The sequence below is a fragment of the Vigna unguiculata genome, chromosome 3, assembly GCF_037176805.1.
Source record: "Vigna unguiculata cultivar grain cowpea cultivar isolate G323 ecotype 2 chromosome 3, ASM3717680v1, whole genome shotgun sequence".
Classification (NCBI taxonomy): Eukaryota; Viridiplantae; Streptophyta; class Magnoliopsida; order Fabales; family Fabaceae; genus Vigna; species Vigna unguiculata.
In genome coordinates, this window is record NC_140794.1 from 46,257,507 (window position 1) to 46,401,685 (window position 144,179).

Below are 144,179 nucleotides of genomic sequence, written 5' to 3' on the forward strand. Positions count from 1 at the left end.
TAGCTTTTGCTCTACACTCACCACTGCCAGAAAAATTAAGTCACCAGTAAGAGACCATGGATCCGAAACCTGGGTAGACAGATTGGTGAAATCTCGCCCAAAACAACAGGTACATATGTATGTAATCCAAATGTGATGGACTGTTTAGATGAACTAAGAACAATTGAATAGCTGCGTATAGAAACACCAGAAGAGAACAAAAAATTGGAAAAGAAAAGAAAAACAATAAAAAATCCAACAAAAAAAGAATAATTTTAAATTGCGCATGTCAATTACATATTCAGACCTTTTAATCCACTCAATTCACTCAGCTTGACTATTAGACACATCAACTAAAAACTAATGTTGTTGGCTCTAGAAGATGTACTTCATACATTAATAAAGTATTTAGACACATCAATTTTGTATACATTAATAAAGTAGAAAAATGACTAATTTCTTGTAATGCAACAATCTCAATGGTTGCAAAGTTCAAGAAGACTATGACATGGCATTTTTGAAATGAAAAATTTGGACCTAATGTCTTATTTATTAGACATTGAGGTCATAAACAGAATGAAGAAATTTCCATGTCTCATAAGAAATGTGCTAGTGATATTCTAAAATAGATTATGATAGAGAATTCAAAGCCAATCTCCATATCGGTTGAAGAAATTTCAAGTTGGCAAGACAAATTGATTATAAGAGACCAAGAATTTGATTGGGAGTCTCTTATACTTGACTGCAGCAAGACCGTATATTGTATTTAGAGTAGGATTGCTTAGTATACTTATGGAAGAGCCATGTATGTGTCATTCGTAAGGTGTTAAAAAAAATTTACATTACATTAAAGGTATTTTGACCAAGAGAATTTTTTATGCTAGTAATAACAAAGTAATTAATAATTGTTAGTTGTACCAATAGTGATTGGGCAAAAGATATCGAAACAAGGACAAAAACATTATAGTATATGATTTCATCTCAGTAGTACACTACCAAAAAAAATGAGTTTTTATATAGAAAAAATCTCGATGTAATACACAAAATCCGTATATAATTAGATATTATCTACAGATTACAATATATGTAAACCAGGCATCGAAAAACTTATATACTGAAAAAAAATTCATATGTAACTTTACGTATGAAATTTTTTGTAAGAATTACAATATGTATGTAATTTACATATGGATTATTCCATATGTAATTTTTGGTGAATTACATACAGAATATTTCATATGTAATTTACATACAGAAAAATCTGTATGTAATTGATTAGGATACATATGTGTATATTACATACGGAATAGGTGTATGTAAATTATATATGAAAAAAATTCATATGTAATATGGAATGTATTACATACGAAATGATCCGTAAATAATGCTAGGTCAATTTTATATAATTTATTTCGTATGTAAATCTGTATGTAATAATATACCTTTTAAATTAAAAATTATATTTTTTATTTCCAAATTTTCTCACATTTCTTGTCAATTGTAATGAAATTTCACCAATACCAACAAGCAACATTTCACACCAGTGGACAAATCCTTTTAGTAATGCATCTACATCTATTGAACAAGTAAATACGTTATAAATTCTCTTATCAAGTGTGGGGAGGGCGATTGCAACTCGAGTTTCTCTCTTTAATTAATTTAGAACAAATCAAGCTAAGGTTTCACAAATGGAGATTGAAACATCAAATAAATTTAAGATAATTTGGTTAAAATGACTGAATTCACACATGAAAAACTAAATTGGTTCAAAATTTTGAAGAAAAACTAATTCTAATTTTGATTTAAAGTTAAGAATCTAAAACATATTTAACTCTGAAAAAAATAATGTCAAAAGTAATATATATGTTTATAATTTATTCTGTGTTTAAATTTTTTTTTAACTAAATTGAGTCTCAATATTTTTTAAAAGAATTAATTTGGTCCATTTCATTAAATCATTAAATTGATATTAACATTGTTTGAAAAGTACCAATTGTCAAATCTGGAAGGTATTACTTGTGAAATTGGAGAAATTACAAAGTAAGAAATTATTCAAATTTTGATACATAACACATTAATTTTAAAAAATTAATCCTATTTAAAAAATAATCACTACAAAAAAATCTTTGAATAATAATTAATTTTAGAGACAAAAGATAATTAGTTACTATAGTGATTAATTTAGATACTAATTTATAAATTAAAAATTATTGGTCACTAAAATAGTTACTATTATAATAAAAAGTTACAATTAATGACCAATTAAACTATAACTTGGTTTAGATACTAATTTTTTTGGTAACTTAAAGATTTTTGTAGCTAATGTTAATAATCAATTTAGATTCTAATTGATTACTAATTATAATTTTTTATCCATAATAATAACTATTTTAGTGATTAATAATTTTTAATTTATAAATTAGTATATAAATTAGTCAATGTAATAACTAATTTTTTTTCTTTAAGATTGATTGTTATTTAAATTTGTTTTTGTAGTAAATAATCAACTAAGTCAAAAAAATATATATAAGAAATAAAATTAACAACAAACTTAAATATTAGAATCAAATTATTAAATATAAAAAACTTTATTTTTGAAAATGAAGGTGTAATAACTTTTAGTTGCAGATATATTTTCAATAATTCAGCTTCGATGAAGGTTTTCAAAAGCAGTTGCATTTAAAAGCTAGAGAGTGGCATATCTTACACGAAATTAGTTATTACCTTAGCAGCCGCGTTTACTTATGTTAATTATAACTGAAAATGTTATTTTAACAAAAATTTAGTTCATAAAATTGACGTGGTAGTGCTAAATATTTTTCTTTCGCGCATATAAGATCAAAATGATTAAAAAAAAATTAAAACGTAGGAGTCATACGAATTTTGTTAAAGTTTGCGAAAAGAAACTTTGTCAAAGTAATCTTCTTTTATTATGATTGTCATTCATCTTACTTTTAAGATCGAGTTAATGTTGAGAAAAATATCTCTTTTTCACAAATTCGTAATAAATATTTACTATGAACTTATCATTGTTTGTGTTTAAATTTTTCTTCAACGTCATTTGTCATGTGAGTAAATTTTCTATATAATTTGATGAAAAAGATTATATTTATATAATTTAAAATTTGGAGATCAAACAAGATGTAAGAATTGGACAAAATCCAATTTCGTGATATAAAAAATATATTTAACAAATTATTATATTAAAATAGATGAAATATCTTTATATAATTTCAGTGATTAAATTATATGAAAAATCATGAAAATGATATTCTGCATAAAAAAATATTAAAAATGAGTAAAAATTATCATATGTATCTTAAAAATATTGAAAGATAATGAAAATTATTTTAATTAAATAAAATTTGTTTAAATAAAACAAAAATTAAAGATCACAGACAATAAAAGTATAATTTTTTATAATATGTATTAAATAAAGAGTTTATGCGATTCAACGATTAAAATTAAAAATCAATCATTTTTGTTTAAAAAATATAAGCAATAAATAAGAATACTAATAATGAGTACAAATATTTAAATGTGAAATATAAAAAATATTTTGTTTATGATTGATAATACATAATTTGAATATAATCATTCGTTGTGATAACAAGGGAAGTATAAGTGAATTTTATAGATTTAGTAAAGCAAATTTTATATTCATGACGAACACAAGTACATTTGAAAGAACTTTCAAAAGAGTTGGCTAGTTTCTACCCTCCAAACACGGCATCTAATTTGTTTATCAGCAGATATTTTGAGTACATAAGTAATAAATATCACGACGAGGAGCTAGTTTTCGAGCAAACAATAAATTATTTTTGTCATATATATACACACACACGTGTGTATATATATATATATATATATATATATATATATATATATATATATATATATATATATATATATATATATATATATATATATATATATATATATATATATATATATATATATATATATATCGTGTTAATATTTTGTACATTATTCTTAACTATTTTCTTAAAACTTATAATTTATCTTTTTAGTTATTAACTACTTCCCCCCACCAAATGAGAATAATGTCACACTTCAATTATAGGCATAAGCGGTGGTGGTATATAGATTGGATTTTTAATGATTCAAATTTACGTCCATTTTATATTCAAATAATTGGATCAAGTTCAAAATTTAGAATTCATTTTTTATAAAAAAAATTTAAATTAAACTTTTTAAAATTTGTGTGTTTGAGGCTAACACGATCGAATTTGACAGAATTTTGGCCATGACCAACTCGGTTGAATTTCAGCATGAGACTGACTTGATGGACTTTCGACGTGGTTGACTCGGCTGAATTTCGGTCGGAGTCGACTTGGTCAAATTTGGCCAAATTTTGGTTATGGTCGACTCAGCCTAAATCGAACAGATTTCGATCGAGGCCTACTTGACCATATCCAAATTTCAATCAAGCCCGACTCAGTAAAATTTGACTGCATGACTGAATTTTGATCGTGGATGACTTGGTCGAATACGACCAAATTTGGTTTATGGTTGACTCGAAAAAATTTCATTCGGGATCGACTTGACTAGATTCGATTGAATTTTGGTCGGGGTTTACTTAGCCTAATACAGTTAAAGTCGACACGACCAAATATGACCAAATTTGGGTTAAGGCCTACTGGACCAAATTTAGGTTGGGGTTGACTTGACTGAATTCGTCGGTCGGCTGGGCTGACTCAACTAAATTTCAATCGACGCCAATTCGATTGAATACTACCAAATTGTGGTCCCGATTGGCTCGGTCGAAATAACCAAATTTCGTCTTGGTTTGACTTGGCCAAATACTGCCAAATTTCATATGGGGCCGACTCAATCCAATGCAGTTAAATTTAGGTCGAGGTCGACTTAGCTTAGTACAGTCAAATTTAGTCGAGGGCCGATTGAGCCAAATTTCGACGGGGCTGACTCGACTGAATTCTGTCGAATATGACCAAATTTCGTACAGGGTTGACTCTGTCAAATACGACCAAATTTGGGTTGCACCGACTCGGTGTGAGTCCTGGGAACAATTTGGATTGCAACAATCAAGCCCCTTTTTAACTAATCCTATACCTCAATAAAATGTATTATCATGAAAGAATGAAATAAGAAAAACAACTTTTATCACATTATCTAATAATTCATCATCTGCTTTCATATTAAGGAATTTTTGTAGATGTTTTATGTAGATTTCATAAAATACGTCAAATAATTAAAATCAAATAAAAATATGGCTGCATCTTAAATTGAAACAAAATCCTTAAATAAGGAGAAAATAATAAAATGACTTAGTAAAAATTTATTAATTCCTTTCATTACCTTAACTAAACTAAACTCCTCTTTTAATTTCTAAAATAATTCAATCTTTAATGGGTTTACTAAAAATATTTGTAATTTGTTCCATTACCAACAAACTCTTAAATAATAACAAATTTTATTAACAAAAATATGTTTAAAGTCCAATTTTCTAGTTAGAGATTAATTTTTTTTTTAATCTAATTAATGGTTGTGACCAATTTTTATTAAAAATTATTTTAGTTACAAATTTAAATACTAATTATAATTTTTTGAAATTATTTTAATTATTATTTTTAGTTTATGAATTGGTGTTTAAATTAATTACTATAGTAACTTGTTGATAAAATTTGTCGTTATCAATGATTTTATTTTAGTATTTTTTTCTTAAGCACTTTGATTTCACGTCAACTTTCAGATATTATGAAATTAAATATCAATATAAAACATTGGATTTTTCCATAATGTAATTGTAGACTTATTTTCATAAAATATTCTAGTTGAAGTATCATGCTTACGATGAACTACTATAAAAATTCTTCTTGGTCACACATTATTTGGGTTGCACAACTGGTCAAACAACTGTATTGTATTGTGCTTTGGTGATTGAAAGTTCAACAACTCATTGGTTATTTCAAGAGCATGATATTATGATATTAATGTAAAATTAATCTGGAAAAAGGAATAAAGACTGAGCTTTAGTTATTGTCACTGTTTTTTAGATGCTTTTTCGTTTTAAACATTCAATGTTGGGTATCAGAGTATCAGCACAAGTACTCACAACTAAAATACAAGATGAAAATAAAGGAACAAAAATAGATAATAGGCAACGAATATAATTTATTCAAGAAAAGGAAAAATTACATATCATTCTCTCTAATCCCAAGGAGAAAATAATGACAACCCCTCTCTTGGAAATAGGAAAAACTAATACAAGGAGAACCTTAAAGGAGAAACTAACATTCTCTCTTAGAGGAGAAACTAATATTCTCTCTTAATTCTTCTCTCAAGCAAGTAAAGTAAAAGGAATAGAAAGGGAGAGACTTTGGGAGGATTTCCTAAGGAAACACTGGACTCCTTTTATAACATTAAAAGTAATCCCCAAAGTAAGTTCCCATCGATGTGGGACTTCTTTTCTCACAATCTCCCACTTGAAGATTTTGATGAAATTAATCAAATCTTCACACCATGTTTTATTCTCTGCCTTCATGTTGCTTGTTCTTCTGGTAGACTTCAGTAGGATCGAATCCACGTAGACTTCATTGACACATAATTCTGATCCTCCAAAACGCAATGCAACACCTGAGGTTCCTCCTAAGGACCTCTTGTTAATACTTCACTGCTCTCCACCAAACCCGCCATGAACCTACTAACCACTCCCACTGCTTGTGCAATGTCTGGTCTTGTACACATCATAGCATTCATAAGGTTGTCCACCACCGATGCACTCGGTACTCAAGACTTCTCCATCCTCTCCGCTTCACTGCTAGGACTCATACGTGAGGAACAATTGATAGAAAGTGGGGTTGAAATTGGCTTGCAATCTTGCATGTTGAAGCGTCGCAAGATTATCAGTAAGTATTTCTTCTGAGAAAGCCAAACCTTCCTATTTTTTTTGTCTCGGTGTATTTGCATCCCTGAAATCCTTGTTTGCTGGTTCCAAGTCCTTCTTCTCATACTTCCTAGCCAATTACGCCTTCAATTCTTGGATTTGAACTTTGTTGGGGCCTACCTCCAACATGTCATCCACATACAACATCAATGGTCTAAACACCAGTCTGTTGTAACCGAGGCTTATGAAGTAATCAAATCTCTGGTACGAACACATGAGCGCCCTCTTTAAACCGTACTGAGATTTGTTCAACCATGCAAACCAAGTTTTCTTGTTCTTTAACGCCTTCTGGTTGGAGCATCATTTCATTTCTGCTTAACAATAACCTTGTGGGTAGTGGGACCCACAGGTGGTACCCCTTCACATTGTTAGCATAGCCCAAGCACTTAATTTTCCACAGTTTCAAGCTCTACTCGTGTTTTGAATTCCTTGAACTGGCAACAACACATTTGACTTCCTCTTGATGTAGTACACCCACAATCTCCTGGAGTAAACTTTGATTCTCCTAGTGATAACTCTGGTGATTCCCTTACATCATAATAAATCAAGTCTTCTTGTGTTTTCTTTTTTCCTGGTAGTCAAACTAACCATCTGCGATCTATGACTATGTTTGTTGGCTTACCACACAGTGCTCGCGTAGAGGTAAAACAACCTTCTTGAGCCCGAGTAAGAGATTACGTTCTGCCTGGATTTGCAAACTTCGCTCTAACTTATACCCAAGTTTATGATGTCATATCAACATCGCTTCTTCTTGACTTGTCGATGCAACCATTGCATTAGCATCCTGCAACGTATCTCCAAAAGCACATACACATCTGCCATGATCTTCTGAGCTTTCATGACTTACCAAATCTCTCCTCTTCATCACAGAATATCTTCGTCCTCCGAGGTATTTGCCATACAACCTTGTGAGGTTGATGCCTCAGAGTTCTTTCCTCCATTCTTCAAATGCCAACAATCTTTCTTCACATGCCCTCTTTTGCCACAATGGTAGCATTTGAGATGCTTCTTACTTTGATATCTATCATGAGACTGACTCCCACTAGATCCACATTCTGTTGATCTACCTCTCGTCATCACCAAAGCTTCTATTTGCCTTGCACTTTCCACCATATCCTCTTTTAGCCTGGATTCTTCTTCAAGAAGAGCTCCGACAACATCCTCAAAGTGTAGGAGGTCAGCAACGTTGTAATTTGTAATGTTGATGACAAGTTGATCATATGAATCAGGTAAACTTTGTAGTAGAAGCTCCGCACGTTCATTTTCAATTATGTTGAAATCTGCCGCTGAAAGTTGGGCAAACAACGTATTTAGATTGTTGATGTGGTCTGTTACCGATGTGGACTCACTCATTCGAAGAGTATAGAGTTTTCTCTTCAAGAATATTCTTGTGTGAAGTGACTTAACCTCGTACAGGCTTGTGAGAGTATCCCAAATCTCCTTCGCTGTAGTCTTCTCCGCAATGCTGGATAAAGCCGCATCTGCCAATGCTAAGTGCAAATTTGCTATAGCATTGTTATCTATTTCCTTCCACTTTTTATTTGTAATGCCGACAGGTTTTTCTTCAATTGCTTCTAAACAATTGTCCTTTCTCAAAATTGCCTTCATCTTCAGTTTCCACAATGAGAAATTTTTCCCATTGAACCTCTCTATCTCGTATCTTGCTGTCATGGCCTTAAAACCGACTTATGCACTTCTCACTATGAATAGTACTGTCTACTGGAACAATGGAAGCAGACCGTGAACCAATGCACCAGGTAATTCCCAGGAAAGAGAGGTGGGTCACTAATGGACACGCTTAAGTACCAAGTCTTTCCTAGCCAGAACTTTCCTAGACATGCACTTTCACACTACCACACTTTATCCACTATCACAGCACTATTCTAATGACAATAGCAGCGGAAGATAATCACACAAACGAACCAACAGCTCTGATACCACTGTTGGGTATCAGAGTACCAGCACAAGTACTCACAACTAAAATACAAGATGAAAATAAAGGAACAAAAATAGATAATAGGCAACGAATATAATTTATTCAAGAAAAGGAAAAATTACATATCATTCTCTCTAATCCCAAGGAGAAAACAATGACAACCCCTCTCTTGGAAATAGGAAAAACTAATACAAGGAGAACCTTAAAGGAGAAACTAACCTTCTCTCTTAGAGGAGAAACTAATATTCTCTCTTAATTCTTCTCTCAAGCAAGTAAAGTAAAAGGAATAGAAAGGGAGAGACTTTGGGAGGATTTCCTAAGGAAACACTGGACTCCTTTTATAACATTAAAAGTAATCCCAAAGTAAGTTCCCATCGATGTGGGACTTCTTTTCTCACATTCAATTCACACAGTAAGTAATCAGAAATGTTAATTAAGAGAAAATTATCTTAACTTTTTCTCTAAAAGGATTTTTGCTTGTTATGAACACACAACAACTACAATTATGGGCTAGCTGGTAGCGAACTTGGATTGGATTTGACGAATGATCCGGATCTAGTAGCAAGAGACCGAAACGTAGCGTTCAGAACAGCCATATGGTTTTGGATGAGGCCACAAGGAAACAAGCCATCGTCCCATAATGTCATTACCGGAGGATGGACGCCGTCTGCTGCTGACACCAACGCTGGGCGGCTTCCCGGCTACGATGTTATCACCAACATAATCAACGGCGAACTCGAATGTGGGCGCGGCCCGGATTCTCGGGTCCAGAGTCGGATCGGGTTCTACCAGAGGTACTGTCAGTTGCTCGGTGTGAGTCCAGGGAACAATTTGGACTGCAACAATCAAGCCCCTTTTTAACTACTCCTACACCTCAATAAAATGTACTATTAGGGATGGCAACGGGGCGGGGCGGGTACGGGTATCATGATCCCATCCCCATCCCCATAATAAAAATTCATCCCCATCCCCAAACCCAACGGGTATACAACTTTTGACCCATCGCCATCCCCACCGGGTAACGGGTATTTTCTTATACCCATACCCATACCCATTTTTTTATTGTTCCATATATCAATTAAATATTTTTTATAAAAAAAAATTTAAAAATCACACCAACGGAATCATGATACTATCAAAATATTCAATATTAAAATAACATACTCTTTTTGATTTTCATGATGTCAAATATTAAGAAAAATATTATAATAGTATAAATCTCAAATTAAAGTATCAAATAACAACTAAATAAAATTCAAATAATTATATAAAAGCTAAAAAATTACACATTACTAAAATTTTTATACTATTAAAAATTTATATTATACCACTTAAACGAAATAGCACAAATAACAAAATTAAATTAATAATAATTCAAATTTAAACATAGATTCTTCATCTTTTGATCTTGAATTAAATTAAGGATTTATGCAATTGAGCACTTAAAATTGAGAATTAAACATTATCATGAAACAAAAAATAAATAATAAATAAAATTATCATAAAGGAGTAAAGATAATTAAATGTGTGACCCAAATTTGAGAATATCCATTTGAACATAACATAACGGAAAAAAAATGTATAATTAAGATTATGATAAAAGGAAAAGTACCTTGAAGATCTGCTTAAACCTTAAAGAACAAGCCAAACAATTAAAAGAGAGTAAAAAAGTGTATAACCAAAGTAACAAAAAGAAGAGCTACAAAATAAGAGTCAAACATTTTCATGAAAATAAATAAATAAATAAAGATAATCAAATGTGTAACCTAAAAATTATTTCATAGAATGAAATTGAGGAACACCTATTTGAACATAACCATGTACAGAGAGTAAAAATTATGTAATAAGAAGAAGAAAAATTACCTTCAAAATTAAATCTTGAAAAACAAACCAGACAATTGAGAGAGTAAACAAAGTGTATAACAAAAAACAAAGAGAATGAGAAATATGTTATATATATATATATATATATATATATATATATATATATATATATATATATATATATATATATATATATATATATATATATATATATATATATATATATTATATTATATTATATTATATATTATATTACTATGTATATATATATTATATGTGTGGATATCTTATGTTTATATATATATATATATATATATATATATATATATATATAATTATTTATATATATTATATTATATTATATATTATATTATTATTACTATGTATATATATTATATGTGTGGATATCTTATGTTTATATATATATATATATATATATATATATATATATATATATATATTTTTATAGATATATATTTATTTTAAGTATATATTATATTATATTATATAATAATATATATTATATTATTATGTATATATATTATATGTATATGCGTAGATATTTTATGCTTTTTTATATATATATATATATATATATATATATATATATATATATATATTTCTTTTAAATTTTTATAAATTTGTAATGTTATAAATTTGTTTATAAAAGATCTCACTAGTTAAATGATTAATTTGTTTTATACGTATATATTATATATATTATATTATATTATTATGTATATATATTATATGTATATTATATTATATTATATTATATTATATTATATTACATGTATATGTGTAAATATATATATATATATATATATATATATATAAAAGTATATTTTATTTATATGTATATATACTATATTATATTATATTATATTATATTATATTTTATGTGTAAATATATTATTTATTTATATATATTTTTTAGATTATTTAATAAATTATAAATAGTTTAGTAATTTAAGCGGGGACGGGTATTTGGGCGGGTATATATATATCCCCATCCCCATCCCCATCCCCAGTTGAAAATTTCGGGTATTACCCATACCCATATCCATACCCAGTCAAAGCGGGGATTCCCCGTCAAAACGGGGACGGGTTCGGGTGATACCCACGGGCACGGGTTTATTTGTCATCTCTATGTACTATCATGAAAGAATGAAATAAGAAAAACAACTTTTATCGCATTATCTAATAATTCATCATCTGCTTTCATATTAAGGAATTTTTGTAGATGTTTTATGTAGATTTCATAAAATACGTCAAATAATTAAAATCAAATAAAAATATGGCTGCATCTTAAATTGAAACAAAATCCTTATATAAGGAGAAAATAATAAAATGACTTAGTAAAAATTTATTAATTCCTTTCATTACCTTAACTAAACTAAACTCCTCTTTTAATTTCTAAAATAATTCAATCTTTAATGGTTTATTAAAAATATTTGTATTTTTTTCCATTACCAGAAAACTATTAAATAATGACCAATTTTAATGGTAAAAATATGTTTAAAGACCAATTTTTTAATTAGAGATTAATTTCTTTGGTAGTCTAATCCTTGGTAACTAATGGTTGTGACCAATTTTTATTAAAAATTATTTTATTTACAAATTTAAAGACCAATTATAATTTTTTTAAACTATTTTAGTTTCTATTTTTAATTTATGAATTGGTGTTTAAATTGATTACTACATTAACTAATTATTTTTTATCACTAAAACTCGTCATTATCAATGATTTTATTTTAGTGCTTTTTACTTAAACACTATTTGATTTCACATCAACTTTCAGATATTATGAAATTAAATATCAATATGAAACATTGTATTTTTTTCATAATGCAATTTAGACTTATTTTCATAAAATATTCTAGTTGAAGTATCATGCTTACGGTGAACTACTATAAAAATTCTTCTTAGTCACACATTATTTGGGTTGCACAACTAGTCGCATAACTGTATTAGTATTATGCTTTGGCGATTGAGAGTTCAACAACTGATTGGTTATTTCAAGAGCATGATATTAATGTAAAACTAATGTGAAAAAAATAATAAAGACTACCCTTTAGTTATTGTTACCCTCAATCTTTTGATGAACTTTTTCATTTTAAACACTCACCTTCTAAACTTTGATCGTATAATAATATACTATACAAAAGAACATATTTGATGATCCAAAGCATAAGGTACCTGTAAAATTTATAGAGCTCTCTATCCATTACAAGTAGTTGCAATAATAAATTGTAGCCAATTATATGAGATTACAGTATCAGATTTACATAATTATAAAATTGATTGACAAATGAACTACATGTGAATATCTCATATTATCCCACATATCACACATTTAAATTTTCAACTATAGAAATGGTTGATCATGTGAATATATCATATTATCCCACATATCACATATTTAAATTTTCAACATTCTCCCACTTGGTCTATTTATCCTATTATCAATCAATACAAGAAACTAAATACAAGGATCATGGAGACACATTCTCCAAAAGTGAGTTTTATCTCTCATGTATCACAATATATCAAGTCTCTCATCAAAGACTCTTAACTATAATGAGTACACCATATGTTTATTCTCGGTCAAATGAAATTTCTCAAAATAAATAAATATGTGCACAAAAAAAAATGAGAAAAACTAAATAAGAGTTTTATCAAAGTAAATATGATGATTATCACAACATGGAACCAACTCCCATTTGCGCTAAATGATCCTTAAAATTCTTTAATGACATGCCTTTAGTCAAATGGACAATCATCAACTCAGTACTAACAACTCAGTACTAACGTACTCAATGACCACTTCTCACATGTTCTTATGGCTAGATATTCAATGTCAATGTGCTTAATTTGACTTCTACTCTTATTATTCTTAGCCATAAATAATGCAACATAGTTATCACAATATAACTTCAATGGCCTAACAAGTGAATCCATAACTCTAAACATAGAAATAAATTTTTTCAACTATACACCATGTGAGGTAGCCTTAAAATAAGAAACAAACTCAGCCTCCATACTAAATATTGCAAGTAGCAGTCTAGGTCTACTTTTTGCCTGCTTCAAAATATAGCTCCATTAGTTAGCATAAAAAAAAAACAGACAGTAAACTACTCACATAATTTTATCAATTGAAACAAAAAATATGAATAAAACAAAATTTTTTCACAAATTTGATCAACAAAATTTTCACTTTTAATTACCGATAAAAATATTTGTCAGTAATGAATTCAATATATTAGAGTTTTTATTACCAAGATAATTTTTTATCACTAATTTTGAATTTTTATTATCATTGAATATTTTTGTCGATAAAATGGGTATCATAGTTCTTGCTTTAAACTTTGATTATTTTGTGGTAAATATTATTGGTAATTGAATTTTTTAAAAATTCTTTGGTAAAATCATTTATAATATTTTTTTCTAAAGTAATCAGTAATTGATTTTTTATTTATTTCTTAGTAATTTCATCTATAAAATATGTTAATTTTGCACCAAATTCAACAAAATACTGTTGTAAATTAACATATTTTGTTGTTCACAATGTAGAAGGCTTCTAAATTGTATAACTCTTGCCAATACTAAAGATGAATATGTGATCACATATTTTGCCCAAATCCTCACGTATTTGATTTTGACAACAAAGAAGGACAATAATATATCATGTTCATAGGTTTTGCATCTTCTTATACATATTGCAAGAACTTATCAACTCCCTTTTCATAGTTTTCACTAGCATGACATGCATTCATCTAGCTTCAATCCATAGCTACGTTTGTAACAAATTTCATAATTCTCACATTTTTTTATTTTTACAAGGTAAGACCCTACCCATTTAGAAAAACATTTTCCATAATTCTCTAACACGTACATGAAGTAATATATCATTATAAATTTAATAAAATTTTACATCAATCTTTGAAATACACAAAAATGAAAATGGTCACGCATGACCATTGGAGAACAACACAAAATAGTTTGAGTCGAAATTTTATCAAATTTGTTAATGACAGATCTTGATCAAAAAGTTTGAAGGAGTCAAAATATTACACTTAAAATTTATATATTTAACCATTGTCACTAATATAACAAAATTATATATATTTAATATTGAAATATCCTTGTATGTTTCTCTTTATAGAACTGTGATGTTGTATGAGATATAGAACCCATTTTAAATATTTTTTTTTAATTTCATTCCTTTCCGTCATTGGATACTCTTATATTTGAGAACATTTTTCGGGTATATGTTCCAAACAATTAATATGAATCTCCCACCTACAATTCTTTGAATATTAAGAAATAGGTAAAGAAGTATTCTTAATATCATACTTGAAAATAAGTAAAGAAGTAAATTTGTCTTAGTTTTTATCTTCACATATATCTTCATTTTTTTCACTTTAACAAAAATTAATCTATTATTTTATTTCTCATAAATATATACCTATTTAAAAAAGAAAAGTTTAAGACTAAAAATAATTTATCAAAATTTAATCGAAAATTGAGACACAAAATTATTATAAGAAAAATACATGATAATCAAGTCAAAACTAAAAATGGTTATGAAAAAACATATAGTACATAATTTTTTCTTCTACATTCATAAAAAATAAATATACAAAAGACTTATAAGATGAAAATAAAAATATTAACTATTAAACTAATATTTTACTATCAAGAGATAAAAAAATATCTTTTTTATCTTTAGGAAAGGAAGAGAACAAATGAAAAAATGAGAGTAGAAAGAACGAATTTGTGTCTAATTTTTTTCTTTTAAAACAAAAAAAAAGATATGTAAGAGTGAAAGATAAATAGAATAATTGAGAAACTTAGAAGAATGAGAGAGAACATAAAAAATATCTCAATAATATTTTTATTCTTTATTATATTTAATTTTATAGTTTATTATTTATTAACATTAAATATTATATTTTATCAAAAAATTATTTAATTTAATTTCCATAAATATAATATATTTTTTTTTAAATTTAAAAACTTTAGAAATAATTTTAAAAAAATTTAAAAACTTCAGAAATATACTTTTTAAAAAATTTAAAAATTTTGGGGGACCATGGTCCCCTCAAGACATACAAAGATCCATCCCTATTTATGGATATACTTATAATATACACATATTAACAAATTATAAAAAATAATTTTTACAAACTATCCAATGGAAAAATTCAAAGTTAACATAAACTATCAATATTTAATCATTCGCACGTAATCTCAAACAAGAAATATGGTTTACTCAAAGTCTACATCTAAAATTAAAATTTAAAAACTTAACAAATCTTAATATCAACTAGCATATTAATTTCACTATATTTTCTAAATTTTTACAGCATAAACTATATGTATACTAATAAACTAGTTTTAAGACATTAAATCATAAAATTTTTGAACAATGCATATAAAAACTATCAATTTTTAAAATATAAACTACAATGTATACTAGTGAACTATTTTTAAGACATTCAACCATAAAATTTTTTAATAAACAAACTATCAATCATAACACATACTCAATGTTAGGTTTATCAAGGGAGAGGTTTATCGAGAATATACAACACCAATGAGACCTGAGTCCAATCATCACTCTCAACCCAAAATCTTAGAAGGCAATGAGTTTATGGGTCTTTATCCTTATATAGTGTTTCACTTTCTCATTTCTAACCAATGTGAGACTTAGACTCACACTTGGATTCCTAATAATCTCCCCCTCAAAGGGTGAGTCCCTTCAACCACATTATTGGTACACTCCTCCTCCAGCGGAAGCATTCCCAACCACGAGTACTCATCTTCTGCCTTTTCTGTATATTTGTTCTTCTTAATAGGACACGCTTACCTAGAATCCTTGCCAAGAAGACTTTTGATACAAGGACCATATTGCACTCGTCTGAGCCGGTTTTAACCATCGGCTTTGATACCACTTGTTGTATCTTTCGAGAGAGGATCACCAGGGACATACAACAACACCAATGAGCATGAGCCAACCCACATATAAGGGATTGACATCACTCTTAACCCAAAACCTTAAGACGAAGGGTTTATAGACCTTGACTCTCCCTCCAGCGGAAGCATTCCCAACCACAAGTAAGACTTTCGATACAAGGACTATACTACACTCGTTTGAGCCAGTTTTGACCATCGGCTCTAATACCCCTTGTTAGGTTTATTGAGAGAGAGGTTTACCGAGGAGATACAACACCAATGAAACCTGAGTCCAACTACATAAAACATTAACACCACTCTCAACCTAATACCTTAAGGCAATAGGTTGATGAGTCTTTATCCTTATATAATGCTTTACTTTTTCATTTCTAATCAATGTGAAACTTAGACTCAATTTAAATTCCTAACATTCAATACAACCAAGAGAGACATTCGTGCATAGAGATGAGTTCCCTAAAAACAATTGCATTACAGTGTATATATATATATATATATATATATATATATATATATATATATATATATATATATATATATATATATATATATATATATATATATATATATATATATATATATATATATATAAAAGGAGTACGAACTAACCTCAATGCAAAAAATAATTAGAGAAAAGGTTGTTTCATGAGAAAACCACCACTGAAGCATAAATAACCGCTTCTCTTTGTCACCAATGTCGGCCTCAAAATGTAGAACTTCATTGCAGGAGTAGAAAATCTAAGTCGCAACAACAATGTTCAGGCAGTGACAAGTGAGGAAGAAAGGCCTAATTTTGAAATTTAAAGTAGATTTATATTGAACGTGAGACAATCAGACATAAAAATGTATTTATTTCTTACCATTATAGGTCTGACGTAATTTAAGTCGATGTAAGGCCTCTTTCATGTGTAATTATTATAGGCCTGACATAAAATTGATTAATTTATTTACAAAAATACCATTCCATTTTTTATGTCCGTTATTTTGTTGCTTAATTATCATTTTGGTGTTTGGTTGAGAAATTTTAAGTAGATTCTCACTGAGTTTTTTTGTTTTAATTGAATTCCAAATTTTGTTATTATTTTGGACTTTGATATTTTGCGGTAAAATCGATTAATAATTAAATGCTTTTAGAATCTATTGTTAAATTTGTCAGTATTGATTTATTTTTTTAATTTATTGGTAAAGTCTGAGTAATTGATTTCTTTTAAAATTAATTAGTAATGAAATTTTGTTTATAAATTTGTTAGTAATTTTGTCACTAAAATAGGTGTAAAATTTTTTCATCAAATTTAATTAAATATTTGTTATAAATTTATAGGATGAATTATAGTATTATTGCCCTTATTTCTAAGTTTGATGGTGTTCAACACATTAAGAAAGTTCATCTCATCACATTTGCAAATTTATATATTTTTTTCAAAACTAATATTATATATATATATATATATATATATATATATATATATATATATATATATATATATATATATATATATATATATATATATATATATATATATTAGTATTTACATTACAAAGTTTGGTTATAATATTGGCGGTCATGTGTAGCTTTTGCTCATTGGAGTCTTAATACACTAGGACAAATGCTGTATATATAACAACCTATTTGAATCGCTAGATGAGTTCAAACTACAAATAGCTGATGCCTTGCATTGTCTATCCGTGCTAATTTCATTTACTTCACCAAGATTTCATATTGCAGTGGTTGAATTACTCACTATTATCAAATAATTGAATATCTAGTCTTATAATTATATAGTTTAGGAGTTCATGAAAGTTCCATATTTAAAATAAATTTAGAAAAGAAAAAAGACTCACAAGAATTCTAAATTTAAAAAGTTGTGATGATTTTATATAAACGAATTCATTACTCATTAATACTGAATTATATCATGTGTCGCTTTAAAAAACTTAATCATTAACCTTTATAAAAGTAAAAGTATTGGATGAGTAAGTTACTCCTATTACATCAAACAACCCAACATATGTAGAATTTTAAGGAGATACAACTTAATCTCACATCTTACTTTAATTGCCTCCTTTCCCAACCACGAGTCTATCTTCAAACGTTCAAGGCCAGAGCATCATTGAAAATGTCCCAAAGAAAAAAAAAATTAAGAGATGTTTAGCATTGTGGTAAAAGGATAGAAGATGTGAAAGAAAAACAAGCAGAATGTACAGTTACATATTTAACAACTCTATTTGTACACATGGCAAATTTCACAAACTCTCTGCTATGCATCACATAACAAGGCCTAATTGAGCCAGAGTTTTTTACTACGCTCATGCCTGCTATACCATCCCCTAAGGAGAAAATATATTCAGAAAAGATACTCTAGTATTAATCAGCCGCTTAAACAAGCATTCCAATCCATTTTCAATTCCTTCCATGGCAATCACCAAAGCTTCCAACCTTCCATGTGCAGATTGAATCTTCTCAGCCTCAGCATCTCTGCTCAGATTGTCCACAATCAAATCCACCTTTTCCAATTCATTTATATTTTCCTCATGATTGTTGTAAGCAAACACACCCTTCTGCATCAATCTTGACACAAAAGCCCACTTATTAGTCTTTAGTTTCAAGATTGGTGAAGAAAGGAACACAACAAGAGTCTGAAAGATGGAGCTTGTGATCCAATTAGCTTCTCTTAGCACTCTTACCACTGCAGAAAGGTGGTCATTAAGATCCAATGGAAGAGAAGCCCCAGATAACTCATCATCCATCTGCTTCAACAAAAGCAGAGATTTTGTGCACTCTTTCCTCATGTTCCTTCTGAGTTTCCAATATGTAGAAAGATGGTTCTCCATGTCACAATCACCAACCCTTCTTCTGATTGCAGACTGAAGTTCCTCTACACTTCCTTTCATTAACAGAATTGCATCCCTTGTTATGCCCAATAGGTCCAAGAATCTTACTGGGCAATCTAGCATCTCATTCACCCATTTCTCATTCTGGTGTTGCCCTAGTGCTTGTTGGGTCAATGGCAATCTCAAAAGATCTTCAATGGACTTGTACAATTCTGAAAGACCAGATAAACCACAGCAAATTGTTTCTACCTTTGATGTAGATGATGATGATGATGATGCATCCAATGATTTAAGCTTGCTCAACTCCTCTTCACTTCTAGCTGTGCTTGGATGTGATCTTGTTGGCAAACTAATGGATCTAACACCATACTTGCTGCTAGAATGCTTTGGAGAAAACGTAGCCCTTTTCATCTTAAAGGGTTCCCAACATGAAAATCAGACTCAGTGCTATATAATACACCCCTATGGATACTTCTAGACATTAGAAAGCAGAGAGAGAAGTCCACAAGTTTATTATAGACCCTGATGCCATTTCATAGAAAAATGGATTTCCTAAGGTTGTATGTAGTGTTTGGTTTTTCTGTGACGTAGTTATGCTGTCACGTTTTCGTCATCAAACCAAAGGAGTAGCCATCCATATTTTAAATGAAACACCTTTATAATTATATCACATGGGATAGGCATCTCCCACCTTCCCATTACTCTGAATTCGAATCTCCGTAAGTTATTTTCCTTGTTCGGTCAGTAATTTTTTCTAGGAATTGTAGCAGAATTGGTTACAATCTGTGTCTGATTAATAGTTCGCATGTGAGTTTTACCGACAGTGATTAATGTTCTGGTTCTGGTTCTAGTCAATAATTGTGAGTGTGCATTAAATCTACTATTAAAAAATAAACAAACACTACCACGTTCAGGAAAACAAAAGGAACACATGGGATAGGTATGTTTCTCATAATTTAGGTGGGTCGTGTGTGAAGAAGAGACGAAAAGGACCAAACCCTGTGCTTCAATGAATCTAAGAAAAAGCCACCGCCAATGGCACGCACGGTACATACTCTTTTATTATGTTCATGAAGGTCGGTTACATTTAAAGCTTCTCTTCCAAAGTTCCTTGAACCTTAACTCGCGTAACTAAAATGGCAAAAAATAAGGATCATTTTCACCGGCCGAACACGTACGTTGTTACCACAGTGTTCCTTCTACGGATCACGACCAGCCAAAGTTTGAATTCGGTGTACTACTCTAGGATTATGTATTTTGCATTATTGTTCTTATGTGTAAGGAGTAGTCTCTTTCAAAAGATCATACACAATAGATATTTTGCGCGAATGAATTGAATCAATTACTAAAAAAAGCTTTGTTCTTTAGCTTTATTCCTCTTAAATATTATGAGGGTAACATAATTCGTACTTTAATATGGTACACGTTGCTACCAAGTTCTAATCTTCCATACTTTGCCGGCCTTAAACCTAATATTTCTGTTTTAAGTGATTTTAGAAAATTAATTGCCGTCCAATTGGATGTGACAAGAAGATTTTCAAACGTATTTGATAAACTAATATCGTGTTTAGAGTATAGTTTGTTGACTATGATTTTGTTTGACTCATAATATCATAAACTCCAAGTTAATTACATTAAAACATATATATGATTACATAAAAAATTTGATAGACTTGTGGGTGAAATTGAACTTACGCATCTAGAATGAGAAATATGTAAGAGTGAATTAGGATGATGGGTGAAAATCAAGAAATCACAATATTGATTTGTTGTACAAATCACGATTTCTTTTGATTCCAGATTCTTTTCTTGCTTCCCAAAGATATGGCTGAACTATACAACTTTTGACCTTAGACAATGACTTTTTCAATGGTTTTGTGGTCCACGTTGTTACATTAAGCATTATTTAATTCAAGGGATGCTTTATATTACTTCAAAAAAAGTTTGAGAACAAAATAAAAGGCGTGCCTTGGAACACATTACGTCAATTTCGAAGATAACAACAAACGTATATCATAATTCCTAGAATTTATTAGAGAAAGGAATAGGAATGGTACGTATCTTTTGTTTAAGAAAATGTTTTCTATTTTAATTTTGATTACGAATATGTGACTTTGTTTTCTATTGTTTTGAGGTTTTTTTTTTTTTAAATTTATTTGTGGTGACTTTAATTCATTTTTTAACTACATAGTGTAAACATATTATAAATATATTTGAAGTCATTTCACAGAGAATATATCTACCATGGGCTTAGGTCCATGGATGAAAATCCAGAAACTAGATTCTAAAATATCTATTACCCAAAAAACATGGCCTATTTTTTAATTGAAGACTTCGAGAATCGCCTTTTTTGTGATGATTTAGGCTAGGCTTTTGAGTTCATATTTGTTACATCAAGCATTATTTAATCTAAAGGCGTGCTTTAAATTAAAAAGAAAAGAACAAACAAAGGTGTGGTTTGAAACAAATAATGTCTTCGCTTCTGTAACTCTGGACAGATTTATAATTCAGATATTGCACTTTTGGGATTGAGAGGAAGATATAAATTATACTTAGGACGTCCACACACCAAAAATTTTAAAAAATAAAGAAAAATTATATTTTATTTTATTTTTTTATAAAATTAATTTAAATAAAAAATTTCGTCAAAAGACATATATATTAATAAGCAATATATTTTTATTCTTGAGAACGATAAATCTAAACAAAATCAAATTTCAAATTTAAATTTTTATATAAATTTATTTTATAAAAAACAAAAGGGCAATTAGACCTAACTTGGTGTCACCCCTAATGAAATATTAAAATAAACGAGAATTTATTCAATTACTTTAATTTACTTGTGATATTAGTCAATCTAAACTGCTTAAATAAATTTATTCACACCTTCGAAATAGCTGGAAAAAAAAAATCCACACCCTCTATCACAAAAATGAATAAAACGATAGCCGAAAACAATCAAAGAGAAGTTAGATGGATAAGAAAAAATAATAACAAACATATAAATAAAATCTTCAAAGAAGAGTTAGATGGATAAGAAAGAATAATAGAGAACAAATATATTAATACTTAATGTAGTTCAATTAAAGCTTTAACAAAATTTTAATTGATGTTCATAAAAGAAATTCATTATTACATATATTATAACTTAAAGTTTCTCGTTTAATAAATTTTCTATTACCTATTACAATTTTTTATTATCCAGTTAAACTCACAACTTTCACTTAGCCAAACTGTTAATACAGTGTTTTATTTATTAAAAAATAACTATCAAACGTAAAATGTGTTTGGAAGAATGTCCTTGCAAATCGATTCGAATAGATGAAGAGTTAGAAATAATTGCTTTAAATTTATTATTTTAAATTTAATTTTAAAAACCATCCAAATAATTTATCAATATAATTTTGATTATCAAAATCAATTCTAAACGTTTATAATATGAAATCAAACATGCACGAAGACAATAACTGATCAAAATAGATAATTTTTGAGTAATAGTTTGCATTACATCACCAAAGCATCATTTCAGAAAATAATTTTAATTTGTATATTTACAAGCTATAAATCTAAATCAATTATATATATATATATATATATATATATATATATATATATATATATATATATATATATATATATATATGATAAAGTATATAAAAAAAGATAAATTATTGTTTATGTAATAGTTTGTTTAACAAAAATAGAACTTGTCATTTAATATAATGACTTTAAAAAAATAAAGTTGTCATTTAAGTGACACCATTAATTAAAATAAAAAAGAAACTGTGACTTTTTTAATATTCAAAAAATCAACAATAATGTTGGGTGATTACTTCTTCAAAATCATATTATTAATCCAATAACAGCTTATTCAAATTCGTAATTCTTTTAAAAAAGTTATTCAGATCGATAAATTCGCTTAAAAATTACACCATCTTAATACAAACGCTGTATTTCTCCTCACCGTGTCAAAATATCTTATAATTTTGACTTTAATCATTCCCCATTATAAAAATATGTCCCGAATAAATAAAAATAAGATTAAACAATACAATAAAAATTTATTGTTGTTAAAAATTAAATAAAATTAGTGCTGATGTAATTATTCTATTGTGAATTTTGTTTACTAAGACGTTGTGTTGTCTTAGCTAGGCTTATGTATAATGCTGACCAAAAGAAAATATGTATCATAATCTTTTATTCGAATTTTGAACTTCATAGATGATATAGATGTTCAAATAGACTTATAAAAAGATGAATAACTATGAAACAACCTATTGATTGATTGATCTGATAAATTTAGAAGATTTAAACAATGGAGTTGTATTATATCCCTTCCCTTCGTCATGGAGTTGATTGTGCCAAAAAGAACAAGAAGCGTTATTTTCGGAGGCTACCATTACCACAAAAACCCCTCTCTATCTGTGCATTAACACTTCTTTTTAAGTCAAAGTTAGGTTATTTGATTCTTGGGCTATTCTTTAGTTTAGAATGAGTATGCTAATTTGACAAAATCTCACCCTTTATCAATGCATGTCTAAATCATGAGGTGGACAATGTGCTTGAGAATGTTTTCTATTGTAACTGTGGTTAATTTGTGGGGATAGACCATTTGCATGACATAATGCGTCAATGAGAAAGAAAAAGTAGATGAAAGATGTTTAATCCCGCACTGTATCTTTGACCTAGTTTAGAGATTAGTCCCTTTAGCAAAAAAATGAGTAAATTTAAGCAAAAACTAGCAGATTTCCCTTCATTCTGCATATGAATTACTAACTGTCCCTCTAATTTTTTTATGAAAAGGAATAATAGAATCTTACTGCTTATACTTTTTAAGCGAAGCTATGGATGGACAAATCATATTAATTATCTAAACATGAACAAAAAGAAGATAAATAGAAGGCATAGAATATGCAGAAAATAAGATTAACAGAAATCATTGTATTACTTCTGGATTGTATACATATACAAATCATGTACAAATCATTCCTTAGCATACTCCTAAAATTTGTATGCATATTAGGATTTGTAGAAAAATTGGTACTGAAAGTACCCTACTGAGAGATTATATTGAGAAGGGAAGCTCTGGTTTTAATCAAGCGCCTAAAAACACTCTCCAAGCCATTCTCAACACTTTCAATGGCATTCTCCAAAGCCTCCAATCTTTCATGCGCTACCCGAATGCTCTCATCATGAGCACCTTCATTTAGAAGAGTGCTCAAAGCCATATCCACACAACACAACTCATTCTCATTCTCTGAGTTTTCCTCAGACGGTTTTACCCCCTTGTGCATCAGTTTTGCCACCAGCAACCATTTCGTTCCCTTCGATTTCGACGAAGACACGGTCAAGAATGACAAAATAGATTGGAACACCGACAAGTTTATCACAATGACTTCCCTCAGCACTCTAGTCACAGAAGCAAGGTGGTGATCAAGATCCAAAAGTGGGGACACCCCAAACTTGGAATCCATATGCTTCAATGATGTGATCAACTTGTTCACATTCTTCTTCATCTTCTTAGCGAAGAATTTGTACTCAGCCACACTCGTTTCAACACTTGAATCTCCTTTTCTTCTTCGAAGGGCAGAGTGAAGGGCTTGGACATTTTCCTTGATCTGCAACAAGGTGTCCCTTGTGATGCCACACATATCCAAAATTCTCATAGAACCATCCAACACTTCTTCCACACATTTGTCACCTTTGTGGAGAGAAATCACTTGTTGGGTGGATGACATGTTGAGAAGATCATCCAAAGCAAGGTACAGTTCTTGAAGCAAGGACAGGCCATTCTGAATGGACTCTAAAGAGGGTGTCGATTTTCCTTCCCAAGTCTTTAGCTTGCTCAGCTCCTCCTCCACTCTAATGGTGCTAGGGTGAGATCTAGAAGGTAAACTAATTGAGCGAATATGGTACTTATTTGCCATTTTTCTCTTCTTTGAAGCTTAATTTTGGTATGTTCTTGCTAAGTCCTTGACTCTCTTTATATAGGGTCTATCCCCAATTATTTCTAGAGGTAGAAACAACCAAGGAAAAAAAAACGCAGCACAAATCACCTTGTTTAACGTGTGGGGCATGTGGTACACGCATGGGTTTCCCTTAGATTTCGGTTAACAAGTCACATCTATAGCCGACATTGTTCTCTATAATATACAATAATAGTGTGATATTATGTGCAGTGAAATGGGTTCGAGTCTTGAGGTGTATACCTGGCTTGTTCTCCTTGTATTTATAAACAGAAATCTTTATTAGTCATCACTTACTTTGCCTCCTCTCATGCCACAATAACTCGTAGCTTTCTAATATAAAACTGGTATCCTCTGCTTGGGTTGTCTCAAATATCAGAAGCTTGAGCTGCGAAAGCAGATTATTAAACAAATGTGATGGTAGAGTTTTGAGATCCGCAAAAGTTTGGTTTGAGTTTTAGATAACTAACCCTTTTAAAATTCCAAGAACAATGGTGTATTTAGTGTTTAATATTGTGTGCACGAGTGGCATGGATTCCTTGTACATGTCCACACTTTGGTTTTAACCACGCTTTGCTTAACACTGCATTGCTCATCCGAAAAAGAATCTTCTTACTTTTTTTTTTAACCTCGGTTTTGTTGCGAAATGTTGGGGTACGTGAAGAGGGACGCGTATCTTGCTGAGAAGATTGACGCGTGTTCATATAATTGGTGGTATTGTACGAAAGATACACAGATGCCCCGTGAGGACTTTGCCATGTGCCTTTGCTTATTCATTCGTGTATGAACCTAACTTAATTATGTGACTCTTCTATTATCAAGATATTATATTTTTTATTTCATTTTATTTTATTAAATATTTTTTTTTATAATTAGGTTGTCCTTTTTTCTTTATATTATAGAACTTTGTATTTCATATATTAAACAAATTTTTAATAAATTAGTATCAAAGTTTTTATTTGGTTGTTTTTCATCGAATACTTTTCATGGGTATTTATGGATATTTTGTTTTTTCATAGCTTATACATATCTAATATGGTATCAAATTTAAGTTGTCTTCCACATCTTCTTTTTTCTTGTTGATTTCTTGTCATGGCAAATCCTACTTCATCTAGTTCTCCCACAAACCTCGTGAATCCTAACTCATGTTCTGATCATCTCACAAATCTCGAAAATCTCCTATTTCTTCACCCCGTTGGGAATTATCTTCGAACTTCTCATAGAGTGAAAAGCAGGCCTCGATACTTAGATCTATTATAGTGGTGTTGCTTCCACTTCATGATCTAATTTTTCCACACTTTATTTGTTTCTTATGATAATTGTTCTTCTAGCCATACTCCCTTTTATCATAATATTTCTATCAAAGCTGAATCTTTCTCCTTCAAAGAAGTTGCTCAACATGACTACTGGAAACAAGTTATGGATGTTGAGTTACATGTTTTTGACAGAAACCAGACTTGGACTTTTGGTTCCTCTTCCTTCTAGCATCAAGCCAATTGATTGTTGTTGGGTTTACAAACTCAAATATAAACCAGATGACATAGTTTATAAGTTTAAAGCACAAATGGTGGCTAAGGGTTATACTCAAACTAAGGGACTTGATTATTTTGAAACCTTCTCCCATGTTGTCAAACTTACTATTGTACACATCCTTTCAGCCTTGGCCACTGCTAGTGATTGGTTTATTCATCAGTTGGATGTTGACAATGCTTTCTTCCATGGAGACTTACATGAAGAGATCTATATGAAGCCTCCGCCTGGTTTTTCTCTTCCCCAATCAAATCTTGTTTGTAAAGCTTAACAAGTCTCTATATGGTTTAAAACAAGCTAGTTGTAATTGGAATAAAAAATTAACTCTAGAGTTACTTCTTCTTGGTTACACACAAAACTTTGTTGATCACTCTCTCTTTATGAAGAAATATGCCTTTGTTATTACTATTTTATTGATTTATGTCAATGATGTGGTTCTCTCTAGTAATAGCATTGCTAGAATCAATATTGTAAAAGTTCATCTTCATTTTAGATTTCATATTAAATATCTTAGCCTTCTCAAATACTTTTTGGACCTTGAAGTTATTTGTTCTCTTGAAATATTAGTTTTGAACCAAAGAAAATAGTTTTTGGATCTCGTTTATAAGGTTGGGATGCTTGGATGTAAACCTACACCAACACCATCTGATGCTTCTATTAAACTCCATGTCGACAAGGGAGCTCTTCTATCAGATCTTTCTTCCTTCGACGCTGGATTAGATGATTACTTTACTTGACCAACATCAGGCCTGATATTAGTTTTGTTGTCCAACAACTCAGCCAGTTTTTTTCTTCTCCGCGTGAACCACATATGCAGCAGGGTTTTATGGATTATTTGGTACTTAAAACATGCTCTTAGACATGGCCTTTCGTATGAGTATAACATCTCTCTTAAAATTCAGGCGTGTTCTGATCCTGATTAGGCAACATGTGCCACTACTAAATGCTTTATTTATGGATATTATGTTTTCTTGGGAACCTCTTTGGTTGCTTAGAAGTCTAAGAAACAAACCATTGTTTCACCGTCTTCTTCTTAGGTTGAGTATCGCACCTTGGCATCCTTGGCTTGTGAACTAGAATGGATTCAATACCTTACAAACAAACCATTGTTTCATGGTCTTCTTCTTATCATGCCTTGGCATCCCTGGCTTGTGAACTACAATGGATTCAATACCTTCTTTAGGATTTGCATTTTTGTGTTCCTTCTTCATACACTGCCTTTTGTGACAACAATTTCGCTATTCACATTGTCAAGAATCTCAATTTTCATGAGAGAACCAAACATATAGAACTTCATTGTCAAATTATCCGACAAAAACTTGTTGATGGCCTTATCCACCTTCTTCATGTTCCTTCTACAAGTCAACTTGCATATATGTTCACTAAGTCATATCATCCTTCTGCTATTCGGGTTGCTACTTTCAAGTTGAACCTTTAAAACATGCCTACCTTGAGAGGGGATGATAGAGATATTATATTTTTTATTCTATTTTATTATTATCAAATATTTTGTTTTATGATGGTACATATTAGATTGTCATTTTTCCCTTATATTATGAGATTTTATACTTTATATATTGAATAAGTTTTTTAGAAATCTGTATAAAAGTTCTCATTGAATTGCTCTTCATCAAACACCTCTTAGGGTATTTGTGTGTATTTCTCCTTCTCTTTACTTATAAAACCTAGGTGTTAATTAGGTTGGACCAATATCATAAATTTTGTATAATTAGTTAATTTGAATGGAAATAATCGATAAATTAGTATTAATTTATGCTTCATTTGTTTTGTTATTGTTAAGAGTGATTATGTAATAATTCCACATGTTTATTTTATCAATTTTTGGTATATTAATAATAAATTATTGTGAATACTTTTAAAAGAATTATATTAAGACAAAAAAGATATTTTGCCTGTTTTAAGAGATAAACAAATTCCTAAAAATAGCTAAATACGAGTATTTCGTGCGTAAATCTCATGTATGTTTCTTTTTTTCTTTAAAAAAATATTAAAATGATATTTTATAAAAAAAATTGTGAAATAAAATTTGCTTTTGAATTATCGAAGCATGGCGGTAAATTTCAGCTTTTGCTTTTAAATCTAGTTTAAAATAAAATATTCGGGAAAATGTTTAAATGATTTTTGAATTAATTTTTCAAAAACTATTTTAACCCACTTTAAAAAGAATGACTTTTTCTTTCCTCCACCATCCCACACATGAATCGACCATTAGTTTCATCTAAACTTCAACACTCGTAGGAATGATAACTACTAGATCGCACCATCTACTCTAATATTATTATTGGAGTAAATTTGCCTACATACACAATCAAAATCAAAGATGTGAGCACATATGCGTAGAATTTGTGAAACCAACTTTACAATATTTAACACCTTTTAATATGTGCATGGAAATATTTCAATAATTATTCATTTCCTTAAACACTTAATATTTCTTTACCAACTTGAAAAAACCCTTCATAATATTCCCTTAAACACAACATTTTATTCTCTCTCCATTGATATTCAACTTGATAAATATTCATAAAGTTTACTTAGATCTTAAGATATTTTTCCTTTAATAACGACTTTAATTAATTACACTTTTTTGTGTGTGCAATTTCACTTAATTACACTTTTTTTGTGTGTGCAATTTCACTTAATTACAAACTAATTTTGTTCCTTACACACTTTCGTTCAAATGATTTGTATTTCATAAAAATTCCCATCTTATTAAATCCAATAGTTTGTGTGATATTTATTTTATTATTTTTAAAATGTTGGATCATTGATGCTAACATATTTTTTATTGTGATTTTTATTTTCTTTTGTTAAAATTTATTTAATTAATGTTTGAAATACAATAGAGTACTTGAACAAATACAGGAACAAATATACCCGTCACTTACTCGTTATTTTATTCAAATGAAAACGGGATATAAAAATTCATATCAAATATGAACACTTAAAGATAAAAATAAAAATAATATATCATGCATACTCTTTAATATGAAAAGTGTTTTAGCACTTAATATAACATGTGTATAGAATAAACCTTATGACTTTAATCATTAATTACACTTAACACATATATAAACTATTGTTCACTCACTCTCATCCGCTCATAAAGTGTATTTAAAGAATCAAAATACATTTCCATATCTTAGAACTTAATAACTTTTGGTACAAGTTAATCATGATGAAAACAATGACTAATCACTTATCTTATAATAACTTCTTTTTCTATACAGAAGTTGAACAATTTTTCGTGTATAACTTTTACGAAAACATTACACACACACAGGCGATGAAAATATGTATTACTTATAAATTGTGTACATGTAGAAATCATTTTCATTCCTCAACAGATCCCTAAAATCTGGATGCATTGCAGGATTTGGAGAAAAATTGCTATATATCCAAAATACTCTACTGGGAGGAGATTATGTTCAGAAGAGAAGCTCTAGTCTTAATCAATCGCCTAAACACACTCTCCAAACTATTCTCAATTCTTTCAATACCATTCTTCAAAGCCTCCAATTTTTCCTGTGCTACCTGCATCTTCTCATCATTAGTGCCCTCAATCAGAAGGCTACTCAAAGCTACTTCAACACACTGTAACTCGTTCACGTTGTTGTTATCTTCCCATGCTTTCACCCCCTTCTGCATCAATTTTGCCACAACCAACCATTTCGTTGCCTTCGAATTCGTTGAAGACACGGTCAAGAACGACAAAATAAATTGAAAGATTAACAAGTTGATTACAATGACTTCCCTAACCACTCTAATCACAGCGGCAAGGTGGTGATCGAGATCCAAAAGTGGAGACACCCCAAATCTGCTATCCATCTGCTTTAACGATGTAATCATCTTATTGGCATTCTTCTTCATCTTCTTGGTGAACAACTTGTACTCACCCACGCTCGTTTCAACACTCGACTCTCCTTTTCTTCTTCGAAGGGAAGAGTGAAGGGCTTGGACATTTTCCTTAATTTGCAGCATCGTGTCCTTTGTGATGCCACATATATCCAAGATTCTCATGGAACCATCCAACACCTCTTCCACGCACTTGTCACCTTTGTGGTGAGAAATCACTTGTTGAGTCGATGGCATGCTGAGAAGATCATCCAAGGAAAGGTACAAATCTTGAAGCATGGATAAGCCAGTGTGAATGGACTCTGAGGTGAAGGTGAATGTTCCTTCCCAAGTTTTTAGTTTGCTCAGCTCCTCCTCCACTCTAATGGTGCTAGGATGTGATCTTGAAGGTAAACTAATTGAGCGAACCTGGTACTTGTTTGCCATGGTTTTTTTCTCTTGTAATTTTTCTTTTTCTCTTCAACAACAGAAGCTCTATTTTGGGATGCTCTTACAAAGTCCTTGATTCTCTCTTTATATATATCCAAAAAATTAGGGTAGCACATATAACCTTATAGCTAACCGTGTGGGGTATGTGCCACACGCATTAGCTTTCCATTCCATAAATTTCGGTTAACTTGTCACGTCTCTGCCCTACATTTCTCTGTATAATTAATACGCATGATAATGAATATATAGGCAGTGAAAAATCTTGATTAGTCATCACCTTTGAGCTGCATGGACGGATTATTAAAGAAAGGTTACTGTGTAGGTCTTGAGATCTGCGATAACATCATTGAGTTTTAGGTAAACTTTTTTTAATCCCAAGAATTTAGGGTTTGTGAGCGTATTTAATTAGTGTATATAATATTGTGTGCACGAGTGGCATGTATATATTCCTTGTACACGTCCACTTTGGTTTTAACCAAGCTTTGCTTACTACTGCATTTTACTTGTATGAAAAAGAATCTTCATAATTTTTTGGCCTCGATTTTGTTGAGAAATGTTGAGGTACGTGAAGTAGGACGCGTATTTTGGTGGTAGGATTGACGCGTGTTGATATAGCTGCTGGGGATGGTACACAATAATAGGCCTTTGGCATGTGGTTGTGCTGCAACCGCGGATTCATGGACCTAATTAAAATCATGTGGCTTGTTCTCAATATTTGCTATGACATCAAATTACGCGATTATTGGGCCACAATAAGGTTGATAATTAATTAATCTAATTCTGTTAGTTTATAATAATTTTAAAAAATTAATGTTTCTAACTCAAATATTATATATATGAACCAATTTAAATTTATTACTTTTTAATTTGGAACATAAAGTTTAACTCTGAACTAGTGACTAAATCAATTTTTTAAAATTGGTAATCAACGTTTTCTCTACTTAAAATAGATTTTAGTATATTATAAGTTTGTTTTTTAAATTTGCAAACAGGTCCAAAAAGTGAGTTAGTAGAAATACATAGTATTTGACATCAAGAAGGTTGGTATATATATGACTTGAATGACATCAAGAAGGTTGTAGAATTAAAACCAAGAGGTTGAAACATTAAATGCACAAAATATATACTGCATCAGTTTTCTTATAATAATTGTATTGTATATTCCATCGGACCATCGACAATGCACAGTCTTCCAGTCCATCGAACAAGACTGGGAGGACTTACATATGAAACAGAACCGTCGATCGATCGACCCACAGAAACCATGCGAACCCATTGACCATTGATCGATCAGTCACTTAAATAAACTACATATGAACGTCACAAGAGACCATCGGTCCCACTGATGAATCACGCATCACCTCATAAGGGACCATCGGTCGATCGGTCCCACTGATGAATCGCGTCACCTCATAAGGGACCATCGATCGATCGGTCCCCAGATAGACCATGCGTTACCCTATAGAGGTCCATCAGTCGATCGACCCCATAGGTGATTCGCGTAGTGTCTTACATATGATCATCAATCGATCAGCCATATAGATTAAATATTCACTTAAGGTTGTTACACTCAGAGAAGATAACCTACCTAGTCAAACGGCCATCGGTCGATCGGCCAGACTGAACCAGTCAGCTGGATTAATTAACATTAAACAAGTCAGTAATCTTGATTAAAGGATCATTGGGCCGTGATTAAGGAACCCTAATTATAGGCCCACACCGGAAACTATAAATAGGGCTCAAAGGTAGGTTGGTGAGGATCTTTAATTCACATTTATTACAGCAGTTATACTTATACACCGATCGGTTCATCAATTGACTTAAGCATCAGAGCCTTTTAGACAGGTACTCCAATTGTCTGTTCAACCGATCAAGTAAGGAGGAAGATTTCTTGGCGAAGAAGTTATAGCAGATCGCGAAGAGAGGAGACGTAGAGGAAAAAGGAGTAAAATTGAAGTGGTTCTCAGTAAGTACTTGGTCCCTACACCCGAAACAATAATCAATGTAACGTCTACTTCTACCTTAGTTACAAAGGTAATCAATGTAGAAAGTGATCTCAATATTTATACAATTGTCTTCGTCTGCATTTTAATACTAATTTTTCATTTACTAATGTTATATTAGTGAAGTAAATTTATGTTACTACTGATATCAACAACAAAAAATCACAAAATGCTGACGAAAAAGAAAAAATGAGGAGATAACTCATTAATACAAAGAAATGAGAATTCAAATAAGAAACAGAGAAAAAATAACACTAACGTTTCGCAAAACAACAAAGATTAACTGTTAAAGTTTCGTTGAGACACTGAGGGAATAATTTTGGTAAATTTCTTGGAAAAAAAAAGGAGAAAAGAGAGTACGTAGTAATTAAGGGAGGTTTAAATATTAAAAGGTTGTAGAAACTCCTTCTTTAATGAGTCAGGTCAATCTTGATTTGTATTTACTCTTAGGCAATTACTTCATGCGACCACCAATTTCTTCTCCACCCCATCACAAATCTTCCGGACAGTGTTTTCCGTAAAAGCGAAAGTCATTTGTTTTCCCAAAAAAAAAAAATCAGAATTGTTATTTGTGTTTCGAAAAATAAATTCTGGAATTGATGAGATACAGGAAGAAAATGATGGGGTACACAGAGTAATTACCTTAATGATGTCATCAAAAAGTCCAAAAATGAAAAAATAAAACGCATATTCGAAAAATTTTAACAATAAACAAACATATCGAAGAGGTTTTAACTTCTTTCACCTAGCCAACTTTGTAAGTTCACCTTCAATTCATTTCAAAAAGTTCATCATGAAACGAAGAAGAAATGATAAAAAAAATTATAATAAGCTATTGAACAAAAGCTACAAAACAAATAGTTTATATTTCTTAGGAAAATTATTTCCGTAATAGAAGTTGGGTGATTATATACCGGTAAAAAATAATTTCGGATTAGGTTTAATGTGTTCTCCGGAAAATGAATTTCGGAATGACAGGATGTGGGGATATGGTGCAGGAAATACCGAACAAATAAATCAAGTCCGATCCAATTGCAACACTTGGTTGTGATTTTGGGCCTTGACTTTTTCAATGACAATAAATACAGGTGTATTACGTCCTGCACCCTATTATTTTCTTTCTACACGCTGTCATTTATTTTATCACTCTCGAAATTTATTTTTTGAAACATAATAAACAATTCTGGAAATTTTTTTCCGGAAATTAACTCTCCCCCCCTCCTATGAAAAACAATTTTGGGGAAGTGTTTGATGGGGTGGGAGGTGAAATTTGAAGGGCAGGAAGCTTTAGCCTATACTGTTTACAGAAAAAATAATAATTTGTCTAAATCGTGCTTGCATAAAAAGTTTAGATAACAAAGCTAATGAAAACACATATTTCATCGCACTAAAATTTTGTTTCTCTAAATATAGAAAACTTTGGTCCGTGTTTAATTCACAATTTTGATTCTCAGTTTTAAAACAGAGACAATTAATCTCTATATCTTTGAAAATCCATAATTTTGATCTAAATTTTTTTTTGTACATTAGTTAATTGTATAGTTCGTTAAATGAATATGTTAGTTTAAAGGTTTAATTGAAAAAAAAAATAAAAGAAATAAAATGTCTGTCAAATTGAATTTTTTAAAATGGAAAGATAAAATTACAAATTGGAGAAAAAAAATAAAGAGATAAAATAGTATTTAAACCAAACCTTTTTATGAACAATAATAAGGATGTCAACAAGACAGATATGGTAGGATAATAGTTCTTTAAGTATCCTATCCGCAGAATAAATATCTATTTTATATTTATATTCATATTTATCCAGGTATTTGTTATGCGGATATTTGTATATTATTTTAATATTCACGAATATCGATGGATATTCACATATATTTAAAAAAATATATTAATATTTAATACTTATGATAATTATTATAGACTATTATAGCTACTTTATGATACTTATTCTATTTTAAATGATCATGGATTTCAAAGGGGCTGTACGGTAGTACTTGTAAATCAAGCAAAACCAAATAGTGGTTTTAATATATTGAAAATAAGTTATTAATCAATAACACATGTACTTGTATAAATTAAATGTGGAATTATTAGCTGTTCATGAATTAAACTACTAATTTATCTTTTTAACAAATACAGATAGTTGAATACTGAATTAAAGTTAAAAAGTTGAGTAACTATGTGCCAAAGTTCATTGCTAAGTTGAGGAGGGAAGGGCTTTTTGACCGTGTTCACAAGGAACCGAGGATGAAAGAGAAGGAACCAGAATGTGGAAATAATAAGACAAGATGTAATTCTGAACCATTTTGATATTGAAACATGTATTGATTTTTGGAGAGGAAATCCTTTAAAATTCGGACTACATGATCACTCTCATTCACATTTACAAGGTATGATTCACACAAAATCATTGTGCTAATGAGCAAGCATATTAAGAAACGACACTCTATTTCGAACTATACGTCTGAAGAGGCAATCTAATTCACCTTCAAGACCATCAATGCAAACATTCAATGTCTCTAACACTCTTAGAGTACTTTGAAGTTCAACCTTGGCATCACTGTGTTTTCCTCTTCCAAGGAGGGAGCACAAAGCACTAAGGTCCACAACATTTGTGTTCTTCTGTTCTTTCTCTGAAGAAAACAACCTAGTTGGCTTTAGCTTTGAGATCACGGAGGTCCCTTTAGTTCTGAGTCCTGGCATTGACAGGAACAGCAAAAGAGAACGGAATATAGAGATAGTGATGATGCTTGCTTCTCTTAGAACTTTGGCTAGAAATATCAAATGCTGATCTTGAGTTTGACTCATTAGAGAACAACAATTAACTTTATTCTCCATTCTCTTCATTGCCCCTAGTTGCTTGGCAATATCCTTCTTGGCCTTCTTCCTGAAGCTATTATATTCACAGATGCTTTTCTCAATGCTTGAATCTCCTCTTCTTCTACGCATGGCTGACTGAAGAGTTTGCACTTGTTCTTTTAAAGCCAACAACAAATCCCTTCCACTGCCACATGCATCAAGGAGTGTGACTGAACCACACAATGCCTCCTCCACTAGCTTCCCATTTTGGTAGTGCAAAAGTCCTTGTTGGGTCTGTGGAGAATGGAAGAGTTCCTCCATGCACTTGTACAACTCAGCAAGCACAACCAAATCGCTTTGAATAGTCTCTGCTTCCAAACATGTGGTTCTTGAGACAGAAACATGGTGAGGCCTAAGATGGTTCAAAAGTTCTTCAACTCTTTGAGAAGAAGGGTGCACTCTTGTGGGCAAACTAATGGACCTCACTGGTTGATTACCACTTGGCAATGCAGAAATAGCTTCCATCTTTTCTCTGTAGCGCTGCACCAAACACAAGGAAGCTTGATTGGGAATTGGCATGACTTCAATCTATTTATAGGAACATGGTAGAACCGAACCTAAACTTGGAACTATAAGTGTGCATGCCAACTGTTTGTGTAAAATATGTGCATGCATGTGACAACAATGTGGGTCTCCCTACCTTTCCGATTGCCTTGTAATAGTTTAGGCCAACAATTCCATAAGTAATGTGGTTTAATTTATTCCATAGAGGTAAGAGGAAATGCATTGAGTTTCGAGAAATTAGTGGTAGTACACAAACAAAGGACACTAGACATTGCTGGTATATGTTCCCCTGCTTCCTCTTTGTGATGAACGAACCAGTTCAATAATCCCATCTTCTCAACCACAATTCAATAGTATAACTTATCTCTAAATGGTCATGTGTATAATTGAAGTAGCTTTAAATTAGTTTTGCACTTTATGTCTTTCTTCAAAGTATAAGCAAGGGGTGGATTTAAATAATGGTGGCTAGCGCAAACAATGCTGTGAGTTATAGCCAAAAGCTTCCTTCATAAGCCTGGAATCTAGGCTAGCATTAAGATGTTGGTATTGGGGGACATAAGGGCAAGGTTCTTTCAAATTGCTATAGTTTATGATTAAGTGAGTGAATAATGGAAACCATGAGGTGTTGTGGTGACAGTGGATTTAGTGATATTAGGAGACAAAGGGGGCAATCAACAGTGATGTTTCTTCTACCTTGGAAATTGATTTGTTAGCATAATGAAAACATTACAGCATATAAGTTCTGGTGCTTGTGTTGGGTTGGTGGCTTGTGTTAGGAGTAGAGAAGGGAAAAGGGTGCTTAAGAAGTTGATTAAGGAGTAAGGGGAGCAGTATTAGAATCACATGTTAACTGTATGGCTGGGAAGGTGATTCTTCTTGTCTCCTGTGTTTTTTTTTTTTCTGCATGCATCTGCACCTTAAACAACATTTCGTTTCAAGAACAATGTACCTAGCAAACATATTTTCCTGTAGACAGCATAACAGAGGCTAGAAACTCGTGATAAATACATTTACACGTCGCACATAGGATGTTCAAATAAAACATTTGTCTGCATCCATTAAATTTATTGTCTGATCATATTTTAACCAGAAAAATTGTTTGTATTTCTTAGCTTTATTATCTAAATTGTCTGACAAATTAAAAGTTACCATTCGCAGGTATTATAAAAAGTCATAAACTTGTCATAAGTAATAATATAAAACTGTCTTATACATAGTTTATTTTCTCTTTAGAATAATCCTTAAATGTATACATATTTTATGTGGTTTCTGCATAGCATGTATAAACAAGTCTCACGAGAAGAACCTTGTGAGAAGAAGAATCATATCACTAAAACTAGTTGTCATAGTTGGAGAGGCCAAAGTCTTCCAAACCTCACACTACAATACTATATTTTTAATGTGAGATTCAAGTTTCCAAGTGAACTTACCAGAAATAAGTGAAGAATAAGATATGTTATTTAAAATAATTGATTGCCAAAATTATAATCGAAGACTGAAATCGAAAAAACACTCACGTTTTCAAGGACTTAAATAATAATAGTTTTCTTTGGTTAGTTAGTTCAGGATGCTTTCTATGATTGTTCATACGTATGCAAACTTGTTCTTAATCAATGTGCACAAACAAAGATGGCTGGTTTCATTATTTTGGTAGTGTGACAAAATCACCTGCTATACCCATTGGGGTTATAAATGCAAATCAAAATCATTTTTTTGTCTGCAACTTGCAATGGAGTGTTGTGAATTGTGATAAGGATGTTGTTTTACAGAAGCATGGCCTTGCTGAATTTACAAAGGAAACACCATTGTCATTTTCCATGTGCTCCAAATTAAACATCAGATGCTGCCTGCTCATAAGCAATTGAGACAAGTCTGGCTTAGCATGTTGGCTCTGCAATGCATCAATAGAACCTTGCAAGCAAGCATTCTTCCATTTATTGCACTGCCACTGCATGTGCTTTTTGGATCTTTTGTATCCCAGGCCCATAATTACTAACAACAGTGCTTGTAATAATTGATCAAAGTTTTCATTAATGTGACAAAGTTTGTAAAAATTTGTTTTGATCTTATTTAGCGGAGTTTAGAGAGGTTGAATAAAATTGGTGCCATATAGTTGAAAAGGGTAGAATTTGTGGAGAAAAATATTGAAAGGACTGAGCCTGGGGAATGATGCCATGTGATTTTAGTTTAAGGCATGTGGATGATCCTGAGAAGTTAAACAGAGAAAAATGAGAAATGATGTGTCTTAGTATTATATTAGTTTAGACGGTATTGATGACTGCATATAAGAAAAAATATTAGGAAATTATTCAAGGCTGCATCATTGTCATGGAACTGAAACTGAGAAAATAAAAGATTGTGGAAGACAGAAAATATAGAGCTTTAGCTGATCAATCATTATCAGTTGCAAGTAAATAAGAACAAGAGGACACTGAGTTAACGCTCTAACAGAATTTATTCTGATTCCCATATGCCACTCAAGAGTCAATACTCACTTTTCAGCTGGCCATGCATTATTTAAATCAAACATATACAGAAGGGGCTCCATGTTCCTAAAAAAAAAAAATAGATATACTCCTTGTTTCTGGGGTCTTGACTTCTCTATAGTGTAATAATACTTATTAATTAAAAAACAATAATTGAGATTAATATAATATTTGGATTTGTTGTTTGTATTCTCAACGTGTGACATGGAAAGAAATAGAGAGGTAAAATATATAACCAGTGAAAAATAAAACCTTTCTATACCGATGAGAAAAACTTTCTATACCGGTTTTATTGTGCAGGAGTTAAAAAAATGCTTTTACTCTTTATATCAACACTATATAGAAAGTTTACTTGAAAAAAATATTATGAAATAAAAGTGAAATTTATATAAGTTATGATCATAATGTAGAAAGTGTCTTTTAATAAATAGTTTTATAATGAAATTGAGTTAAAATAAAAAGTTTATATATATATATATATATATATATATATATTGTAAATTCACTTCAATCTGAAATTAAAGAAATAGAAAAAAAAAGTTGAAGATAAGAGATGATTAAGTTAAATAGTGTTGTATTCTTAATTAGAGATGTAAGGAAGTGGGACGGGTACGGATAATAACTCATTCGTTATTTCTTTTCTTTGGTAAATATTCATCTCATACTTGATTTTATAATCATATAGGTATTTGCATATATTATAAAGAAAAAAATCTAAAAATATTTTAACCATTAAAATTATAAAAAACTTTGTATAAAAATATATAAAAATGGGATAAAGTTATAAAAAGTTGTATACTTTAAATATTAAATATAAAACTAAATTTTAAATACTCAATCAAAGATAACGACGTCAAAATAAATCCAAATAAAAATACAATACATCACTATCATAAGTTTCAAACAAAGTCTAAATAAACTCAATTTCATAAAAATCTAAATAAAATTATAAAATAAATATTAAATCATATTAAACACAATAAAAATACTTTGATCTATGCTTATATCAAGGATTAAATATGTTTTTGGTCCTTCAAGTTGAAGTGAATTTTGAAATTAGTCCCTCTGTGAAACTTTATACCAATTTAGTCATTCATTTTTAGAAATGCGTAGATTTAGTCTTTCTTACCAAATTTTGTTAAGTTTATTTGACATTTTAAACTTATTTTATGATAATATTTGAGTTAATATTGAAAAAAAATGTGTCAAATGGTATAAATAATTTAAATACTATCATGAAATGCGCTTGAAACGTTAAATAAACTTAACAAAATTTTGTCAAAAAGACTAAATTCACACATTTTTAAAGATAAAGGACTAAATTGTTCAAAATTTTTGAAAAGGGACTAATTCTAAATTTCAGTGAAACTTAAGGAACCAAAAATATATTTAACCCTTATATCAACAAACACCATGAACAAAAACTAAATTGCTTACTTTTATATATATATATATATATATATATATATATATATATATATATATATATATATATATATATATATATATATATATATATATATATATATTCGTAAATTAGATATTAGCATGTACGAGTATAACTGATATCCATATTTGTTATTGTGAATATTCATTTATAATATTCTTTATAAATTTTATCCACAAATATTTATAGGTATGAATTTTTTTTTTTACATTCCTACTCTCAACTCTTCTAAAATATGATGTTCATGTGGAGGTGCTGCCGTCCATTTCTTTCCATATAACGCCATTCAATCATGCTCACCAAGTTATGTTTTTCTTTATGGGTTTTGTTTTTTAACGGGAACAAATATATTATATGATCTTTTATCTTTTGTTCCTTCTAGTTTTTTTCAAATATATTCCTTGTAGAACCATGTGAGATAGTATTTTAATTTAATTATTTCAGAAAACTCTTCATAGTTTTTCTTGGCATCCATCTGACCGCCCCGTGAGTTGCATGTGATGTGTATTAATCAAAATTTAATTCTCTTCAAACCTTAAGTATATATTTTTTCTCTTTAGAGATTTTATATTCATTATCAGTTATGGAACCTTTATTTAATGTTAGTTTAGCACGGCCGTCTCTATTAAAATTAAATTGATCAGTACCTCCCTTTAACCCAATCTACTATGGATGCATATAAATTTATTCAAAAAATCTAAATAATCAGTTTTATATATTTTATTTTAAATATTACATGTATATTTAATTTGATTGATATTAGTGAGAAACTAATGACAGGATAAAATAATATAATTAAAAATTAATGACCAAGATATCTTAAAAAGATAAGTTTTATTTTTGCTCTTAAGGTAATGAAACAACATTAGAATTTCAATCTGGTAGCTAATTACGAAAATATCATGTTTAAGTTCAAGTTAAAAGTATTATAGAAAGTTAAGTAACATATAAATAAAATCTAACAAATACTTAATTTAGAAATTTTTGTATCAAAGATAGTGACATAATCTCTTATATAATTGACATATTGATATTAAATCTTCTTATTGTATTTCCTTAACAAAAAATCTCAATAACACTATGAAAATCTATGATTTCTTCTAATAATTACTACCTGAAATTATGAAACTATATTGAATATATATGTAAATTGTAATAATTCATCATATATTTTTGTTTAACTAACATTACAAAAAAAATGTGTTTTAGTGACCACCCATTTTGGTCGCTAAATGATCAAAAATCGGTTGTAAATCGTTTAGTGATCGAAATAGAGACTAAACATAACTAGTGGCGAAAACCCTAGTCGCAAACCACTTAGCGACCGAATCGAAATTTGGTCGCTAAATAGCCACTGAAATTATGGTCACTAATCGGTCACTAAAAATTTGGTCACCTTAAAGTATTGGAGACCAATTTAGCCACTAGAATTTCAGTCTCTAATTCGGTCACTAAAAGTGACAAATTTTAATTTAATAAATCTATTTTCGATCGCTAATTCAGTCACTAATAGATACAATTTTTAATTTAATTAAAATAATTATTGGTGACTAAATCGGTGACTAATTTAATAATTAAATGATGGTCAAATAAGTTAAATAGTTGCTAATATATCTATAGGTTACTAATTTAATTTAATAATTAAATAATTTAATAAATCAATTGATAATACTTGCTAATATATCTATAGGTTACTACTGATACAATTTTGATTATATTGGTTTTTTTCCTACCTTGTCAATTCTAAATATATTAGAATTTCTCATTAAATTAAAAAAAAAACACCACAATTGTAAAAAATTTATAATATATAATTAAGAGTAACAAATATTAAAAATACAGTGTTCATATCTAAATTTAAAGATACAAATAAATACAAAGATTTATAGATTCCTATTTTCATTAATTAATTTTTATTGTTGTGAATGGTTTAAGTGTTTTCCTTCTTCGATTCCTATTTTCATCCCAAAATCCTATAATTTGAAATTAATCACATAACAAATAACAAGGTAAAAATAATAAAAAAATAACCACAATAAAAAAATAACACATAATAATAAAATTCATTCACTAATGCAAAATTATAAACTATTTCACAACTAATCAATTACATACAGTAACTTCTAAATCCTTAAAAATAATAAAAAAGTACAAAACTCTTCAGCTACCACCCAACACCATTCATCCCGCAAGCACAACCACGCCGGAACGACAACTCTTATGCCGTCACCCAACACCATTCATCTCACAAGCACAACAACACCAAAACGACGACACCCACCATTCACGAAGAACACTAACCACCATTACACAATCCATATGCACCTTGCCATCGTCTACAAAGCCACTATAGTTCCCCAAACAAAGTCAAAAGCACTGGAAACCAAGCGGTGAATAAACCCCTGCACAAAAGTGAAAGCGTTGGTGAGATTCAAGAAGTCGAATAAGCAATTATATTGTGGAAGAAGACAGAAAATGGTCGTTCATAGTGGTGTCAGATGAACTTCCCATGGCGGCCAACGTTGTCCACGACAACTTTGTTTGAACGAGGAAGGCTTGGTTGCGGTTGTGGTGGTGGAGGTTGTGGTGGTGGTGGTGGATGTGGTGCTTATGGTGGTGTTGGTGATGTTGGTTATGCTGGTGGTCGTGGTGGTAGTGGATGTGGTGGTGGTGATTTGGTTATGGTGGTGGTGGTGGCGATGGTGGTGGTAGTGGTGGTGGTGGTTGTGGTGGTGGTGATAGAGGTTATGGTGTTGGTGGTGATTGTGGTGGTGTTATTGGTGGTGATGGTGGTGGTGACGGTGGAGGTGGGGGAAAAAACTTATGTGTAGCAACAAATTGTAAAAGTAAATAATTTAGTTATTTTATAATTTATATTAAATACTAATTTAAATTTTTTATCATGTTAGTTTAATCTAATTACATAATTTTATAAAAAAAATATATGTATATGGTTTAACGACTAAAAATATTTGGTAGCTAAATTTCATATTAAATATATTTTATAAAATAAAATTTATTTTGGTCGCTAAATCAGTGACTAAAACATTACATATTAAAGAATGTTTAGTGATCAAAAATATTCGGTGGCTAAATATCATTTTAAATATATTTAATAAAAAAATATTATTTTGGTCGCTAAATTGGTGGCTAAAACATTACATATTAAATAATGTTTAGTGACCAAAATTATTCGGTGGCTAAATATCATATTAAATATATTTTATAAAATAAAATTTATTTCGGTCACTAAATCGGTGGCTAAAACATTACATATCAAATAATAATTAGCGACCAAAAATATTTGGTGGCTAATTACCCTATTAAATATATTTTACAGAATAAGATTTATTTTGGTCGCTAAATCGGTGGCTAAAACATAATACTTAGAGACTAAAAATAGTCGGTCGTTGTTTCGGTCGCTATATGAATTAAAGTTATTGTACATTTTTTCAGTCGCTAAATCGGTCGCTATTTGCGACTACTATGAATCGATGGCTATTTCAGTCACAATTTGCGACTAAATTATTTTGGTGACTAATATCGGTGACTAAATTGCATTTTTTTAGTAGTGTAATAATATTACAATTAACTACATTGTCTTAGCTTAAAGTGTTCAATTCATTTAGTTAATACAATCTTATACTAATTCAATGTAAACAGGGGTAGAGCATAAGAGGAGGCAGAGGGGGCATGGCCTCCCAAAAATTTTGATTTTTTTTAACTTAAGTAGTTAAAATTTTTGAAAATTTTAATTATGTATAGTATTTTAATTTTTTTTAATTATGTGTAGTATGCGAAGAACAGATGAAAATTAAATTAAATATTTTTTATTTTTATTTATAGTTATAATATTTAATTAATTAATAATAAAATATAAAATTAAATATAATAAATAATAATAAAAGTATTAAGATATTTTTTATTTATTTATTGAGTTTCTCATATTATTTTTATTATTATTTTTACTCTCATTTCTTATTTGTTTTCTTTTATCACTGAAAAAAATACATATTTTTTATCTCATTTAAGAGTGAAATATTAGTTTAATAATTAATATTATTTTTTATCTCACCAAACTTTTGTATATTCTTTTTTTATAAATATAGAAAAAGAAAAATATTGTATTATGTGTTTTTTTATAAACGATTTTTAATTGTAATTTGATTATCATGAATTTTTCTTTTAGTATTTATGTCTTAATTTTTTATTAGATTATTAGATTATGATAAATTATTTTTTAGTCTTAAACTTTAAAAAATTATAACGAAGAATAATAGAACAAATCATCTCATCTCTTTAGTGTCACTCACTCCTTAAAAAGTAAAAATAAAAATTGTATTAAGATTTTATAATAAGTTTTATTGTTGACATAAAGTCACTTAAACATAAAAGATAATAATTATATTAAAATTCCATGATAAATGTTATTGTTTAAAATGACAAGCCTATCATCTTCAGAAGTTTTATAATGATCTCAACTAGTATGTAAACGAAATGAAATAAATAAATAAATAAATATTATTCTTAATAAATCAAGTCTAAACAATTATCATCCATTCTAATTAAATAGTATTAAATCTTAATCACTTTTAAATTTTATAGAATTTGCTCTCACCTTTAATTTCTCTTAATTTGTTATTTTACGTGTTTAGGTTTATATGTCTTATTAATAATTGGAATGTTATTCTAAATAGTGTTAGTATATTAGTATTTTATTTACTAATTTATTATTAATATAGAATTGTATATTATGTTTAAAGGGTTATTTATGTAATTCCCCATTTTATACCTTTTTTTTTCTATTACTTTCAAATCAATATTGATAGTGACTTAATAAAGCCCATTTTTTTCTATGTAAATCTTTCCGAAGCAGCTTCTTCATGCACTTGTATACTACCAACCTTCAATAAATTTATATTAAGTATTGAATTTTAAATTGTATAATTTAAAATACAAAATAAAAAAATGGATTACATAATTTAGAATGTATTTTTCAAAAAGCATATTCAATGAAAAGAAGCACAAACATATTCAATGAAAAAAACACAAAAAGGTTATTTCACCATTTTATAGGGGATATAGGTTTAAATATATAGAGGTGCAGAAAGAAATCGTCTCTTTTCTATTATTTTAATAAACACACCCCCTCCTTCTTAAGGTCAGAAACTTGACTGGAAATCAAAATTGAAAGCACTTTTTGGAAGATACTTAGCATAGAGAGAATGCACATGAGAGTGTGTTTTTTCTTTGAAAGAGAATTAAATATGAGGGAGAAAAAGATGTGATGGTGGTAGGATTTTGATTAGCACGTGGTTTGAAAACAAATGGGGAGGGATGCTGTATTATTAGTATAAAGGAGGATTGTAAATAGCATAATCTTAGCGTTATTTAAAAGAACTCAAAAACTCATCGAGCCAATTGATATTGGACTCCTCTAATATTTTGTGGGGATTTCTTCCTCCACCTCCGAGTATTTCTTATGCATCTCCAAAAATTCCAAAAATATTCTTTGACCATTTGATCGAAGTCACATAGATCACACTCTTAAAATTGTTTTCGAATGTTGACTTTCAGTAAAGAATACTTTTGGAAGTCAAAATATATAATCGGAAGTCGACTTTCAGAAGTCAAAATATATTACCGGAAGTCGATTTCTGGAAGTCAAAATATATTACCGGAAGTTGACTTCCGGAAGTCAAAATATATCACCGGAAGTTGACTTCCGAAAGTCAAAATATACTACCGAAAATCGACTTCTAGAAGTCAAAATATATTATCGGAAGTCGACTTCCAAGAGTCAAAAACAAAATATATATTTTTATTTTCCTTTTTTTTATTTAAAGTTTAATAATTTTTTTGTTTTATTTATTTTTATATTTATATTTAGTTTTCAGTACATTAAATAAAAATAAAATTATATACATAGATATTAATATTTTATTTTATTTTTCAAATATATATTAAGAAGTATAAAAACATAAAAAATAAATCAAATTAAAAAAAAAAATTTAAAATTTAGAAAACATAAACTTTAAATAAAATTAAAAATAGTTAAAACAGAATTAATATTTTTTTTAATATAAAGTTTAAGTATTTTTAATTTATTTTATTTCTTAAGTATTTTTAATATATATTTTAAAAATAAAATTGTATATATATATATAATTTTTTTATATAATGTATTAAAAATAATTAAACTAAAAAATAAAATTTAAAAGTAATATTTTGACTTTCAGAAATCGACTTCCGGAAGTCAAAATATATAACCGGAATTCTACTTTTAAAAGTCAAAAATATAACCGGAAGTCGACTTCCGGTAATCTCTTGACTTCCAAAAGTCGACTTCCGATTATATTTTTGACTTCTAAAAATCGACTTCCAGTTATATATTTTGACTTTTGAAAGTCGATTTTCAGAAATAATTTTAGCAGTGTGATGTCCGTGATTTTAATTAAATGATCAAAGATATTTTTAAAATTTAAAATTTTGTTGGAGGTGTAGAATAAATTTTGGAGGTGCAGGAAGAAAGATCCTTACTTCTTTTACTTTATCTAGAGTTTATTTTTTGGAACACAAAAATAATTTTTTTTTTTGGAAATAAATCACCCTTTCATTTTTATAAAAACATGTTTCGAAAGCTTTTATCGGTGGTAAGAAGTGAAATTTGATCTGGTGAAGGAACTTTACCTTTGAATAGATAGATGTGAAATAAACCTTTTAACCATAACAATTTAGTCAATTTAGTCTGCATAAAATAAAACTAATGGTCAAATAAAAAAATAAAGATAATGTTTCTAAGATACTTAATAAATTATAAATATTTTGATAATTTATAATAGAAACAACAGTAATAAAATATATGAGAACAAATATAAAAAAGCATATGAAGACCATATATTCCTTATTTATTCGATTCAATTTATAAAATCAAATATGACGACACTGTAAAATCATTATGACGAAAGATAATAAATTAACTTTAATTGTTATTCGCAATTCCAATTCTTTATTGTATAATAAATATAATTCTATTTAAAACCATTGTGTCATTAAGGAGGGATATCGGAAAACTATTACTTACATGTTAATTTGTTACAATTTTTTCTATATAATTGATTCTGTCTATTTTCATTTTTATGACTGTAAGATTTAATATATAGATATAACTCTATTTGGTTTCTCACCTACGGTCATAATTACATGATTTTTTTATTATTTCAATACATATAATTTTCTAAATAAAAAATATTATTATATTCATATTTAATTAATTATATTAAAAATTGTTCTTTTTGAGCTCAATAGTATTATTGAAAAATAATTAAACATAATAACGTATGATGAAGCATAACAGAAACATGCTGTAGAGTACGGATAAGACGAAATTTTGTCGTAATTATACTAAAAATAAAAAATCGGTCATACTTAATGTATGAAAAACCCAAAATATATTAACACAAACTAATTTTCCATGTAAAATCTAAATAAAATTGTAATTATTATAAATTAAATATCTAAAATTCACAATTTGATGTAGTTAAACGAATCCCTAGGTCATCCAGGTGGTGCTTTCATAGATAAAAGATTTGACAGTACAGCATAGGATTCCCGTAGAAGCTACCTTCATCCTCAACGTCTTCCCTCCTATAACGGCTACATTTTCCCACAAACTCATTACTCATTCATTCCTACGCTCCATTACTACAAATAAAACGACAAACTCATCCCTTTCTCTAACTTTTTTTTTTTTTTCTTAATTATTATTATTTTTATTTTCTTTCCGCTTTAGAAGACCGTTACTTTTCTTGTCTTCTCCCCCCTTAAACCCCCACCCATCACTTCCTCACACTCCGCCACTTCGCCATGACGGTCGCAAGCGAAGCCTCCGCACGCACCAAGAGGCTCGTGAAACTCACGCTCTCCCTCCTCCGCCTGGGCTTCAACTCCTCCAAATGGTACTGCACTTACCTTCTTTTCTCTCATGCTCTCGTTGTTGTGAGAACCACACATATATCACGGAAATCAATGGTTGTGTTTTCTGCTGTGCAGCAAAACGGCAGCGAAGATGGCGGTGGCCAGGATCAAGCTGCTGCGGAACAAGAGAGAGGTGGTCGTCAGGCAGATGCGACGAGACATTGCTCTTCTTCTTCAGTCTGGTCAAGATGCCACTGCTCGTATCAGGGTAACACAACCCTACATTACTTTATTATGTTTTATATTAACAGTGCAAAAATTACTATTCTTCTTATTATCAATTTGTTCTCTCTGCACCCACAAACATAACCTTCTTAAATCGGATTTTATCTTGGTGTAATGTTGTCTATGTGGATTCTTTTATGCATTCTTGATTTGATCTTTACACATTACTAATGTGGGATCAAATTCATAACTTCCAACAGATCAAATTAAAAATGTGCTACTTCTGACCAAATTAAGAATGTCCTTGGTTGGGTTTAATGGTGACAAACACCGAGTACCATTGTACATGTAAAACCAATTTAATGACTTTTTATGTGCCGGTACCTAATTCAAAATTTGTTGGAGGTGTCGGAACTAAATTTTATAAATTATACGTTTAGTCTATATTACATCGTTTACAATTTTTGTTTCTGATGATTCGTGAGAGTTTTCGAGGACACTCAAAATAACCATGCTGCTAGATGTCTATGTTAGTTGGAATTGAGGACAGAGTTTGTACCTTAGTGACAGTTTCTGATTGAGTATCTTTGTGTATTTGGATAGTAATCCTAACTTCTTGCTAGCTCTAGGTTTCCCCATTCCGGTTGTCTTTGGTTCCAAAATCTCTGTCCCCCATTGTTTATTTATTTTTATTTGTTTTCTTGGACCGTTCCATAATTTAGTTCGCCTCTTTCTTACATCCAATCTGTGGTTTCTTTGCTTGCCAAACCTTCGTATTCTGTTGTTCGGTTTTGCCTTGGTTGTCTCCTGAAACTAGCTATTTTCTCCCTCATTTTCCCCAATAACGTCAAGAATAAAGAACACTATTTAACTTGCTGAACCCTGAGCAGCTCCGGAATCCTTCAAGGCCGTAGCGGTGATACTAGTTGATAGAAACTATTTTAGGTAAATCTCAATTGTATATAAAGAACATTGCAGTACTTTAACGGTCAACACCTCCCTGGTGCTTTGAGAGTCAAAGGCTCCAAATTCCCAAACGCCTCCATTTTATTTTTATAGACGTCATATCATAATTTTTGGACTTGGTACTCATATGTTTCAAATGCTTAAGGTTATAGATGTTGATATCTTTAGTTGCTTAAGGCGATACGTAACAATGAGGTATATAGCTTTTATTTCAGAACAAGTCGTCGTGTAGCATGGCGCGGTTGATAATATCTTTTCATCGTCGCCATATCTAAGCATCACGAAGATTCTTTCCAAATTTTTATCACCATGTCATCTCCTGTCTCATGGCTTGCGACTTCTCTGGAACATTTTTATTTTAAGAATAGGCCAAGCCACTTGTTAAGTCGGAATTTCTAGTTTCCAATAAGCTTTTTTCATCATGGTATCCTTCTCTAACTACATAAAGCTAGACTAAAAGTAACCTGCTACATAAATATAATGGTGCCATGTAATATTATCAAGATGAGACCACATGCAATTTTCTAATATCTACCACTAGTGGCTTATTGCAGGTTGAGCATGTCATGAGAGAGCAAAATGTCTTGGCTGCAAATGAGTTCATTGAACTATTCTGCGAACTAATTGTGGCCAGACTCTCGATCATTGCAAAGCAAAGGTGCAGTATTTGGGAACTGGTTATTTTATTATTGAAGTATAGACTTGAAATTCTGATGCTAATCCTACTTGTTTCAGGGAATGTCCAGCAGATTTGAAAGAAGGAATCGCTAGCTTGATATTTGCAGCCCCTAGGTGCTCTGAAATTCCAGAACTTGTGTCACTTAAGAATATCTTTGAGAAGAAATATGGGAAAGATTTTGTGTCTGCAGCTGTTGATCTTAGACCAAGTTGTGGTGTAAATCGCCAGGTTAGCCCTTTGCTGACCGCAATTTGCTTGTATTTGCTTATAAAATAAGCAGATTTTTGGATTTCTATGCTTGTTTGTATTAAACTACCTATTTTCTATTAATCCTCAAAAGTATTCATACAAGTTTTGTGAATTGCAATGGATTTTCAGTTGATCGAAAAACTCTCAGTACGAACACCTGCTGGTGAAGTAAAATTGAAAGTGTTGAAGGAAATAGCCAAGGAACATCAAATTGATTGGGATACTACAGAATCTGAGAAAGAACTTCTCAAGCCTCCAGAAGAGCCAATAGTACGTATTTGTGTCTTGATCTACCTTATTTTATTATGCTTTGCAACAATTTTGATTAATGATTGGGCTTTTTCTGTCATCAGGAAGGGCCACGTACTTTTGTCAGTGCAAGCAGCCTACCAGTGAAGCCTTCCACCAATGTGTCAGTGGAATCAAATAAGCCAGCTTCAAGGTGATAGATATATTTATAGTCAACCCAATTATATATGTTCATTATATTCTCATTTACTAACTGTAATAGGATTTTGAGTGGGATCTCTTCAGATTATCAGGTGGTGGAAAAACGGATGCCGTGCATTATGAAGATTCTAGGTCTGCTGCTGAAGCAGCAGCTGAAGCAGCTAAGAAGGCAATTGCTGCTGCTGAAGTTGCTGCTTATATGGCTAAGAAGGAATATAACGAAGCTCCTCAACCATATGTTTACTCTGGGACCTTCCAAGCAAACAATCCTTCAACTGAGGACAAAATGTACTGGTCACACAGCTTACCAAGATCTGATCAAATGAAAAGTGAGGAGGATTCATTGCCTAACCAATATGGTGAAAATGATCATCGGAGGCACAGCTACCATCCAACTTCTGCTCATTCAGATATTAAATTTGATGAATCAGATTGTGATGAAGAAACTGAAGCAGAAGAGCCTCGTCCTACCTTACCCCCTAATCGGCTTCCACCACCGGTACCCTCATCTCTGGCTAAACAGGATGGCAGCATTCATCGTGTTCATCCCAAATTGCCAGATTATGATGAACTTGCTGCACGCTTTGATGCACTAAAATTCAGAAAGTAACAATCCTGAAACCCAACCTTTGGCAGCCAATCTATTTAATTAATTTATATTTTTATACTACACATGTAAGAATATCATATTTTGTTATATTGTTATGTAATGGATGCTAAGAATGTAATGGATGCTATACTTTGTTATGTACGTTTCGAATTCAACATGTTATATTGGGTAGGATTGTGTAGTACATCTTGGCCCAAATAAAAAGATTCATAATACTCAATAAAAATTCTACTTAAAAATATAATATTTCATCCAACTTAGTTTTTCTCTCTTGTGTTTATTGGGACCATATATCATATGACCCATAACATTATCATCCATGGGACCTTCTCCCTCTATCTCCAAAGATTTCTTTAGCACTTCCAAATTATTTAAAAGCCAAAATTGTCCTTTGACCTTTGACTGGGTAAAGTTTATTCTCTTATATATTTATTTAACTTTCTCACAACACTCAGTCCTCACTTATCCCAAAAATCAGAGTTCGAAATCTGGTTAAGAAAGGTATTTGAAATCCGCTTAAATTTTTTACCGAATTTTAAAATTCGAGATAGTAACTAATCGGATTTCAAAATTCAGTGAGTTTCTTAATTGTATTTTGAAATCAGGTAAATTTTTTAATCAGATTTCTGCTACATGCAAAATATAATGACTTGGGGTACGAGAATCAGTAAATATAATTACTGAGGGATATATTTGACATCACAGTAAAGTTTTAAGGGTGTAGAAGAAAAGTTGGAGATGCAGGAAGAAACCCCATCCATTGTAGGGAGAACTTTGTCTACAAGTTAAGTTTGGGTTTGTCATGGTGAGAAAATAAGTGATTGAGCTGCTTGGGTATGGGAAAGGCCACATAAGTGGATGGCATAATTGAATAGACAATTACTTCTTTTACTTTATCATTTTCTGGAATTTATTTTTTGGAATACAATAAACAATTTTGATTTTTTTTTTGGAAATAAATATTTTTTTTATGAAAACATTTTTCAAAAGCTTTTAATGGGGCGGAAAGTGAAATTTGATCAAATGAAGGAACTTTACCTTTGAATAGATAGATGTGAAATAAACTTTTTATCCATGCAAAGAAATGTGTAGGAAGTATTGTATGGGAAATGTTCTTTTTATCCATTCAAAAATTTATGGAAATAATATATAAAAAGTATCCTTTTTACCCATGAAAAAAGTTTGTGAGAAATAATGTAGGAAATGTTGTATGGGAAATGTCCATAAGGGGGCTAGTAGTAATGGAAGGGTGAAGCCATGATTTTATGAAAAACTTGATGGGGGAGAAGTGGTAGGAACATTGTTGATTATAGATGATGAGGAAAGTGTAGGGGTAGGTTAGGAGACTGACAAAACCTGATTTTTCAATAATTCCACACTTGTTTTGAAAGAGTTCATGAATGACTTTGAGTGAATCATGTATATGTTTAGAGATGGTTTGGGAGACACCGAAGCGAAATAAGTGAAAATACCAAAATTATTAGACAACAACTATCTATACTTGATAAAAAAAATAGAAATAAAAAATAATAAAAGGCAATACAATTTCACTTAAATAAAAAAAAAATCATATTACGCAATTAAAAATATAATCTTTCATGGTTTTTGAGTATTACATTTGTTGGATACATATACCATAGCGCCCAAACGCATATATGAAACAAAAAAACATGGTTCGTAAGCTGAAAAGGTTATAAAATCATCAATGTAGACATAACTTATACCAAAAAATACAATAATTTTAAATTAATGTTTATTGATTCTTATTTGTATTTTCCTGTTTTTTTTTTTTTTTAATAGTTGATGAGGACCCGCGGAACAAGAAAGTAGTACAACTAAACATTTTTTGTTTGTAGCCAAATTGAGTAAATGTGAATGTCGGTGAAACTTACAACAAAAACCAGAGTATATGTTTTGCATCATAAGGAATCCGCATAGGGACGATTCAATTAAAAATTTATATTCATCTTTTGCCGCATATATCAACCTTCCTTCTCATACTAAACAAATATTATTTTGTACAATTATATACATACAACAAAGTTTAAGAATATTTCTCGTCTATCATTGCATTTTCTTATCCATTTTAATGACGTCACATATTTAATTACACTTCTTTCTTCTTTTCATCTCTCTATATATAAGATGTAAATTTTATCTGAAGTGAGTTATGTACACATGTACATAACAGGGGAAGCAAATAATGTTTGAAAACAATATTGAAGAGAAATCTGAAAAGGAAAGTGAGCTTTTGTAGAAGAATGAAAATTTTTGTTGGTAATTCCTTGGATTTTGTTGAAGATTTTGTTTGCGGCGCCTGGTTTTGATTCTACAGAAGAAATGAATGCCAAATAGTCCAAATTTTCTAAAACTACAAAACATGATTTTGTTCGAAGACAATTATACAGTGTTTCACTTATTTGTCCAAAATCTACTAGTTGTACAATGCAGCTAAGATCTTATTAGAGTCATGCCATAGAATCTTATTTTGGCTAACATCTATATATATGCCATTGTATTTAACACTTTCTTTTAAAACTTTCCATTCATTTTTTAACTTTTTATAATTTAAAAATCAATTTAATTATTATATTTAAATGTGTTCAGACCAAGAAATAGTTTTATGTTTCTATGATTGATGATCTTATTTAAGAATTAGAAATTCAAGTTTAACATCTTATGACACATCAATATATTTAAAAAAAATATTTAATTTGATATTTTTTTTATATTAGAGATGTCTTTAATAATTTGCTTGGATTGTTATTGAAAAAAATAAATAATTGAAGATAAAGAAGTAAGAAATAAGTAAAAATATAGTTTTAATTAGGGATGGCAACGGGGCGGGGCGGGGACGGGTTTCACTATCCCATATTTATCCCCGTAAAAAAAAATTCATCCTCATCCCCATACCCAAACCCAACTGGTATCAAACTTTTGTCTCATCCCCATCCCCATCGAGTAACGAGTATAATCTCGTACCCATACCCATATCCGTTTTCTTACTGCTTTAATATTAATTTTAATTATTTTTTATAAAATAATACAAAATTATGGCAAAGGAAACACAATATTATCAAATATTCAATATTAGGAGGATGATTGTTTTTTTAATATCAAATACTTTGAAATAAAGTATAATTGTATACATTTTAGATTAGAATACCAAATAAAATTTCATGACAACCAACACATTTATTAAATTTGCAAACATAATGAAACCTAGTTGATAAAATTTAAAAATAATTTTAAAAAATATAAAAGAAAAAAAATCAAATTAAAATACATTTTAAATGGTTGTTTACTTCAATTTTTTAAATTATAAGGAATCTCTTTTTTATACACTAATAAAAGTTATAATACATCACTTGATCAAAATGATGCAAAGAACAAATAATAAACATAATAAAATTTTAACATAGATCTTGTATCTTTTGAACTCCAATATATTAGATGGTGATAAAAAAAATATTCATAACAGTTACATTAAATTTTTATATCGTAGTAAATAAAAATTATTTATACAATTATAGTGAAAAAATTAAAGTATGATTATAGTGAGTTAGAAAATAAAAAATAATTAGATAAAATATATCGAAATAATATTCTACATGATAAAAATAAACAAAAAATAAAAATATTAAAAAATTAACAAAAGTGTGTCTTATAAACAATTTGGATATTATTGAAAGGAATCGCACAGAGGAAAACAAATGTATAATTAAGGATATGATAAGATAAAAAATATCTTAGAGATCTAAGACAAATTTTCAAATATCAACATATATACTCAATGGTTGAGAAATAACAAAAGTTGTTTTAGCGAAACAAAAAAGTTCTTCAAATGAAACACAAATTAATAATAATCAGTAAATTTTTTTATATTACCTTGTAAATGAAAGGTTTATGATATTAAACACTTAAATTGAGAGTATTAAACATTCTCATGTGAAAGAAAAATATACAATTAAAAAAAATATGAAAAAATAATAGAAATATTCAAATGTTAGAAATACAATTTTTTTAATTGACATACATCATTTTAACATAATTACACAAAGGTTATGATAAGATAAAAAAATATATTGGAGATGCGAATGAGTTTCATAACAAACCAAATAATTAAAAGAAATAAAAATAGAAAGTATATATATATATATATATATATATATGATTACTTAATTAATTGTGAATATTTTAATAATTTAAACGAGGATAGAGATATAGCGGGAACGGGTATTATGGCGTGGATATGTACATCCTCATTCCATCCCCATACCCAATTGAAAAAATCGGGGATTCCCATACCCATACTCATACCTAGTCAATACGAAAATTCTCCGTCAAAACGGGGACGGGTTCGGACAATACCCACGGGGACGAGTTTATTTGCCATCTCTAGTTTTGATTAGAAGAAAAATGAAAAGGAAATAACTTTTGTATTATTTTATTTGATTTTTGTATCATTACATAGTATTATTTTATTTATTTATTATATTTAAAAGTAGAAAAAACACTCTTTAATCCATCCTTAAAACTATAATTAATTATTTAATGTAGTTATTTATAATGCAAGTAAAAAGATTAAACATTATTGGGAGAATATAAGAGATAAGAAGAAGTCCTGGATATTCTAATATTAAGATTAAATATCATCATTAGCATCGATGACAAAATTTATATCACAATTTTATCTTCAAAAAATTGAAAAAAAAATTGTATTTAAATTATCTTTAACCCTTCGTAATACTATTAGTTACATTAAAATTATCATTTATATACTTAACCTGAACTTTCTCATTATTTTTAAGAAATATTTGTCGTCTCTCATGTTCCCCACAATCTTTTTTATTATTAGTCATTTATTTACAATATGTGTTAATTTTCTTCCTAGCCATATTTTCTATACGGGGAAATGATATTTACTCCTAGAAATTCTTATATTATATGATTTATTTATTTTTGTAAATTTGTTAAAAAATTTGTAAGAAAAGACTTTTTTCTGTTACTTTCTATAAGAATCTTAACTGACAGGTAATTCTTTTATAGATAATTATTTTTTATAAAATAAAAAAAATTACAAATATTTCTTACAAAATTTGTTGTGAAAAGTATTTTATACAAAATATTTTTCTAAAAAATTGGTAACAATTTCTTACAAAAAAAATTTCACAACAAATTTTGTAAGTATTTCCTAAAAAACAAAATTAATAGAAAAATATGAGTTTTTTTAATAGTGTATGACACTCTTAAAAAAATATAACTACTTATAATAATTTTTTATAAGTAATTAATATATTATTATAGTGTTAGAATATGATGTAAAGTGAATTTTTATATGAGGTCAAAAGTGTATAAGCTTTTTTTTTCTTTCTATATTTGCATCAGCATTGTTTCTACCCACCTCCTTACTATTAGTCTTTCTTCTATCTTATTATAGTTTCTGGTATTTTCTATTAGCATAATATTTTATGTTTGGTCTTTCTGTAAGTTGACACTGATTTAAGATTAATAAAACACAGTTTCATTGATTTTAATAAAAATATATAAATATTAAATAAATATAATAACTTTATTATCTAAAACATAAAATAAGAATATCATAATATTTTATGTATGAAATAAGAGTATGACATAGAAAGGGCAAGGGAAAATTCAGGTTGTTAGATAATTTATTCGAGAGAAATTTAAAATTGATTCTTTTCATATATTTTTTTCAAAATCATAGAATGAGTAAGTAAACCAACATTTAAAAAAAAAAAACGATGCCAAAAGTGTGTGTGCAGTATACTAAAATGAAAAGGCTGTCTGAAAGTGATGAACAAAAAAAACCTTGGTGGGGGCCAGTAAATGGTTGCCATTGGAAAATTGTACACGATGATACCAATGTTGATAAAGCAAAACAAAGCATTGAGAAGAAAACAACATGTTTCATAATCGAAAACCTAACACACGCCATCATATTCTCCACCTCCAATAAAACCAGCCACAAAGCAGTGATTGAGCAACGTCATAAATTCTCATCACACCACAAAATTTTGGCTTTAGACCTATGTCGGGGCTTAATTAACTTTTACTTAAGCGGTTATCAGCACCAAATAAACAAAACACAAACTTCCAACCACTCTTTCAAGTATTTTCACACACTTAATTTCAGTTTCATTTTCTCAATTAAGAATATCAATGGGACGGACAGAATACAACCACCTGTTGAATAAATATTCATCTCGTATCTGTACTTATATCCATATTTGTACAGATATCTATTATGCTGGTATCCGCATATTTTTTGTAATTTTTACGGATATCCATGGGTATCTAGGTATTTACAAAAAAAAAAATTTAATATTTACGAAAATATTATAACGATAAATTCAAATAAAAATACAATGCATAACATTCTTAAATTTTAAACAAAGTGCAAATAACCTATTTTAATAGTGTTGAATGACACTTTACAAAAAAATGGAGATTTTTTAATACCAATTGATAAAAAATAACAAAATAATTTATATTTTTTAATTTAAATTAGAGTATAGCGAGTACAGATATCTACATGTATGATATCCGTATCCGCTCCATTAACATGCGGGTATAAAAAATACCCGTATCCATTATCCGAGGATATCCATTTACAATATCAATTTCTTATCCGTGGCGAATTTTATCTACGAATACCATGGATACAAATTTTTTAACATCCCTGCTCACTACCTACGTTAATTCATAATGTTGTGTTGCTAAAAATACTTAATTGTGATTAATAAGCCACCAAAACTACATATAGAAAATAGCATTTAAACTTTTGTTCATTAAATAAGTAAAAAGTTTAAATACTTTTTACCACTTTTTAGAAATATTTGTAACATTAATAAACAAACAAACAGGTATATATATTGAGAATTATGCTTTGAACCGTTCCTGCTGATTCTAACAATGGTCGGCCATGTCGATGTTCTTGTTTTAACATTATCTTATAATATTTGTTTGAGACAATGACCAGCATCTTTAACCTTTCCTTTTCGTTATGTTTTTACGTGTACCACGTTTATATAAATTCTACGGTTTTTACATTTGGTTCGTACCAGAGATTAGACACTGATTAATTACTCTAGTGTGATAATCTCTCACGGGTTTAAAGCTCAGAAATGGCACCCTTTGTCAGCAATAACTATGCTTTGGTGTTTTTATCTGTTCTCTTTTCTCTGGCCATGCACGTAGCTCATGGGAATAATGATGCGCCACCATTATTCATATTTGGAGACTCAACTTTCGATGTTGGAACCAACAATTTTCTTAGGTCCAAAGCAAGGGCCAATTTCCCCTACAACGGCATTGATTTTTATAATTCACTTCCCACAGGAAGGTTTAGCAATGGCTTCAACACTGCAGACCAAATTGGTAAAAACATTATTTGAAGAATTTGTTTTCACATAATTAGTCTTATGGAATGTTTTTTATTGAATGTTTTTCCTGCACTTTTTTTTGGTTCTGTGGAAACTAGCGAGGCTATTCGGTTATCAGCAGAGTCCACCACCTTTTTTGACTTCACAGAAAAATAAAAACAGTTCCAAGAATAACATTCTGCAGGGTGTAAATTTCGCGTCAGGGGGATCAGGAATTCTCAGAGAAACAGGGTCCTTGGAATGGGTAATCACTAGTAACATATGTGAAGAAAGATTTAAGTACAAATTTCTGTGTTTTATTGTTTTACTCATTTGCATGCTGATATCAGATATTTTTTGCATGTTTCAGTTTATAAAGATTCTATAGATTTGGTTGGAGTGATTGTATAGATTGAATGTTATAAATATCTGTAATTGATGTTTGTAGGGAGAAGTGGTTTTCTTTGAAAGACAGGTGGCACAATTTGCATCGGTTCGTGCAAGAATCAACGGGATACTGGGAGGAGAAAAAGCTGATACATTAGTTTCGAAGTCTCTGTTTCTCATTAGCGTTGGAAGCAATGATCTCTTCGATTTTGCACGTAACGACAGTGGGTCCATTCATTTGGGCGCAGAAGAATATTTATCTGTTACACAACACACATACTACTCTCATTTAAAGGTAACAACTTTCGCAGCACCCAATTGGTATATATAAAAGAAGACATGGTTGGTTGATTAGTATAAGTATTGGGGTTAAAACTGCAGAAGCTTTATGAGTTGGGGGCTAGAAAATTTGGCATCATAAGCGTTGCACCCATAGGATGTTGTCCCGCTATAACGTCTGGCAATGGAGGGCAGTGCGTGAAAGCACTGAATGATTTTGCAGTTGCGTTCCATTCAACGACTAAACTTCTTCTCCTGAAGCTGAGTTCAGAATTGGAAGGCTTCCGCTACTCACTTGCTGACTCTTTTCTGATGACCAACACCTTGTTAAACAATGCATCTGCTTTCGGTAAGCACCACCATGTAAACATTTTCATCATTCCGGTTTTACGTTATAAACATAAGTTTTGACTCAATCGAGCCAAACTGCTACGATTTGTGATGAAGTATTTGAATGTTGGGTAACGTGTAGGGTTGAATGAAACGAAGTCAGCATGTTGCGGAAGTGGGTATCTGAATGGAAAAGATGGATGCATAAAAGCTCACAACGCTACTCTTTGTGCAAATCGAGAAGAGTTCTTGTTTTGGGATTGGTTTCATCCTACTGAGAAAGTTTCTAAATTGGCTGCTGAGACGGTATTTGGAGGAGGCATCAACTTTGTTAGTCCAATCAATTTTAGCCAGTTAGCTTCTTCCTATTGATGATGTCTCGGTCATAACAAACTATTTACTACAATTTTATATGAAATAACGAAGCTGGCATATCTCAACGCCACTCTTTGCTTTTTTGTTCAGAAAAAGTATCATATTTGCTCATCGATACCTCAAAATTGTATCGTGTGTGAGCGTGTAATAAGAGTTGCAATTTATAAGAGGCATCAAGTGATTGTATTGTTTGAATAGGTTATAAGTTTTGCTGAATAGGAAATTACTCTAATCTTCTAAGAGAGAACAGTGGAAAGGAGAGAAGAATGGACTAATTATTTCACTAATTTCGTCAATGAACTATAATACAGTTATGTAAGATCAGTCACTTACACGTCTCCCTCTGACAAAATGCTAATAAACCCCTTATATGGTTTTCTGATATGCGAAATATCACAATCTTTCCATTTTCTCTAGTATGACAATAACCCTTATGACCCACACTCCACCTTATTTATATCATTAAGTTGTTCCTTAGCATAGGATTTGGATCTATCATAATCGTGAAAATAATCTAAGTGTGAGAATCACATAGTTAGAAATAACAAAATTAAACACACCATAAAAGAAAAGACATACTAACTCATTGTCTTAATATTTTAAATTAAAAGTAATATCAAATTCTTGTGTAAGATACAATATCACACACATAATATATATATATATATATATATATATATATATATATATAATATCTTCCTAATTACCTTTCATTAAAAAAAAAACCACCTCACAGAGACAATGTAAATATTGTTCAAAAGAAAATCTACCGAACTGAACTTTTTCTTGGCATAAAGCTTTAGTTCAAGAGTCCATAATAAATGGGGTTAGCCTTTTTTACAGTCTGCAGATCACATCATATTATGATAAGTACTTCTAAAATATTAAAACTAAAATTATAAAAACTATATTTTTGTCCTGCCTTACGTAATCTATTTTTTCTTCTCTCAACCCTACAGTGTTAATAAAAGGAAAGCAGAAACGTGGCACTTGGAAGGTACAACATAGATGAAAATATTATCCCCCAAAAACAAAACTGTTCTCTACAAGTAATCTCTTTGTTTTTCTAACCCAAATTCTAAGACCTATTCATATGATGTAGTCCCGTAATATAATTACAGCTGACGACGCCCGTCTTAGAGTACAGGAAGAATAAAACGAACGGTGACAAGATATAAACACTGAAACGGGGGAGCAATATCAAAAATAAAAACTAAAAATCTTGTTCATCTCTAATGTCATTATTCAAGCGGCTTTTCAAGATTAGTGTCTTCCTGATCTGTGTGCGAAGTATGGCCTTCTTCAGGACCTTCTTTAGAGACTTCTTCAGGGTCCTCTGCGTGCACCTCTTTGCCATTGACGGTTTCAGATTCTTTGGCATCAGCTGTTTCCCCATTTTCCATTTTTGGCAGTTCGCCATTCACAGCTACGCTCTTCGATTCTCCACTGTTCACTGCTTTTGGGAGTTCTCGTGCAGAGGAGGCCTCTAAAAGGCGGCTGATTCCATTATAAACATTCTTCGCATCCATAACAAGAGTTGCTCCACCAGGATAGCAACGCCCAAAACAAGTTGCGCAATGAGGATAAGCAACCTATAAATTGAATTTGAAGGTAATATAGATTATACAAAGCATCTTAAGATTGAACAACAGGTTAAGTGAAGTGGTTCAGGAGTTTGCATTAGGTTATAGGTCCTAATATTGATGACATCCTTGCAGGGAAACTAAGTAATCAATATGTAGAGTAATTCTATTGACGAGTGTAGATAATCTCAGAATAGAATCAGTTATGAAGATGCATTGTGTAAGACAAATAAAATACCTCAGTAAATGACCGGCAGAGTGAGAGGAAAAGCCCTGACTCGTTAGCCCGTAGCACTCGCGTTGTATTGTACAGCAACAATGAATCAGAAACTGCCCGTAATCCCTTAATCAATTCTTGGGCAAGGACATGTTTTAGACTTATTGGGGCACATGGACGTAGCTCATTCATTGCTGCTGATACACCTGCAGCCACCAAATAGTGGACATTAAGATGGATAAGAGGTATCAGATATTTAGGAGTCTTTAGTTATAAAATTATTTTCACAGTAATAATTACCCACATTATATAATAACATACTCAGTTGTTTACATTGACTGTTGACACACATATTCAGTCATGTCTCTTGTTTCCTACCTTTATCAAAGGTTTATAAAATCCGTAGAATATGAAGCATACATCGTAAAGCATCATGGAATCACATGATTAACAGCACCTTTCGTAATTTCATGAAAGAAGCTTCTTAAAACATGACCCATCAACCATGGACATTTCCATTTTGTACTTATTTTATATTTCCAACAGTGAGAATGTACGTTAGCATGCGAGTGGTAATGTAAAATAGGCAAAGGATAATGGACAAGTAATGAAGATATTTAGAACAAAACATTTACTAGACTCACCATTAATAAAAACAGCAAGAGGTGGATGCTCCATCAAATTAGAGGGCGGAGTGACATCCTCGTGATTTTCATCACCAACAGAACTTCCAGAAAAGCCAACTGCTGGCAAGGGAACCCATCGAAGTGAATCCAAGACCAACTGTGAACAAATTCATCTCATAATCACTACATAAAAGATAGACAACTAATTGGGAAAAAAAAGGAAAAAGAGGTCCCTAGATGTTGACTTGTTTGTATAAACCAATGGTCAATGCATAAAAGCAATTTCAGTAATCCCATGTAAAATATTTAAACTTCACAGCATTACCTGAAAATTCTCTACTGCAGTACTCATATTTTTGGAGAATAAGTTCAGAACAGCTCTGTAAAGAAACCATCATATATATTAAAAAATGTTCTATATGTATGTCTTAATATAATAACAGATCATTAAAGGAGCATGTTTTACTCTTCAAAAAGTGATGGGAGCAAGCCTCGAAAATCTAGTCCAACCCAACCAAGTCCCATGGCACAATACTGTTAAAAACACAGAAAAATAAAAGAAAGTTAGATGTAATCTCTTCTTGTTGTATTAGTCAAGCAGTACTAGCAGGAAGGACAAACTTAAGTGTGCTCCTTTGACCTAATTTTCCACAGGAAGGGGGGCTGCTAGAAATCTAATATTCCTTGAATTTATGTAGTCTGTACAATATCATATTCTTTCCAATTTCAAAATCAACAGAGTATGATAGAAGAAGCCCACCATGCACTGATCCAAAATATTTGACAGTGATCCACCTTCAGTTATCTTTGGAAGCATAAGTTTCAAAGTTTGCAGGTGTGAGGTAATTTGGTGCATTGCCCAGCTAAAAAGAAGCCCACCATCATAATTTTCCTCGCTTCCTGATGTGTCGTCAGCAAATATTGCTCGGTATTGGTTAACAACATCAAAAAGATGCATTCTGTGACAGTTGATCATCCCTTTTAAGTATTCGTATGGATTTGACTGGTCCAGATCCTCAAGTATACCAGTAAGCCATGCCTCTCGGCATCTCAAGAACTAAACATAAATAAATGCTTAGTCAAATGAAAGCCAAAAAAGAGACCAAGGAGATGCAACGGAACTGAAAATTTTGACGTAAGAGACAAGCAAGTAATGGCAATGGAAGACTGCACCCAAAAAAAAAAATCATTAAATCTTACCAGCAAACGCATTCCATACTCACTGAATACTCCTATTCGCCGTAAATATCCAATAATGCGAAGGCATTCAGGTAACTAGCAAAGAAAGATACAGTAATAAGAAACTACAAAAGAAAACATTTTTATAGATAAATCAAGTGGGATTTCTTTGAGTATTAAATCATAATCACTGCATAAACCTGAATATTTGAACGAAGTTTCTGTAGAAGCTGAGAAAGAAGTGATTGGGTAGTCAGCCTAACCTCTGCAGCCAATGCTTGAATCACGGGTAACCTTTGCACCCAGGAAAAACATTTAGTAACAAGAACAAAAATATATATAGACCATACATATATACATAACACGAAGAAAAGGAATCTTATTTATAGTTAAATGACTTATAGACATTGTGGAAGAAGAATCTAAACTTACTTTGGATGCATGGTTGAAAGTTTGGCAACAAATGCTTCCAGATCCAGGGCTTCATCATAATTCCCATTCCGTACACATCTGTAAAAATAAAGTAATTTACATGGCTTCTAACAGAGGAAGAGCTCTTCATACTATGTAAGAACATTAGTACGTGAAAATCCCAGGAGTGTAATAAAATAGTCTATCTTTTTTAACATACGTGTCCATGAGTTGAGGAATTTCTAGCAAGTCAAGCAATGTACTGTGATTAGCTAGCATTGTTTGGTTCATCTTCCTCTTCTCCAAAATCTGCTCAGCAGATTCTATGAATTCAGTGCATCCAGATGTCAGCTTTGGGATCTCATTTATCTGTGACAGAGGAGATCAATACTCAATGCCAAATGTTTATGACCAAACACACAGTAAATAAATAGAAATTCGTTATGACAAGGAGAAGGAAATTGTATAATCACAAAAGCTGGGAAATTATAAACGACAAAGAACAGGATAAAACATTGAAGCTGCAGGAAAGCTGTCCAATCTTTCTACATGTTTGTCAACGAAACCATTAACAGACCTAATGAAAAAAGTGAACGCTAAGAGGGATAAGGTGACAAAGGGGATTAGAGTTGGTTTCAGCCATAAACAAACCAGGGTCAGGCTCAATTCTAATAACAGTAAGAATGACTTAGTTATTAGTCATATGCATTGTGGGGAGAACCAAACAGATGCAGTTTGGGCAGGCGTGGGCCATACCCCTCCTTAACTTTTTTTATAACTGCTACATGTATTTGTTTTTGGGGTATTGGGAACCCCCTTCCCCATCCCCCAGTTCATGTTAGCCTCCTCTTCTATGAATTGGGTTAAACAAGTAGATAGCATACTTCAGTTTACAAAGCCCAATAAATTACTTGTTAAACTTATATAAGTAATAAAATATTGGATTCAGCTACAGCTTCAAAAAGAATTTTCACCTGTCACTTTATTTCCTGCTCAAACAAGTTTGTGACCTGCCAAGATTGCTGTCCCCATTGAAGATTGCACACAATCACAAGAGGTTATTTTCTGCCACTAAAGCTTCCAATATGTCTTTTTGGTCTACAACTCAGGCACAATTATATTTTTAAATGAGAGAGCAAGAGATTGGTTGCTAAACCATTGTCATCAGGGTTCAGCAGCTTACAAAGTCATTGTACAACAGCATAGCGTAATCCACACCACTTCTAGAATAGTATTTTATTTTTTACATATTTAAATTTCCTTAACAATATTGTAGCTATTGTATGAATAAATAATTTTCATTAAGTGCTTTTAATTAATTTTTAATTTTGCTCCAGAGTAAAACTAAAAGTCCGTGATGTATTTAACTTCTATTTAAGTCTATAATTAAGACTTTTTTTCTTTTGGCCCTTCATTAAATAATTTGTGGATTTGTCCCTAGGCAGAAATGTTGAATAGCAGCCAGGAGACTGGGTTTCTCCTAAAATACAGCCCAATAGATGTAGATCATAGGCTAAGAAAATCAATGACAATCTGAACCTTAGATCTTATCACTCATTCCAGACTCTGAACAAGGTTAACAATGTTTCAATCAGAGCGAAATGTCCCCTTAGGTGAGACAGTGCAACCCTAAACTCCTGACTCCTATGTTGTCTGATTATTCAAAGTTCAAGGTGCAGAAATCTGGTGCCATAGCTATCTGAGATCATCCTTCTTAAGTCACTGAGTTTCTTATTCACCACCGCGATCCTCAGGTTTTTAAGAATTCTTAGTAATCAGTCGCCACTTACAAGAATTGTACCCAGAGAAGAAGATTAATTCTTTTGGTGCAGTGTGTTATTCCTTATTGCTTATGCTAGGAGCAATAAGGGTGAGCACAGGGAATTAGAACTTGGGTTGGTTTCTGTTATAAACAAACTAGGGCTATTCAACTCTAATAATATTAACACTAAGTTAACTAGTTATGTGTCATAAATAAATTAGAAGTGAAAGAGAGCGAGAAGAAGCGACACGCAGTACAAATTAATAGGGATTGGGTTGGGAATACAGGCTCCTTGGAAAATTCTGGACTGTCAGAATTGCTCTCAGCTATGCTTGTTTCTAAGTTTTCCACTTAGTTTTGTAACCATGACGATTCAGATTGAGAAGAGGAGTGTTATTCAATACAAATATGGTTTTTTTATACATGTCCTTTAGTTTTCCAATCCAATTAAATTAGTAACACGCTTTACACTCAGTTGAACCCAATCACCTAATTTTATGCCAACCAACGAAATGCTCCTAAGATGTGTACGAAGCACAATCACATTTGCAACAATAAGCAATTCCACTTCGTTATAGCTTGAATTTAATATAAGCAAAGCTAGAAAATTGAAATATAAGAAGAAGATGAAATGAAAAGCGAGAGCATAGAGAAGGTACGAGAGATTCGAGATGGTTGTCAATGGAGGAGACTTCGTGGCGAATGGCGATTAAGGCGTCGGCGGCGGCAATGAAAGATCGGTAATTGGCGACGGCGACCTCTTGCATTTGGCGGCGAATGCGGTCGGCATCGACACGGAGGAGTTCGGGCTCCTTGTGAAGGCGATCAAGAGTGAAGGATAGGAGTTCGGAGACGTAGGGTTGCTGTGACTCCGACGCCAGAGGAAGGGGAAGCGCCGCCTCCGATTCCGATGATCTCAACTCCATTATTCTCCGCAAATCAAATCGCAGTCTCAACTGAAGCTCAGATCTGATTTCACTTCATCTCTGCTGTTGCAAAGAAATCTGAATCAGATCTCAGATTGCACTGCTATTTGGGGAGAAATGAGCCTCCACTGCAACAAATTTTACTCTCTTAAACTCTAAGGATTTAAGTTTTCAACATTCAGTTATGGCGTTGGGTTCCCACCACAAAAACTTCTATACAAACATTTCCTTGGAATATAGTTGAATTTCTTTTGTGTTTTTCATATCGATTATTAACTTATAGCATGGATTTATTTTGATAAAAGTTGTTATGAATATGAGAAAAATAAGAAAAAGATTAAATTGATGTTTTATAAAATAAAAATAATTTATATAAAAGTAAAAGATAAGAATTTGGAGAAGTTCAATAATGGGGTGTTTCAAATACTACTGAACCCATGTCCTTTTACCCTTTTTAGATATGTCAAAGTGACGGTTGGCTCATACGAGTTGGGTTGAACATGAGTGAATCTAATCCGATTTATTTTATCGTGAGCTAGAAATTTTGTAATTCAGTTCAACCTACCACGGATGGGTGGATTAAGTGGGTTGGCTCACCAACTTACCTAAAAGTATTATTTATTTATTTTTTTTAATATTCAAATATTTAAATAAATTTTTAAGTAATCCATGTGATGACAATCATGGTAAAATTAAGAACCAATGTTTTGATCATACTCACCACCAATATATGAAGAATTATTTCCAAGAAAGTATCTATATAGTCTAAGAAAGCAGGACTAATATTACAAATTTTCTGTCATGCTATTCAACAAAATATAAATAAAAAAATTATACATTTTTTTTTCACGCTAACTTAGAAAAAATTGTTTATAAGACGGTTACTTGAGTAATTTACTATAAAGATTATAGTTAAAGATTAAAGTATCAACATATATATCTTGACAATCAAATTAATTAAACATTCAAACTATTCAAATATAATTAAGTAACATTCTAGCATTTAAAAATATGAAATTGTAAACAAATATAACAGTAGTAGTAAATAATTATTAAAAAAATTTAAAAAAATTAAAAAAATTGTAAAAAAAAATGTTGGTGGGTTAAGTGGGTCAACCCACCTTCAACCTGGTTTGAACCTGTTTAACCCGTGGGTTAAGTGAGCCGGGTTGAGTTCAACTCACTCTTGAAAAAGTTGAATTTTTCTCAACCCAATCCAACTCGAACACGTGATAAGCCGAATTGGTTCACAGATTAAAACTCATTTTAACATCTCTAACCGTTTTCATTTGTTTTACAGCGTGATTACAGCTTTTTGTTTTGACAGTGTCATTACAAACACACAGTATTGTTATAATTACTTTATGGTTAATATTTTATGTATCAGTCGTATCACATACGTGCAATAGTCCTTGGTTATTATTTCTTTTATGCTTTTAAATTTGTAGATCTGTACATGTACATATTGAATTGACTGAGTCTTTACATAAGGTGACATCGATAAACAATAATTTATATTAAATCAATCTTCATTTTACAAAACTTTGAACTTCTCCGTTAAATATGTTGGTTATCTATCAACTAATCCTTTCACAATTTTAAAATTTTCTTCTTAACCATCATATCAACCGACAAATTATATATAATAATTACATGTAAACTACCTATTGAGACTTGAGTTAATATTATATACATGTGAAGTAAATAATAATAATAATAATAATAATAATAATAATAATAATAATAATAATAATAGTATATAGATAGATAGATTGTATGTAACTTTAGTCTAATAGAATAATATTAATATGTCTATTATATTCACAATTTTCAACAAGCTAGAAATCACATCCTAATACTAAGTTTTTGTTACGTGTATAATTTATAGCAAGAAACATACTATATAAATATTATGTTCAAACTACACTTAAACAAAGGAAATATATTATAATATTTGCATTATAATATGTAAATAAAAGTTGTTTAATGTAAAGAGCAGACAAAATTAAACAATAATCATATATAAACACATTATGAAACAAATATTTAAAATTGAAAACATATAAGTAAGTCCCTAACTAAAATATCCATATAAAAAAGTAACTAAGTGTAGCGAATATTTTTATATATAGAATGAAAAAAAAGATTTTTTATGCCGATTTTGAAATTGATATAAATATAACCAATATAGAAAGTTTATACTTTTTATGTTAGTTCTAGAAATTTTTATACTTCTTCTTCATTCCATCATCACATTATGTTCAAATCTACTATCATTTTATTCCCAAATTCTCCATAAAATCCTAATTCTCATTTCTCGTTACCTTTAAATCCTCAACAATAGTGCAAGATCTCAAAGCTTCCATCATAGGCGATATGCTTTACCCCAACCTCATGCACCGCTGTCATTCACACCCTATTCCACTTCCTTCGTCTCTTCATTCACATCCACGAGGTTTGTGTTCTCACCATCCCTTTCTTTTTCCTCCAATACCACTCTCGTCACGTACTTCTTTGTCAAGGAGGTATGAGATCAGGCCCTGGCATAGCAAACACAATAAACACATTATTACACCTGCATTGATCTCAATAAGAATGAAAAAAAAAAACCTAAATGAGAGGAAAACACTCACTTACGAAACAAAAGAGTTGCGAGAGTGAGAGTAGGAGTGCCACGAGAGCGATGGTCTTTGGAACGAGGAGGAGGAGAGGACGACCACCAAAGCAACGAGGCAAGGAGTAGACACCGGTGCAAAGAGGATGCAGTGAGGAAAGTTAGGAGTCTGGTGTAGAGAGGAGGAAAATATGAGTGTAGTGCGATAATTCTAAGGAAAAGAAGGAAATTAAACATACTATATTATAATGTCCCACTTTTTATTTCGATTCTATGTATAATCAACATAGAAAGTCTTATATTTTATTAAAAAAATGTCATTGCTTTCACTTTCTATGTCGGTTATAGGTATAACTATATAGGAAATCTCATCATATTTACAATTTTGTCACCTTTTCACTTATTATGGTGGATATGGATCATAACTACCATAATAAATCATTATGAAATGCAACTTTTGCACTGGTGTTAATTCAAATAGCAAACCAACTAAATGAGACAATAATATATAAATATATCCTAAAATAAATATTTAAACTATAATAATAGATAAATATATTAATATAATTAACTCAATATAAAAAATATATTATAGAAATCATACTAAAAAGTAAGAATCACATTATAAGTGTGACATCCCATTTAATAGAATTCCTAATAAATAAAATATCACATAATTATAATAATATAGAGCAACAATAGGAAGTATATCAGAATTTAACCATCACAGTCATCCAACTATACTGGAATAGAGATTATAGATATCAAGGCACAGAACAATGCCATAAACATGTTTCATAATGCAAAACAGTTTAGCAAAAGATTGTTCATAGAGCAAGAAATTATAAAGGAATTAGTTCATCAAAAGATGTTCAAAAGAGCAATAACTAAAACATAGTCTAGACAGTAGCATCCCCGCTATCTATGCGATCACCAAGAGCCTCCCCATCTATTCACACCAATATTGATGATCATTGCAAAAAGGAAAACACCACAAGAAAACATGACACAAAAAAGAAAAAGGGTAAGTTAGAAAAAAAATAATTTTAATAGATAAGTAAGCAGATTATAAGCAGGCAAATCATTGTGCATACATAACATGTGACAGCAAACAATAAAAGACCCTCTAACTCAATATGCGGATATATGTAATGAAATCGTATTCATTGGTTGCTTGTACTTGTGGTGACCTCTATTACTCTATAGAGTCATTATCAATGGATTTCACCTTACCACACATAAGTTAGTCTATGATCATTTAGGACCATTATCCTGCTACTCTCAACACATGAACCAGTTTACTCTAAGTGAGTCTGACTGATTCAATAGAGTGTTAGGATACAATCTTCAAAAGGGATTTTTCCATGAAATTCCTACACATAATCCACAAATTATCTCAAAACATTATCATCTCATGCCAAACATATGAAATATAGTCCCAGATACCACATCATACATATATCCAGAGGCGGATCTTCTTGGGAACAGGGAGGGTCATGCCCTCCCCCCCTAGATTTGAATTTTTTTAATTATAATATATATATATATATATATATATATATATGTTTGAATAAATTGTAGGTAATATATTTTAGGAATTGATGAAAATAAAATTGTGTATCTTTTTATTTATTTTATAAAGCACAACATTCGGTGTTAATAGATAATAAAACATAAAATTAAATATAATAAAAAATAAAAATATTTTGGTTTAATTTCTCTTATTATTCCTGTTTTTGTTCAAAAATTAACACTAGAATTATGTGAATTACACCAACAAAGCAAATCATCCATATTAAGAGTTTCAATTTTAATAAAAAATTCATTGATTTGTTTCAAGAAATTTAACAAAATTTATTGTAAAATACCAAATTGTATCAATTTTTCAATAATCGGGAACAAATTGAAACTAAAAAAATTGAACGACTGATTTAATATTTTTAAGCGAAAACATGAATCAAAAGAGTAATTAAACCAAATATTTATTAAGATAATTTTTATTTTCCTTCTTATTGTCTTTTTAGTTTTTCACAAATTGTAATCATTTCTCACTCATATATTTTCTTTTTATTTTTGAAGAAAAAAAAAAGTCAGAAACAAACTCATTATTTTTTCTCTCATTTCTCATTTATCATATCCCTTTCTTGTCTCTTGTCTCAATAATGAAAAAAATATATTTTATCTCATGAACTTTTTCTATATTCATTTTTTTATGAATATAGAAGAAAAATAAATAATGTATTATGTGTTTTTTCATAACTGATTTTTAATTGTGACTTGAATATAATATATTTTTCTTTTAATAATCATGTGTCTCAATTATAAAAAAAATACTATGATAAATTATTTTTTAATATTATTTAATATATTGATAAAGAATGAAAGAATAAATTTATTTTTTAAAAGTGATAAAAAAGAAACTATTGATAAAAAGAAGATAGACTCTACCTCTTCATATATTTTGAAGTATTATACTAATTATAGTTCAGTTAGAGAAGTCATTTTTTTAAAACATTATGATCGAATCAAATGATCTCTAAATTATATTACTTTGGCCCCTCCAATACTTTTGGTCAAGATCCGTCATTGATCATACTCTTAAGGAGTAAAACAATCAATCATAGAAGAGAGCAAGTAATGAAGCAGGTCCCTGCACTGGTCTGGCTCAAGCTAAAAGCCTTCGCTTAAGTGATAGAAGTTCTCTCACTTAAGCTAGACATTCTCGCTTGGGTGAGAACTCGAACAGTGGATACTGTGAGGTTCTCGCTTGAGTGAGATTGCTCCTTTCAAAACTGAAGCTTCTCGCTTGAACGAAAACTCGAGAAAAAACCTAGGTGAGTTTTATGCTATTCTTGCTTAGACGATGGTTGCTCGCTTGAGCGAAAACATCAGATTTCTCCCCTGCTCACACATGCAAACCAGAAATCCATATCAAACCTAAGACAATTCATTCTCATACAAACACAATCATCATCCAAGCATAAACAGAACCAAAAACAAACAAAATACTTCAAAAACGTGAAAAATCCTAGCTTTCTTTATCTTGAAACTGAAAGCGAAAGTACGATAAGAAAATAAGTGGCTAACTTTTCTTTACTAAAGCTAGGCCAAAAACTTTAAAATAGAAAATGAACTTTACAAAAAGAACTAAAGTATGTACATAAACAAAGTTTAATGTAAGTAGCAAATCAACTAAATGGAACAATAAACATGTAACCCAACTAAATGGAATAAGAATACACATATAAGCATATTCATAAACAAATATGTAAACTATGGAAGCAAATAAGCATGTATATATATATATATATATATATATATATATATATATATATATATATAGCAAGTTTAATGCAACCTTGTAATAAAAGGGAAAAAAAGAACACAATGTAAGAATTAAAATATCTACATAAAAGGAATTTTACAGGGAGTAGAACAACTAAATAGGACAATAAGCATATAAGTATATTTGGAAACAAATATTTAAACTGCAGAAAGAAATAAGATTGCTTAAAGTAATTAGATTAATATAAAGAATATCGTAAACATCGTAATAAAAATTAAGAATCACAATGTAAGAACCAAAGCGTATATATATATATATAAATAATTTAAATTAAATAGTAGATCAATTAAATGGGCCGACAAGCATAATGTAAAGAATGTCATAAAATTGTAATAAAAAAGGATACAAGAATCATAAACATGTTCAAACTTTACTTAAAAGCATGAAGCATATTAACACATAAATAGCAAGAGTATCATAGAGATGTAACTAAAATAATAATCTAAACATTACAACTAAAAACAATTTGAAACACAACCCAAATAAAACTTAAATCCTAAAGTTTTATCTTTTCATCCAATCATTTTCAAACATAAACATTGTTTTGTCTTTTCTTAATGAAAGTCCAAACCTTAAATAGGGGAAAAAAAACTTATATTTCTTAAAAAAATACCAAACATCTTCCTTGTTATAATTTTTTTTTTCTTCGCTACACCTTCGAAACTTCAATCACAAGATTCTGACAAGTATTTGCTTCGTCTTCATTGTAACAACTAACACAACTTGCTGTAAGAAATGGTCATTGTAAACTTTGTTTTCAGACATTATGCTACAATAGTTTTTTTTTTTTCGTACACAATATTTACATCATATAAGAACAATAAAGAAGATGAAATCGAGAAATGAGATAAATAAAAAAAAAACCATAAAACTAAGAAAATAAACTGATATATATATATATATATATATATATATATATATATATATATATATATATATATATATATATATATATACACACACGCATGATAGTTATGAATAAGATAGTAAATTCTATAACCATAAGCAGCGAAAACGATAAAAAGAATTAACATAAATAGTATGTCTCAACATAGTAACCATGGTAAAATGATAAATTCCATAATTACAAGAAAGCTAAAACTACAAAAAAAAAGACCACCTTAATGTACAAGTGTACAGTTGTAATGGGCAATTTAATAGTTTTCGAGGTGCTGTGTTTTCTTAGTTGTACAGTAGATACATATTTGTACCAACCAGCTCCGAACACGTGGTATTTTCATTATTTAATTGTTTAATACCAAGAAATGACAAAAAGACTTTGGAGTCAATCATTCCTATCGTAACTTTCCTAATTTCCTTCTCAAATGTAAGACTATGATGAACAACTTGGTGAAGACGAAATTAGAAATTTTTCTCTAAGTCTTCTCTGTGATTTCGGCATCATTTCATGGTACTTTCGTTCTTTGGACCAAAACACTTTTGATAAATCCCCGCACAGTGATCAAGCCACAGACCAAGCTCAATTCTCCTTCTGCAAACTCCACCATCTGGTATTTGAATTTGAAGCCATGGATGACATAGTTGATTGGTCTGAACTTCCCCTCGAGCTATGGCCCAAGATCGGAAAATCTCTGGAAAATCACATGGATATTGTGAGGTTTCGTAGTGTGTGTGAGTCATGTCGATCTTCCATCCCTCTCTCTCTTCCCAATTCTCCTTCTTTTCCTATGCAGATTCCTCAGCCCATGAACCAATCCATAGACACCGTGCTCAGCCAAGCCACAGTCTTTGTTATTGAACCAAGCTTTGGAGCCTCCAATTTGGAGCCCTTGGCACCTTCTTCCAAAGGGTGGCTCATCAAGGTTGAAGAATCAAAGAATCATTCCTTGACTTTGCTTAGTCCAATATCCGATCGCAAAATCTTGTACCCTCATGGCGCTACTTCTCCCATGTTGTGGAACTTGTTGGACTATCGGGTCACCGAGTTATGCAAATCATACACCATTCACAGTCGCTTATCTGCCACTGTGAGCAAAGTTGTGTTCTTTCCCAATTCCCCGTGGATTGCAGTTGAGGATTCCATGGCTTGTTGCATCTTTTTGGAGGGGAGGTTGGGGTTCTTGAAACACGGGGATGAGAAATGGACTCTTGTGGATGACAAAAACTTCTTCTACGACGATGTTATCGTGTTCAATAGTCAGTTTTATGTCACTGACAAGTGGGGCACTATTTCATGGGTCGATACTTCTTCCTTGAAGTTGGTGCAGTTTTCTCCTCCCCTGTGTGGCTTTGGGAACAAGAAGCATTTGGTGGAGTCATGTGGGAGTCTCTATGTTGTTGATAGGTTCTATGAAAGTGAACTCCCAAGAAGATGGAACTACGTTGGACGTGTGGATCGTGATGCTGCAGTGGAGTATTTCAAGGTTTATAAGTTGGATGAAGAGTGGGGAACGTGGGTGGATGTGAAAAACTTGGGGGATAGAGCGTTTGTTTTGGGTAAAAGTTGTAGCTTCTCTGTTTCTGCTAAACAGATAACGGGGGTACCAAGAGAATTGCATCTATTTCACAGATATCTTTAACGTTCGTGCGTACAATTTAGAGGATCGTAGTATTGTGGCCAGTGACTTTGATCCCTGCATTGACAAGTCTCTGTGTCCTAACTCATCTTGGCCCAGAATTGCAGGGCAAAACCAGCTTCGAAATAACTGAGTTTAAAAGTATGCTGCTTTCATTTCTCTTCCTTTCCATGTTTGTAGTTCAGTTAGTCGTGTCGATCTTACCGAATATGTACAGATAACTGCTTAACTTGATGGTGTTTATTCATTTGCACATGATGTTTATTTCTGGATTACACTATGGCTTGAGAAAAGCTAGTTTATTTACTACTGTTTGTGCTGCAACAGTAATGTACATTAGTTCAATTAAATATTTGGATATTTCAGAAGTCCTATACTTTCTCTTTGTGAACACCTAATCACCCAAGACACCTGATGAACATGTATAATTTTTCTGTGTATCTCTTCCTATGATTACTTTACTGATATAAAGTGATACTTATTTTGATCTCTTTGCTGTAGGATATATAATGTGATACTAGTTTTGATCACTTTACTGAGATATGAGCTTTGTCGATGCAACGCAACACTCCAAAGCTTTTGTGTGGACCCTCTCCCAGAAGAAGTGCAGAGTGCAGACACACAATTGTCGGTTGATTTGCTGAATGATCCCATGTCACAAGTTGGTTTGAGATGAAAAGCTGGAATAACTGGTTTGTTCTACGTGATGTGCTCATTTTGACTCTGTATCTTATTACAAGAATCAAGAACAAAATAGTGGTATTTGTTCCACTTAGTGTATAACTGGAGCCTATGTTCAAAAGTGATTCTACATCTTCTGTCTAGATTCATGATCAAATGAAAATCCAATTTTCAGCTCATACAAATTCTTCTACTCTGAAATACACTTTGGGATAATATAACAGGTGTATGTCATGCAATTAAAATATAAAAAAACTGGGGAAAGAAACTAATTTTAGCTAACAAAGATACAGCAACCATATCAGATAAAAAAAAAGAAAAATGAACAGTGTATGTTAGCCATTATTGCACACTGCTGGATATTTTCAGTTGCCACTTCATTTGACCTTCTGATTTTTTTGGTTGGAATGAATAAGAATAATGAAATTAATGTATAAATTGAGTTTAAACGGCCCTACTGGGATAGTGAATGAAACTAGCTAAGTCACAAAAAAAAAAAAAAAATAAGAAAAAAAAAAGTCAAGAAAGGCAACCTCTGTGGAACACTTGGCCATTTTTCCAATGAAAAGAACCCACCTGGGACGCTTTCTTCGTGATATGTCTCCAGTTTGTAATCTTCTGTTATGAAACACGTTAGATTAGTTGCAGGAATTTCCACCGTTTCATAAATTTGTTTTTAAACCTATGTTTGATTAGACAGGAATGTAATAGAGAATGAAAAAAAAAAAGGTAACAAATAAAGTAGATGTTGATTGATTAGAAAAAAACAAAAAAAACTGAAATAAAGATTTTTTTTATTAAAAAATAAAAAAGTATTTATTATTAATATTTTCTATTATTATGAAACAAAAAACTATCGTAGTGCGTATTCAACAAATTCTCGGTATCTTTTTGTTCTATTTTATTTCAGACTCTCTTTTCTTTCTTTTTTAAAACTACTGGTTCCTCTTCTTCTCCACTAACAAACAAATGTTAACTCATTGCGAACCGTTTTAGACAATTTCACGCTTAATTTAATTTTTAAAATTAATATTATCAATTAAGTGGTTCTCAATAATCAATACTACCAAATTATAAAAAAAAATACTATTTAAATTTAACTATTATTTTTAAAATTTATTTTGACATATATATAAAAGTTGATTTGTTTTCTTTGAATTCAATACCAAATGACCAAAGTAGAATAAAATTAAGGTGTACATTGATGAGTGAGGGATACTAAATCGCACACCAAATTGACCTATACTTATCAAAGTCAAGAATCAAACTGACTGATTCTTAGTATTCGAAATTAAAACATTCACATGTCTAAATATTGGTTCTGATATTATCTAAATAAACGACCAATATTATTTATAATGTATAATAAAAGTGCGACTTCTCTTATAAGAAAAATATATACGAAATATCAACACAATATAAGAATAAGAATAAATGTTATCTATTTAAAATTATGTGTAATGGAAGAAGATGAGGTGTGTCAATAAGAGACGCAACTGAAAATTATTGGTGGATAGAGCAAAAATAACCTTTATGATAGCACCAATGGTGACACTTTCAGATTCCACGCAATCTGCACACCACTTTCAGAAATCTTTAATATCAGATCATAACGTTAGATATATCCGACAAACTCAAAAGTTATCGAAATAGGTAAATCTTATAAATTTTATTTAAATGGTAAGTTGTGCTAATATAATACTATTTCATTATAAAAAATTATGTATAAAAGATTTCATACTTTTTATAAAGTGAATTTATGTTAGTTTAAACGACGTTTGTATTAGAAAAAAAAAATAGGAAAAAAGTTTTTTTTACATCATTTGACAACTATTATGAGGGTAGAATAGTTTAATCAAAATTTATCTTTTATATTGTTATAAGAAAGAGAAGTTGATAGTAATAAGAGATAAGAAAGAGAAGTTGATAGTAATAAGAGATAGTGTTAAATGGTAATAAAAAAAAGTGTAATGTCAAAATATCAGTATTAAAAAGATAATGTGAGTCAATCATGATTTTGATTTCATTCTATTTTTTTTTTTTAATTTGAATCGAAATTATACGTGACACGATTTCAATATAATTTTATTTGAGTTAAAGTTATGCTGAGTAACACGTCTTTAATAATTTTATCTGAATTAAAGTTATGCAGAGGTACACGAGGTACCACGTCTTTAATATTTGAGTGTAATTTGATCTGAAGTGAAGTGGTGTACACTAAAGTCGTATAGAATCAACACGATTTAATTTTAATAAGTATGATGTTGTGTTATGTATACATGAATTCTTCGCAATGAAGTTGTATCATACAATCATAACTTATTCATATGTGTAAAATTTTAAAATTTGCCAATTTTAATTTTTGTTTAAAATCGCATTATTATGATGAAAAAAAAAAAGCCAAGTTGTAAGGTTAAATATAAAATACTTTCATTACAATTTATGAATATGTGATAAAAAATTGAAAATCTTAAACTATAAAAAAAAAATTAAAAGATATAAATATGAATAAAAAAAATATTCCTAATAAATTAATTCTGAAGTATCCTATCCTAGCTTTGTCACATTCACATAAAAGAAAAAGAATATGATAAACGTACATCTCCATGTGAGGTAAATCTATTCTACACTTTCACGTGTTAGTTAAACTAGTGCTATGTTTTGGTTAAAATAATATAATTGTAGGTTAATTTCATATCTAAATCAAAATATCTATTGTACCACATCTAAACTTTATATAATCATTAAGGCCTTGTTTGTATCAAAATCAAAATGAATTTTCACAGGAATTGAGATAAACTTTGTATCTGAACTTTCTTGGCTTCATTGAGGAGATTTGCATGTAAGTGGATTTAATCAAATAAACTATGTTATGTTATCTATTTTTATTTTGAAATTTAATTTTTTTATGTATTAAAAATTTATATTTTTTTAATTTATCAAATCTTTCACATCACTCACTAATTATTATTATCACATCACTTATTAATTATTATAAACTTTTATTTCAAATTTTTCGGATCATACAATCGTTTCTTTAATTTAAACAACTCCACCCTGACCTCCAAGTATTTTTTTTTTTAGAATGCATAAAAGTTGGCTAAATATAAAATTTGTTAGCAAGAGTGATTGTACATTTCTTTAAATAAGATATGAAGTTTTAATTTCAATTTGGGAATGATGTTGAAAGTACTATTTTTTATCATATTTAAGAGCGAGAATAATTATGTAGTTTGGTATTAAATAATTCCATATAAAATGTATTTCGATAGAAAATTCTACAAGTTTTAGAAAATTTAAAAGTAGAGAATTTAAATTTTTGATGAAATAATTTAAATTTATTCAATTTTTAAATCTAAATAAAATATTTCATTATCATTAAATAGAAAATATGAATATTTAATAATTAAAAAAATATAAATTAGTGATCTTAAGAGCGAGAATAATTTGGGAATGATTTTGAAAGTACTATTTTTTATCATATTTAAGAGTGAGAATAATTATGTAATTTGGTATTAAATAATTTCATATAAAATGTATATTGATAGAAAATTCTAAGTTTTAGGAAATTTAAAAATAGTGAATTTAAATTTTTAATGAAATAATTTAAATTTATTCAATTTTTAAATCTAAATCAAATATTTCATTATCATTAAATATAAAAAAGAATATTTAATAATTTAAAAATATAAATTAGTGATCTTAATTGAAGTTATTTTCTGTCAAAATTCACAAGATTTTTTCTAAGGTTTTTTATGAGTGTCATTGGTAAAAGTTTCTTTAAACTGAAATGAGTTAATATTATTTTCAATTTATGTTGTTCACAACTATTTTAGTTAAATTGAATTTTTCTTTGTCAAACCTAGTTAAGGTTGGTTAAAAAAAAATACTTTTATTAGACATTGGACAAAAAAGCCTGACCAACTTTTAAGCTAAAAATAACAATAACGATGTGAGGTAGAAAACCGACATTGGAAAAAACATAATTATGAAAGTTGACATTCGAAAAAAGTGGTTAGCATTTATTCTGGACCGGTTAAAGGGCAAAGCCAGTAAAGAGGACCGGCTTAAGGGTAACGTGAATCGTCTTAGGTCTTAAGGATAATTAGGCTTAAAAAAAAAAATATTTTACTATTTTATTATATTATGTTTAAGAAAAAAAAGGTTTTAAATTTTTTTTAATACTAAGTAATATACTCTATTAAACTAATTATAAAATTATGTTTAAGATAAAAAAGTTTCCAAAAAATATTTTATTACTAATATAGCTTAATTAAATTAATTATAAGTTTATGTTTGGGAATAAGATTTAATTAAATTATTATTAGTGTATGTTAATTTTTATTAGTAGTAAAAATAATAATTAATGAGTTAAAACATATTTTCAGTAGATCATAAATTTGTTTACAAGAAAGAGAATGATTAGCTATCTTTATTATTTTATAATCAATCTAGATTCTATTTTCTTTTTTTGTCTTTCTATGACTTTTCTTACCTCTCCTTACTTTATTTTCTTCTAGTAGTCTTTTTTCTAGGGTATTGGCAGATTACATCCCTTAAATTTCTTGAATCTCATGTTGCTCGTGTGTATCAATTTTTTCATCCTCATTTGGGTTAGTATGTTTTTTCTTTCTATACGTGTTGTTATTTTTATTCTGTTTTGGATTTGTATTAGAATTAGAAATGTGTTTCTTTTGTCTAGTTTTGTTTTTCGGTACTTTTATATTTATAGATTTTTTTTTTGCATATATCTTAAGGAAAAATTGAACTTTTTTTTTATAAAACTATTAATTAGATTATGGTTTAGTCTTTCGGTGGATAATAAATTAATTGAAGCATAATTCAAAGTTGAGTTTTTTGTAGAAAGATAATTCAAATTTTAGGGAAAAAATAATATTTTATTGAGTTTAGAAGAACAATATTTTTTAATTATTTTTATTATTGATTAATCTTAAAATAAATAACTTTGTAAGTTTGTGAAAAAGTTGAGACTTAAAAACGAAAAAAAGACTTGAAACTTCAAGATAAAGTCTACTATCGAGTTTATTTTCTTGATAACGAGAACCATATTTTATTGTTTTAATTCATTTGTTTTATATATTTTATCTTTAGTAGTGTTTTATATATTATCATTTTTTATTTCATATAAAAATATATAGATATGTCAACTAGAAAATTTGAATCAGGCTATTGAAGAATTCAAAAGAAAAGAAGAATTGAGACTTTAATTGCATAACAAAACGGAGTTATAAACAAAAGGTTAAATTATTCAATTGGTCCCAAATTTCGTATGGAAATTTGAATTTGGTCCCTCAATTGGAAAAAGTGTTAAATATGTCCCTAATTTTGATAAGTTGTCTCAATGAAGCCCCTTTCGTTAAAATGGCACAAATGGCGTTAAGAGCACAGTGACGTGGAAATGATAGACGGAACTGAACAGTGAAGTAGCATATTAAATGTGGTACACGTGGAATTTTGAAATGCTTTAATAAATAATTATTTTGTGAAAACTGTGTGGAAAGTTATTAAATGCTGTAATAATTTTTTTTCCCAAAAACGTTGTTGGACTTTACTAAATGTTGTAATTAAGCTGTAATAAAACAGAATGGGCGTTGGCGAAATTGGGGCTTCAAGGTTCGTTTAGGGTTTTTTGAAATTGGACGAACAGGTGCTGGAAACTTGGCTTTCGAACAGAAGCATCGCGAGGGTGTGGGATGTTTGTGCTGGAAACTTAGCTTTCGAACAGGTGGAATTGCGATCTCGGTGGAAGCAGTGAAGTATCAGGTGAGTTATGCATTTCAGCTCGAAGTTCCCATTTCTGTTGGCATGCACCGTTTAATTGATTGTTTATTAGGAAAGCGAAGTATGATCCTAATTGTTTTTTGTTTAAATATTGAAACTTTATTAAAGTTCGGTGTATGACCCACCACCATGTTCGAATTTGTGTTCCCTTGTGGTCCCCCCCTTTGATTATTGTTTTCCCTTTTCTGTTTGGATGTTTTTTACTTTATTGTATAGGTGTATGTGCTTATATAGGTGTCTGTGGTTATATATTTTTGTGCATCATGGGGGACGACAAGTTTGACGTCGTTTTTCACCATGGAGGGAAATTCGTTAATGATGGTAAACTGAAATATGAGGGTGAGGTTTCTAGACTTTCGTGTGACCTTGACCGCTGGAGCTATTTTGAGGTTGTGGGTATTTTGAGAGAGATGGGGTATATGGGAGAGAATGAACTATGGTACTGTGTGGGAGGTGGTTATGTATTGGAGGATAGGTTGGAGATTTTGTGTGATGATCGTGGGGCCATGAATATGGTTACCTTAGCTAGGCTAAATGGTGAGTTTCATCTGTTTGTCATACATAAGATGTGTGAACCAGAAATTATAGAGATGTTGGAATACTTTTCCCATGATGGAGATGGTGTTGAAAGTGGTGGGAATGACATCAATATGGTGGACATTATGAGTGAGAAGGAGACTGCAGATGGTGTGCCTGAACCTGAGAGTGTGCATGAAGGTGAGGGAGATAGAGGAGATGAGACTGAGCGTGAAGGTGACTCAGGTAAAGGAGTTCAGAGTGTGCATGAAGGTGAGGGAGATAAAGGAGTTCAGAGTGTGCATGAAGGTGACTTGAATAAGGGAGATGATGGTGGTGTTGAGTTGCATGCAGAACATGATAAGGGGGAAGATGAAGTAGTTGAAGTTAATGAAGCCGAGGGACATGATGGTGGTCAGTCAGGTAAAGAAGTTGATGTTGAGAAGGAAGTTGAAGCAGACTTAGAGGAGGGCGTTGAAAGTTGGAATGATTCTGGTCCTAATGATAGCAGTGACGACAGCCAGGTTGGTACTGCAGGTTTAGTTTATATCAATGTTGAAGGTGATGTGGAAGATGATCATGAAGAATTGGTGGGTAACATAGAAGTTGAAGTTGGAGGTATAGGAGAAGACTTTGGTGGCCCAAGTAGGAATTGGAGGGCAACTGATACAACAGACATGGATAGTAGTGAGGGAAGTGAATACAGTGAGCATGGATCACAAACGTTCAACAGGGGGTTGTCAGACGATGAATGGGTATCCGAAGAATTGGGAAGTGATATTGGTGAAGCTGAGGAAGATGAAGGTGACAGTGAAGAAAGGGAGGGCTATGGAAGATTTCGAACCTTTGTAATGCCAAAACGCATGAGAGAATATCAATGGGAAGTAGCTACGTATTTTAGTGAGAAGGGAGATTTTGTTGAAGCCATAAGAAGCTACGCATTGGAAAATGGTAGAAGTCTTAAAATAGTTAAAAATGACAGGAGAAGAGTGCGAGTGAAGTGTCTGGGTGCTAAGGCAAAATGTCCATGACTTGCTTATTGTGGTTATATGCAAGCAGTTAAGTGTTGGCAGTTGAGGAAAATAGTTGATACCCACACCTGCAGTAGAGAATTTAAACTCCTATTTTGAACGATATTTGTAAACACTTAAAAGCAGCTGCTGTTTTTGTTGTGTGGATCATCAAATCCATTTATGGACCATTTTTTTGTGTGCTGTAACAGGGTTACATGGTGGACCATATTTATTTTGTGATGTTGAATGTTTAAGTGTTGGAGCACTACATGTTTATCAATATAACCGGGTGTCATTATTTGTTTATCAAGATTAAGTGCTCAAGCTTATTTCTCTTCTCCTTATTTTGTTACTTATAAATTTATAAAAGAGGTGCGAATAATGAAACTACAAGTTTGGAAACTTTTCATTCATAACAAAACATCACAATAACAACACAAACCAAGTACCTGAACTAAAAAAAGACTCATGCTTTTGTAACCAACACATACACTACAATGATATTCAATACACACAAAACCCCAACTACCACTGTCAACACAGTTAGCCTATTTTCAAATGACTTCATACATTTCTCCATTTCTTCTGCCACCACAGACCTCACTGCAGCAGTCTTTTCTGCATTCTTATTCCCACCATAACCCATTTCTTCAACATTCTTTATACTCAGCTTCCCATCACAACCCATTTCTTCAATTTTCAGCTTCCCACCACCCATTTCTTCAATTCTCTGACTGCTCCAACCCTTTTCTTAGATCTCATTATCAGTAAACCATTTGAAATAATTGCACCCACCACATTGATCACTTCCACTCTGTTCCAAATTCACAAAATAATGTTAGCTTCAATAAACAAACGTCAAATCCTCAGCTTCTTCATATCAAAGTTTCCATGTAACTCACCTTATACTTAGGGTAGCCCCAAAATTTTTTGCCCTTGTTCTTCAATGTTCTTGCAGTTCTCAATGCTGCTTTCTCTCCACAATAGCACATCACCGACACGCCCAAATCTATAGACCCACTTCCACCACAAAAGGACGCACTTGGGTTTTGATTTCCCCCACCATTGCAGGATGAACACTGTCCACAAGACATTTCTTCCAGACGCAGCAAGATGAACATTGGGGTTTATGGATGATTCATTGCACTTATATATAGCAATTCTGAAATGTTTTTCAATACATTTAAATATAAATGACACGTTTCAGTCTACCATTTCCACGTCACTGTGCTCTTAACGCCGTTTCTGCCATTTTAACGGAAGGGGCTTCATTGAGACAACTTATCAAAATTAGGGACCTATTTAACACTTTTTCCAATTGAGGGACCAAATTCAAATTTCCATACGAAATTTGGGACCAATTGAATAATTTAACCTAAACAAAAAAGAGCAAATGTCTTGTGTATGGTAGATATTTCATTTTTGAAAGAAAAATGCTTAAAACTTGAAAATATTTAAAACATGATAATTTGTTGGATATTGATGGATTTGATTTAATTTCAAAATTAAATATCTTAAGGGAAATTATAGTTTGGAAATTGATAAACCAATTGACATTCTTAATTATATAAAAAGAATAAATTCTTTTCCAAATGCGTATATAACTTATAGAATAATGTTAACAATTATAGTGTAAGTTATTTCAACCAAAAGGAGTTTCTCAAAGCTAAAGATAATAAAAATTTATTTAAAATCAATAATGTCTCAAGAAATATTAAACGGATAGTCATACTATCTATTGAAAAATAAAATGTTAAATAAAATAAATTATGACAATTTAATAAATAATTTGTATCGAAAAAAGCTCAAAAAATAAATTTTAAATAAAATGTCTCATATTTTAAGTTTGCTTTAAGTTTCCCAAACCGTTGAGCCGCCCTTACATTTATCCAAAAATAATTCTATAAACATTGATTAAAAAAACTTTCACTAACATGATCAAGAAATAATCTTTACTAGGAGAAAAACAATACCAACTAAAAAATAACTCTACTTAATATTGACTAAAAATCCTAACTTACATAAAAATAATAGCTCTCATTAATATTGACTAAAAATTCTTCTTACATAAAAATAGTTGTTCCACAATCATTAATAACAAAACTTAGACTAACATTAACTAAAAAACAACTTTACCAATATTGTCTGCGAAAACCTTAACATATATTAATTGAGAAATAATCTCAATTCATATAGACAAAATAATAACTCTAGTTGACGTTGGATGAAAACAACTTTAACAAGAAAAAAAAAAGTTTGATCTAATATTAACTAAGATAACACCCACCTTCTTAGATAAAAACTATGGCCATATCAATTGTAAAATAATTATAATTGTCTTTAATTTTAAAATAAAATCTATCATAATCGGTAAAAAAAACGATGTTTACTTAATGATGTTTTGACATTAATATTGTTATCAAAGTTTTGATATTAATTAAGTAGAAAATGTCTTGATTGATGTTGACTAAAAAAAAAACGTATAAAAAAACATAAAATACAATGAACTTCAATTTATAACTTTACAGTGAATTTAAAATTCTATAATTTTATAAGATTTAATTCCTTTCAAAATTTCTCATCGAACCATCATATTTTTTTTTCATTTTAAATTATTTATAATAAAATCAAATTATGCTCTAAAATTTTCTCCATCCAAATCATATTATAAAATATTTCATATTAAAAGCGGAATAAAATTTTTGTTGGATCTGATTTTATTGCATCATTTTAAAATCAAATTTTTATTATGTAAAAGCTAATAAATGACTGAGTTAAGAATTTATTTATTTATTTTCAATAAGCATAACAATTTTAAAATGATTATTTATTTAAACTCACTCATTCCTATAAGATAAGTTGCCAACGTCAATACCATGCTTAATAAAAAGAGTAAGTAGAACGATATTTTCATTTCTTTTCTTCTAATATTTATCCACCCTTACAACATATTTACTATCTTATTTATCTTTCTCTCATCTTATCAAGTCCCTCTATGTTTCACTTCCAAAAAATAAAGAGCAACGATGCCTTCTGTAAGGGGCTGTTTCAAATAAGAGAATGGTCTCAACTTTGTATAGTCCACCACAACAATATAAATAGAAAATAAGATAAAATACTATGAACAAATATGAAGAAGCCTTGCGATAAACACTCCATAATTGATTCCAATGTCACAGCATGAATATAAAATTGTGGAAAAAATCTAGGCAAATTTAGAACCATAAACTGTAACGAAACATGGGAAAGGAAAGGAGATTATACATAAATGTTTCATTGAACCAAAGAAAGGAGAACAATCCAAAGTTGGCAAACTAGTAGATGGAGATAGTATAGTTTGGAAAAGCTTTTGTTTCTTAATCTGTCATTCTGTGAAGCTATTTGTTCTTGAAATAAAAATTGCAGTCCAAAACGACAAATATAGCTTGGAAAATTTTGCTAAAAACATATGAAGGCGCATATCAACAGAGTTCAACTAGAAAGCGTCTCAGGGATAGTAAAAGAGTAAAGGGAAGATAGCGTCCCATCCATCACCAAAGCCAAACGAAACAGCATAATGACACAGTTTTTAATGAAGGAATGTTTTAGAGAAGGGTCGGACAAGGGAAAAGGGGCAGCATTTTTACCCAAAAAGGGGAGGAAAAGGAACATAAAGATTCAAATGATCTTCAATTACAAATAACATAAACAGTATTTCATTAGGATTTTGAAGAACTAATATGTTTCAGCATAGCCTTGGAAGATTCATTGGCAAAGTGTTTCTGTCTAAGCATCACATAAGGGTATCCAAGAAATGATAAAATGTGGGCAGGCTTAGAGAAAGAAAGCACTTCGTACCAAACCTGATTGTTCTCATCTATCTCCACTGAAAAGCGCTCTTCCCCTGCCTGTGGCCAAAAGGATAACACATTTAAAATAATCATGGCTTGTTTGCAAAAGGATTCATATACAAGGTACCAATCAAGGTTAGTGAAACTTATTGAAAGCATTTTCTGCATTAACATACTAAAACTATTTAGTTTTCCCATATTTGTGTGTAGTTCAGCATACACAATTGCTATAGAAGTAAATATACAATGAAGCCCGAGACAACTTACTGAAAGAAAAATGTTTATTACAGTAGTAAGGAATAGGGTGGAGTTTGCTATGTTTTATCTCACAAAACAACACCATTAAGAATATGTAAAATGAAGACTACAGAAAGAAACATGCTACATGGTAACGTGATTGTAGGTTAGTAAATTATACCAGAACTCAAGTGACTCCCCAGTTAGATATTCTGAATTTATTAGAATGAATAACAGAACTTAAGCAACATCCTTAAACCCTTTTCAGAGGCAAATAATAGCAAGAACATGTCGACAAGTAAAACCAGTAACTAAAAAAATTCAGTTAAACTTGAATTTTACAAAGAATTATGTGCGGAAGGACATTTATACATCCTATGACAGGGACATGGGTGCAGTGAAGTGACCATAACCACAAATTTTACTTGGAAGTGTAAAGTGTTCCTTATATATCATTATGCAATTGCAAAGTATATGCATATATGCATATACAAACTCTCAAACAGAGAACTTAAATCGTCTTCTGCAAGAGTATAAATGCATAAAAAAGCACCAACTCAAGTCAAAGTATTATATCTAAACAAACTTAAATAAAAAAATAGTTAAATATGCTTGTCCCTTAACTCCAAATAAAAATTGGAATTAGTGTCTTTTTGAAAATTGGGACTAATTTAGCCCTTCATTTATAGAAATACATGGATTTATTCCATTTAATCAAATTTTGTTTAGTTTATTTGACGTTTTAAAGGTGTTTCTCCGATAACATTGAATTGGAGATATATCAAACTGTATAAAGAACTCAAATACTATCCTGAAATGCGTTTGAAATGTTAAATAAACTTAACAAAATTTGGTTAAAAGAACTAAATTTACGCAGACTAAATTGAACTAAAGGTTGGAAGAGAAACTAATTTCAATTTTTATTGAAAATTAAAAGACCAAAAATATATTTAATCTATAAAAAAATAACTTAAAAAATATAATTAAAGGGCCGAGATAAAAAGAGTTAGAGGAAAAGAAAAACAGCAAGACGGACGAAAAAGGGGTTACCAGCAAGTGACCATGAAGAGTGCCACTTCCGAAACCAAAGGAGGCCCGGCGGTTTTTGGCTTTTGCAGTTTCATTTACGTACACAACTTGAAGTGGCATCATGAGCCACGGAAACAACTCCTTGACACAAACACAGAATTTCACTCCTGGTTGAACTGGTGTTTTCGGATCAACAAATGCCCAATTCAATCCAAAATGCCTGCAAGCAATTTTCCCACAATAAACCCATGTAAACACACAACAACTAAAAGAAGAAACAAACTTCCAAAAAATGAGAAAATTTAGGTTACTCACTTCAAAAACTTAAGCGGATTAAAACCACAATACACCTTTACTTTCTTATTCATATATGAACATACCTCCAACTTTTGAGGGCACTCTTGCCTTTTTCAAAAGTCTCAATACCAGAACCAACCAGAACTCGTGCCTCATTCAGTAAAAATCCATCTTTGGAGAGCCCCTCGTCTGCTTTAAGGGAAGACAATGATTTAGCAGTAGCTCCTTTATACTTGTCATCGTAGTTGAGAGTACCAGACCTGGTAACATGACAAAACGTAATAAGCCACATAAAAATGCACTTAGAAAGGGGATATCAATTTCACAGTAAAGAAGCTAAATTATGTGTTATTTACTTGTTGATGCAAGCTTTTTGGTCTTGGGCAGAGGGGCGACCCCAACTCAAGAAAAACATCTCTATTACGCATTTTCACAAACATGTCGCGGGATAACAATAACGCGAAGCAAACCAACGTTAGAACCACAATGAGCAGTAAAAGGAAGAAGAGAATAATCTTTTCTGAAAACGGGAAATGGTAGTAATTATTCCATGAATTGAGAGATTGGAGATACCAGATGTTGAGCAAGTAGCAGCCACCAGTTGCGTGTCTCAGCTGGGATATGGTAGCGATCATCAACGAACTACCGCGACATTCACCTACCTACTGTGAAAAGTTATAAATTTTTGCTAAATTGTGGTTCATAAATTATGATACGAAAATAGATTCATAAATTATGATATCAAAATATTATATGGAATCACTTTCTCATTATAATTTTAAATTTATAAGATTTAGAGTTTAAATTAAATAAGTGACAGGTATATATTATATAATTAATAATTATTTTATTTAAAGACTTAATTATGTTTTTACTTCAATTCAATCTCTATTAAATTTTTGTGATATATGAATCAATATTTTAAAAATTTTCTAACTAGGTCTCCGTAGTTAGATAGATTTTACTCTTTGTAGTTAGATTTTATGTTTTATTGTATGACGTCATAGTTAACTTATCCTATTATTGTGTTATCGTGTGTAAATGTTGTCACAAAATACTTATATATTATAAGGGATCGCAAAATTATACAATTATATAATTATAAATTTTAAAATTACAAAAATAATAAAATTAAAAAGTTTTAAGATTAAAAAGATTTTAAAATTAAAAATATTTTAAGATTATAAAATTATAAAATTTTTAAATTATGATATCATGACATTACAAAATTACTATAGAATATAAAAATATGAATTGTAAAATTAGATAATTAAAAAATTAAAAAAATAAATTAAAAAAATTATTTTTTTATTTTATTTAATAATTTCATTATCATCTAATTTTATAATTCTATACTTTTATATGTTTTATATCTTTTAATTTTATACTTTATAATTTTAATTTGTTTTAAAAATGATTTTTATTAAATACAGAAAATTCTTGATGAAGATCCTACTCATTAAAGTCTTTTTAAGTATTATGTAGTAACATTTAAGATAATTGTCACGTCAAATAGTTAACAATAAAGTTTAAAATCTAATAACATGACTCAATTGAACAATTTTTAAAATTTTAATATCGTAAAAAATAATAGATTACAAATATTTAATAAGAAGTCAAATGATCAATGGAAAATTTTCAAATTTATACTTAAAATATAATTAAGTCTTATATAAATTAGTTAACAGTGAAATTGTAGTAACATGTTTGAAAACATATTTCTTTTGTTTTTAGTTTTTTAATTATATTAACTAAACTTAAAATAAATTAGTTAAATGTCTAAATTCAGGTATTTTTAAGGTTAATGAACTAAATTTGATTAAATTTTAAGAAAAAATTAATTATAATTTATACTAAAATTAAAAATTAAGGACTAAAAATATATTTAACCTTTTTTTATTATTTTTAAAGTATAAATTAAACTTTTAAACAACTTACAATTTTAAGTGATATGAAAAAATAAAAAATTGTATAATTATAAATTTAAAAAACTAAATAAAACATTATACTTCAAATTCAAAAAAGAAAATTTTCGATATCAATTAACCAATGGTTACATCCACAATATATTAAACATTTGAAAATTTCAAATACAACCACAAATTTATTGATAATAAAATAAAATGTATAAAACAACACATAAATAAAAGGTACGTTCACCAAAAAATGTTCTAATGTGTTGGAAGAGAAACATCCGCTGCGATAAATAAAACAAAGACGCAAAAAGACCACGTTGAAAAATAATAGCCACTAGAGATAAACTTTCACTACCATCATAAAACAGGAAGAAGAAAACATGTCGCAACTACAACAAAAGAAGAGAATGGTACAAAATTTAAATCAATTTTTACATCACATGTCTTACAACAAAAGAATGATTTTTTTTTTTCTTTTTTTATCAATTTTTTCTGCGTTAACATTCACATGATAAAACAATGTACAATTGTAAGACAAAATAATTTCATTAATAAATAAATATAATATCCAACAAGCATCGTCAATCACCTATTGACACCTTTTTCAATAGTGAAAGTTTATCTAGAATTTTTTTCCTTTTTATGTTGAAATAAAATTAGGTCCCTGATCTTTTATTTTAATTATCCATAAAATATTTGAAACAGTTTCTTCCTTGGGAGAGACGATGGTGATTACAAATTCTGTGCTGATTTTTTTATATTATTTTTCTATTGTACTTTCATCATTATTACTAATTTTAACATTTTAAAATATATTAAAAAATTAAATAAAATATCAATATAGTATACTTTTAATACAGAAAACATAACGGAAAACGGCAATAAAAAAACAAAAAAACCAATATAAGATATTGATACTGTGGTGTCAGCCTTAACTTCATCTTTAGGCAAAAGTTTTTCTTCATTGGAGTTGAGAACAAGCATCCTTTTTGGTTGAATGTCAGAACTCCAAATCACAGGTTAATTTCTTCTTCCTCAGTAAGGAATCTTCATGGAGTTAAAAAGAGTCGTGGTAATAACTCTTGGTTTGCTTCTAATACTTGCTTAGTTACCTTTGAAGCTTATTAACTGCCACAGATTGTTTACAGTGGCTACTTTCTCCATTGCTCCAGCTTCTCAAAATGGACTTCTCATAAATTCAAGTTTAAGTCTCACAAATATAATTAAGGTCTTTTTATTGAGATGACTAAATCCGAGAGAAGAATTTGCGATTGTGACACTTTATTTTATTCATGCGAATGCTTTGAACACACACTGGAATCGACACAAAGAAAATCATGCCGCCACGTTTTCAGTTTCACAACTCTGACATATCCATCACTATAACAGGCACCACTAAAGAAAAAGAAAAAGGTTTTCAAACATGTTTCCCTCAACTCTACGCCACTCCCTCACACATTTAAATCCATCACATCATAACTAAGAACTTCACTCCAACCAAAAAGAAAACAAGTAAAATGGGTGTGTCGCAAAAATGGTTCAGAATTCTTCGTGGAAGATTCATCAGATCATCCAACAAAGACATCATTCTCCCCCGCACAAGTGTTTGCGCCAACGAATGCGAAGAACCCATTCTTAGGAACGAAGACTTCAGTTTCCCTACACCATCACCAACACCAACACCAAAACCAAAACCTATTTCTGCGATCACCAAGGAAGATGTTGCGGCCATTAAGATCCAAGCTTTCTTCAGGGGACATCTTGTATGCATTCTTATAAACCAATTTTCTGCTTTGATTTAAAGATTCATTGATTTTATGATTTTGAGTTGAATTATTTGTGGGACAGGCGAGACGAGCATATAAGGCATTAAAAGGGCTAGTGAAGGTGCAAGCTTTGGTTCGTGGGGTGTGGGTGAGGAAACAATCACGTATAGCAATGCAGTGTATGCACGCACTTGTAAGATTACAAGTCAGGGTTCGTTCAAGGCAACTACTTGGTAGCTTTCATAAGAAACAAACCATTAGCTGATTTACACAGTATAAAGAGTGTAATATAGTAATACATCTGTGTCCAAATTCATTCTTTTTTTTCTTTTTGTCCTAAGTTAATTTTGGTTCATTATATGTAGATGAGTGTTTTTTGATTGACGAGGTTGGATTTTGTTGTGTTGATGAGTTCTTGCTTGGTAACTTTAAGTAGGATTCTGTACAAAATTCACAGTAACCAGGTAAATTGTCACAGAAAAATGAAGTGAATGACTTTTGTTTTCATATACATGTTTGAAATACTTATGCTAATTTTTAATTATTTATTTCAAATTTTGATATAGCAAGACAATAATGTGTTTTTTCTATTTACTGAAATATATCTTTATTTTATTCAAACCAATGGTGTAAATTTGCCATCGTCAACATTAATTTAAATAGTACTTTTATTTTCTCCAGTTAAATACTCTCACTTTCTTTTATATTTATAGATAGAATAGATAAATTAAACAACAAAATACGTGGTTGCAACAACCGCCAAAGTCAATGTGGCGAATGAGTGCAATGTAAATTACTTCAAGGGTACCAATGACAACACCATACTTAACCGAATACGATGTAGGTAAAATCCTCCATATATTGACATTGTTAAAAAGATTAAACAACTCTTGATAAACAACTTAGAGCACATTGAGATATACACTCAAGGTTAAGTATAGGAAAAAATCTAATTTTTTATATCCAAATTATTTTTCTATGATTCAATTCATTTAATATCTATTTTATTAAAAATCTAATTCATTTAAAATATATTTTATTGGATCTGAATTTCAATCTGATTTACATTTTATATATTTTATAAATTGGATATTTATTTTCTAAATCTAGATTTTTAAATATGGATGTTCCAAAAAATCTCATCCAAATTTTTAATTTAAATTTTTAGTTAGGTTAGGCTAAAGGTCGAGATGGACTAGCCCCAAATTTGGTCGTATTCGATTAAGTCGACATGGTCCTATATAAATTTATTCGTATTCGGCCAAATTCAGTCAAGTCGGGGTCCCGATTGAAATCTGGCCCAATCGGCCCTAAACCAAATTTGGAAGTATTCGGTCGAACCTTAACCCAAATTTGACTGCATTGTGCTGATTCGGCCCCGGACAAAATTTGGTCTTTTTCGATAGAGTCGACCGAGACCAAAATTTGGCTGTATTCAGCCTAATTGGCTCCGGTCAAAATTTAGTCGAATTCGGTCGAGTCGGCCCTGGTCAAAATATGGCCGAGTCAGCCTTGGCCCAAATTTGGTCGTGTTCGGCTAAGATGGCCCCAAACAAAATTTGGCTATATTCAGAATAGTCGGTCACAATCCAAATTTTGTCGTATTCAACAGAGTCAAACCAAACCGAAATTTGGCTAAATTTAGTCGAGTTAGTCGCGACCAACTTCAGTCGAGTTTAATTGAATCAGCCCCGATTGAAATTCGGCCATTTTGACGGAGCCAACCACGATCGAAATTTGGCAACATTCAGTCAAGTCGGATTTAACCGAAATTTGGCTGAATTCAATCAAGTCAACCTTGGCCGAAATTTGGTTGAGTCGGCCCTAGCCTAAATTTGGTCGTATTCGGCCGAGTCAGCCCCAGAAAAAATTTGGATGTTTTAGTTCAGTTAGTCGCGACCTAAATTTGGTCGTACTCAGCCGAGTTGGCCTCGACCGAAATTAGGCCAAATTCAGTCGAATTGTCCCCAACCAAAATTTGGTCGAGTCGGCACTAGCCCAAATTTAGTTGTATTCGCCCGAGTCAGCCTTTGATCAAAATTTGGCCGTATTAGGTGAAATCGGACCCAGCCAAAATTCGACCGAATTCAGTCAAGTCGATCTCGACCGAAATTTTGCCGAGTCTTTCTTGGCCTAAATTTGGTCGTATTCGGCCACGTCTTCCTCACCTTAAATTCAGTTGTATGCGGTTAAATTTTACCAAGTCGGTCTTGACCGAAATTTTTACATACTCTACCGAGTCGACCCCGACCGAAATCGAATTTGGTCGAGTCGACCCCAACCAAAATTCGGCCGAATTCGACCAAGTCGACCTCGTCCAAAATTCGGTTGGCCACAACCGAAGTCAATCGAGTCCTTTCCATGCTGAAATTTGGTCGAGTTGGGCTCGAAAACAAATCTGCGAAGTTTGATGGTATCGGCAATAAGGACATAAGTTTTAAAAAATTCAATTAAAATTTCTTTTATTAAAAATGGATTCTAGATTTTGAACTTGATCCAAATATTTGGATCTTGATTTAAAAAAAAAAAAAAACAAACTTGTTCTGTTGAAAAAATAAATTTGGATTGAAAATATGATCCAATTATCTGGACCTAAAATGAATATGGATTGAATTATTAAAAATGCAATCTATGATCATCCCTACTCAAGGTGTTTCTTAAAATGAGTCATCAATTTTTTTCCAAACTGCATTTCTTCTGCAAAATATCCTTATCATCAACAATATATCATCACAACCGTGGAAAAATAATGTAGGTTATAGTTTTCATACATGTATAATAGTGAGAGAAACTTTTCTTGATCCCGAAAAAGTTAACGAGAATAAGTTCTTCAATCTTCTTTTCATGATATGTTTTTTTTGCCTTTTTTTTCTTTTCACACTCTTTCTTAATGTTAATAGTGAGTAACTATTATGGTAGAGACAAAACTTTTTTTGGCTTAGCCAACGTATATAAAGTTGGTTACAATCAATTTTAAAATACGACTTCTCATTAGGGATGACAACGGAGCGGGGTGAGGATGACTTTCGCTATCTCATACTCATTTCCTTAAAAAAAATTCATCCTCATACCCAAACCTAAGGGGTATCAAACTTTTGTCTCATCCCCACCGGATGACGGGTATAATTTCGTACTCATACCCGTACGTAGAGATGGCAAATAAACTCGTCCCCGTTTGTATTGTCCGAACATGTCCCTGTTTTGACAGGAAATCCCTGCAATGACTGGGTATGGGTATGGGTATGGAGAATTCCCGACTTTTTCAATTGGGTATGAGGATGAACATATCCCCGCCATAATACTCATCCATATCTCCGTCCTCGTTTAAATTTTTAAAATATTCACAATTAATTAAGTAATCATATATATATATATATATATATATATATATATATATTCTATTTTTATTTCTTCTAATTATTTGGTTTGTTATGAAACTCATTCGCATCTCCAATATATTTTTAATCTTATCATAACCTTTATGTAATTATGTTTAAATGATGTATGTCAATTAAAAAAAATTTATGCCTCATATTTGAATATTTCTATTATTTTTTACTATTTTTATTTATTATATATTTTCCTTTCATATGAGAATGTTTAATACTCTCAATTTAAGGTAATATAAAAAAAATTATTTACTTATTATTATTAATTTTTGTTTAATTTAAAGAACTCTTTTGTTTCGTTAAAATAATTTTCGTTTTTTTTCAACCATTGGGTACATATGTTGATATTTGAAAAGTTTTCTTAGATTTCTAAGGTATTTTTCATCTTATTATACCTTTAATTATACATTTGATTTCCTTTGTGCAATTTCTTTCAATAGTCTCTCAAATTATTTCTAAGACACACATTTGTTAACCTTTTAATATTTTTATTTATTTTTTATTTCTATCATGTAGAATAATATTTCGATATTTTCTATCTTATTATTTTTTATTTTCTAACTCATTATCAATCATACTGTGATTTTTTCACTTTAATTGTATAAATAAATTTTATTTACTACAATATAAAAATCTAATGTAATTGCCTTGAAAAAATTTTTGTCACTATCCAATATATATTGGAGTTCCAAAGATACAAAATCTATGTCAAAATTTATTATTGTGTTTATTATTTGTTCTTTGTGTCATTTTGATCAAGTGATGTATTATAACTTTTATTAGTGTACAAAAAAATATTCATTAGAATTTAAAAAATTGAAGTAAACAAACATTTGGAATATATTTTAATTTGAATATTTGTTTTCCTTTTATATCTTTTTAAAATATTTTTTAATTTTATCAACTAAGTTTCATTAATGTTTATATTTTGCAAATTTATTAAATGTTTTGGTTCTCATGAAATTTTATTTGGTATTCTAATCTAAAATGTAAACAATTATAATTTATTTCAAAGTATTTGACATGGAAGAAACAATCATCCTCCTACTATTGAATATTTGATAATATTATGTTTCCTTTACCGTAATTTATTTTTTATAAAAATTAATATTGAAGTAGTTAGAGAACGGGTACGGTTATGAGTACGAGATTATATCCGTTACCCGGTGGGAATGGGGATGAAACAAAAGTTTGATATCCGTTGGGTTTGGGTATGGAGATGGGGATGGATTTTTTTTACGGGGATGGGTATGGGATAGCGAAACCCGTCCCCGTCCCGCCCAGTTGCCATCCTTACTCGTACCTGTTTTCTTACTACTTTAATATTAATTTTAATTAATTTTTATAAAAAAATTAAAAAACTACAGTAAAGGAAACATAATATTATCAAATATTCAATATTATGAGGATGGTTGCTTATTTGATATCAAATACTTTCACATAAATTATAATTGTTTATATTTTAGATTAGAATACGAAATAATATTTCATGAGAACCAAAATATTTATTAAATTTGCAAACATTAATGAAACCTAGTTGATAAAATTTAAAAATATTTTTTAAAAAATATAAAAGGAAAAAAATTATTCAAATTAAATTATATTTTAAATGTTTGTTTACTTCAATTTTTTAAAATTATAATGAATCTCTTTTTCATACACTAATAAAAGTTATAATACAACACTTCATCAAAATGACGCAAAGAACAAATAATAAACATAATAATAAAATTGGTTAAAATACCTTTTTGGTCCCAATTTTCGTCAAATTTTTTCAAATAAGTCCTGATTTTGGTTTTGTGTTCAAATAGGTCCAAATTTTCGTCAATTTTGTTCAATTAGGTCATTTTTTGCTAACACCGTTTAAATCATTAACGGCCATGAATAGTGACTGTCACTTGTCACTTTGTGGTTTTTTTGAATTTTTTTTTATTTTTTTAAATTTTTTTAAATGTACACGTGTCAATTAAGTAGTGTGCCACGTGTCACTTCATGGTTTTTTTGAATTTTTTTATTTTTGAATTTTTTTAAAATTTTTATAAATTTTCACGTGTCAATTTAGTAGTGTGCCACGTGTCAAAGTTAATATTCTATATTCAATTTGGTCCTAATATTTGTTATTTTTGTTCAATTAGGTCCCAATTTTTGTTAACATTAACCAATTTGGTCCCTCTCCAAATTAAAACCAAATTTAATTTTTATATTAAAATTCACATTTTTTATTAAATATTTTTATATAATATATTAAAATTCACATCATTATAACTTTGATATAAAAATTAAATTTGGTAACATCTTTGACAGGGACAAAATTGGTCAATTTTAAACAAAAATTGGGACTAAATTGAACAAAAATAACAAATATAGGGACCAAATTGAATATAAAACATTTACTTTGACACGTGGCACGCTACTTGGTTGACACGTGGAAATTTAAAAAAAAATCAAAAAATCAAAAAAAATTCAAAAAAACCATGAAGTGACACATGACACACTATTGGATTGACAGATGTACATTTTAAAAAAAATTCAAAAAATTTCAAAAAAAAAATTCAAAATAACCATGAAGTGACATGTGGCAGTCACTGTTCATGGTCATTAATGATTTAAACGGTGTTAGCAAAAAATGACTCAATTGAACAAAATTGACAAAAATTGGGACCTATTTGAATACAAAACCAAAATTAGGACTTATTTGAAAAAACTTAACGAAAATTGGGACCAAAAAGGTATTTTTGTTATAAAATAAAGGTAATAAGAGAGACAAAGGAGAGGAAGAATAGAGAATGAGAGAGTAGGGAGCAATAATAATACACAGATGAGTTGCTCCCTATTCTCTCATTCTCTATTCTCTCTCTTGTTTCTTCTCCTTCTCTTCTCTATTATCTGTTATCATTCTCTATGTTATTCGCTTTATTTCATAACAATTTTAACCAATAAAATTTTAACATAGATCTTGTATCTTTTAAATTCTAATATTTGTTGGATGGTGATAAAAAATATTCATGGCAATTACATTAAATTTTCATATTGTAATAAATAAAAATTATTTATACAATTATAGTGAAAAAAATTAAAGTATGATTGTAATGAGTTAGAAAATAAAAAATAATTAGATTAAATATATCGAAATAGTATTCTACATTATGAAAATAAACAAAAAATAAATATATTAAAAAAATTAACAAATGTGTGTCTTATAAACAATTTGGAGACTATTGAAAGGAATCACACAAAGGAAAATAAATGTATAATTAAGGGTATGATAAAATGAAAAATATCTTAGAGATCTAAGAAACCTTTTCAAATATCAACATATATACTCAATGGTTGAGAAGTTAGAAAAATTGTTCTAGCGAAACAAAAGAGTTCTTCAAATGAAACAAAAATTAATAATAATAAGTAATTTTTTTATATTACCTAGTAAATGAAAGGTTTATGCTATTAAACACTTAAATTGAGAGTATTAAACATTCTGATGTGAAAGGAAAATATACAATAAATAAAAATATTAAAAAATAATAGAAATATTCAAATGTTAGAAATAATTTTTTTAATTGATATACATCATTTTAACATAATTACATAAAAGTTATGATAAGATAAAAAATATATTGGAGATGCGAATAAGTTTCATAACAAATCAAATAATTAAAAGAAATAAAATATAGAAAGTATATATATATATATAGGGTTACTTAATTAATTGTGAATATTTTAATAATTTAAACGAGGATGGAGATACGGCGGGGACGAGTATTATGGCGGGGATATGTACATCCTCATCCCCATCCCCATGCCAAATTGAAAATATCGGAGATTCTCCATACTCATATCCATACCTAGTCAATGCAGGGATTTCCTGTCAAAATGGAAATGAGTTCGAACAATATCCACGGAATCATATTTATTTGTCATCTCTACTTCTCGTACTAACCAATAAATCATTCTATTTTATCAAATGACATTTAGGCCCATAATTATACTTCATATAAGTAACATTATTTTATTTATTTATTTTGGTAACATTTTCTCTGCCCATAATTATACTTCGTATAAATCATATTATTTAATTAATTAATTTATTTTTCTAAAATTCTCCATGACCCATAACATTTTTCCTACTAGACTGATTTTATATCATAATTAGGGATGTCAAAAAAATTCGTAATTATGGGTATCTATAGATAAAATCCGCAACAAGTAGAAAACAAATATTAAAAATGAATACTCGTGAGTACAAGTATTTTTGATACTTGCATGTTATAACGGGGCGGGTACGGGTATCATAATATACGTACCTGTGGATACCTGTACCCGCTAAACTTTAATTCACAAAAATACCCTTATATATATAAATATATATTAGTAAAAAATATTTTGACCTAATTTTTTATAAGTTGCACATCTTGTCTTGTCTTTTGTCTTCATTCTTCGAGCTTCAAGTATTTGTATGTTATCTTCTTCCATGTACACCCTTTGACATTCTTCTCTCTCCTTTATTTGAAATTGGGTATATACATCAAACCATCTTCAAATGATGGAATCAAAATAAGAATATTTGGCACGTAGCAGTTTAGGTTTATTATTTGTTTATTTTGAAGGAATCAATCGGAGAAAGTGGACTTGTTGATCAAAACACTAATTAAATAATTTTTATTGTGTTGAATATAATTTTATATTTACTTTTATAATTATTTGGAGTTGTATGAACTTGAGTTTATTTGAACTTTATTTAAAATTTATGACAGTAATATATTTTATTTTATTTGAATTTATGAATAAATATTTGTTTTTTGAATAATTTTGTAAATACCTACAGGTACCCGTGATACTCACAGATATGAAAAAATAGGCAGATACCTGCATAAAAGATACCTGATGGACATGGATACGAATACTAGACAGATATTTACCCAGCGAGTAAGGTACGGGGAGCTATTACCCGTACCCTACCTGCTCTATTGACATCTATGACCATAACCTTTTATCATTTAATAATTGTACAAATCATAATGCACATAAATAAATTAGTTTCATCATTAAACACAATTAAAACACATAATTAATTACACTTATTGATTCCCCATGTCCGACCTTTCCACATATCTTCGTGTTTTAAGCTACCTATATTTGTAATTGATTTTGTTCAAAAAGTTTAACCCCAACATAAAGTTGCTCTAATTTTGTATTGGGGTTACCTTTTATGATATGTCTGCATTTTATTTTAAACTACTTGTTTATATTTGCATGTTATTTCTGTTTAAAATGTTTTAATTTGTACTTCTGTACCGAGACTAATCTAGAAATAAATTTTTTTGGTAACCAAAATCTAGGAAGTTAATGTTAGTGAACAATTTAGAAATCAACTCATAATAAAAATTATTTTAGTTATCAATTTAGAGACCAATTATAATTTTTTGAAACTAATTTAGTTACCAATAATTTTTAATTTATAAATTAGTATTTAAATAGGTCACTATAATGACTAATTATTTTTTGTTATTAAATTTTATTATTTTTAAGATTTTTCTTGTAGTATCTCTTCCTTTTAAGTTACTTATATCTACATGTGCTTTTATTTAAAAACTTTAATCTCAATTTCATGTTGCTAAAAATTTTCAATGGGATTACGATTCAGAATATGTTTGCGTTGTAATTTGCTTATTTATATGATCATGTTACATTTTTTAAAATGTTTTAAGTTCAACTTTATTTTACTTTGATTCTATATTCTAATACCTTTCAATATCTTCGCCTTTTAACCTGACTATATCTACATGCACTTCTCTTTAAAATTTTTAATCCAATATGTTGCTCTAATTTTTTATTGGAATTACATTTCAAAGTATGTGTGAATTTTATTTTAGACCTTTTATTTATATGTGTGTTACTTCTTTAGAATGTTTTAAGACCAACTTCATCTTGTTTTGATTTCATATATCCATACCTTTCAATATATATTTGCCTTTAAAGTTATTTATGTCAGCATATGTTTTTATTTAAAAAATTTAACTTCAATATCATGTTGCTCTAATTTTATATGAGAATTAAATTTCGCACAATATTTACTCTTTATTTTAAGGTGCTTATTAATTCTATATGTTAATATCTTTCAATATATCGCTATCTTTTACATTGTATATATCTACATACGATTTTATTTAAAATTCTTAATCTCAACTTTGTATTGCTATAATTTTCTATATGGTGATTATATTTTGCAATATGTTTGCATATCATTTTAAGTTGCTTATTTATATGTATACGTTACTTTTTGTTTAAAATATTTCAAGTTCAATTTCATTTTGCTCTTTCCATATCCAAGTATGTTTCAATATTTCTCTACATTTTAAGTTGCCTATATTTGCATGTTAAAAGATAGTTAGGGTTTAAACCGTGATTATCTTTTCAAACTATGATGATGGTTGACTATTTTCAAAAACAATTGCTTTAGACTTTTATTAGGAATTGAAGTTAGTTTTGATTATTATTCTATTGTATATATTGTTTATAATTGTAAAATGAATTTGTTTATGAAAATTTGTCCAAGATTGTGCCCTATGCACAAAATGTATGAGTAATGTAAAAAAAATGTCACATACTATTCTTTATTATCATCCTCTTTGTTATTTCTCGATCTATTTTATTTTTTTTATTTTGCATTCACTATGATTTTAATTATAGCTGATTTGCAAAAATATAATAATGGTAGCCTTAATGTTTTTTTTTTTTTTAATTGATTGTTATATTCATGTCAGTTATGAACTGTTATTAAAAACTCATTTTATCCGTTGTAAAAAGATCTATCCACAAATGTTTCTTTTACATAAACTTTGTCCTACCCCTTAAACATTAGTATCTGAACCCATATAATTAACAAAGTAAATAAATCCCTCAAACTAGTTACACGTGAAAGAGATATCAATGAGTTCGTTTTTATATCTAAGTATTAAATTGTTCTTGTTAGGGTGTGGTCGACGTACGACTCAGACCTAGGAAACACCGAGGTAAAATTTTGCAATGTTTGACTATGTTAATGGATGAGATACTTTCTATATATGTTCTTTTTTGTAGTTCTTATAACGAGAATTTAATATTGTATTAAAAAGAATCATGGTTCTCTATTACCAATTGATAATATTTTTAAATAAATATAAAAAACTTACCTTAAGTTTAAGTCAAAGAAAGCAAGTTTAAACAAAATACAGGGTTAAGTTATTGTCTAGGTTGATTGGTACAGCTTTCTATGCTAATATGGTAAGTGATGGAACTTACATTTCTTAAGAAGAGATTTTGATGTCCTAATTATATATATATTATCATCCTATAATTTTTGTATATTTATTTTCTCTCAAAAAATATGTTTAAAGATTCAGTGAATTCGATTATTGAAATTAAAGATGACAAGTTAAAAAAATGTGAAACTAAGAGGAAAATAAAGATTAATTAGAGTGAAAATAAAGATATGAATGTTTTTGGATATCTCTTAGGAGGTAACAACACAAAAGAGGAGACATACGTCATACGTACTTATATTTACAATAAATAAAATTATGCAAAAGTGAAAGGATATAAGTTTACTAAAGAAAAACAAGGAGTTATAGACCAACACTAAATATAAGCAGTGGAAAAGCACATCCGGTATTACATGATCCATCATATAATATATATATATATATATATATATATATATATATATATATATATATATATATATATATAGCATAATTATTTATTGCATGGTTTTGCACAAAACTTTTGTTATGGGTGGATTGGAGTAATCTAAATTTGTATACATAAATATATTTTTGTGTTATAAATTTCATAGTTGTGAGAAAAATAATTTAACTATTTGTGTTAATTTACATATAATTCAGTATAAAAGTATAAGTTGCTACACTTGATCAATTAATTTTGGCCGTATGGATAAGGGCTCTTCATCGCTATTCTTTGTATCACCTGCAAACATTTATATTTATGCTTAACAATGTTTTTTTTTTTTTTTTTATAAACTTAAATGTTTGTACTTTTAATATATATACTTTGTATTTACTGTCACCTGAAAAGTTGAAATAAAGTTTTTAATACTGTACATTTTTGTTCTCCTTTTAATTTTTTTTATTCTTTAATATAAATAATTTTATAAAAAATACTATATGAACCATTGAATGTTATTTTATGTCTATTTTTAACAATTTATTTTCTGAAATATCTTTAATTACTTCAACCATTTTCTCCACTTTTCAGATAATAATAAACTATATCTATAAACTATTATAGTATATTAAATTCATGGAATAAAACAATATTTGATATTTAATGCTTAGAGAAATCAACGAGTAGGTATATGTTTAAACAAGGATTTAAGGATGAACACTATTGATTAATAAAAAAATTACTTAATTGTGAATACTTTTCTTAATTGTTGTAAAGGATTTAAAAATGAATTATAAAAAGGAACTTGAAGACAACTATAAAAGAGACAAAAAATAAGATTTGATATATTTTCTTCTAATCTTCTTTGACATTCATTATGATAAAAAAAAATACCAAAACTAACACACTATTTTCTATTTTAGTTTTTTTTTTTTAAATACAAATATGAAAGAAGGTTAAAAAATTTGCAAGAGTAAAAATATGTTATTGAATACATAAATATATAAATAGAGCACTTCTTGAGTAATTAGTTGTCTTACATCTATGTCTTTTCTCATGGGATGCATTATACAACTTTTCTTTCATTTTATCATCATAAAGGTTTGAAGTTTCCAATTCGTTTTACTTACACAAACAAACTGTTAACTCTTACCCAGAAGTAATAACAATGGCCTTGAGGCATTTTCAGCCATCCATATGGATCATATATTAAGATTACAAAGGAAAAAACCAAAAAAAAACAAACCTTTGCAATTGAGGTTGCTTTAAGACTTCTAGGTTTTATGCAAACATGAAGAAGCACTGAGATATTGGCACGGCTCAATCAAACCCAAAAACCAGACACACAAACTTACAATGTTTCTAGGGCAAGACATAAGTGTGTGTGGTACACATGTCTGAGTGAACCAGGCCAATATCACAATAACTACTTCATATACTTGTGTCTGTGCATTCTTTGTTCTGTTTGTGCCTGAACTAGGCTGGTGTTTGCAGAGAAGAGAATGCACAAAGCTAAGAGAAAAGAGAGAGTGTTCCTTTGAAGGTTGTATTGTGAGTGTTGAGAATGTCTTCGCCGAGATTTAAGATTTATCGAAAGCGTGTCTGAACACAGCATTTAAAACCCCCGACTACCAAAGCATAAAGCTGGGACATAGCATTTAAATCGATACTTCTCCCTCCATCACACTTTTTGTTTTACTTTTTTTTTTTCTTTTATGAACGATTTTGTATTCTATACTATCATGATAATGTTGCTGATATTCTTTTAGAATAACCGAGTCATATCTTTTTCAAGATAGTATATATCCTTCTATCATTCTAAACAAGAGTGAATAAAGAATTGGACATTAATATTTTGACTACTAAATTTTGATAACTTTCTTTTATAATGTGAGATGTCTATTATACCGATAGATTTTTTTATTTTTAAGTTTTGTCAACAAGGATTGATCTCATTGATAGAAGTTGTTTTCATCACATTCTTATATTTATTATATTGAAATCACCCCTGTATGAGTCTCTATTGTATATACAGTATAAACTTGCATAAGAGCGTATACTTTCTTTATCTACTTTTTTATAAAAACAAAAAAAATAGAGATTATACATTATGAATCAGAAATTATTTTTAATTTAATCTTTTTACTAGTATATACTTGAAAAATAATATAAAAGATCACACATTATTCTAGTGACCAAAATTTGTTAGTGACTAGTTTAAATATTAATTTACAAAATAAATTATGATTGGTTACTAAAATAATATGACTACATATTTTTAATTAGTTTCTAAATTACTTTCTAAAATTTAGTACCAAAACTTTAGTTAGCAAAGAAAATTGATCATTAAATATTAGCAACCAAAATTTTTACTATCAAAATTAGTTTTAAATTAGTCTATAATTAATTAGTGACCAATTATAATTGTTATTTTATAAATTAATATTTAAATTGATCATTATAATAATCAACATTTTTTGTGACAAAAATCAACTGTGAAATTGCTTGTACCGGAATATCTAAATTGAAAATATGAAAAAATGTGTAATATGTTGTAGTATTGACTTCTTTTATATTTGGTTGTTTCAACGTTCCTTTATTTAAATTCTATACAATTAATATTTTAGAATTTCAAAGTCTAATTAATGTTTTTATGACAGATAATAATACAAGTGGTACCTACATTCATAATTAAGGTTCTCCCACTCTATCTTTAACAATAGGAGTGTATTTGAACATGAAAAAATCCAAATGAGCTAGTTTTTTTCACAAGAGTGTAGAATGGGTTGAGTAGATGTGAAGCATTATTGGTTGTATGTGTAGGTTGTGTGATGTTGTGATATGATAGTAGTTATGTAAAGTAGAAGAAGAAGAAGAAGATAGAGATGAGGGGTGGAAGTGTAATTGTAGATTTGGTTAGGGTGAAGAGAGTGGGTTGAGCATGATGGCGATACTCGGTGTGACAGAGGAAGCAGAAAGAGCACGACATTTAATGAGGGAATCTCCCTCTGGAATACACAGGCTGCAACATTAATAGGTGAGGTACCCATGAAACTCTCTCTTAGTTTCTTCTCCCTTCACAACTTCATCATGTAATGTAGTGTAGGGTGGGGTTGACTTGCTTTCCACCAAAACCCTCTCTCATCTTTCCTCAATATGGCAAAGCACTATCTCTGTTGCAATTGCCAACCCTTGTTTTATACACCACCTAGTTTGTGCTTTGGTTGATATGGTATTTATGGGAACAATTAATGATACCCCCTAATAATATCAAACCCTTTTTTTCCTCCTCTGCTTCCTCTACACATCCACACACTCAACTTCTACATCTTTCAACAAGCCTTCATAAATATTAACAAAATGGACACATAAATTAAATAGAAAAATAATAATAATAGTGTACAAACATCATTAACATATACTTGATTGACATTAAAACTACATATCATATTTTGGATAGAAAAGAATGAAGTTAGTGAGAAATTAATTTGCATCCCTAAAATTTATGATTTAATAATAATTTAAGAGGCGTTTTCGATTAAAATTATAAAAGATGTACCTAGTTTTCTCATAAAACTAGTTTTAAATCCGTGACTAAGCATGAGTTGATATTTATTTTTATGTTTTTTTTATGTGTATTGATAAACTTATCTTATTTGTGTATTAACAAACTTGTTTAATATGTATTATTAGACTCATCTAATCAGTATATCAACACATTTATCCAATGTTTATTGTTATACTCATTTAATCAATGTATGAACAGTTTATGTGTATTGCAAGACTTCTATAATTAGAGCGTTAGAGCGTCAGAGCATGAATATAATTGTCTAATGTGTATGAATAAACTCGTGTAATATACATTGGTAGACTTATCTAATTAGTTTATCAATAAACTCGTCTAATTAGTGTATAAGTAATTACTATTTTGTTTAATAAACTTTTGTAATATTAGAAATAACTATGAATTTTTGTTATTTTTATTTAAGTATCTCAATTTGAAGTGCTCATTTTCGCATATATTTCTAAATATTTTTATTATTATTATAATTTCAATTAAAGTATTTAATATAATTGACACGGTTTAAGAACTAAAATGATAAGTTATTTAAAAGAAAAAGTATGAGAATTTGTTTTTTACAATATATTAAATAAAAAAATAAATGGATAAAAGAGTAAATATATTATTTTTTGAAATAATAATATTATTTTAAAAAATAAAAGTAAAAGTTAACTATATTTTTCTAAAAGAAAAAAATTGGGTAAAAGAGGAAATATATTATTTTTTGAAATAATATTATTTTAAATTATAAAGTTAAAAAAATATTTTTTTTTTAAAAATAAAACAAAAAAATGGATAAAAGTGTAAATTAACTCTTTAAGGACAAAGAGATCAAATGTGTACATTTTTAGACCATGTAATTAGTGAGTGATCAAACTAGTGTAATGTGTACTAATAAACTCGTATAATTTATGTATGGACACATTTGCCTAATATATATTGTTAGGCTTATTTAATCAATATATAGACAAACTCGTCTAATAAGTGTATAGTCAAAGTTGTCTAATGTATATGAGTAGACTCATGTACTCTATATGTATGAAAGAACTCATTTAATATTTTTTGGTATACTTACCTAATTGATGTATGAAGAAACTCGTCTATTATATATTGTAAGACTCGTTGTTTAATCAGTGTACGAATATATATATATATATATATATATATATATATATATATATATATATATATATATATATAATGGGTGTTATTAGACTCATCTAATTAGTATAGTAGTAAAATGGTTTTTTGTGTATTTATATACTCGTCTAACCAATGTATGAACGAATTTGAATTCTTTGTTGGTTTTTTCTGTGTAATTTCTCTTATGTGCATTCAAAATACACTAATGGCCACTAATTTTAAAATTTTAAAATATATTACAAAGATTTTTAAAGTATCAATATTGTGTATTTTTAATGCTCGGCAGGGGACAATACCAAAAAACTCAGTAGAAAACTTGGACTCTATGAACTAACTCATTTAATTTGTTTTGTTGTATCTCTAATCAGTGTATGAACAAACACTTCAATGCATATTGCTAAGCTTGTATATTTAGTGTAAGGACAAACTTCTAATATGTATCACAAAACTCGTCTAGTTAGTGAATAAACAAAGTCATCTATTTGTATCAATAGACCCGTCTAAATTATGTATGAATAGGTTCATCTAATGTCTATTGTTAGACTCGTCTAATTAGTGTATGAATTTTCTTATCTAATGTGCATGTTTAGACTTGTATATTTAGTGTACATACTTGTGTAACTTGTATTGTCATACTCATATATACTTAATGCATGGACAAAGTCGTCTAATGTGTACTTCTAGACTTGTATAGTCAATATATGGTCTGACTTATCTAATCAATAAATGGAGTGACTCATCTAATGTTGTTTGAAATACTTGTCTAATCAATTTACCAAAAAAAAATTAACTAATGTGTTTTGCCATATTCGTCTAATTAGTGTATGAATAAATTTATCTAATATGTATTGTTATATAATTGTTTAATTAGTGTATATATGAAGTTGTCTAATGTGTATTTTTATACTCGTCGAATCAATGTACGGACAAAGTCATCTAATATTTATTCGTAGACTCGTCTAATTAATATACGAAATGATTTGTCATCTTATATTTTCTTTCACATTAAACAAGTAGATCGAATTTATTAAATAATATTTATCCTTTATCGTCTATATACATATATGTTATTGTAACCAAACTTTTAACCATATGTAAATAAAATAAAACACATGTAAATACAATAAAATTATATATATATATATATATATATATATATATATATATATATATATATATATATATAATAAAACATAAAAGAATTCGTTGATACCGTAAATAAATTCAAACTATTTTTACAAAAAATTAAAAAAACTTATATAGAACATAATTCAAACCTTGTAGAACCCTCAGATGGAATAAGTTATCCTTCAAAATATATCAAAGTTGTTCCATTAGTGTCATTCATAGACAATATTAGTACCAAAAATAAAATAAAAAAATAAAATTTTAAATAGTTTTTCTAGAATTTTTATTTATTTTCAAAAAATACTGATATATTTTTAATTCAATTATTTTTTCCAATAAGCATCAATACAAATTATTTATTTTTAAATGATTTAAAAAAAATTAAACTACTATTTCACATAATAAAATAATTATTAACTCTTGAAATATTTTTTTAATAAATTAAACTATATAAAAAATAAACACAATCCAATAAATATTGAAAGTATTATAGTAATTAAATGTGTTTTTGATATTAAAATAAATAATAATAAATAAAAACAAAAACAAAAACGAAATTTGTGTTTTTTTAAATAATTTCTTAAATTAAACTACTATTTTATTAAGTTCTTTTATAGTAACTTTTTGGATATGTAGTTTTTAAATATTTATTAATTATTGAAATTAAATTTTTCATAAATTAAACTATATTAAAATAAACATAATCTATTAAATATTAAAAAATATTATAGTAATAATATGTGTTTTTAATATTGAAATTAAGTAATAATAAATAAACTAAAACTAAAACTAATCATAAAATATATTGTGAAACCTTAAAGGTTTTTAAAAAAACTTTAAATATATTGTGAATATTTTTTAATTATTGAAATTAAACTTTTTGTAAATTAAACTATATAAAAATTAATCATAATTCAATAAAACTACAAATAATTAAAATACATTAAAATATAAAATAAAAACAAAAGACTTATAATTAAAATATTAAACAGAAATAAATTAGTTTATAAAATATATTTTGCAACATATATTTAAAAATAATCTAAAGATAAAAAATGTAATTACAACTATATTTTTTATGAAGATAATGTTCATAACTATATATGAAAATACAAAACTGCAATAAAAAAATTATAATTAAAATATTAAAGGGTTTTAAATTATTTATAAAATATATTTTACAACATATATTTAAAAATCATATAAAGATAAAAATATATTTTTTATGAATATTTTACTATTTTACTATTTTTTTTATAGTTTGTTGGATATGTAATTTTGATATAATAAAATAGTTATTAATTATTAAAATTAAACCTTTTTATTAATATAGGAAATAAGGGAGTGTTTGCGTCACATAAAGAAAGTAGTTACTATATGGAGAAAAGTGAATTAAATAAAAAATAAATAAAATTTAGTTTTTCTATTTCTTTTAGAAAAGTAGATAATATGAAAATGAGAAAATAATTATAATTGTATATATGTGTTAATAAAAATAAAAGGAAACCAGTAATGTAATAATCTTTTTTCTTAATCTTTACTAATAATAGTAATAATTTTACTACTAACAATGTTAATAATACTAACATAATACTAATAGTAATAAAATATAATAGTAAAATATAACAATAATAATAATAAATATTTTTTTATAATTATTATAATAATAATAATTATTATTATTATTATCATTATTATTATAATACTAATTGCTTATAATTTTACTATTATCACTACAACTAATATTGATAATAATAATATTACTAATAATTACATGTAATAATATTTATAAAAATATTACAAATAATAATATTACATATAATTAATATTATAGTTGAAATCATAAATAAAAATAAATTGACTTTTGTAGAATATTATTATTATTATCACTACTCAATATTACTATAGTGGTATTATTATTATTATTATTATTATTATTTACTTTTAATTACTATGAGATCATATTTCAATAACTTGCATTTTTTTATTTATTTTTTTTTATTTAATCTTTATATCGGTGTATTTTTTTGAATTAAAAAATACTTACTAAAATTATTAAAATGATAAAAAATAAAAAATATTCTTTTATTATGAATAATCATTTAAATTTAACAAATAATAATTAAAAAATAAAATTTTAAAAATAAAAAAGACACAAAAATGTGTAATTGTATTATTATTATTATTATTATTATTATTATTATTATTATTATTATTATTATTATTATTATTATTATTATCATTGCTCTAGGATATTATTATAATTAATGACATTATTATTATTATTATTATTATTATTATTATAATAGTTAGACACACATCTTACTTTTATTTACTATGAGATCATATTTCAATTATATTATTATTCTAAAAATATTTGAAATAAAAATAACAAATAAAAAAAATCGTGTGTACATGCACGAGTCATAGACTATTATAATTATTTTGTAAGATTAATTAACTACATTTACAACTTTATTAATTTAATAATAACATTTACAACAATATAACCTAATTTCATGATATTTATTATTTTATTTTAATATTATTATTATTATTATTATTATTATTATTATTATTATTATTATTATCAATTATAACTATAATTATTATTATTATCAATTATAACTATAATAATAATTATTATTATTATCAGTTATAATTATAATTATAATTATAATATATTATGATTATAAACTATAATTATTATGTCATTATTTCTACCAACTATATTATTATCATTATTAGTAACTACTAGCGTAAACACAGGTGCGATAGCTGTGTATACATTTTGTAAATATGTATAATATTATATTAGTAGGTGATGATATTTTAATGTTATTAAGTTAATATATAAAATAAAATTATATTTATTAAAAATAAAGTAAAATATATCAGAAAAGATAAGAGAATAACGATTGATAAATAGGAAATAAAATAGCGATAGACGATTTTATAAAAAACTTGTAAAAATAAGAGTCAATTTTTAAAAATTTAATAAATAATTATATTTTAAAGACTAAAATTGGAATTTTGAAATGTGGACAAAAAAAAATCCTCTTTATATATTGTTATAGATAATTATTTCTATTATTATTATTATCAATAAGAACTATAATTATTATAATAGTTATTATTATTATTACTACTACTTTTATTATTATGGTTAGATACAAAAATGGCAAATAAACTCGCCCCGTGGGTATTGTCCGAATCCGTCCCCGTTTTGACGAAAAATACCCGCATTGACTAACTATGGGTATGGAGAATCCTCGACTCGACTTTTTTAATTAGGTATGGGGATGGGGATGGGGATGGGTATGGGGATGTACATATCCCCGCCATAATACCCGTCCCCGTTTAAATTATTAAAATATTAACAATTAATTAAGTAATCATATATATATATACATACTTACTATTTTTTATTTCTTCTAATTATTTGGTTTGTCATGAAACTCATTCGTATTTCTATTATATTTTTCATCTTATCATAACCTTTATGTAATTATGTTAAAAATAAGTATGTCAATTAAATTTTTTTTATGTCTCACATTTGAATATTTTTATTATTTTTTAATAATTTTATTTATTATATATTTTCATTTCACATGACAATGTCTCTCAATTTAAGTATTTAATAACACAAACCTTTTGTTTACTACGTAATATAACTTTTTTTTTACTTATTATTATTAGTTTTTTGTTTCACTTTAAAAACTCTTTTGTTTCGCTGAAACAATTTTTGTTATTTCTCAACCATTGAGTATATATGTGGATTTTTGAAAATTTTCCTTAGATCTCTCAGGTACTTTTCATCTTATCATATCCTTAATTATACATTTGTTTTTTTGGTGCAATTTCTTTCAATAGTCTCTTAAATTGTTTATAAACATTTGTTAATTTTTTAATATTTTTATTTGTTGTTTATTATAGAATACTATTTCGATATATTTTATCTGATTAATTTTTAATTACTAACTCATTATCAATCATACTGTAACTTTTTCACTTTAATTGTATAAATAACTTTTATTTACTACAATATAAAAATTTAATATAATTGTCATGAATATTTTTGTATCACCATCCAACATAATTCAAGTTCAAAAGATACAAGGTCTATATTAAAATTTTATTTTTATGATTATTATTTGTTCTTTATATCATTTTAATCAAGTGATGTATTATAACTTTTATTAGTGTATAAAAAAAGAGATTCATTAGAATTTAAAAAAATTGAAGTAAAAAAACATTTAAAATATATTTTAATTTGAATATTTGTTTTCCTTTTATATTTAGAAAATATATTTTTAAATTTTACCAACTAGATTTCATTAATGTTTGCAAATTTAATAAATGTTTTGGTTCTTATGAAATTTTATTTGGTATTATAATCTAAAATTTAAACAATTATAATTTATTTTTAAACTTTTATTATGATTATTATTTGTTTTTTGTATCATTTTGATCAAATGGTATATTATAACTTTTGTTTGTGTATAAAAAAAGATTCATTATAATTTAAAAAATTGAAGTAAACAAACATTTAAAATATATTTTAATTTGAATATTTGTTTTCCTTTTATATTTTTAAAAAAATATTTTTTTTAATTTTATCAACTATGTTTCATTAATATTTACAAATTTAATAAATGTTTTGGTTCTCATGAAATTTTATTTGGTATTATAATCCAAAATGTAAACAATTATAATTTATTTTATAGTATTTGATATCGAAGAAACAATCATCCTTCTAATGTTGAATATTTGATAATATTATGTTTCACTTACCATAATTTTTTATTATTTTATAAAAATAATATTGAAGTAGTAAGAAAACGGATATGGGCATGAGTACGAGATTATATCCGTTACCCGGTGGGGATGAGGATGGGACAAAGGTTTGATACCCGTTGGGTTTGGGTATGGGGATGAGGATGAATTTATTTTTACGGGGATGGGTATGGGATAGTGAAACCCGTCCCCGCCCCGCCCCGCCCCGCCCCGTTGCCACCCCTAGTTAGATACATATTTTACTTTTACTTAATATGTAGGAATTAGAGATGTCAAAAATATTCGTACCCGCGGGTATCCACGGATAAAACCCGCAATGGGTATAAAATTGATATTAAAAATGGATACCCGCTACTCGTGGGTACGAATATTTTTGATACCCGCATGTTAACGGGGCGGGTACGAGTATCATAGTATCCGTACCCGTGGATTGTTAAGACATTGGCAAGTGTACCAAGTCGCGCAAGTAGTAACCGGTAAGACCGGGATATCGTTTCCCAAGAGACTCGTGTATACTAAATATTTGCGTAATTAGTGACTAATTTAAACTAATGAATAAATCCATATTTTGAGTTTCAACGTATGAAGTTAAACTTTGCATAAATAATTAAAATTGAACTTTGAAAGTTAAAGGCACTTAGTGAATGGAAAAGATTAGAAATGATATGACTTGATATTGCCGGGGTTAGAATTCACCAACTATGCTCTCATGCAACTACAATTTAACATCCTCTTCATTAATATGCTAATGCCAACCCACAATATTACTCAAACCCTAATTCCTTAATGAATTGAGCCTAAATTTCCTTATTAAAAGTCAATTCCTTGAACTCTTAATAAGCAAATTTGCTTTATGCACAAAGGTTTTAATGCAACCCATGGGTCCAGCCCCATTCCTAGGTACAAGCTCCATTGAGTTTTCTTATTTCAAATCTAGGTTTCAATAGATATTTCCACACCCAATGAACCAAAAATCATGCAAGAGATGGCTAAATCAATGCAAGCTTTAAGTGAAGAAATAAGAAGACTAGCAATTAATGAAAGAGTCATATAAATAATCAAAACATTTGCATTTACACAAGAGTTTCGTGGCTACATCTAACCCCAACAAAAATGGGTTTAGCTCTCCATTGCCATGGAGAGCTCAAGCTTAAAAATGGAAGAAAAGGAAGAGAAAGAGATACAAGGAGGAAGATGAAGCTGTTCCCACGAGCCCTAGCACTCCTCCAAGCTCTCCAAATGTGTTTTTCGTGCCTCCAAATGCCAAAGATGAGATTCCCTCAGCGAAAACAGAAGAAAAAGGGGTCACTTGACACATCAGCGAAAAAGGGCGCCTGGCGGAAGGGTCTCACCGCCAGGCGCAAGCCACCAAACAGGGGGCAAGTCTTCCCGCTACCGCCCGGCGGTGACTAAGTGCCGCCAGGCGGTGACTAACAGTAGCGCCTGTCTGGCGCGTGGCTGGCGGTCTGTTCCGCCTGGCGCTAGCTTCGCGTCGCCAGACGCTTCCTGTTGACATTTTTCTTCTCTCTTTGCTATTCCGGGTCACTCATTAGTTTAGATTTTTGGAACAAAGCTTCCCATCTACAAAAAGGACACAAAAATGGGGATTAGTGATATATTTAGATCAATGTAACCCACAATGTATTTATTTACAAAAGTAAGGTAAAATTGAGGATTAAGTAGGTTAAAAGCTTTGGAAGAGATGATTTTGCTAATGAAATATAGCTTGGATAATGGTAAAAATTAACATTATCAACTCCCCCAAACTTAAAACCTTGCTTGTCCTCAAGCAAAAAAGGTAACTTGGCCTAGATGAACAACACAAGTGCAATGATCTAGCAAATCAAGAAAACATATGTCAATTGTGCTTGCTCTTATTTGAAAGATTGTGTGGCACATGTGTTTCATTAGCAAGGCAAACTAAAGCTATGGTGTTCACAAAACAAAAATATCACAAGTGCATGCAAGAGTTTATAAGGGATCAACAATCATGGCAAAATGTTTCCTTGATCAATGGGAACCACTTCTCACAAGAACATGTGTTTCACTCAAGCCCACTAGTGTATGGATATAACAACATTCTCTCTACTATCACAATGTCACACAATTTAACTTTGCTTTTTGTTCAAAATGGTTAAAACCTTCACAAGCATACTATCATCACAAGGTCTTTTATGGCTTGTATCGTGGCTAGGCTAAGAAGGAATTTTGGTTTTTCAGGATAACAAAAGTACTTTGATCTAAGAGAGCAACTAATCAAATCATGAAAGTATTTTTCTCCCTTCTCTATTGAACCAATGAAACCAATTCCCAACCTACTTTCACCAATTTCCTTTTCTTTTCTTTTTCTCTTTTTTTTTTATGAATTGAATGAACCAAAAACTTTACAAATTTTCTCATGCTCCCTTGTATTAGCAATAATTCCCCCAAACTTGAACCATACTCATGACTAACAATCATTTGCTCTCTCAAGCTCAAAGTAAGGTAGTCAATATCTTCACTATGCTCAAGGTTCAAGGAATGGCACATATTATCTTTAAGGCTCAAAGAAGACTCAAAGGATTTGCACAAGAAATCAACTTAAAAAGGATTGGCTCAATTATGTAAAGAAAAAAGAAAGATGGCCTTGATCACCTGTAGCATGCAAGTAAATGAATAGCAAATGAACTCAAGCAAAGTCAATTAGGAGTCCACAGTGATAGCATTCACACAATTCAACTCTGGGGCACAACCTCTCACAGGGTATTTGGGTTCCAAAATTGTCAACATATGCCAAAATCATTGATCACAATTAAACTCAAGCATCACAATATCAAAATGAGAACAACCACAAGCTCATGCTCACAAGCCAATTCAACATCATTTCATAAAAAGCACAAAAGATGATCATGAAAAGTACTAATTCAATGCAAAAGATTAGTTCACCACAACCAAGTTACAAAGTTCTACACTAAGCTAAAAAGTTCAATACTATCAAAAGAAAGTTAAGACTGAAAACTAAAAGCATAAAATAAATCAGGACTATCAACAAAACAAGTCCTGCAAAATGTGAATCACTCTCTCCAAGTGCTCAGGCGTCATCCTCGCCCTCTTCGTCTAGATCCTCCTCCTTATCCTCTGCAGCAGCTGAGGCTCCACCTCCTCCAGTAGTAGTGGCCTGGGCCCCAGGCCAAGCAACAGTGGCAGCAAATTCCTCAGCTGATGGGGTGTGCAACTCAGGAATAGTTAGGGAGATGCCCCTAAGCATGTCAGCATTGGCCATCCCCATCTGGTATAAGGCCTGCATCTGGGGTTCCAAGAGCTGAAGGTGATCGAGCTTGGCCTCCAAAGCCTGCAACCGCATGTCAATGGTGGGAGTTGCCTCGAGCTCGGGCTCTGGTTCAGCCTCTGGCTATGGCTGATGGCGCCTCCTGGGTCTGGGAGCAACTAAGCAGAACCTCTGAAAATATGAAAAGTCTAGGTCCTGCGTTGCTTTCTCCATTGGGGGTACAGAAATGTCCACCCCTACCAGGCTGCAAAGATGGGTGATGAGAGAGGGATGGCCAAGAGCGGCCTTGCCAGCGGCGTTAGCACACCGGTGGATCTCATTGGCAATGAATTGCCCTACATCCATCACCCGACCTGTCAGGATGGTGTATAGAATGGTGGCGCGTCCCTCCGTAAGATCAGACACATGGGAGCACGGGGAGATGTTGGCGTGCACAAATGCTGACCAGAAGCGGGCCAAGGGGTGAAGGGAACCTCTCTGAATCGTGCCCCTGTGAAATCCTTCACCCGCCAAGCAGAGTGCTTGGATTAGCTCTCCAGACGCCACGCCCTCATCATCCAACACTGAAAACTGGCACTCCACATCATCAGCCAGCTGGGTGCCCAAAAATTCATTGATCGTGTCAGCATCAAAGGGCACCCTTTTCCCCCGCACATAACTGAGAAAGGTGGGGGCTGCTGAGGTGGTAACCTTGGTGTTAGCATAGAATTCCTTCACCAAGGTTACACTAAAAGTGCTAGGATAGCTACCCAGCCTTTCCCAGCCATGCCTGATCAACTCCAGCTGAAATTCGTTGACCTCCCCGAGCTTAAGAATCACTTTCCTCTCTGCCACCAACTTTCGTTGCATGACCACTTGGAAGCGGTCCTCATTATCCTTTGTGAGGAAGTAATGAGAGTAAATTTTCTCCTTTCGCTTTTGTCCTTTCGAAGGGTTGCCCACAGTGGTCTTCATTCTTTTGGGATTTGAGGAGGATGCCATCTGCAAAATAAACATTGGTACAAAGAGGCAATTTAAAGTTAGCATTGAAGTGAGAGATTCAATCAAAAAGAGAGTTAATTGCATCTAAAGACTAAACTAGACCAACAAAATGTCAAGTCATTCATATGCAAAAACCCTTGTAGCATTGGTGCCTCACAACCCAAGCTATAATCACATGAAAATCAAAGAAAGAGGCAAAAACAGGGGCCACCGCCTGGCCCCTCCAAAACTGCCGCCAGGCGCTAGCTTGCAACAGTGGGCACTGCTAGGCGCCACCGCCTGGCGGTAAAACAGGCCAAAATGGCCACCGCCAGGCGGTACACAACAGGGTAGCCATGGAATGCAGTGAATGGTCACAGAACATCAGAAAAACAACATCACAATGGCAGCCCACACAACAAACACGAGTTTTTAAACACAAATAGCAACAGAAACAACATGTATATGAAAGCAAAGTAAACCCTAAGCTAGTGAATCAACAATGGAGTAACAAAACAAGAATCAAAAATGCAAAAACGAGGAGAGCACAAGAAAGATGTTTTACTTGAGTGGAATGCACGAGTGAATATTGCAAGAAGTGAGATTGGAGGGTGTGTAAGGTGAACTGGTGCGTGGTAAGGGGCAGCTGCGCCTGGCGAGAGTGTGGCAGCAGTGTGAGTGAGAGTGGTTAGGGCACGAGAAGGGTCAAATTGGAGGCTGGGATTTTGGAATTATGAGAGGAATTGGGAAAATAGAGTTAGGGATTTGAGAGAGAGGTGAGAGTAGGGGGTAAGTGACGCCAGGCGAGATTTAGGGTTTGAATTTGTGAGGGAGTGGGCCAGCTGAAAAACACAATTAAAAAGCCCAAACAGACCTCGCGCAACGTTACCGCCTGGCGGTAGGTCACGAGCCGCCAGGCGGTATACCAGTAAAATCACTCTGAGGCTGTTTTCTAGTGTGGCGCCAGGCGGGCGCTAGGGCGCCGCCAGGCGGTATGCTTCTGCAGTGCTTCCAGTGGTCAATTTTTCAGATGGCGCCTGGCGGGAGGGAGTGAACCGCCAGGCGGTTAAGCTGCAGGGGTGGATTTTCTTGTGTTTTTGGGTAATGGTTGGGTTGGCTTTGACTCTATTGTGCTCCTACCAACCTTGCACTCTTGCACACATACTTTTTCAAGCTTTTCAACTTCAAACCAAGCATTCACACTTAATATGAATTTACTACACAAGCTATGCTACTAATATTCTCACAAACAACCAATTTTACACTACCACATTCTATGATGCACAAAGGCTAAACTCAATTCAAAATGCTACAACTAGCACATGCTAACACCATCCTAAAACTAAACATGCTTAACAACATTCTAGGCTATGCTTCCACAAATTCACAAATGCAAATTTAACACAAAATTCAATATCTCAACAACACAACAATCATACTAACACAATTCACACATGCATACAAACATCATATTGAATTGAAAACAAAAATTAAAAGCTAGAATGAGTTTACAGCACTGGGTTGCCTCCCAGGAAGCGCTTGTTTAACGTCACGAGCCTGACGGGTAAGGCGCTTAAGATTGGTTGGTGCTTTTGGTGTGCTCCTTCCCAACCTCACACCTATACAACTTCAATTGAGCACTAGTCACCAATTTAGTCCTTCTAGAATAAGGAGCTTCAATTTCAATTCTTCCATCAACTTTGATGTCTCTAATAACCCATAGCCTTGCCCAATTTGACTTGAATCTTCTAGGAGAAATCTTCAAATGTTCCTTTCTCATCACAATTGGTTGGCCAGGTCTCAGTCCATTAGTCCCCATCAAAGAGTGGTGGTGAACTAGAGCATCATCTTTCTCTTCCCTCTCGTCATTCACTTTTGCAGAGAAACAATTTGAGCACTTTCCAAACAACTTAGAAGCTTGCCACGGTCTACTAGTCACAGATAAGACTTCATTGATGGCCTTAAGACTAGTTTCTTCATCAGTTGATTCTTGCACAGCTTCAAAAACGTTGAAATTCACTTCCTCATCTTGGTCCTTCAATTTCAGCGTTCCTTCATCCACATTGATGCAACCTTGGCTGTCTTCATGAATGGCCTCCCAAGAATGAGTGGTACCCCTTCATTTTTCTCCATTTCCATCACCACAAAATCAACCGGGAACTTGAGCTTATCTATCTGCACCACCACATCTTCCACCACGCCATAAGGGTATTTGATGGAGCTATCTGCTAGTTGCAAGGTCATCCTTGTTGGCTTGGCTTCGAGACCACCAATCTTTCTAAGCATAGATAGGGGCATCAAATTAATGCTAGCCCCTAAGTCAACAAGAGCTTTCCCCATATCTTGATTTCCAATGGTGCAGGGGATGGTGAAGCTACCCGGATCCTTGAATTTTGGAGGAAGATTTTTCTGAATAATGGCACTACAATTCCCTTGCACTTCAATGGTTTCCTCTTCTATGTATTTCTTCTTTTTGCCAAGGAACTCCTTCATGAACTTTGAATAAGAGGGTATTTGTTGCAGTGCTTCAGAAAACGGGATCTTGATCTCAAGTTGTTTGAATATGTCCTTGAACCGAGCTAATTGTCTCTCTTTCTCTTTTCTTGAAGGATTTTGAGGATAGGGAAGGGGTTTCACAACAACTTTCTCTTTTTGTCTTTTCTCTTTATCCTTCTCTTCACTTTTATTCTTTTCTTCTTCCACAACAATCTCTTCATCAACTTATTCCTCTTGAATCTCTTCTTCATTCTTTCTCTTTTCTCTAGCCTCCACCTTTTCTTTAGAACCTAGTCCAACCTCCTTTCCGCTTCTAGTGAAAATGGCTTTACATTGTTCTTTGGGGTTGGCTTCGGTGTTGGTGGAAAAAGAACTTCCTCGTTGATCAGCCAATTGCTTGGCTAATTGCCCCACTTGCACCTCCAAGTTTTTTATTGATGCATCAGTGTTCTTCTGATTTTGCATTGACATTTGCAAGAACTGTTGCATCATGTCCTCAAGCTTTGAGGTTCTGTCAGTCAGAGAGGGATGTTGGTAAGTTTGTTGATGTGGGGACTTGTTGGAAGGTCCTGCTTGGCCCATGTTTTGGTGAGGTTTCCATCCTTGATTATAGTTCCCTGGTCGGCCTTGATTGCCCATATAACTAACTTCCTCTTGAGATGTGCTTGGCATAGCACATTGCCCATTGGTATGGTTTCCTCCACATAACTCACAACTTTGCACTTGTTGGAGTTGAGCTACAGAGGCGTTTTGAAGCTCTGGAGGAAGTTGTGACAATTTCTTCATCAGGGTCTCCAACTACTGAGTCATAATCTTGTTTTGAGCCAATAGAGCATCTTGAGATTGAAGCTCTAGAATACCCTTCTTTTGAGAATGAGCTCTCTCAGTATAGGCTTCATTATCATTGGCTGCCATATTCTCTATTAACTCATAAGCTTCCTCTGGCGTCTTCCACTTGATACTCCCACCGGCAGAGGCATCTAACATCAACTTTGACTGGGACTTAAGACCTGCCAAGAAAAGAGTAAGCTGTGTAGGTTGATCAAACCCATGAATGAGAGTCTTCCTCAGCAGTCCCTTGAATCTATCCCATGCTTGCCCCAAGGATTCATCCATATCTTGTTGAAATGCCGAGATTTCCTGCTTTCCCTTATTAACCTTGGACTGGGGAAAATATTTGCTCAAGAACTTTGCAACCACATCATCCCAGTTAGTGAGGCTATTTTCAGGAAAAGAATTCAGCCAGGCTTTTGCGGGTCCTGCTAGTGAGAATGGAAAGAGACTCAGTCGTATGGCTTCATCAGGAACTTGATGGATCTTCACAGTATTGCATATCTCTAAGAATGTGGCCAGATGAGTGTAAGGATTCTCATGAGACAGGCCGTTGAACTGATTACTCTGCACCAAATGAATAAGAGCTGGCTTCATCTCCATGTTGGTGGCATTGACGGTTGGCCTAGCAATACTGTTGAAGTTGATATGGCCTGTGAACGCTGCATAATCTTCCAAAGTGCGTCTTTCACGACCCCTACCATCACCATGAGGATTTTCAGCCATTTCTTCTTCTGGCAAAGAATCAAGATTCTGAGAAGTAGACGGAAGAGTGTCTGAATCAGAAGAGTGATGGGCAACTTGTTGTGCTTGAGCTCGTCTTCTCCTTGTGACACTATTATTTCTGCGGGCATTTTTCTCTATCTCGGGATCAACAAGGAGTGGTTCTGAAGATGCAGTCCTCCTTGTACGGATCCTACCCTGCATAAACTATAGAGCAACAACAAAAAACAAGCTCGAACTACAAGTTAGCCCAAAAATAATGTGCGTATATAAGTAAACAAAAACAGTAAATATGCACAAAAGAATTTAGTCTAAATAGGTAAAAAATCACACAAAAGTCTAGTATTAGACACGGGTCCCCGGCAACGGCGCCAAAAACTTGTTAAGACTTTGGCAAGTGTACCAAGTCGCGCAAGTAGTAACCGGTAAGACCGGGATATCGTTTCCCAAGAGACTCGTGTATACTAAATATTTGCGTAATTAGTGACTAATTTAAACTAATGAATAAATCCATATTTTGAGTTTCAACGTATGAAGTTAAACTTTGCATAAATAATTAAAATTGAACTTTGGAAGTTAAAGGCACTTAGTGAATGGAAAAGATTAGAAATGATATGACTTGATATTGCCGAGGTTAGAATTCACCAACTATGCTCTCATGCAACTACAATTTAACATCCTCTTCATTAATATGCTAATGCCAACCCACAATATTACTCAAACCCTAATTCCTTAATGAATTGAGCCTAAATTTCCTTATTAAAAGTCAATTCCTTGAACTCTTAATAAGCAAATTTGCTTTATGCACAAAGGTTTTAATGCAACCCATGGGTCCAGCCCCATTCCTAGGTACAAGCTCCATTGAGTTTTCTTATTTCAAATCTAGGTTTCAATAGATATTTCCACACCCAATGAACCAAAAATCATGCAAGAGATGGCTAAATCAATGCAAGCTTTAAGTGAAGAAATAAGAAGACTAGCAATTAATGAAAGAGTCATATAAATAATCAAAACATTTGCATTTACACAAGAGTTTCGTGGCTACATCTAACCCCAACAAAAATGGGTTTAGCTCTCCATTGCCATGGAGAGCTCAAGCTTAAAAATGGAAGAAAAGGAAGAGAAAGAGATACAAGGAGGAAGATGGAGCTGTTCCTACGAGCCCTAGCACTCCTCCAAGCTCTCCAAATGTGTTTTTCGTGCCTCCAAAATGCCAAAGATGAGATTCCCTCAGCGAAAACAGAAGAAAAAGGGGTCACTTGACACATCAGCGAAAAAGGGCGCCTGGCGGAAGGGTCTCACCGCCAGGCGCAAGCCACCAAACAGGGGGCAAGTCTTCCCGCTACCGCCCGGCGGTGACTAAGTGCCGCCAGGCGGTGACTAACAGTAGCGCCTGTCTGGCGCTTGGCTGGCGCGTGGCTGGCGGTCTGTTCCGCCTGGCGCTAGCTTCGTGTCGCCAGACGCTTCCTGTTGACATTTTTCTTCTCTCTTTGCTATTCCGGGTCACTCATTAGTTTGGATTTTTGGAACAAAGCTTCCCATCTACAAAAAGGACACAAAAATGGGGATTAGTGATATATTTAGATCAATGTAACCCACAATGTATTTATTTACAAAAGTAAGGTAAAATTGAGGATTAAGTAGGTTAAAAGCTTTGGAAGAGATGATTTTGCTAATGAAATATAGCTTGGATAATGGTAAAAATTAACATTATCATGGATACCTGTGCCTGCTAAACTTTAATCTGACCTAATTTTTTCTAAGATACACATTTTGTCTTGTTTTTTGTCTTCATTCTTCCAGCTTCAAAATCCTATATAGACAGTTACACATTTATGGTATGCTTGTTGTCAGATGATGGAATCAAAATAAGAATACTTGGTACGTAGCATCAGTTGAGGTTTATTATTTGATTATTTTTTAGGAATTAAGGAGAAAGTGAGCTTGTTGATCAAAGCACAATCATTTTATATTTATTTTTATAATTATTTGAATTTGTATGAACTTGAGTTTATTTGAACTTTATTTAAAATTTATGATATTGATGTATTTTATTTTATTTTATTTAAATTTATGATTAAATATTTGTTTTTAAATAATTTTGTAACCCGCGGGTAACCGTGAGTGGATACCCGCGGATATGAAAAAAATAGGCGGGTACACACATAACGGATATGGGTACAAGTACAGGGCGAATATTTATCGAGCGAGTATGGTACGGGGGAACTACTACGCGTACCCTACCCGCCCCGTTGACATCCCTAGTAGGAATCATGTTTCAATTACTTATGCTTTTTATTTATCTTTTTGTTCATTTATCTTTACATTTGAACATTTATTTCAATTCAAAAAAATAATTACTAAAATTAGCAAAATAATAAAACTGAATTTGTTTTACTATAAATGATTATTTAAATTTAAAATATAATAATTAGGAAGATAAAATTGAGAAAATAAAAAGGGACAACAAAGATGTTTATCTCTTTATATATGTAGTTGTATTATTATTATTATTATTATTATTATTATTATTATTATTATTATTATTATTATTATTATTATTATTATTATTATTACTATTATTATCGGTAGGCCATATTATTTTGGCGTTATTATTGTTGTTGTTGTTATTATTATAATTATTGTTATTATTATTATTATTATTATTATTATTATAATATTTAGAAACATATTTTAGATTTATTTACTACATGATTATATCTCAATTACTTGTATTTAGAGATGGTAAATAAATTCGTCCTTGTGGGTATTGTCTGAATCCATCCCCGTTTTGACGAGGAATCTCCGCATTGACTGGGTATGAGTATGGTATGAGTATGGGTAAGGGAAATCCCCAACTTTTTCAATTGGGTATGGGGATGAGTATGTGATGTACATATCCTCGCCATAATACCCGTCCCTGACATTTTTATGTCTCACATTTGAATATTTCTATTATTTTTTAATATTTTTATTTATTGTATATTTTCCTTTCACATGATAAAAATGTTTAATACTTTCAATTTAAGTGTTTAATAGCATAAACTTTTCATTTACTATAAGTAATATAAAAAAATATTCTTTATATGTTATTATTCATTTTTGTTTCATTTGAAGAACTCTTTTGTTTCGCTAAAACAATTTTCGTTATTTCTCAACAATTGAGTATATATGTTGACAGTGGCGGATCTTGACTAAAAGTGTCGGAGGGGCCAAAGTAATATAATTTTGAGATTATTAAATTCGATCATTAGTATAATGCTTCAAAAAATGACTTCTCTAACTGAACATTTTTTATCATTAGTATAATGCTTTAAAATATGTGAAGAGGTAGAATCTATATTGTTTTAGTTAATAATTTTCTTTTTGTCACTCTTAAAGGATTAATTTATTCTTTCATTCTTTATCAACATACTTTTTTTAAAATAATACTAAAAAATAATTGATCATAATCTAATAAAAAATTGAGATATGTAATTATTAAAAGAAAAACATATTCATTATTCTTAATACATAATACACTATTATTTTTTCTACATTCATAAAAAAAATACAAAAAGCTCATTAGATAAAAAAAAATAATGTTTTCATTATCAAATAAGACAAAAAGACATGAAAGGAAGAGGATAAATGAGAAATATAATGGGTTTATGTCTAACTTTTTTCTTCTTTAAAAACAAAAAGAAGACATATGAGAGTGGGAAATTATTACAATTTGTGAAAAACTAAAAAGACAATGAAAAGGAAAATAAAAATTAGGTTAATAAATATTTGGTTTAATTATTCTTTTGATTCATGCTTTCGTTTAAAAATGTTAAGTTGGTCCTCCAATTTTTTTTTAGTCTCAATTTGGTCCCAAATTTTGAAAAACTGATCGTCTTGTATGATAAATTTTGTTAAATTCCTCGAAACAATGATCTTTCCATTAAAATTGAAACTGTTAATATGGATGATTTGCTTTGTTGGTAAAATTAACCTAATCCTATTATTAATTTTTAAATAAAATCAGGGGTCAAAAGAATAATTAAACCTAAATATTTTTATTTTTTATTATATTTAATTTTATGTTTTTTTATGTATTTACATTAAATGTTATGTTTAAATAAAAGAAATAAAAAATAAAAAATTTAATTTTTATTAATTTCTAATATATATTATCTATAATTTAAAAAAATTAATAAATTTTAAATATATTTTTAATTATATATATATATATATATATATATATATATATATATATATATATATATATATGTAAAAAAAATAAAAATCTTGGGGAGGCCAGGGCTCCTCCCTGCCCCCCAAATAGTTCTGCCACTATATGTTGATATTTGAAAAGTTTTCTTATATCTCTAAGGTATTTTTCATCTTATCATATTCTTAATTATACATTTGTTTTTCTTTGTGCAATTTCTTTCAATAGTCTCTCAAATTGTTTTTAAGACACACATTTGTTAATTTTTTTAATATTTTTATTTGTTGTTTATTTTCATAATGTAGAATACTATTTTGATATATTTTATCTAATTATTTTTTATTTTATAACTCATTATCAATCATATTGTAATTTTTTTACTATAATTGTATAAATAACTCTTATTTACTACAATATAAAAATTTAATGTAATTGTTATGAATATTTTTTATCACCATCCAACATATATTTGAGTTCAAAAGATACAAGATTTATGTCAAAATTTTATTATTATGTTTATTATTATTATTTTTTCATCATTTTGATCAAGTGTTGTATTGAGATTTTTATTAGTATATAAAAAAGAGATTCATTAGAATTTAAAAATTGAAGTAAACAAATATTTAAATATATTTTAATTTGAATATTTGTTTTTCTTTCATATTTTTTTTAAAAATAGTTTTAAATTTTATCAACTAGGTTTCATTAATGTTTGCAAATTTAATAAATGTTTTGGTTCTCATGAAATTTTATTTGGTATTCTAATCTAAAATGTAAATAATTATAATTTATTTCAAAGTATTTGATATTGAAGAAACAATCATTCTCCAAATATTGAATATTTGATAATATTATGTTTCGTTTACCGTAATTTTTTATTATTCTATAAAAATTAATTAAAATTAATTATGAAGTAGTAAAATAATGGGTACGGGTACGAGATTATACCCGTTACCCGGTAGGGATGGGGATGAGACAAAAGTTTGAAATCTGTTGGATTTGGGTATGGGGATGTGGGGATGAATTTTTTCTACGGAGATGGGTATGAGATAGCAAAACTCGTCCCCGCCCCGTTGTCATTCCTTTGTACTTTTTATTTGTTTTGTTGTTCATTTTATATCTACGTATCTATGTAATTATTTGAATTAAAAAGATAATTATAAAATTATTAAAATGATAAAACTAACAAATAATTTTTTTATTATAAATAATTATTTAAATTTAAAAAATAATAATTAAGAGGATAAAATTGTAAAAATGAAAGAGGAAACAAAAAATATGTATCTCTTTATAGATGTAGTTATTGTATTATTATTATTATTATTATTATTATTATTATTATTATTATTATTATTATCACTACGAGATATTATTATAAAGGTATTATTATCATTGTAGTTAGACACACATCTTAATTTTATTTACTATAGATTTTATTTCAATTACTTGTCCTTTGTATTTGTTTTGTTGTTGATGTATATATTTATATATAATTATAGATTATTATAGTTAACATTAGCCTTAGTATTAACAGACATTAATATCTATAACATAAACATCATTAGTATTATCATTGGTTTGTTATTATTGGTATCATTATTAATTTTATTATTATTATTATTATTATTATTATTCATAGTGGTGTTATTATTATAAGTGTTTTTTTTAATTATAAAAAACGTTGTTATACTAAATACTCTTGCTAAATAGATTTTTAATCTTTTAAAATTTTTATAATTTATAATTTATATTAATATTATTATTAATATTTTTAATGGTTAATAAATATAATAACAATCATGTATTATTTTAAAAAAATTGAAATAAAACAAAAAACAATAAAAGAGTACCACGAATCACGTCCTATTATAATGATTTCGTAAAATCAATCAACTGTACAATTGTGATATCAATTATATTTAAAATTAAAATTAATATCACATTACTTTGATTTACTATTTTATTATTTTAATAATAATATTTACAACAATATAACTTAATTTTCATAATATTTTATTACATAATATTTTTACTGTTTTATTATTTTAATATATAAAATAAAAAAATACAACCCGAATATATATACGGTTAGTCTTCTAATTGAAAAAGAAAAAATAAAATAAAAACAGAGACCCAAAATTATTTAAGTCTAAAAAGAAAATAAACAATAATTATATATATTTTTTCAATCATTTTGACGTATTAGTATTTTGATCTTAAACTTGAAGTAGTAATATTCTCATGATAAATTTGAACTCTTGTAATGTAATCGAGTTATAAGTTATTCCTTAAAATAACATCGTGAGCGTATTGAGATTAGTTTTGTTAAGATTAGTTTATCAATATAAGTTTATTTAGATCAATTTTTTTCATATTCTTCTGAAATAAAAATAAATAAAAATAAATTCAAAAATATTTTTTTAAAATTAGTTTACAGAAATCTTTGTATAACTCTTTTAAATATTTTTAACTTCATAAAATCAATAAAGAAACGAATTTAACACTAAAATCAATAATTTTAAATGTGCATGGAAAATTTGATACAATCTTACCTAAGATCAATTGTTGAGCTTTTTCATTATCTCTGGAAAAAAATTAAACTCTAACACTATTATTTTAAAATTATAATACCAAAAAGAACAAATTATTAATTCTATTTTTCTCTCTCACACAGACATAATGATAATTGCCATTTAAACCATTCCACCCAGACTTGATTCTTTTATTCATCAGTAAAACTAAAGAACACTACAACTTAGCCGAAGAATCCTCATCCTAGGCAAGAAAGCAGAATCGGCGAAGAGCCACGAATACTTTATAGTATAGTATCTACCCTGAATATTGTACATAATAAATATCCAATCATCTTCATCCAAATCTATGCTACGATGACACCAATCGTATCGTATCATACCCTCCAAACACACACAAGCATCACCCTTCAACCACGCGTAAACAAATTTCAATAACACTCGCGTGCCCTTACGCGTCATTTCATACCGCACCCTTTGTTCAAGCGGAGGAGCAACAATCTTGTGAATCAGTCCCCACGGTAAAACCATGCACCTTCGACAAAACCCTATCTACGAATCGGAGAACAGCGAGGGAGAGTGCCGAAAGAGATCGTACGGCGCCCAAAGACTGTCCAACGGACAAGGCTTCTTCGAATCGATTCGCAGCCACGGCTTCCCCTTGCCGCTCCAGTGGAGGAGGCTCACTGGACCGGGATGAAGGTCACGGCAGAGACCTTCAAGATTGTCGCCGCCGAGACCGTGCTGGTTCCATCGGTGCCCCACGCGCTCCACGTCGCCGGCGAACACAAGCAGAAATGGTGGCAACGATCCGAGCTCGTAGATCCGGTTCCGCTTCTGGATACGCATCCACGTCTCGAGCTTTTCCGTGTATCTTCCCTCTCGCCACTTCCACAGATCGATCACCATCACACCGGTATTGAAGTAGCAGGCGACGCGTCCCTTAAACGACGCCGCGTAGCTCGGGTTCGACCAGAAGCGGTGCGTGAAGTAATTGGTGAAGTTGGCGTGGCAGTATTCGGGCGCGCCAAGCACACGAGAGTGGAGGTCGATTGTCCAAAGTTTCGCCACATCGTCGACAACGATGAGGTCGGAATCGAAGTAGATGATTCGCCTGACGTTCGCCGGGAGCAAGTCAGCTAGATACATCCGCGCGTAGTTCAGCGGCTGGTCCAGTGCACGTCGGATCGAATACGAGATCTTGCCCCGCACGAGGTTTGCGTCGAAGTGGTAGAGGTGGAAGGCTAGGTACGGGAACGTCGTCGTTATTATGCGCCGGAGCTCTGCACGTCGGTGCGTGGTGGCGATGAAGTGGAATACAACGTTCTCCGGACACGACGTGTGTTGCAGCACGGAGAACACGCCAGCGATGGATCCGCGGAGGTAGGTCGCGTCCAGCGTCATCGCGATGTGGAAGACTGACTCTCCGTGCGCTCGGTTGCGGCATTCTCTTCCGTTGCGGAATGCCGGCGCTTCGCGGAACGTGGGAAGCTCGCTGGCGATTCCGGTCGCCGGCAAATGCGCTTCGACGACCACTAACAGAACTGTCACCAACAACGTAAGGTAGTGTGCGAGTGTGAATGACAGTGTCGGTGGCATGGTGACGAAACCAGGGAATGGAAACCAGAGAAGAAAAACATTAGGAGTGTATTTTTTGTGAAGGTGCAAGGGTATTTTTGGATTTTTGTTGTGGTTTGGTTGGGTTGTGGACCCCGCAATGAACAACATGGTAGGAAGCCAGGCTGGAAATGGAAAGACGTGAGTGTGGCTTTTTAAACTTCGAAATGTGTGCTTTGTTTTTATGTTGTGAAAAATGATGTGGTGTTTGCACCCTTTGATCTATCCCACCGTGAGAATTCGACAGCTATGATTTGAGATTAGAGTACTTGCGTGAAATTGCGTGTAGTAGGTTTGTCAGCACTTGATAATCGCGATTCGCTTAGGAATATGTGGTTGTTGAAGCTGATTTGTTTTTTCTTTTTTTTTTAGAACATAATTTTTTTCAAAGAATATTTAAAAATAGATTCTTGCCAACAGTACTGTAGGAACTAGACCATTTGTTGGAAATTCCATTCTCGTTGAGCTTATTCTCAACACAGAACAGGAGTTTCCACGTTGGAAAACTAACTCGGAAAATCAAATTTCAGTTAATTTTTTTAACAAAAGAGAAAAAGGGAAGACAGAAGAAAAAAGTAATTATAATTAAAATAAACAATAATTAATATTATGATTTAGTAATAATTTAAGAGGCGTTTTCAATTAAAATTATAAAAGATGTACCTATTTTTCTCATAAAATAAGATTTTCTTGTTGAACCATATTTGCTTGAAAGAATGTGATGTCATTCTTAGATGGTGCTAAAGTCTCCCCTCTCTTGAACCATCATATAGTTGTAATCATGAGATGGTACAGGGATTTGTTCTTGTGATATATAATTAACTATTCTAAAAGGGTTTCTACTAATTGGTTAATTTGAAGAGCATAATCCAAAGATAAAGTTACCCTTTTAGACATTACTAATTGAAGCTTGAGTTGTTGAACTCTAATTTCGATTTGATTCATAAACTAGGTGTTGAAGATTTACCATATATGGAACTTCTTTCTTAACCCCCAACTTTATAACTTTATAACTTTATTTTACATTGTATAAACATCAAGATTTTAATTGCTTATTAAAAAATACAAACAATCGGATGACAATTGTACTTCTCTTATGTTTCTTACCTAGAAGCTTTAGTAAAAATAATATAAATAAACATAAATCTTCTCTTTAAGTATGAGTTTTTTTAACATTAAAACACATATTTCTAAATTAAAAAAAAATTCTTTTGTACCATTGTAGAGCAGGTCATTAGGATAAATTATAGATTTTGATACTATTGTTATACTTTTGGAGGAGAGACATAAGTAAAATTCAACACTAAATATTAATGAGCACTAAACAAACTCATATAAAAAATCAATACACCAATTTCAAACTCCAAATTAAAAAAAAATATTGTTCTACTTATATATATATATATATATATATATATATATATATATATATATATATATATATATATATATATATATATTATTCATCTATATTCTATACGTTTGAACTCATTTATGAATTCGCAACAAGTTCTTTTAAAAAATATTATTAAGAGATTTTAAAGACTTTCCAGATCTAATAATACTTAATTAAAAATTATTAAAAATTTTAATAAAATTATAAATGAATTAAAATTGATATGTTATATGTAATTGATGACAACATTGGAATTAATTGAGTCACAATAAAGGATGTGAATACTGTTCTTGGATATGTTTTAACTACTCTAGGTAGCCTCTATTTTAGTTATGTATAATAAAGCTTAACCCTTTTTGAATAACTTAGCCAATTATTAATTATTTATATTTTTTATAACATAGATATAAAATAACTATTTACTGTACATATATATACAAAATTTGATTTTATTTTGTTACAATAATAAACTTATAATTAATCATGTGTCAACTTTTAATTCGAAAGACAATTATATACAAAAAAATAAATGGTACTTAAATATAGGTTTAACTAATCGTAAGGTACCCAGTTTGGTACTAGAGTATCAACGTTAGTCAACGTGCCATGTGTCAATATGTGATTTTTTTGATTTTTTTTTAAAAAAATTAATTTTTTTTTAATTTTTAATTTTTTTTTTAATTTTTTTTTTTTAAAAATTAAAAATGCCACGTGTCAAGTTCCTGTGTGTGACACGTGGCATTGTCAGTTCCACGTGGCATTATAATGCCACGTGTCAGTGTCACTATTAGATGTCATTGTGTTGATTTCGATTTGATCCCCACATATGTCTTTTTGTTTCAATTTAGTACCTAAGTATGTGTATCTGATTCAATTTTGTCCCAATTTTTTTTTAATAATTAAAATATTTTTGTAATCCATTTTTTATAAGATTAAAAATAATTAAGTATAAATATTTTTACAAAATTAAGTACTAATATTTATAATGTTTCTCTCAATTTCAGACCAAATTTATTATTTGTATGAATGTTATGCTATTTATAAGTACTAAAATGACTTTTATCACTAAATTTTAATATAAATATCAAATACTTATTTTTTTTTAAACTTTTATACTTAATTACTTTTAATTTTATTAAAAAATATTTTAATTATTAAAAATTATTAGGTCAAAATTGAATCAAATACACATAAGTAGGTACTAAATTGAAACGAAAAAACATAAATGGGGACTAAATCAAAATCATCACAATGACATCTGATAGTGACACTGACACGTGGCATTACAATGCCACGTGGCACTGACAATGCCACGTGTCACACATAGGGACTTGACACGTGGCATTTTAAATTTTTTAAAAAAAAAATTTAAAAATTAAAAAAAAAATTAAAATTTTTTTAAAAAAAATCAAAAAAACCACATATTGACACGTGGCACGTTGACTAACGGCGTTAGTCAACTCTGTCTGAAAGGGACCTAATTGAAGCAATTTTCAAAAATTGAGATGCAATTGACACTTTTTTAAAAGCGGGTACCAATTTGACACTCTAGTACCAAATTGGGTACCTTGCAATTAATTAAACCTTAAATATATTATGATACTTTTATATATACAAAATTGGATTCTTTTTAATTGTGGGTCCTAAAGCTGTCATACTACTTACTAAACACATCCAGAGATCCCTTGTGTATGAGTACATCATACATCATCCTATGTACGAATATGGTAATGAGAAGTTGATTGGACAAAACTTCTGGTAATGTTTAAGAATAAGGTGAATTTTTGGGAGGATATATTGAAGTAACAGAAACACTAGACAGGTTAGGGGTAATGTGTAAGGGGTAATGTGTAAGGGGCTTCTCCATGTACCCTCAATTATTTATTCTGTATTTTTAAAAGTTAATTTAATTTCTACTTTGTTCTCTACACTAAAAATTAAAGAATAAATTTTCTCTCTCTTATAATTAATACAGTAACTCACTTATGTATCTCCAATTTTTAATTTGACCTAGTCCCTTTTTACCGCAACAACTCCTTTTCTCTTCCACATACATCATTTTTTTTTTTCTGTCTTCTCTCCCCTCTGATTTTGGATCCTTTATTTTGTGTTGCATTGCATTCTGTATGTTATATGCATCTTTAAATTTGTAAATGAGATGCTAATTTGAATCTGTTATTTGAAACAACGAAAGTGGACTTTCATAGCACATTTAAAAAAAAAAAAATTATTACGGATGTCGATATCCGGTTCACATTTTTTGAATTTTGTTATGTATCATTACGGATGTTGACATCCGGTTCAGAAAATTGCATTGCAGATGTCGACATCCAGATAACATTCTTTTGGTTTTCATTATGGATGTAGCTGGTTTATTGGATTATTACAGATGTCGACATCCGGCTTGCATTGTGGATGTCGACATCCGATTCACAATTTTTTGGATTTTCAATACGAATGTGACTGATTTATTGAATTATTACGTATGTCGACATCCGATTCAGACAATTACATTGGGATTCATTTCTAAATTATACCAGATATCCACATCCGGTGTTTTCTTATTACAAAATAAAATAATAATGTAAAATAATTAATTAGATATAATTACATATGTAAAGAAAATAAACAAATAAATAACTAAATAAATATTTAAATATCTAAATAATATATACTGGAGTAATCAAGGACAAAAATGATTTCAATGATAAATTAAAAAAAAATTATAATGACTTGCCGACGTGGACATCCAACTCAAAAATTTGACATTCGTTACTAAACTATATAGATGTCCACATACAATTTATCTTTTATTATAAACTTTAAATATTATAACGTAAAAAAATAATTTATTTAGATATAATATCATATGTATACAAAATAAACAAATAAATTACTAAATCAATATTTATATAACTAAAATAACATATATCGGATCAATAATCAAAAAGGCAAAAAAATATTTAAATAAAAAATTAATTAAAAAAATAAAATGCTTTGACGTGGACATCTGACTTACAGAGTTGACATTCATTTCTACATTTCCATATTCAGTAAGTATTTCAATACCTTTCTTAAACTAAAATATTTTAATACCTTTCTTAAATTAAAATATTTTTGTGATAAACTTAATAATTAATTAAAATAAATAAATATAATATTTATTAAATCTTTATCTTAATAACTAAAAAAAATTAACTAAGTTTGTGAAATCACTTCATCAGAACATAACAAATAAAACCATTAACCATTCAAATGTCTCAACCAGATGTCGACATCCGTAATAGTGTATTTAAAAAACTATTAACCAACAATTGCAAAAAAAGAAACCGGTTGTCGACATCCTCAATTCAAATGCCTTAACTGGATGTCGACATCCGTAATAGTGTAGTTTAAAATTGACATTTGTAATAAACAGTTCAAAAATATGAACTGGATGTCGACATTCATAATGTTTCAATTCAAAAGTGACATCCGTTACTATAATTAGAAAAACATGAATCAGATGTCGACATCCATAAAATAAATGTCTTAATCGGATGTCGACATTCATAATTGCCTTATATGAAAAAAAAAATCCTTTACAGAACTCCACTTCTGTTGTTTCCAAAAATAAATTTAAACAAAACTCATTTATTAATTTAAACACGGATTGCATAGATAAAACATTCAATTGATAACACAATAGCAAAACTGGACTTTGGATCTAAAGGTGAAGACTGCAACTGTTGCAATGCGAAGAGAAGAAACAAGATATGACGAGAAAAAAAGGGTTGCTGCCGTAGGGTTAAGTCAAATTAAATATTGGGGGTACATGAGTGGAGTGATGTATTAAATAGAAGAGAGATAAAATTTACTTTTATTTTTACTGTAAAGGGCAAAACATGAATTAATTTTTTTTTGGAGATTAAGAAAAAACCATTAGAGGTGCCGGGATAAGGCCCCTAATGTGTATGTAAAACATTTCAACGACCTTTTACAAACAACGTAAACGTTCATAAAAGAATAAAAACATTTTAAACACAATTGAGAAAAAAGAACATGACAAAATCTTTTTACATTACTTAAAGTAGGGTGGACTAAAAATCTAATTTTCTTGATCCAATCCACTTTTGCTCCAATTCAATCCATTTATAATCCATTTTTTAAAAAATTCAATCCATTTAAAATCCATTTAATGGATATGGATTTCAATCTAATCTATATTTTATATATTTTATGGATTGGATATCCATTTTATAAATCAAGATTTTTAAATGTGGATAATCCAAAAAATCCAATCCAAATTTTCAATTTAAATTTTTAGTTGGGTTAGACTAAAGATTAAGATGGACTATGCTAAATTCAGACTTGGACAGGCCTTGCTCGACAACCTATACGGATCGGGCAGGCCCGACGACCATAAGAGGTTGGGCGGGCCTAAAGATATGAACGGGCTAGGCAGGCTCGACAAAGCGAACGAGTCGATCGAGCCCAACGATCCGGAAAATTCGAGTGAGCCCGATGACCCGAACGGGGCAGGAGGGCCTAATGACCTGATGAGCCAGGTGGGCCCGAAGACCCGAATGAGCCAGGCGGGTTTGAAGATCTGAACGGGCCAAGCGGGCTCGAAAACCCGTACGGGCCAAGTGGGCCCGATGACCCGAATGGGTCAAGCGGGCTTGAAGAACCGAACGAGTCAGGCAGGCCCAAAGACCCGAACGGGCCCAACGATCCGAACGGGCCCGAATGGGGTGGACGACCTGGACGGGCCCGGCGACCCGGACGGGTCTGACGACCTACACGGGCCTTACGACCCAGATGGGCACGATGACACGAACAGGCGCGTCGACCCGGACGGGGATTACGACCTGGACAGGCTCTACGACACAAACGAGCTTGACGTCCTGGATGGGCCCTATGACTCGGATGGGCCCCACGACCCGAACATGCTCAACGACCCAGATGGGTCCGATGACCCAGACGGGCCTAACGAACTTGACGTACTCGGAAGGGCCCCACGACTCAAACGTGCCCGACTACCCGATTGGGCCCAACTGTTTGGACGGGTCCGTTCGGGTCGTCTGGCCCGTCTGGCTTGTTTGGCTTGTCCAGGTCGTCCGGCCCATTTGGGTCGTCCGGCCCGTTTCTGTCGTCGAGCCTGTTCGTGTTGTCGGGCCCGTCCGGGTCGTCCGTGTCGTCGGGCCCGTCCGGGTCGTCGGGCCCATCCGGGTCATCCGGGCCTTAATGACACAAGTTTTAAAAAATTCAACTTAAATTTCTTTTATAAAAAATGGATTATGAATTTTGAACTTGATTCAAATATTTGGATTGGATTTAAATTTTGATCCAAATATTTGGATCTGAATTTAAAAAAGATCCAAACTACTTTTGCTAAAAAAATAGATTTAGGTCAAAAATCTAATCCAATTATTTGGATCTAAAATGGATGTGGATTGGATCATTAAAAATCTAATCCATGCCCACCCCTAACTTAAAGCAAAATTGGACAGATATCCTTTGTATATCTTTAAGAAAATAACAATACGAAAGATTTATTTCACTTAAAATTTAATTTCTTATTTCTTTATTCACCGAGTCTCTTTAGATTTTTTTTTTCTCTTTCAAGAAAATAAATGCGAGGTAATAAAGTGAAGATATGCAAGTTATATCGGTTATAAGAAGTCAAAACTTATTTGATATATTGGATATGTATATTATTTATTATTCATAGGTTTGATCAACTTTATTTATTATTCTTTCATGTTCTCTATGTTTTATCTTCTTTTGATACATTGACTTTTTTTTTCTCAAAATATGGAAACATTAATTGACAGATTTAATATTTCTAGTCGCACTCATACATGGAATAAATTTGATTATTTAATAAATGTAATATTTAAGCATTGTAGCATTTAATGAGATTTTTTTCCCCAAACGGTGGTACAACTCATACAAATAATAATTTGATTATTTAATAAATGCAAATATTTCATCATTACAACATTTAAAGGAAAAATTACGTGTGTTAGAGAAATCTTTATTAAAACATTCATATTGAGTATATGACACCTTCCCGATCACACACACACACACAATTAGAGATTTTTAATAAAATTTCTATATTATTAATTTAATATCTAATTATAAGTATTTCAATATGAAAAATGCATAGTGATATTTTTATTATTAAAAGTTTCTCTTATTTTACATGACGTTTTGACATATTTTTTCCATATACTTTCTTTCCATGCATTTTTCATCCTCACTTTCTCTTAATGATTTTGGCATTTTTTATCTCTTCTCCAACGATGGTGGTAGCTCCACGAGCTTGTTTACTTTTACATTGATGATCTAAGTAACGTTCTTCTTTTATCTGTGTGAGTGTCTTGAAATATAGAGTTTTAATTGATTGAACTATGGTTCGACATTCGTCGTTAAAAATAATGGTCTAACTCTTCATCTTTGTTTTTTAAAATTTATATTGAGATGTTTTTTAGAATATTATATCACAAAAATAGATGAATGTCATTGAATTGATTTGCTCATCCTTAATATTGTTATGTGCTATTGGAATATGTTTGAGCGATATTGCATGATTTTGTTATTTAGTGTAAAACAATTAAATATTAGTCATTTATATTAAATGTTGAATTGTTCAATTGGAGACTTTGAAAAAATTATTTTCATAATTTATTAATACATACAGATTATAAGTCTATGCTTAGAGTTGATAAAATTATGGTTCAAAACCTTTTGTTTTATTCTTTGAGTTTGTATTTGATTGTGATATAGTATGATTTTCATTTCTTGTATTTTGAAGATCAATGCGAAATGTTATCAAAATTTTATCACATTTAAGATAATAGATTTTTGTTGTCGTAAATCTTACAAAATTATGGAAAATATTTTCCTGAATAGGTAAGGTCTCACATTCTATTAAAAAGTGAGAACTTCATATTGAATGTGGTGCTAAGATGGAGTTTGCAAAGTACATAGTTATGGAAAGGAGTTGAATGAATGTACATCGCATTAGTGTAAAGTATGAGAAGGAAGTTGACAAGTTCTTGCAATTTGCTCACCAAAATGGAAAACTTATCAATGGAACAATTTATTGTCCTCATGCTCATTGTCTCAATCAAATATATCAAGCTTTAAGGGAGATACACTATCATTTGTTCTTTTTTAACATATTGAAGAGTTATACAATTTGCATAAAGAAATATTATATGTTCTTGCTATTTCCAAAACAACAAAAACTTTCGAAGCAGAGGTGAATGATCGTTTAGAGAACAAGATACGTGATGTTGATGAAAAAAAACTTAGAATTAGTTCATGTGTATGATTCTTTGAAGTTTGATTTAAAGCAATAATTGTACCCATGATGTACTTATTTTAGTCGATAGTCGATTGTCAACAACTTTAAAATTATTCAATTTAAAAACAATAAGTGGATGGACTTATAAAAGTTTCATTGAATTGTTGGAATTATTGAAAGATATGCTTCAAAAGCATAACACATCACCTAATCGTAACTATGAAGATGAAAATATATTATGTCCAATGAGTTTGGAGTATAATGTAATACATTTACACCCTAATGATTGTGTATCGTAAAAATATGAGTTTGCTACATTGAGGGTTTGTGAAACATGTAGGCTATCACTATTTAAAAATAAATTGATGAAAGTAGCACTGAAGAAGAAATAGAGGATTTTAATCTTATTAAAGTGTTGTGGTACTTGTAAATAATATGAAGATTTAAATGATTGTTTACTATTAAAGAAATGCAAAGAATCTTATGTGACATGCAAAAGGAAGAAAATGCATTAATATTCTTTGACATCCAGCCAATTTTCCTCCATACAAGAATATTGACGAAATATTTCTAAAATTGTTTAGAGTCATGAAATTTCAACATCTAACCCTAATCTTATTTATTTTTAATATTTATTTTAGTTTTTTTTTATAGTCAGGGTCATATAGCCAATGTGAACTTCAATAAATAAAATATTAATAATAAATAAGATTAGCGTGCTAAATCGATGTTAACCTTGTTTATTTTAACTATTTAACGCTTGCTTAAACAAATATAAATGTTAAAATTAAATAAGGTGAGTGTGCTGACATTAACCTTATTTTTTTTAATATTTATTTTATTTAACGTTCGTTAATAAATAATTTAAAATAATTTTATGACTTTTTCATTTTTTTTTTGTTTTAAAAATAAACTTAGTGTCCGATTTGGTCGACATTAATCTGATACTAAAAAAAATATTTATTTCAAAAAGTTAAAAATAATCGTACAACATTTAGTTTTGTTTTAAAAAATCTAATCGTTTGCATCATAGTTTGACCAATGTTAATAATGTCAAATTTGACCAACACTAATATTTAAAAACTAAGTTCATGTTTCCTTGTGGTATCATTTTCTCTCATTTATCAAAGTCATTCATATCACTCATAATTTCAAAGATGGCAATGCGGGTCGTCTCGACCCGAACTTGGTCCGTGAGATCATCTATTTTTTTTTAATTATGATAAAACTTTCAATGTTCAACAAATTTGAAAACTTTAACAAGTTCACAAAATTAAACAAAGACTTTGAGAAGGTAGATAATAAATTGGTAATTCAACATTTTCATCATATTTATATTCATTATTTGACTTATTCTTCAAAGTTTAGTACATTAAAAAATACATAATACTTGTCTTTTTCAATGATACAAGAATTTGGAACGTTCATGAAGAAGTCCATAAGGAAAGTAACTCATATACACAAGTGCAAATTTTTTTTATACGGACCGCAGACTAGTCTGCATGGGCTGCAAACTATGTAGGCCAACAGGCTCAAAATCTCGGCCCGTCCCACATATTATTGTCAGGCCTATGAGTTGGCCAACCGGGCCAAGCCCACATTACCTCCTCTACTACTTATTACAATCTTATCAACGAAATTTATTGACAGATATTCAGTTCACATTTTAACAACTGAATTTACTAACAAATATATCTTTAGATAAATTTGGATTCATTTACTGTCACATTTTATCACTAATTCTGTTAATAATTTGAATTTACTAACAAATTTTTATTTCTCACTAAATTTCCGTCGATAAATTATGTATTTCTAGTACTAATAAAATTATTAGATGACTCTATAAATATCTATTAATTTTATTTACGAAATTTTTTAAAACTCTATTAATATTTTATAAAACTTTCTTTTCATCTTTATAGATTGCCCGCATATTTCTGTAGAAGCATTTGGAGAACTAACTTCCCAAATTTTTTCATGAAGATTGATGTTACATATATAAAAGGTACAAATAGAAGATAACTTGAAAAAGATTAATAGTGTTGGATATTTGGTAATATGAAACCGTTCATACCTTCTTCAACAGGTTTTTCGGTATGGTGAGCAGGGTGAACTTAAGGTTCAAACATGTAAAAGCCTTGTTTTTAGGCTTAAGAAAAAGAAAAACTCCAAAAAATATATTTTTTTAGAATAAATATACCTTCATTAAATTTGTGAGTGTTTGAGAATAAAATTTAATTAAACTATTATGAATGTTTGTTAAATTTTATAATATTAAAAATAATATTTAACGAGTTAACAATTTTTTTTAATAAATTATAATTTTATTTATAGAAAAAGACAATAATTAAATATTTTTATTTTTTTACGAATGAATTTTAGTTTGATTTAATTATTTTTTTAATTCATGATACACCTATTATATATGTATATGAGATATGCACGTATCTTTGCATATATGTTTATTTTAAAAATATATCAGATGATTTAAACATTTGAGAATATGAATGCAGAGGAGTTCTCGCTACACGTTCTTTCGAACACCTCCAATATTGGTATCTCTTAGACTTTATGTATCTATATCCTGCAAAATCAATTAATAAGAAGAGAGTTGTTCCATTTATATTATAATTTAATCGAAGGAGTTTTCATCTACCTCTCAAACTGAGATCAGGACATTATCATGGCAATTGTAGGATTCAACCTCAATGTGAATACACAGTACAGTAGAAAACAACAATAATTATTTTACTTATTTTATTAATAATTAATCTAAAAAAAAGTTATATAAATTTATGATAATTTAATAAATAATTTTGTATTAAAAATATTGAAAAAATAAATTTTAAATAAAAATATGATATATTTAAATATAAATTATTTTATTAATAAATAAAAATATTATATTGCTATAGACGTTCTAAATTCTTGAGTTATTCTTAAGATGAGTGTAGTTTGGTTTACACTTGGAATTAATAATTGTTAAATCAGATCTGTCTAATATAATCCAACCAAGAAAGGGATCTGAACTGGTTATTGAGTTTTCTACTTGGTTAAATTGAATCTTGAAAGTATCTTTAATCCTTATGACTCAATTAACCAATTTTATAGTTCTGTGTTAATGAACTATGTAAACCAATTAAGAAAGATGTAAGAGAAGAGAGAAACCAAGAACACAACAGTTTATACTGGTTCAATTAAAGATGAATCTACGTCCAATCTTCTCCTAAGTAAACCCACTTAGGAGGATTCCACTAACTCAATAGAGATCCAAAAATTACAAGAGCATCTATATAATTCAAGATCCTAAAGACTAAGGAGCTTGATCTACAAATCAAGAACTCCCCCTTAAGAGCAATGCATTCACACAATTGCACATAGACCTCCACTCTACTCAGTGAATCAACTATGAACAAAAATACAATCAGAAAGAATCAAGAAACGAATACACCTATTGTTGTGCATATTTGTCAATTTGCTCCTAGATTTAAGCTTGACCCATCAAGGTTGAATCCACCATCAATCTCCTTGAATCTTTACTTGAATGATCTCTCAAGAATGTTTAGGAACTATGTAAATCTCAGAGGACAGTTTCTCAGAATGTTTCTCAGTAATTTTGTAATTTTTCACTCTTAAAACTGATTTCAGAAATTAGTCTTATACAGAGTTCTCTGCAGTCATTAATGGATTAGGAATTTACCTAATAGATTATCGTGAGTGTGTTTTCACTGCATTAGTGCAGTACCCTCAGTTAATCTATTAGTTAAGTAGCTAATCGATTTATGAATGCACATGCAAGAATTTGATGATTAATACAACTCAATGCAAGCTTGTTTTACATATGATATTTTTACTCTAACACCCTAATGCACAAGCTAACAAAACAAGACTAATTCTAAACTAGTAATTCACATTATGTGTAGACTTGGACATCATGAAAATCATATTTATATGAGTTGAAGTAGCTCCCCTTTCAACAATAATATTATCTTTAGTGGAAAAAACCATAAAAAAAAAGTGATGAATCTTTTACAATTTTCATTTCGTTAATCCCTAATAATAAGAAATTTTTTATTTTCTTTATTAATAGGTTGTGCTTTATTTGAATGTCTGGTATTACATTTGATTATTATGTAGGAGTTTGAATATTCATTAATTTTAATACATACGTTCTGCTTATGAAAAACTAAAAACTACCTATAACTCTTTTCCAATTTCTTTTTCTTTTTCTTTTTATTTTTATTTTATTTCATTTAATCCCCTGAAAACTAAGTCATTGATATAGTATCCGGTTCCTATCCGTCAAAAAAAAACCCAACTGAATACAACATCGTTGTCTCTTGTTAGTATTGTTAGTACGTAGTTAAATGAGCGATCCTTATCTGTTTACTTTTTTAACTTTCTTCTGTAAATTATAAAAATGTCATTTATTTTTATTTTCAATTTTTTTAACAGAAAATGAAAAAGAT

General features: G+C 30.0%; 11 protein-coding genes and 1 pseudogene across 13 annotated transcripts; 5 read left to right on the forward strand and 7 right to left on the reverse strand.

The window, feature by feature from the left end:
- Positions 1 to 8,634: 8,634 nt before the first annotated feature.
- On the forward strand, positions 8,635 to 9,704 carry LOC114175455 (endochitinase-like). The gene is made up of 3 exons (XM_085670462.1): positions 8,635 to 8,684; positions 8,784 to 8,854; positions 9,358 to 9,704. Exons 1-3 carry the CDS (start codon positions 8,635 to 8,637, stop codon positions 9,702 to 9,704), a joined length of 468 nt encoding a protein of 155 aa, XP_085526588.1.
- Positions 9,705 to 18,761: 9,057 nt separating this feature from the next.
- LOC114176976 (uncharacterized) lies at positions 18,762 to 20,086 on the reverse strand. The gene has a single exon (XM_028062180.2). The coding sequence runs from the start codon at positions 19,884 to 19,886 to the stop codon at positions 18,972 to 18,974; it is 915 nt and encodes a 304-aa protein (XP_027917981.2). The 5' UTR covers positions 19,887 to 20,086; the 3' UTR covers positions 18,762 to 18,971.
- A 4,299-nt stretch (positions 20,087 to 24,385) lies between these two features.
- LOC114177047 (uncharacterized) lies at positions 24,386 to 25,573 on the reverse strand. Its single transcript, XM_028062275.2, has one exon. The coding sequence runs from the start codon at positions 25,400 to 25,402 to the stop codon at positions 24,530 to 24,532; it is 873 nt and encodes a 290-aa protein (XP_027918076.1). The 5' UTR covers positions 25,403 to 25,573; the 3' UTR covers positions 24,386 to 24,529.
- Positions 25,574 to 30,274: 4,701 nt separating this feature from the next.
- LOC114176871 (uncharacterized) lies at positions 30,275 to 31,350 on the reverse strand. Its single transcript, XM_028062054.2, has one exon. It carries the CDS (start codon positions 31,271 to 31,273, stop codon positions 30,401 to 30,403), a length of 873 nt encoding a protein of 290 aa, XP_027917855.2. The 5' UTR covers positions 31,274 to 31,350; the 3' UTR covers positions 30,275 to 30,400.
- A 4,236-nt stretch (positions 31,351 to 35,586) lies between these two features.
- LOC114174878 (uncharacterized) lies at positions 35,587 to 36,616 on the reverse strand. Its single transcript, XM_028059607.2, has one exon. The coding sequence runs from the start codon at positions 36,604 to 36,606 to the stop codon at positions 35,698 to 35,700; it is 909 nt and encodes a 302-aa protein (XP_027915408.2). The 5' UTR covers positions 36,607 to 36,616; the 3' UTR covers positions 35,587 to 35,697.
- An 11,717-nt stretch (positions 36,617 to 48,333) lies between these two features.
- LOC114176510 (Regulator of Vps4 activity in the MVB pathway protein) lies at positions 48,334 to 51,815 on the forward strand. The gene is made up of 7 exons (XM_028061573.2): positions 48,334 to 48,536; positions 48,631 to 48,763; positions 50,241 to 50,344; positions 50,422 to 50,593; positions 50,744 to 50,884; positions 50,968 to 51,056; positions 51,149 to 51,815. The coding sequence occupies exons 1-7, from the start codon at positions 48,445 to 48,447 to the stop codon at positions 51,672 to 51,674; spliced, it is 1,257 nt and encodes a 418-aa protein (XP_027917374.2). The 5' UTR covers positions 48,334 to 48,444; the 3' UTR covers positions 51,675 to 51,815.
- A 6,817-nt stretch (positions 51,816 to 58,632) lies between these two features.
- On the forward strand, positions 58,633 to 60,627 carry LOC114178995 (GDSL esterase/lipase At5g33370-like). The gene is made up of 5 exons (XM_028065170.2): positions 58,633 to 59,075; positions 59,179 to 59,324; positions 59,508 to 59,741; positions 59,828 to 60,074; positions 60,198 to 60,627. The coding sequence occupies exons 1-5, from the start codon at positions 58,823 to 58,825 to the stop codon at positions 60,425 to 60,427; spliced, it is 1,110 nt and encodes a 369-aa protein (XP_027920971.2). The 5' UTR covers positions 58,633 to 58,822; the 3' UTR covers positions 60,428 to 60,627.
- A 793-nt stretch (positions 60,628 to 61,420) lies between these two features.
- On the reverse strand, positions 61,421 to 67,363 carry LOC114178518 (conserved oligomeric Golgi complex component-related / COG complex component-like protein). 2 transcript variants are annotated; one of them, XM_028064476.2, is made up of 11 exons: positions 66,868 to 67,363; positions 64,667 to 64,815; positions 64,468 to 64,545; positions 64,236 to 64,329; positions 64,057 to 64,131; positions 63,617 to 63,913; positions 63,323 to 63,390; positions 63,182 to 63,236; positions 62,875 to 63,013; positions 62,252 to 62,436; positions 61,421 to 62,022 (listed from the first exon to the last, which is right to left on the reverse strand). In XM_028064476.2, exons 1-11 carry the CDS (start codon positions 67,132 to 67,134, stop codon positions 61,672 to 61,674), a joined length of 1,758 nt encoding a protein of 585 aa, XP_027920277.2. In that variant the 5' UTR covers positions 67,135 to 67,363; the 3' UTR covers positions 61,421 to 61,671. The 2 variants fall into 2 exon arrangements, with proteins under 2 accessions (XP_027920277.2, XP_027920278.2); XM_028064477.2 differs by lacking the exon at positions 66,868 to 67,363 and adding an exon at positions 65,421 to 65,655.
- A 7,020-nt stretch (positions 67,364 to 74,383) lies between these two features.
- Positions 74,384 to 76,497, forward strand: LOC114179579 (F-box protein At2g26160-like; annotated as a pseudogene). Its single transcript, XR_014993775.1, has 2 exons — positions 74,384 to 75,772; positions 76,133 to 76,497. The product of XR_014993775.1 is annotated as an F-box protein At2g26160-like (transcript).
- A 10,692-nt stretch (positions 76,498 to 87,189) lies between these two features.
- Positions 87,190 to 89,783, reverse strand: LOC114177227 (outer envelope protein). Its single transcript, XM_028062494.2, has 5 exons — positions 89,610 to 89,783; positions 89,393 to 89,453; positions 89,120 to 89,296; positions 88,761 to 88,959; positions 87,190 to 87,530 (listed from the first exon to the last, which is right to left on the reverse strand). Exons 2-5 carry the CDS (start codon positions 89,449 to 89,451, stop codon positions 87,342 to 87,344), a joined length of 624 nt encoding a protein of 207 aa, XP_027918295.1. The 5' UTR covers positions 89,452 to 89,453; positions 89,610 to 89,783; the 3' UTR covers positions 87,190 to 87,341.
- A 2,607-nt stretch (positions 89,784 to 92,390) lies between these two features.
- IQD20 (IQ-domain 20) lies at positions 92,391 to 93,227 on the forward strand. The gene is made up of 2 exons (XM_028066149.2): positions 92,391 to 92,715; positions 92,801 to 93,227. Exons 1-2 carry the CDS (start codon positions 92,470 to 92,472, stop codon positions 92,981 to 92,983), a joined length of 429 nt encoding a protein of 142 aa, XP_027921950.2. The 5' UTR covers positions 92,391 to 92,469; the 3' UTR covers positions 92,984 to 93,227.
- Positions 93,228 to 129,555: 36,328 nt separating this feature from the next.
- LOC114179341 (putative galacturonosyltransferase-like 3) lies at positions 129,556 to 131,172 on the reverse strand. Its single transcript, XM_028065658.2, has one exon. The coding sequence runs from the start codon at positions 131,126 to 131,128 to the stop codon at positions 129,953 to 129,955; it is 1,176 nt and encodes a 391-aa protein (XP_027921459.1). The 5' UTR covers positions 131,129 to 131,172; the 3' UTR covers positions 129,556 to 129,952.
- Between the last annotated feature and the right edge of the window lie 13,007 nt (positions 131,173 to 144,179).

Coding starts and splice junctions, on each gene's coding strand:
- LOC114175455 (XM_085670462.1), top strand. CDS start 8,635: ATGGAAGCAGACCGTGAACCAATGCACCAGGTAATTCCCAGGAAAGAG. Junction 8,685..8,783: donor GTAATTCCCAGGAAAGAGAG/GTGGGTCACTAA, acceptor CCACTATCACAG/CACTATTCTAATGACAATAG. Junction 8,855..9,357: donor AGCTCTGATACCACTGTTGG/GTATCAGAGTAC, acceptor ATTATGGGCTAG/CTGGTAGCGAACTTGGATTG.
- LOC114176976 (XM_028062180.2), bottom strand. CDS start 19,886: ATGAAAAGGGCTACGTTTTCTCCAAAGCATTCTAGCAGCAAGTATGGT.
- LOC114177047 (XM_028062275.2), bottom strand. CDS start 25,402: ATGGCAAATAAGTACCATATTCGCTCAATTAGTTTACCTTCTAGATCT.
- LOC114176871 (XM_028062054.2), bottom strand. CDS start 31,273: ATGGCAAACAAGTACCAGGTTCGCTCAATTAGTTTACCTTCAAGATCA.
- LOC114174878 (XM_028059607.2), bottom strand. CDS start 36,606: ATGGAAGCTATTTCTGCATTGCCAAGTGGTAATCAACCAGTGAGGTCC.
- LOC114176510 (XM_028061573.2), top strand. CDS start 48,445: ATGACGGTCGCAAGCGAAGCCTCCGCACGCACCAAGAGGCTCGTGAAA. Junction 48,537..48,630: donor GGCTTCAACTCCTCCAAATG/GTACTGCACTTA, acceptor TCTGCTGTGCAG/CAAAACGGCAGCGAAGATGG. Junction 50,594..50,743: donor GTTGTGGTGTAAATCGCCAG/GTTAGCCCTTTG, acceptor ATGGATTTTCAG/TTGATCGAAAAACTCTCAGT.
- LOC114178995 (XM_028065170.2), top strand. CDS start 58,823: ATGGCACCCTTTGTCAGCAATAACTATGCTTTGGTGTTTTTATCTGTT. Junction 59,076..59,178: donor CAACACTGCAGACCAAATTG/GTAAAAACATTA, acceptor TGTGGAAACTAG/CGAGGCTATTCGGTTATCAG. Junction 60,075..60,197: donor AAACAATGCATCTGCTTTCG/GTAAGCACCACC, acceptor GGTAACGTGTAG/GGTTGAATGAAACGAAGTCA.
- LOC114178518 (XM_028064476.2), bottom strand. CDS start 67,134: ATGGAGTTGAGATCATCGGAATCGGAGGCGGCGCTTCCCCTTCCTCTG. Junction 64,546..64,666: donor ATTCCTCAACTCATGGACAC/GTATGTTAAAAA, acceptor TTATTTTTACAG/ATGTGTACGGAATGGGAATT. Junction 63,237..63,322: donor CTCCCATCACTTTTTGAAGA/GTAAAACATGCT, acceptor GTTTCTTTACAG/AGCTGTTCTGAACTTATTCT.
- LOC114177227 (XM_028062494.2), bottom strand. CDS start 89,451: ATGTTTTTCTTGAGTTGGGGTCGCCCCTCTGCCCAAGACCAAAAAGCT. Junction 88,960..89,119: donor AGTGCCCTCAAAAGTTGGAG/GTATGTTCATAT, acceptor AATTGCTTGCAG/GCATTTTGGATTGAATTGGG. Junction 87,531..88,760: donor CTCTTCATGGTCACTTGCTG/GTAACCCCTTTT, acceptor TTTTGGCCACAG/GCAGGGGAAGAGCGCTTTTC.
- IQD20 (XM_028066149.2), top strand. CDS start 92,470: ATGGGTGTGTCGCAAAAATGGTTCAGAATTCTTCGTGGAAGATTCATC. Junction 92,716..92,800: donor CTTTCTTCAGGGGACATCTT/GTATGCATTCTT, acceptor TTTGTGGGACAG/GCGAGACGAGCATATAAGGC.
- LOC114179341 (XM_028065658.2), bottom strand. CDS start 131,128: ATGTTGTTCATTGCGGGGTCCACAACCCAACCAAACCACAACAAAAAT.